The sequence below is a fragment of the Garra rufa genome, chromosome 25 (genome assembly GCF_049309525.1).
Source record: "Garra rufa chromosome 25, GarRuf1.0, whole genome shotgun sequence".
NCBI lineage: Eukaryota > Metazoa > Chordata > Actinopteri > Cypriniformes > Cyprinidae > Garra > Garra rufa.
The window spans coordinates 28,731,147-28,855,692 of record NC_133385.1 but is presented as its reverse complement, the minus strand read 5'-3'; the positions used below and the strand labels follow the sequence as shown (position 1 = coordinate 28,855,692).

General features: G+C 36.5%; 4 protein-coding genes across 4 annotated transcripts; 3 read left to right on the top strand and 1 right to left on the bottom strand.

The window, feature by feature from the left end:
• The first annotated feature begins 11,452 nt into the window (after positions 1-11,452).
• On the top strand, positions 11,453-15,612 carry nr2e3 (nuclear receptor subfamily 2, group E, member 3). The gene is made up of 8 exons (XM_073832074.1): positions 11,453-11,829; positions 12,086-12,236; positions 12,472-12,575; positions 12,653-12,925; positions 14,063-14,244; positions 14,468-14,708; positions 14,806-14,911; positions 15,028-15,612. The coding sequence occupies exons 1-8, from the start codon at positions 11,739-11,741 to the stop codon at positions 15,158-15,160; spliced, it is 1,281 nt and encodes a 426-aa protein (XP_073688175.1). The 5' UTR covers positions 11,453-11,738; the 3' UTR covers positions 15,161-15,612.
• Positions 15,613-15,676: 64 nt separating this feature from the next.
• stoml1 (stomatin (EPB72)-like 1) lies at positions 15,677-27,687 on the top strand. The gene is made up of 7 exons (XM_073832075.1): positions 15,677-15,981; positions 17,114-17,220; positions 17,298-17,447; positions 17,629-17,832; positions 24,094-24,304; positions 24,486-24,674; positions 26,504-27,687. Exons 1-7 carry the CDS (start codon positions 15,804-15,806, stop codon positions 26,701-26,703), a joined length of 1,239 nt encoding a protein of 412 aa, XP_073688176.1. The 5' UTR covers positions 15,677-15,803; the 3' UTR covers positions 26,704-27,687.
• A 2,644-nt stretch (positions 27,688-30,331) lies between these two features.
• On the top strand, positions 30,332-49,718 carry LOC141301567 (cholesterol side-chain cleavage enzyme, mitochondrial-like). The gene is made up of 9 exons (XM_073831764.1): positions 30,332-30,573; positions 32,303-32,458; positions 32,533-32,732; positions 35,365-35,568; positions 35,663-35,823; positions 39,280-39,446; positions 49,148-49,226; positions 49,314-49,505; positions 49,596-49,718. The coding sequence occupies exons 1-9, from the start codon at positions 30,332-30,334 to the stop codon at positions 49,716-49,718; spliced, it is 1,524 nt and encodes a 507-aa protein (XP_073687865.1).
• Positions 49,719-51,084: 1,366 nt separating this feature from the next.
• On the bottom strand, positions 51,085-79,642 carry ccdc33 (coiled-coil domain containing 33). Its single transcript, XM_073831365.1, has 11 exons — positions 79,556-79,642; positions 79,290-79,462; positions 79,120-79,183; positions 65,224-65,419; positions 59,624-59,712; positions 59,121-59,252; positions 57,123-57,216; positions 56,748-56,872; positions 56,573-56,662; positions 54,738-54,854; positions 51,085-51,295 (listed from the first exon to the last, which is right to left on the bottom strand). The coding sequence occupies exons 1-11, from the start codon at positions 79,640-79,642 to the stop codon at positions 51,233-51,235; spliced, it is 1,230 nt and encodes a 409-aa protein (XP_073687466.1). The 3' UTR covers positions 51,085-51,232.
• Positions 79,643-124,546: the final 44,904 nt, after the last annotated feature.

The window sequence follows — 124,546 nt, the reverse complement described above, 5'->3', positions numbered from 1 at the left end:
AGTAAAATTTTCAAATGATTTTAGTATTTAAAATAACTCTTTTCTATTTAAATATATTTTAAGATGTAATTTATTCCTGTGATTTCAAAGCTGAATTTTTAGCATCATTACTCCAGTCACATGATCCTTCAGAAATCATTCTGATATCCTGATTTGCTGCTCAAACCACATTTATTATTATTATTATTATGTTGAAAACAGCTGAGTAGAATTTGTCTTTGATTAATAGAAAGTTCAGAAGAACAGCATTTATCTGGAATAGAAAATCCCTTTTCATCAGTTTAAAGCATCCTTGCTAAATAAACATTAATAACCCTATGTATATACTGAATCCAAACTTTTGAATGGTATAGTGCAGGGGTTTTCAAACCTGTCCTGAGCCTCCCCTGCCCTGCACATTTTGTATGTCTCCCTTATTAGGCACACCCAATTCAGGTCTTGCAGTCTCTACTAATGAGCTGATGATTTGAATCAGGTGTATTAGATGAGAGAGACAAGCAAATGTGCAGGCAGGGGAGGCTCCAGGACAGGTTGAAAACCCCTGGTATAGTGTATAATGCTGAAAGCTTTTTATTTCAGATAAATGCTGATCTTTGCATGTTTCTATTTATCAAAAAATCCTGAAAAAATGTACTCAACTGTTTTTAAATATTGAAAGTAATAATAAATGTTTCTTAAACAGCAGATCAGCATATTTTAATGATTTCAGAAGGATCATGTGACTGACACTGGAGTAATGATGCTGAAAATTTAGCTTTGAACACAGTAATAAATTACATTTTAAAATATATTCAAATTAAAAGCAGTTATTTAAAATATTTCACAATATTATTGCTTTTGCTGTATTTTGGCTGGATATATATGTAGCTAGATAGATATTTAACAGTAGAGACCCCTAATTTTGTGTCTATATAGGCTATGTTCCATAGCATATAAATATTATGATGATATATTATGATTTTTTTTAATGATATATTTATGCAATATGCAAATACATATTTTATAAGATGATAGCAACTTGCATAAGATTATAAACTTTCAACATCTTGAACATCACATGACAAAAACTAAACAAAAACACTCCATTGTACAAAACTGATAAAAATAAACTTTGTTTCTATAAAAGTATGCATAATGTATTGTGTAATATAACACAAAATACTATATTTCTCATACAAATATGCATAATGCATAAATATATCGTATACAAATAATATGTGATCCTGGTCTTAAGTTGCACAGGTATATTTATAGCAATAGCCAAACATTGAAACATTATATGGGTAAAAATTATAGCTTTTTCTTTTATGCCAAAATCATTAGGATATTAAGTAAAGATCATTGTAAAGATATTTTGTAAAATTTCTACTATAAATATATCAAAACTTACTTTGATTAGTAATATGCATAGCTAAGAGCTTCATTTGGACACCTTTAAAGGCGATTTTCTCAATATTTAGATTTTTTTTTTCCACCCTCAGATTCCAGATTTTCATATAGGGTGAAATCAGGTAAATTGGGCCATTTAAGGTTGACTGTAAATAATTTCAAACTATTGCCATAACAGTTCTTCACATTTAGCAAATGATTTTATTGGACTGAGGTTGCTAGGGGGTGAGGGCAATGCTTAATTTTTAGACTGTGCCAGAAAAAAGCAAGGTGAGTGGCCTGAACATAAGGAGATAGAAAGGATATCTGCTATGGGGCAGAAAAATACAATTGAGTAGGGGAGAGGATGACAGGAGCATTTACCAAATATAGGGCGACAGTTGAGAGAGGCCTAAAAGCAAAAACGCTTCTCTACGGAATGGAAATTATGTTTTACTGTAATTCAAAATTAATGTTCCAATGTATTTTAAATGCACTGTTACACTGTTACATTATACAATTAAATGTGTTTTATCATTAATCGGGAATGTCTCTGTTTCACTTTTTTGACTGGCCCATTTTTGCTGATTTACCTGAACACTGCTATCTCAAAAATGGGGGGCAGCTAACGTTTCAAAACCTAGAGGGCCTGAACAATTATATTTTATTACATCAATTCAACACAAAAATATTAAAAAAAGCAAAAACCAGATTTGCAAATTTTACAAATTTATTAAAGATAAAACACTGAATTAAGAACATTGCATAAGTATTCATACCCTTAACTCAGTACAAAAGTCTTTTTGGGTCTGATGTGACAAGCTTTGCACATCTGCGTTTGGCAATTATCTGCCATTCTTTGCCTCACCTTTTCACCTCTCAAGCTCTGTCAGCTTGGATGGGGGCTGGCAGACATTTTCTAGAGTCCTAGTTGTTCCAATCGTCTTCCATTATGGATAATGCTTCTGTGAACCTTCAATGCAGCAGATTTGTTTCTGAACTCTTCCCTAGATCATTGCCTTAACGCAAGTCTGTCACTGAGCTCTACAGGCAGTTATCTTGACCTCAGGACTTGGTTTTTGCTCTGATATGCATTTTCAGCTGTTAGACCTTTTCTGAGAGGTGTGTGCCTTTCTAATCATACTCATTCAAATAAATTTGCCACAGTTTAACTCCACTCGAAGTGTAGTAACATCTAGAAGCAATATGAATGCTCCTGAGCTAAATTTCGAGTGTCCCAGAAAAGGGTATGAATACTTATGCAACGGGATCTTTTCAGCTTTTTATTTTTAATAAATTTGCAAAGTTGTTACAAACCTGTTTTGTGCTTTGTCATTATGGTGTATGAGAGGTAGATTGATGAGGGGAAAAAAGCAATTTAAAGCAGTTTAACATAATGCTGCAACAAAACAAAATGTGAAAAAATGCTTTTGCAAGGTTTTCACTTTATTTATTTATTTAAAATTTTCCTCCATTAAAATTAACATTAATTTTTTTAATAGTGTGGGTAAAGTTACAATACCGAAAAATGTTTTTAATTTCCGTTTTTATTTACATAAACACATACAAATATTTCCCTGTACTTCAAAGCACTAAAAATAACATTTTGAATTTTTAAATATTTGATTTTCAAAATATTTAAAATATAGTTTTATTAATGTTTTTGTTTATTAGTTATGTTTTTAATTTTAAATATTCAAAATATTAAAATAAATAAATAAATATTTGAATATAAATATTCAAAATTAAAATGGTTTGTTATAATGTCTAGAAGTATTTGTAGTATGTTGTCCAGCACATCGACACGGCTTTGGCGTGACGTGTGGGAGGCTAATCTGTGGCTGTGGTCTGGTCGCGGGCAGACGAGAGACGTTCAGCATACGGTTATGTAACAGCTGCTGAGTTACACTGTCAGCACTGCACAGATCAGACTCTAAACGCCTTAAATGTGCCCCATGACCGCTCCACTACACTAAACCCGTCAAAATGAAACGCCAGTCTGCGTCTTTTCTTTCTTAATGATGCTAAAACAGCTAAATACAATGAAATTACAGTAGTTGCATTTTGTCTGATATCTGATTTAAAGTTATAGCTTTACAATTTTATATTATTTAATTAGTAGTAATTATTAGTATAAGTTTTATATTAGTTCTAATTATTTATATGTATGAAATAATATTACATACATAAAATATGGGCTGTATAGGTACAGACCTTGAGCACTAAAGATGCTTATGAAATACCATTTGGACTGCAAACGCGCTTAACTAGCATCCTAATAAATAGCCTTGACCTGAAATGATCCCAAGTTGAACGTAAAGGGTTTGTGATAAACCTTATCAGTCATAGTGTATAATATTGCTGCTATTTTTAGGCCGGTGTAATCTCTTTGTTTTATGGTAATCTCTGCTCTGCTCATCTAAGCAAGTCTTGTCCTAAAAAGCCACTAGGAACATTATGCGTTATTGCCACCTGCTAGTTACATAAACTCAGCTAATGCCGACTGTGAGGCACGCACGCAGGCTCAGGTGTGTCAGTCACACATGACATCCACGGGAATGTGTCATGCGCCGAGCTTTCGTTCTGGAAACTCGCAGTCACATGTTGTGACACTCCTGTTTACAGCTCTCGTGTCTGAATACCAATAAAAGCAAACCAACAGAGACACAAAGTGGGTGCTTAGGTCAGGTAAACACTGCTATTCTAGATCAGCAGGTCAAAACATAAAAGAGAAAGTTTCCCTGCCATTGTTGTTTTTTCAACTGTTTTGTATTAGAAACATTTGTTTCAGATTTTATTTATTGTTTGTCTATTTTATTTTATTTTACATCCATTTTCCAAAACCACTTGTCCTATGTAGCGTCTCATATTTTAATTTATTGTTTGTTTGTTTTAGTTTAGTTTACAAATCAGTTGTCTTTTGTTGGGTCACACATTTGTTTTCCAAAAAATAGTTTTTTTGTTTTGTTTTGTTTTCTAAACATCTGTTCTGTTTTGGTTAGCAGATGCATTTATTTGTTTGTTTGTTGTAGTTTAGTTTACTTTTTTTTTTAGTTTACAAATCAGTTGTCTTTTCTTGGGTCGCAAATTTGTTTGTTTGTGTTGTTTTCCAAATTACTTTTTTCTATGTAGGGTGGCAGTATTTATTTAGTTATTTGTTTGATTGTTTGTTCAGTTGTCTTTTGTAGGGTTGCCAATTTGTTTGTTTTGTTTTCTAATATTTTACTATGTAGGGTAGAAGATATATTTATTTGTTCGTTTGTTTAGTTTTGTTTTCAATTTTTTTTTCTATTTTGGTTAGCAGATATATTTGTTTGTTTGTTGTAGTTTACCTAAATTTTTTAGTTCACAAATCAGTTGTCAGTATTTATTTAATTATTTGTTTGTTTGTTTTAGTTTACAAATCAGTTGTCTTTTGTAGGGTTGCCTACTTGTTAGTTTGTTTTCAAACATTTTTCTATGTAGGATAGCAGATATATTTATTTGTTCATTTGTTTAGTTTTGTTTTCAAAAATTTTTTTCTATTTTGGTTAGCAGATATATTTGTTTGCTTAGTTTTGTTTTCAAAACATTTTTTCTATTTTGGTTAACAGATATATTTGTTTGTTTGTTGTAGTTTATTTAAATTTTTTAGTTCACAAATCAGTTGTCAGTATTTATTTAATTATTTGTTTGTTTGTTTTAGTTTACAAATCAGCTGTCTTTTGTAGGGTTGCCTATTTGTTAGTCTGTTTTGTTTTCAGACATTTTTCTATGTAGGATAGCAGATATATTTATTTGTTCATTTGTTTAGTTTTGTTTTCAAAACATTTTTCTATTTTGGTTAGCAGATATACTTGTTTGTTTGTTGTAGTTTAGTTTTTAGTTCACAAATCAGTTGTCTTTTGTTGTATTTTTAATTTTATTTTTGTTTTGTTTTCCAAATCACCTTTTCTATGTAGGGTGGCAGTATTTATTTATTTAGTTTAGTTTACAAATCAATTGTCTTTTTTAGGGTCACAATTTTTTTTGTATTTTTTATTTTATTTGTTTGTTTGTGTGTTTTTGTTTTCAATACATTTTTATATTTTGGTTAGCAGATATATTTGTGTTTTTTTTTATTTTGTGTTTGTTGTGGTTTAGTTTACTTTCTTAGTTTACAAATCATTTGTCTTTTGTTTTGTTTGTTTTGCTTTGTTTTCCAAATCACTTTTCCTGTGTAGAGCGGCAGTACTTATTTGTTTTAGTTTTTTTTTTTTTAGTTTACAAATCAGTTGTCTTTTGTTGGGCCGCAAATTTGTTTGTTTTGTTCCCTATCAGTCAGTCTCTCCGAGTCACGTCAGAGACCAACGAATTGGGATCTCGCTTAGAGAGACCAAATCTACTTAGAGTGTAAACTAAACAAGCATGTGATGACCACCCACATCCTTTGAGGCTCCCCCTAATGATCGGATGTCCATCACGGCATCGGAAGGTGAGCCAGACCTCTCTGGGGAGGATGATCGTGGCACACTGCCATCCACCGAGTGGTCAGCGGTGCTGGATACGGACCTGGAGATGGTGGCTATGCTTGCCCGGGCCGCCAAGAGAGTTGGGCTTGAATGGAAGCCTCCATCACGTCCCGAACCCTCCCGGCTGGATGACTGGTATCTCGTGCTGGTTCTCAGGGCCCCACCCTTAGTGCCTTTCTTCCCAGAAGTGCATGACGAGCTCACTGGAACATGGATGGCACATTTTACTGCCAGAAACCTCTCCAGTGGGACATCCTTCCTCACTACCCTTGATGGCGAACCGGCACGGAGGTAGATGGCTGTCCCACCGGTTGAGCATGCGGTGGCGATGCAATTGTGTCCCCGCGCCGCTTCCACCTGTCAGGGCAATACATTACTCCCCTCCCCGGCTTGTAGGCACTCGTTGGCTCTGAATCAGCAGTGTCTATATGGCTTGTGGAGAAGCTGGCTACGCCTTACATGCTATGGCGTTGTTACAGGTCCATCAGGCCCAGCTGCCTCCACCTGGCCACCGGCGGCATCTCAACCATGCTCAACGCCGAGGGCGGACCCCTGTCTCTGCCCCCACTCCCACGCAGCAATCGCAGCATCCTTCACAGCAGCGCAGAGGAGCCATTCGCAGGGTGCCTGCCCATCCCATCCAGGCCCCCACTAGGACCAGTGTCAAGCGAAAGAGCAAGAGGCCCTGAGATGGGCGACCCAGGGATGGAGGAAGCTGCTCTTCGGGAGATGGTGAATGCACCACTCCCTCCCCCGGAGGAGGGCCGGGTGGTGAATCTTTTGTTTTATTTTTTCCCGCCACTGGCCTTCCAAATTCTCCACAAAAGAGCAATTTCCTCTATCTCTGGGTCCTGAGAGGGGGCGGGGGATGTGTTGGACGGGCCAGCCCCAGACCGGCACCAAGATGCCCGAGTGGGGACCCTGCGTTCTCCCACGCTACCCCAACACAGGCACATCAGGGGTCCCGTTTGTGCCACTTGTACGTTCTCTGGGAGCCTGGATAGAGCTTCCTGGTCCATCTTGTTGGCTCCTCCAGACCAAATGGAAGAAAACATTTTGTATCAGTTTTCTGTTTTATGTAATTAAACAGCAGATGAGTGCCAAGTGTCATATTGCCTAAAACACTGAACTGTCAATGATAATTTATTGGAAAAAAAAAACTCTAAACCATAAGAGGATCAATTAAACATTTTTACAAACTACTCCGCAGGCAAACATTCTTCATTCGCACGCAAAACAGCACTGTCTAGTCGGCGCAGATAGGCGTGTGGTTAGCGCGCTGACATATAGCGCTGGTGCGCTCCGGGCGTCCCGGGTTCGAGTCCCGACTCGAGGACCTTTCCCGATCCCTCCCCTAATCTCTCTCCCACTTCGCTTCCTGTCCTATCTGATCTTTCCTATCATAATAAAGGCAAAAAGGCCAAAAAATAAATCTTTAAAAAAAAACAGCACTGTCTAGTAAACATGTAGGATTTTGACAACAATGTCAATGCATTCAGCTGAGTCTCTCCCAACACAGTTGCATTTAGTAAAAACAACCCAAACCTGACAAACACACTCAAGGACACACCTAATGTATGCCAAATATGCCAATATGCAAATCACAAACTACACAGCCTTCCAAAAAAAGCCTAGGATTCTTGTTCACACAAGTCTACTATTTAAGATCTTTGTGTTCAAACGGCTCCGTCTGCTCCTTAAGAAAACCCAAAACCTACTCGAGGGGCCATAATCTTTTTACACACTCGTTTAGGTCAACAGAGAGGGGTCTGTCAGGGTAACTAAGACACCAGTTTAATGCCAACCGAGCATTAAGGAGGATTCTTGGTTCACAGAGATCATCTCTTCATCAGACTACATGCTGTCTGCTGGTTACATCCTTTGAGTTTAAACAAATCAATTAGAGAAGAAGATATGGCTTGTTTTGCATTTAATCAAAACAAAGCTTTTGGCAATTAAAAGGTCACTTGATTGTGGTTTCACGAGCGATCAATGAAAGACCCGTCCGCCGGTGGGGTTTAAGATGGCATGTGTTGCTGTCTGGCTTTTGTGTGTGACCTTGCACTGCTTAAGACTTTAATAAGATAGATACACAAATCAAAAGAAAAAAGCAAATCACTGACTTCAGCCCTCTAATTACCAGTAAATCACACAGGGGTCACTAATTAGGCAGAGCTGGATCCAGAGAGCAGCCACCATATGGCACCGGTGTGAGTCGTTGTCGGGCCCCGTACAGCTCCCACAGCCTCACAAGCGGCTAATTGTTTTCTTTCCGTGCTCCCCCTCTTTTTATCCGAGGTCTTTGTTATCTTGAGAGGACACGTTTTATGGTAGGCTAAGGCGATTAGCTGATTTGGAATGGGTGCTGGTGGACGCTCGTGGGGTACAGGAGCGGACGGGACTCCTGGTGAGGACGGAGATGTGCGTTTGTGCTCTTAAAGTCAGAGAGAGTTCACATTTGTTGATCTGAGAGATGTTTGATCGAGTAAATAATTTATGTAGTATAACTAATGAAGAGAAAATGGGCAGATTTCTGCAGTGTGACATGCCACATGGCATTTACAGTATGTTTTTTTAATGAATAAAATATTTCATACTGTATATCAGTGTATACAAAGTAAAGAAATATACAAAAGGACAAGACATTTCTTGCACTATATACATATACATATACATATATATATATATATATATATATATATATATATATATATATATCCACACATACTGCTGTAGTCAAGCCCGAAATTATTCATACCCCTGGCAAAATTTGACTTAACGTTACTTTTATTTAACCAGCAAGTTTTTTTTTTTTTTTTTTGACACAGACGTCTTCCAGAAGATAATAAGATGATGTATAAGAGACATCATTGTGGAAAAAAAATATATTACTCATCTTTACATTTGAACAAAATTGTCCAAAATTATTCATACCCTTCTCAATAATCAATAGAAAAGCCTTTATTGGCTATTACAGCAATCAAGTTTCTCTGCAGACTGCCTGATGTTGTTGTTGAGAATATTGATGTATTGCTCCTTTTTCATGGTGCTGTTTACTGTGATTAGGTTCCCTGGTCCACCGTCTGAAAAACACCCCCAAAACATTAGGTTCCCACCACCATGTTTGACAGTGGGGATGGTGTTCTTAGGGTTGAAGGCTTCTCCTTTTTATGCCAAATGAAGGCTACATCATTGTGGCCAAACAATTAAATTTTTGTTTCATCTGCCCATAAAACAGAAGACCAGAAGTCTTCTTCTTTGTCCAGATGAGCATTTGCAAAGGCCAAGCGGGCTTTTGTGTTTCTTATCTGGAGAAGTGGTGTCCTCCTTGGTCTGCGTCCGTGGAACCCAGCGGTGTGCAGTGTCCGTTGGACTGTCTGCCTTGAGATGTTTCCACCAGCAGAGCCCAGATTCATCAGGATGGCCTTGGTGGTGATCCTTGGATTCTTTTTTACCTTTCTCACCATCCTCCTGGCCAGCACAAAGTCATTTTTGGCTTCCGACCACATCCTCTAAAACTTTTTACAGTGTGAAACGTCTTTTATTTTTAATAATACTTTGCACTGTAGCAACTTCAAAACATTTAGATATGGTCTTATAGCCCTTTCCTGACTTGTGAGCAGCCACAATGCGCAGCCGCAGGTCCTCAGTGAGCTCCTTTGTCTGAGCCATGACTGTCCACAAACCAACAGCAGAGAGCTTCTGTTTTTCACCTGTTGAGTTGATTAAAACAGCTGTTCCCAATGAATCAGGGTAATTAGGATGCTTTAGAACAGCTTGGACTATTTGGAATGGTATAGAACTTTGGATTTTCCCATAGACTGTGACAGTTTGCAAAGGGTATGAATAATTTTGGACATGCCACTTTTTCTTCAAATGTAAATAAAAGCTGAGAAATATTTTTTTCCACAATGATGCCTCTTGTACATCGTCTTATTATCTTTTGGGAGAAGCCTGTGTCATTTCAGGTAAAAATTTTTTTTTTAATTTAAGTCAGAATTTGCCAGGGGTATGAATAATTACAGGCTTGACTGTATATAGTATTATGATAATATACTAGTATATAATAATATAGATTATAATGTATGTTTATAACTTTAATGTATGTATGTGTGTGTGTGTGTGTGTGTGTGTGTGTGTGTGTGTGTGTATATATATATATATATATATATATATATATATATATATACATATACCTTGGTTAAAATTTCACATTTGGGTAAACATTTAATATATAAGTATATAGGAAGTAAAGAAAAAGGAATATACAATGTATGTAAGAAATAATATAATTAATTATAATAACATTAATTTTAAAATATATAAATATATTTATTGTTTAGGTAAATTATTTGTGTTTATAAAACAGTTGATATTACTTGAGTAGATCATAAGTTCAGGAAAATAATGTTGTAGAGAAAAAGATAAATAGAGTGCACAAAAAAACTTTAAATACATGTATGCATAAAGAAATAAGAGAAACACATTAACACAACAATACTAACAAAATGCAAGTGCACATGAAATAAGTTGACAAACTTACTGTACTATATTATAATATTATTATTTTATCCTACTTTATTTTTTTCTAATTATTATTCATACCTTTATTACCCTTTGTTACACCAGGACTGTTTATGTCAAATCTACAAAAGCTAAATGTGCTTATAAATATATAAACCATAGAAACTTAGAAGTGGTGACCAATAACAGCACAAAAACATACTTTCCCTCACAAGTTCATATAAATTTTGACCTAAAACTGAACAAACATCATGACATCATAAACAAGTTATTTGATTTTCAGTGTCCTTATAAGTAAACATGCCGCAGTCAATCATTGTTGGACACATTACTGGACATCATTTTTTTAAGTAACAACAAGATTTAAATCCAGCAGATTTGGCTAACTGGAGCCAGCAGAGATTAGCATTGCCTCATCGTTACTGGTGGACAGTTGAGGATTAAACTATGATGAAATACCACAAAACTTTAGGGAAGAATGGCCTAGCAGATGTTCACTACAGCCTGTGTGGTATACAACAGAAACATGATTTATTTTCAAAATAGTTACACATAAAAAATTGTAGATATAGATACAGTAGATGTTAGCATTGCTTTATATCTGGTGTTGTGTGTAGTCAAAAGTAAATAATGTCCTTATGGATCACTGATCCTAACAAAAACAGGTGCTGACCCATGAAATCAATATTGATTCCTGAAACTTAGAAACCACTTGTAGTCACCAGATCAAAAAAGTAAAAGAAAGGGGGAAAAATCAATCAACGACTAGCCGCTGTCAATTTTAGAGGTGTTATGCTAACCAGAGTCTTGAAGTCAATCAGTTTTGAGGGAAAACCTCAAAAGAGAAGAGATGAGTGCGAGAGAGAGATAGATGGAGAGTTATGACTCAACCTCAATCCTTTTGTTTATTCGTTTCTCTCCACACTTGTCGTGGATGGAGCTAATACCGAGTGTGACTGATTGATCCACCCCTAGATGGACAGTAAAGATTAAGAGGATGACAAATAGGCACTTGCTTACACAGCGCTTGCTGCTAATCCCTTTGTCTTCCTTTAGGGAGCCCACTGTAGCCTCAGAGTCACTCACTGTCCGGCACCAGGAGGAGGTGACAGACCTCAGTGCACTTTACAAAAGCAACAGACAAAAAGTTCTAGAGGACACAGACACCCAGAGTCAAGAGCGGACCATCAGGATAGCAACTGAAGGACCTTGAAGAAACATCTAGCATTGGTGCAATTCTCAGGACTGGACAGATCTCTTGGACGACCCACTAGGATTCCAATCAACCTACCTGGGACAGATATTTTGGCCCCAAAAAACAGATTCTTCTAAGGCTGCACTTGTACACTGCATTAAATGGAGGATCCAATGTCAGAAATGTCCATGTTACCATTTGCATCACCATCAGAGTCATCCAGAAGCAACTCTACAGATGACAGCCAAGAGGGTGAGTAACTGCTTCTTCGATTCGTTGCTTGCAGTGCAACAAGTTGTAGAGACTTGCAGTCAAGGACCTTTCAAACTTTTGGTATTGTTGAATTTTAGTATAGACAGTGCTAAAATACAATATTCTCATGCAAGTTTTACCTCAGCAAGCCATGCCAAGAAAATGCTGATGAGTGATTATCAGCCCATAATGACTGCATTGGGAATAAGCGATTGTGACCTTAAATAACCAATAGTTGTTTCCTATGCTTACCCAGGTAAAAGCCCCGCTCCTGGCAAGATCCTGAACTCAGGACTTCTCTGCAAAGTGTGTTCTGACACCAGCAGCGGGAAACACTATGGGATATATGCTTGCAATGGTTGCAGTGGCTTTTTCAAGCGCAGTGTGAGGCGCAGACTCATCTACAGGTAAGAAAACACCTTGCATATTCTCTTTCAAAAGCAACACCTTTATACCTTTTTTACCCACAAAGGGTGGATTGTAGTAGCTTAAAGGAACATATTTGTACCTGAAGTGTACGTACTAGTACCTTTTGAAAAGGTGTAGCTTTTCCCCAGGGTAGCCTTTTTGCCCTTCAAAATTAGGAGCAGAGAAGTTTGAAGGTAGAAACTTCCATAACCTTCCTGAAATTGAAATTTACAGATGTCAAGCTGGTACAGGCATGTGTCCCGTGGATAAAGCCCATCGGAATCAGTGCCAGGCCTGCCGATTAAAGAAATGCCTTCAAGCTGGCATGAACAAGGATGGTAAGTCAACTTCTTGAAGGTAACTCTTCTTCCTCATTGTCTTCACCTTCTAAACCCTTCCGTCCATCTACTCTCAGCTGTTCAGAATGAGCGTCAGCCCCGCAGCACTTCTCAAGTCAGGTTAGACGCACTGGATGTAGACAAGGACAAGGAGCACCTCGCCACCACTTTGGAGCCCACCTCCTCATCCACCTGCTCTGTGATCAACCGCCCACTGCTGGGCTCCTCCATCAGCTCCACCATAAGCTCCACAGATACTAGCCATCGCTCCCACAGCCCCAAGAATGGACATCGCTTCATGGCCAGCCTGATGACGGCCGAGACCTGCGCCAAGCTGGAACCAGAGGACGGTAAGAAATGAGACCACCTTGGTCAACCTAGAAAAGTTTTGAAACCTTAGAGATACAATGGCAACAAGATATATTAAATGTTCGCATAAATCTTTAAATTTGTTATGATGATATGGTGCCTTGGAAGGCAGCCTGAAACCTCTCTACACTCTTGGGGAAAACAATGTGCAAAAATGGGTGCATATTAGTACCTAAATGGTTCATTTTCATAGTTAAAAGGTGCAGATTAGTACCTTTTAAAAGCATACTGCCCCAGTATCAGCTTTTGCACCCAAGAGTGTACCCTTAAAAGCAGGGATGCCCAAACTTGGTCCTGGAGGGCTGGAGTCCTGCAGAGTTTAGCTCCAACCCCAATTAGACACACCTGAACTAGCTAATCAAGCTCTTACTAGGCATACTAGAAACTTCCCAGCAGGTGTGTAGAGGCAAGTTGGAGCCAAACTCTGCAGGGCACCGGCCCTCCAGGACTGAGTTTTGGGCCCTGCTTAAAAAAGACAATTTTGTACCTTTTTTGCTCCCGAAGGTGCATATTAGTACCTTAAGGCTGATGATACACAGGGCAACTTTTTTTGAGCAATGTTGCTTGGACACTTTCGCATTGAGAATGGGTAATACATTTCTTCCTGTATAATTTAGATCAGTTGTGGGCCCTATATCACACCTGGCTGCCTGTTCACGGCAACATTTACTTAAAAAGTTTGCCAGTGTATCATAAGCATAAGAGTACAACAACTTTCACTAGGCAAGTACCCAGGGACATCTTTGTACCTTAAATATGCCTAAAAGGTCACTCACAGAAAAAAAGGGCAGTACCTTTTCATAAGGTACTAATATGTACACTTTATGTACAAATATGCACCCTTTAGTGGTAAAGAATATACAAAAGTGTACTTTTTGAAAGGTGACTTCTTTTCTGAGAGTGACCTTTTGGTACTTGCCTAGAGAAAGTTGTTGTACTCCTAGGGGTACAGTTATATTCTGAGAGTGTCCTTTTATACACAAGTATAAAAGGAGTCCATGGCTTCTACCGTAGCATAAATCAGCAGCAGGGAAGTTTATGCTGGCCTTTTTTACGCGGTAATAACTCTTTATCCATATTTCATCAGTTCAATATTTTGTCTGTAATTATGTTTACAGTGGATGAGAACATTGATGTGACCAGTAATGAACCTGAAAGGAGTTCTCCAGAGTACGGCAGTGCTCTCTACCCCTCACGTGGACCAGAAAGTGTATATGAAACCTCAGCCCGCCTGCTCTTCATGTCTGTTAAATGGGCCAAGAACCTTCCGGTGTTTTCCCATCTACCTTTCAGGGACCAGGTGAGAGTCTATTATTTCTCTACTACTACCACCAGATGAGTGTTTTTTGATTTGTTAATCCAGAAACAGAGAGATTTCAAGCCAAAGAAACCAAAGTTCCATTGTTTTTTTAGATATATGGCATAATCAGTAGGTGCAATAATCAAAGTGCTGCAAAAATAGCAAATATTGTTGATTAATCTAAGTAGCTTCAACATACTGATCCAACTCTTTCTGAATTTAGGTGATTCTACTTGAGGAAGCATGGAGTGAGCTGTTTCTTCTCTGTGCAATTCAGTGGTCGCTACCTCTGGACAACTGCCCCCTGCTGTCCCTGCCAGACCTCTCACCCCCAGGACAGGGCAAGGGAAACCCCTCTGCCTCCGACGTAAGGGTCCTGCAAGAAATGTTCAGCCGTTTCAAGCCCCTGCAAGTGGATCCGACTGAGTTTGCATGCTTGAAAGCCATTGTTTTGTTTAAGCCAGGTAGGTTTTGCCTCTTCTTGCCACAAGGGGGCATAAATGACTGAATTGGTGGGGTATAAATGGTGTTTGGGTGAGTAACCTTTGCATTCTGTTACAGAAACACGAGGACTTAAAGATCCAGAACAAGTGGAGAACCTACAAGATCAGTCCCAAGTGCTGCTAGCCCAACATATCCACACTCTTTACCCCAGTCAAGTCGCCAGGTGAGCAAATATACAATCATGCATTTGCATAAAGAAGTTAAACTGTATTTTTTTTAGAGTTATTATTAGAGTGGACACAACTAATGCAAATTATTCTTATAAATCTCCTACCTTAGGTTTGGCAGATTATTGCTTCTCCTTCCATCCCTTCACTTTGTGAGCTCAGAAAGAATCGAGCAACTTTTCTTCCAGAGAACCATCGGGAACACACCCATGGAGAAACTCCTGTGTGACATGTTTAAAAACTGAGGAACTCTTTCGGAAAGACTGTTTTCAGAGGAGTGAAATCCTCTAGATTTTAGGTGCTTTGCTTTACTGCCATGCTAGTTACGATGCCAATGAATCTGCCTAAAAGCGCAAATGTATGCCACATTATTCTTTTGCATAGGTTACTTGTTTTGTCTCATTATGTTATTTTTTATGTCTCTTTATTTGTGTTACTGTAGTTTTTATACCTGTGATATTGCTATGCATCTCCATTTTGTGGAATCTCAGATATCTGGCACAGCCCGTTTATGTATCATGTTGAAAATGCTAATTGCCTGTCAATTATGCAAGATTATTTAGAATATGTTTAATAATCAAAGAAAATTGTTAACAAATACCTCTTTTGAAGGGGGCACTTTTGTAAAAGTTGTAAGATATGCCTCATATTTGTAGGACGTACAAATAAAATGATAATATTACCTTTCCAACCGTGATACTTGTCACTTCCGTTACTTTAGAGGGCGCCGTTGTATTAGCCCTCAGCAGGAAGCAGGAACGCGGAAGTGTTTCTTGTTTTGACCATGGTTTTGACTGTCTCGACATGGATTGAGCTCAAAAGTAGCCTTTTTACCTATAATATACGATCGTAGTCATCAAGTGGCGGCGCGTTTTCTTCTGAAACAGCATGACAATGTTCGGGAAGTCTTCAGGTTATGAGTATCAGAGTCTGTCGCAAAGAGATTCAGTGTGCAGTGACAATCCTGGACTGTTTTCATCTCATGCTGCATTCACGCACAATAATTATGAACAGAGAGGACATTCATTTGATTATGTGCCCAAAATCTCTCAGAACGACTTTACAGGTATTTAGTCATTATGGTGCACATATTAAATATGTAAATATAATTGTAGTTTAGTTGTGTGTGTGTGATACTTCTTACTTAATACTAGATGTAGTACTATTATAAGAATATATATTTATTTATTTATTTATTTATTTATTTATTATAATAGTATTTAATTATTATATACATTACCAGTCAAAAAGTTTTTGAACAGTAAGATTTTTAATTCTTTTAAAGGAGACTCTTACTGTTTATAAAGTACTTCAAAAACAGTACATTTTTAAAATATTTTTACTTTTTAAAATAACTGTTTTCTATTTGAATGGATTTTAAAATGTAACTTATTCCTGTGATTTCAACGCTGAATTTTAGCATCATTACACCAGTCACATGATTCTGCAGAAACCATTCTAATATTCTGATTTGCTGCTCGAAAAACAATTATTATTATTATTATTATGTTAAAAACAACTGAGTAGAATTTTAAGAAAGTTCAGAAGAACAGCATTTATCTGAAATAGAAATCTATTGTAACATTATAAATGTCTTTATCATCACTTTCGATAAGCATCCTTGCTAAATTAAAGTATTAATTTCTATAATGTGTTTCCACCAAAATAAATAAATACATTAAACAGACTCTAGGTTTTTGAATGGTATAATGTATAATTTTACAAAAGCGTTTTATTACAGATAAATGCTGATCTTTGGATCTTTCTATTCATCAAAGAATCCTGAAAAAAATGTACTCAACTGTTTTAAATATTGATATTAATAATAAATGTTTCTTGAACAGCAAGTCAGCATATTAGAATGATTTCTGAAGGATCATGTGACACTGAAGACTGTAATGATGCTGAAAATTTAGCTTTGATCACAGGAATAAATTACATAAAAAAAAGAAAACAGTTATTTTAAATAATAAAAATATTTAACAATATTCCTGTTTTTGCTGTACTTTGGATCAAATAAATGCAGGCTTGGTGAGCAGAAGAGACATCTTTAAAAAACTTTAAAAATCTTACTGTTCAAAAACTTTTGACTGGTAGTATATATATATAAATAATGTACATTTTATATATTGTCAGTACTTTATATAGTACATTATGTTTGTAGTTCTTTGATAATAATTATATCCTTTTCATATCAGATAAATCTCAAGGAGTGTTGTCCTGGATTTGCAACTTGATCGTAACGTTCCTGGTTTTCCTAGTTACCTTCATAACTTTTCCCATATCTGGATGGTTTGTCCTAAAGGTTGGTTCGAAGCACATTTTTAGGAGAGCTTTCGCATTTTTAAGCGCTTATTATACAATATACATTATCATTTTCAGGTTGTACCAAACTATGAGAGGATCATAGTTTTTCGCCTGGGCCGGATCCGTCCTCCTAAAGGTCCAGGAGTGGTTCTGGTTCTGCCTTTGATTGATCAGTGGCAGAAAGTTGACCTACGGACCAGAGCCTTTAACGTCCCACCATGCAAGGTACAATAAATTATAGGGATAGTTCACCCAAAAATGAAAATACTGACATTAATTACTCACCCTTATGTATTTCCAAAACCTGTAAGACCTTTGTTCATCTTCAGAACACAAATTAAGATATTTTTGATGACATTCGAGAGCTTTCTGACCCTCTGTAAACAGCAGTTTTTCCTGCCAATAGGTTACCACCAAAGATGGTGGTTTGGTGTCGGTTGGAGCGGATATCCAGTTCCGGATCTGGAGTCCGGTGATGTCCGTAGTGGCGGTGCAGGATCTGAACGCCTCCACCCGTCTCACCGCACAGAACGCCATGATGCAGACCCTGAGCAAAAAGACTCTGAGAGAAATACAGACTGAGAGGATCAAACTAGGAGAACATCTCGGGGTGAGAGACAAATAAGAAATTTGACACTTTTAACCACTATATTCCAAGATTTTCCAAGTTTATAGGGATAGTTCATCTTGGATGGCCTGAGGGTGAGAATTTTCATTTATTGGTGGACTATCCCTTTAAAGGAGAACGTCTCAGGTTACGTATGTAACCTTGGTTCCCTGAGAACAGGGAACGAGACACTGCGTCCTCTAGATGGCGCTATGGGGAACGTTGCAACGTGACTCGTGTCTGAAGAATGAATAGAAAAACTACATGAAATGGCCGGCGACAGCGTATGACGTCACGCAGCGCGACCGTCGCTGCCGTTGCGTCACTACCGGGCGACCAGCACATAAAAGGGGGGCGCCAATACAACACAAACATCTTAATGTCGGAAGCATTCTTTGTCCTGAGCATGGCGAAAAAAAGGTCTAGAGGACGCAGTGTCTCGTTCCCTGTTCTCAGGGAACCAAGGTTACATACGTAACCTGAGACGTTCCCTTTCGAAGGGAACTCCCACTGCGTCCTCTAGATGGCGCTATGGGGAATAATATACCAACGCTGCCATGCTAAGGGGAGTGCATACTAAGACCTACGGGTAGTGATAGCATCAATTCAGCGAATTGCCCCTGCTAGGACGTAGTGACAGCCGAAGCGTTGTCCTCCACGGCCAGTGCCTGAACTGTTCACCCTTTTTGAACAGCTCTTAGGCTTGGAATTTTTAGAGAAAATTCCTTCTGGAGGAAACGGCTAAATCTCCTCAGAGATTTAGACTTGCAAGGAGCTACCTAGTGAGGTGTCCTAATAATGGATGGTCGGCAGATATCATAAGTGATATCTAAGAGTTGAACCCAGGGGACCGGGGTTGGAGACCAACTCTAATAAATGGGAACGAGGTGAACGCGTGACCCATACCATAAAAGGGTTTAAAAGAAGAACCCAGAGCTCAGTGGGAACTTACCAACATGTGGATTTTATAAAGGCCATATGAATATGAACCTGCCACTCTAGTGGTCTTTATTAAAGATGCCCAGGCGTAGCGTGGGACACTTACCGAGATGATCGGATTTAAGGAGAGTGTTTTCCCCCAGGGGGTTTCACTATCAGCTCCATGCTGTCTAAGTAGACAGGAAAGGGGGGGGGGGGGCTTTTATCCTCAAATAAAAGTTTCCTACTCCGGACAGAAGCTCGCAAGCTACCTGTCAACAGAGATAAACATGGTTAGCTGAACCATCCTGTAGTGTTGGACGATAGTAGAGGACAAATCATTAACCCTGAAACCCAGGGAAGATATTCCTCTATAGGGGGCACTGCTCTCAGGAACCCTAATGAAGGTGGAGCGTGCACGATCCCAGTCCACACATTGAAATTTCTTTATCAGGCAATCTTAATCAGTCCCAAAACTCCCTGTGCTCGCACATGGGAGGAATCAAGATTCACATACTCTAAATACCCTTTCCTCGAAAAGGGGAGATACATGGGCTACTGATTTCAACACTTCATAAAAAACTTTCCTCAGAAAGGGAAGTGGAATAACGCCTGTAGGAGCGAGAATTTTGTTGTTTTGTTAATCAAAAAACTCTGATCCTTTCCTCAGAAAGGAGAGCAATAAAAACCTGGGTGCTGACTCTGCATCAAACTCCTACCCCAGTCCTCAGACTGGAATTAGGCCCTTTTTATCCAAAAAAAAGGGGGGGCTCAAATCCTTTCCTCAGTAAGGAGAGCACTGCATTAAGCCTTATCCTAGCCCTCAGACTAGGATAAATGCTAGAGAGGAGTCACAAGCGATGCTCATATTAGTATCTTTACAACACCCTTTCCTCAGAAAGGGGAGCATTAAACACCAGGGTGTGCTTCACTATATATACCTTTTCCTCAGAAAAAGGGAGCACTAACATTCGTGCAGCGAGCTCTCTGCCCGCCCTCAGGCGTGTATATACAGATGGACTGCTACACTCCATTCTACAGTGAATTCCTGTCTCAACAGGTTAGGATTATACTCTGTTTCCACAGAAACGAGGGGTCCGAGGTTCACCGGAAGAGAAAACAACAGAAAAACTCGCTAAGAAGGGCGCTCATTCGGGACCCTTTCCTCAGAAAGGGGAGAGCCCGTTCTTTCCACAATGCCAGCGCTTATGTTTCTGCCTCAACAGAACACAAACTCTATTCCTGGAACATGTGGAAGACAGCGTTAAACATGTTTAAGGGCGATCCTAAGACCAAACTTAGGGAGCTTACCTTAAAAGGGGGACATAGAGTCCCAAGTCTAACATGCTGTAAGGGTGGTTAACCATCCGACCTGTTTGATGTGGAGAATACGAATACTGCCATAACCATAGTCCTTAGGATCAGAGGGGGAGTATCCGCCTTAGTTCTCGTTCATATTTTCTCCTGCATTTGGTTTCTACCTCAAACATTCTGACCTTGTTAAAGGAGTAGATTCCAGCAGGTAGAGAATTTCCTGCCTGTGGGTTCCCTGGAACAGCCTTGTAACAGGTTAGTTCCGGACCGTCAGTAATCTGGGTTGAATAAACCACTAGAAACATCATAAGTCCATGGAACGTGCAGGAAACGCCAACTTAACCGCAGTTAAGTGGTCGTGAGAATAAGGTGGGGGATTAAAAGGGTGGTCAGACCGGACTGAGGGAAGGTGGCAAAACCTAGGTTTTGCCTTGATACGGGCGAGACTGTTGCCTCGCTCGAATCACTTCTCTCAAGTCCTGTCTGCCGCCTCTTGGCCTGCGTCGACCCCCACCCGCAGGCGGGGGGGCGCGGGCTGCTACGCTAGCCTTCTGCGCCCATCTCTGTTCCTCAGAAGGAGATGGAGCAGGACCCCTAAAATGTTCGGGCTGAGACCTGGACCTCCGAGGAATGAAGGATTTGAAGGCAGCTGAGCGCGCTTTCGCCTCTCTGAACTTCTCAACGACCGTGTCAACGGAGGCACCAAAAAGCTCAGAGGGCGAAACCGGGGCGTCGAGAAGAAAGACCTTCTCTTTCTTCCCGACGTCCGCAAGGTTCACCCACAGATGTCTCTCCGTCACCACCATAGCACCCATCGCCCTACCCATATGGGTGGCGGCCTGCTTGGTGGCGCGGAGCGCGAGATCTGTGGTGTGGCGAAGCTCAGCTACTTGGTCAGAGGAAAGCCCCTGACCACTATCCAGGTCTTTCAGCAAGTCAGCCTGGTAGGCTTGAAGCACTGCCATGGTGTGCATCGCCCCTACCGCCTGACCCGCTGCTGCATACGCTTTGCCATTCAACCGGGATGTAGTTTGAAGAGCCGGTGAAGGCAAAGAGGGAGTTTTCAGAGAGGACGCCTGCCCTGTAGAGAGATAGCTTGCAAGCGTCTCCTCCACAGGGGGCGTCTTTTCATAGCCGTGTTCAAGCATTCCCTCGATGTTCGCATAGCTCGTCGTTGACGAACTATGGATGCGGGAAGAATACGGCCTCTTCCATGCCTTTTCGATCTCTGCATGTAGATCGGGAAGGAATGGAAGGCTCACTGGAGCTGATTGATTATGGCCTGAAAGGTAGCGCTCGTCGAGGCGACCCCGCAGCGCTTCCTTTCTAGCCCGCTTCCACGGCAGGTCCAACCTTGCCGTGGCGCGGTCCATAACATCAAGCAGCTCCCGATATGCAGGACAGGAAGGCTGAGAGGATTCGGCCTCAGCCTCTTCATCCATCTCTTGCACTTCCTGCTCGTTTTGGGGGGAACCCAACAGAACACTTGCTCCAGGATCCGACGACGTCAGAGATACGACGTCATCGTCATCCAAGAGTGCATCCTCATCTCTGACCAACGAGCGAGAAAGGGACAGCCCCCTTTCTAGCTCGTCAGCCAGTTCCACTTGCGATCCCCACGAGCTCAACTTCCTCCGTGCCTCAGCAACGGCAGGACCCGAGCCGCGGGGGGCAAGTGAACGCTCATCTTTCCTCGAAAAGAGAGACAGACGGGATCTGAGCTTTTTCATCGGAAAACGCTCACAATGCACACACAATGCCCCCTCGAGGACATCGCGTGAGTGCTCTTCGCCCAAACAAAACACACAAAGCTCGTGTGTGTCATCAGGTGTCAAGAAACGAGGACACGGATCAACACACTTTCTAAACACATTGCTAGTGTTGGCTTTATCCATATTTAAACAGGTTAGTAATCTCTTACCGTTTCCTATGCACTCTCAGACAAAGAACTGCTGAAGACAACAAAGATGTTTGTGTTGTATTGGCGCCCCCCTTTTATGTGCTGGTCGCCCGGTAGTGACGCAACGGCAGCGACGGTCGCGCTGCGTGACGTCATACGCTGTCGCCGGCCATTTCATGTAGTTTTTCTATTCATTCTTCAGACACGAGTCACGTTGCAACGTTCCCCATAGCGCCATCTAGAGGACGCAGTGGGAGTTCCCTTCGAAAGGGAACTTCACTTCCAGAAATTTTTTTTCCTGATAATTTACTCACCCCCATGTGCTTCAAGATGTTTATGTCTTTCTGTTTTCAGTCAAAAAGAAATTATGTTTTTGAGGAAAACATTCCAGGGTTTTTTCTCCATATAGGCCAATAGGTTGAAGGTCCAACGATTGGTCATTTTCTAAAAAAATAAAAATAAAAATTAGGGGTGGGTGATATGGCAAAAATATCACATCACGATTGTTTTCAGAAATATCACGATTCTTTGTCATGTTGGTTTTACTGTTTTGCAAGTTGTCTGAGCAGCACAGCCAAACTAATTTCCCTATTTTTAAACCAAAGCTTTACAAGGTAAGTCTGTGGAGATTCATTCATCCAGGTAGAAGTTCCTTCAAAATAGAGTTTAATTTACAAAAACACTGGACTTACAAACATACTTAAAAACACAAGACGTTTCAGTGTTCATCCAAACACCTTCATCAGTTGTTTGGTGCACAGGAAGTAACTTTACAAGGTAACAAAATATAAAATAAAAAGAATGGCAGATGTTTAGGCCAAAATGGGCGAAGATAAAACTCTTTGTCATTATTTCATCCTTGTTATTGAAAAATAAGAAAAAAGAAAGACTAAATATTACACATACACCTAATATACAAATAAAATAACCAGTGCTTTAATTTTCAGGTACAGTAGTGTATTTAGCAGGGGCATTCAAGAAATTGAATTAATAAAAATAAAACCCTATATACACTATATACATAAATTATACATTGACTCTTATTAAAGCAAATGTATTAAAGTTCTTCAATCAAGAGCAGTGAGTGATTTTTCTTTCTATTTTGTTTTATTAGCCTACTATCACCCAAAAATGACACATCTGTCATCATTTACTCGCTTTCGAGTTTTTTTAAAACAGAAAATATGTTGAACATAAAACTTATTTTGAAGAATGTGGGTAACCAGACAGTTGCTGGTCCCCAGTTACTTCCACAGTATTTTATTTATTTTTATCCCACTATCAAAGTCAGTGGGGACCAGCTACTGTTATCCACATTCTTCAAAATGTCTTCTTTTGTCTTTAGCACAGGTGTGGGACAACATATGAGTGAGTACATTTTTGGGTGAACTGTCCCTTTAATGACAATCGGCAAAACCTTAAAGGAGTAGTTCACTTTTAGAACAAAAATTTACAGATAAAGTACTCGCCCCCTTGTCATCCAGGATGTTCATGTCTTTCTTTTTTCAGTCGTAAGGAAATTGTTTTTTGAGGAAAACATTTCAGGATTTCTCTCCATATAATGGACTTCTATGGTGCCCCCGAGTTTGAACTTCCGAAATGCAACTTCAAATGGCTCTAAACGATCACAGCCGAGAAAGAAGGGTCTTATCTAGTGAAACGATCAGTTATTTTCTAAAAAAAAAAAAAAAATACAATTTATATACTTTTTAACCTCAAATGCTTGTCTTGTCTAGCTCTGTGTGTACTCTGTGTAGAGATTAAAAAGTATATAAATTGTAAATGTTTTTAGAAATTAACAGATCGTTTCGCTAGATAAGACCCTATTTTCTCGGCTGGGATCATTTAGAGCCCTTTGAAGCTGCATTTAAACTGCATTTTGGAAGTCCAAACTCGGGGCACCATAGAAGTCCACTATATAAAGAGAAATCCTGAAATGTTTTCCTCAAAAAACGACTGAAGAAAGAAAGACATGAACATCTTGGATGACAAGGGGGTGAGTACATTATCTGTAAATTTTTGTTCTGAAAGTTAACTACTCCTTTACGTTCTTTGCAACTGAAGACAGAAAGATATGAACATCTTGGATGAGTAAATTATTAGGAATTTTCTTGTGTTCTTGTGCACTGCAGATGGACATGAATGAGATGACGAAGCCGTGGGGGCTGGAGGTAGACCGTGTGGAGCTGATCCTGGAGGGGGTGCTCCGGGAACCGGATGGAGGTCACTCGGGGCCTGTAATTATGCCCCCGTCTGTCCCTGGCCTGGAAGGACTCGCCGGACCCATACAGCAGCTTGCAATGCACTTCCTGAGCCAGACAGCTCCACCTCAATCCAGTCAAGGTGATGTTAAATGCTTTTGCGCATTCATCAACAGATATATGGATTATAGACAATTCCTAAAATATATGAACCACTCTGGATTAAAGTTTCTGCCATATGATTAAATGTAAATGCACTTTTGATTACCTATGTTTTTTTTTTGAGACGACATAATAACAATCTCATTTTGTGGTTTCTCCAGATTCAGTGAGTTTCACAGATGAGGTGCGTTCAGCTCCAGCTGTGAGTGTCAGTGGTGTTGATGGACTGATGGATGCGGTTCGATCAGTGCTGTCAGAGCAGCTGGTTCAACAGGTGCGAGCCTGTTTCTGCTTTCAGATCATCACAGACTCTGGACAGACCAACAGCTACTATGTGGATCTGACACAAGGTATGACTGAGGAGAACACTGTTAACCAATGCCATTTCACTGGCCACAGCAGCTTTGTTGCAGTGTTGTATGATCTCTATTATTTTGGCAAAATAATTAAAGGGATAGCTCACTCAAAAATGAAAATTTGATGTTTATCTGCTTACCTCCGGGGCATCCAAGATGTCAGTAACATTGCTTCTTCAGTAGAACACAAACCAAGATTTTTAACTCAAACCGTTGCAGTCTGTCAGTCATATAATAGAAGTCAATGGGACCCATGGCTTTGGGAGTCCAAAAAAAACATACAAAGACAAAACCAAATTAAACCCTGCGGCTTGTGATGATACATTGAGGACTTAACGCACCAAACGATCGGTCTGTGCAAGAAACGAAACAGTATTTATATCATTTTTTACCTCTGATCCACCAGGTAAAAGGTTAGGTAAAAAATCTTTGTTTATGTTCTACTGAAAAAGCAAAGTCACCTACATCTTGGATGCTCTGGGGATAAGCAGATAAACATCAAATTTTTATTTTTGGGTAAACCCTCCCTTTAACATTTTGCAAGGTATATGTAAACTTTTGACTTCAACTGTTGGGTTTGAGTTAAGCTTGCAACATCTCTGAAACCCTTTCTACTATAATATCCTGATGTTGCTATACTATTAGTCATTAAAAGTGATGAAAAAAGCCACAAATAAGTCAGATTCAGATGTGCTACTGAATGAAATAATGGTTAAGAAGGGATGGATCACCCAAAAATGAAAATTATCCCATTATTTACTCATCCTCAAGCCATTACAGGTGTGTATGACTTTCTTGTTTCAGACGAATACAATCAGAGTTATATTAAAATGTGTCCAGGCTTTTCCAAGTTTTATAACGGGAGTGAATGGCTGTTGAGATTTTGAAGACCAATAAAGTGCAGCCATCCATCATGAAAAGTACTCCATACAGCTCCACAGGGTTAATAAAGGCCTTCTGAAGCAAATCAATATTTTAAAATTTATAAACCATAATCTCTAGCTGTCACACGTGTGTTCACGAGAGAGTGGCGTTCCAGCAGATGACAGAGGACGTAGGCATAGGGTAAGCTCTGCTGAGAAGTGACAAATGTGGAAGCATAGAGGAGAGGAGCAAAACACCAGTCACAAATTAGAATTACAAAATGAGGATTTGTAAAGAAAAATGTCAGAGGATTTTGACATAAGCCAAGAGGAGACTGGTTTTCCTTCACTGTAAACAAACCTTTGCTCTCAAGAGACTTCTATTCTCACCGGAGTTTACGCCTATGTCATCTGCTGGAAATTAAATATGGATATTAAATATGGATATTTTTCTTATACAAATGCATCAATTCGCTTCAGAAGGCCTTTATTAACCCTCTGGAGCCATTTGGAGTACTTTTTATGATGGATGGATGCACTTTATTGGTCTTCAAAGTCTCAACACCCATTTACTGTCATTATAAAGCTTGGAAGAGCCAGGACATTTTTTAATACAACTCTGATTGTTTTTGTCTGAAAGGAAAAATGTCATATACACCTAGGATGGCTTGAGGAATTTTTTATATTTTTTTGGGTGAAGTGTCACTTTAATGGATGCAGATTATTATTACGCAGTGCTTCAGTCTACAGTACAAAAAAGATCCAACACTGCATAGAAATGAAGGCCAACATAATCCCTAATATCTCTTACCCTACTGTTCATAATTATATGATTACACACCAGGAAAACGATTAACCACATATTAAGATTTGGGTTGATTTGCCCATTTGGAGAAGTTTTGTGCGTTTCAGTGAAATCCTCTGAATGCTGTCTCAGCATTGTTCTGTGTCTGTGTTGAGGTGTTGGAGCATGTGGAGTCGGCGTCCCGCTGCGAGAGCCGGATGTTTCTCTGTGCATGAGCGAGCAGGATCTGTTGGCAATGTTTAAGAGCAGCATGCGACCGTTTGTGGCCTACAGCAGCGGCAGACTGAGAGTTCAGGGAGATCTGAACACCGCCATGAAGCTAGAAACACTCATCAAACTCCTCAAGACCACATGATATCAGTTATAATGCATTAGTTTGCAGTGGTTTCATTTTAATTTAATCAAAGGCTTTTGTAAAATATTCAAGGTTTACACTGTGAATGTTTAAATACATGAATTATATTTTTAACTGCATAGAATTTCATTTCCTGCTTTGTCAGTGTTTATTTATAATAGTGTGGAGTGTCATGTGACCCAAACATTTCACGTCATGCATGTACACAACAGATTCAAAATGTGTTTATGACTTGTCCTGATTTTACAGAAATATACTCTCTATTAAACGTAAATTTGAAAAAAGTCCAATGAGGTTTCAATTACCGCACACACACACTTAGCAACATCCTTGAGGTTTGTGTTTGTGGGCCGATTCGTTGTCTTGTCCAAGGCTGACTGTCTCTCGATCTTTGACCTCCTCGAATTTGCTGCCCTTGGACGACTGTTTATACAGAAAACAACACGAGGTTATTCCACTATAAGCATCTCAGTGTATATATTTTTGTACATTTAAATGAGTATTCCGTACTCTTCTAAAGGGAGAAAAAGTGGATAAAGATTCCCTCACATGTATGTATATGTGTTCATGTTTTATAGAAATCTCTTACACTTACCAAGACTGTTTAAAAATACAGTAAAACAGTAATATTGTGAAATATTATTGCTATTTAAAATGTTTTCTATTAGAATATAATTTAAAATGTAATTTATTCCTGTTCCAAAGCTGAATTTTCAGCATCATTACTGCAGTCTTCAGTGTCACATGATCCTTCAGAAATCATTCTAATACGCTGATTTCTATACTCAATTATCAATTATTGGAGCTCAGTTGTTAATAACGGTTCTTGTTATTAGCAATGTTGAAAATATTGCTTAATATTTGTATTGTTTTTTTAGAACAATATTTATTACAAACACAAATGTTTAGTAACATTATTAATGTCTTTACTGTTGCTTTTTAACCAATGTAATGCATTCTTGCGGAATAAAAATATTGATTTCATTTTTCTGATGGTATCTTTTGATGTTATCCACTGTATTTTTCCCGTAAGACCAGGCTAGATTATTTGTAAACTTGATGTGTGAGGCTTTTGGTGTCTAGCTCAAGTGTCTTATGTCGTTGGACTCAGTTAAGGGGTTAAAAAGCATTTTTGGCAAATCCAGGTAATTTACCATAGGAATATATATTGTGTGATGTTTATGACTGTCATAGCGCCAGCTGTGGTCCGATCTCCTTAAAACTTTGCATGTTTGTTTAAAATCACCTGTTTTGAGTTTTGAGTTTTCATTTAGGCTTTATAGGATTTTGTGGTTTATTTGGACAGGCCCCTTTTCTAAAGAATCCCGTTATAGCTTTCCAAAGGGTAAATTTCAACATTTTTTGATAGTTATTGACCTAGGGAGTCCAGAGAAGTGTACAGCATTGTTTTTTTTTTCCAGATTGAGTGAAAAACCTTACATCTTCTCAAGCATTTAACAAACGATTTGATTGACAGCAGTGGTTTTAGAGGCAAAGTTGTTCAGAAAGAGAAGGTATATGGTATGATACGAATATCGCGTGCATGTGTAAAAAACGTACAATGTACAAAAGTTTATGCCCTTGAAACGCAATATCGCATTGCATTGGCCAATTTCTTTCAAATTTCTCTCAGACCTTTGGGGTCGTGAGTCAAGCAGGCCCACTGAGTTTCGTTCCGAACGGCCTCCATTAACCTTGTCTAACAGGTGCTCAAATTTCATGGCTAATGGCAACCATGTTTTTGAAGATATGCAAATGTCCTTGTAGACACCTGTGGCACTTTGGATCACGACCGTGCACAGCTATTTTCAAGTGGATAGGACAAATAGTTCCGTAGTTATAGACATTTTTTAAGGTTTTTCCCTCTTATAGCGCCACCAAGTGGCCAAGCTCTGCGATTTTTGTCCTGTGACCCTTAGATTCATCTCTTACATAAGTGTTATACATTTGGTGAAGATATCTCATTTCATTCAGGAGTTACAGACATTATACTAAAAGTGGCCCCACCCCTTTCAAACGTTTTGGCGTCCCTTTGTAACGGCGAGTCCAAATTCAACTTTTTTATATATAAGTAAGGGATAATGTACAGGCAGCCGGTAGTTATCGCAGAAATAAGCCCCGACAGTGTGATCAGTCTTGTATCACACTGAAGGGGCTTATTTCGCGATAACTACAGGCTGCCTGTACATTATCCCGCTTATTACACGGCTACTTGCCACATAAGGAAAAAAACTGGACATGAATATGAATTTGAAACCTTTTATTGGCATATTTGTTTTAAATTAACATTTTTATCCTTCCGCGAAACGATATAGTACCACGTGACTAACATTCAAACTATGTACGTTAGTAAGACAATTTAAATAGATTAATGTCGAAATTTTCCATTGTTAATTGTGGTTGTCCAGTGTTTGTCACAAGATGGCGCCAAACGGTAATCTTTGTTGGCACGGAGGGATTTTAAATATACAAGTAGTACCGGCTATGCGTTATTACTTTGGAGCGGTGATTGTTTGAAAAGAACGAACCTGCAAATGTCTCAACTGACCAATCAGAATCAAGCATTCCAAAGAGCCGTGTAATAATTATTGATATTTGCTCTCTAGAGAATCTTCCTGCACTGGTTTGGTTCAGATTGGGCAAAAAACCTAGGACTAGTTCGCAAAAGTAGGTTTTTCCAAAAATGTGAAACACCAGAATATTTCGTGTTTTGTCTGGCGTGAGCTAAAGTCACCATCCCCTCTGTGGGACGCTCAAGTTTACTTCACCATTTTACAAATAAATCCTAATCTAATCACGACAAACTATATATTGTTGGAAAGGTTGGAAAAGATATTTTACATTTTGTGTTACAAATTGTGTAGAGAAAATAGTACATTTATTTATGACAAGAGTGCACCTCAAAAATCTACTTCATAACAGGAGTTCTGACCTTTGTCACAAACAGACTTCGTTGCCTTTTTCCTTTGAAATTCAACCTTTGAAACCATTTTAAAATCAAACATTGCATCAACATGGACAATGTACATCAAAATGATTACAAAATGTTTTGTAATTCGAAATTCTTCTTGTAGTTTGAATTCATTTTCACGTCCCTGTTTAAAAATGGAAGTGACGGTTAAGGGTTTAAATCATTGCTTTAGATTGTTAAAGGCTAGTGTCTTTCTTTCATATGTCTTTAAATGCCTTTAAGCGCTTGAACCCCAGTAATCACTTGCTGCTATGTTACACTTTGTTATTCTTCTCATTATTTCCCTACGAGGCTAATAAACTGGAAGTCTCGCACATTCACAGAAAACGTGTCACTTCCGCGTTGAAAACCAAGGTGGATTGGTTTTCACAAAAAAAATGTTTTAACATTGATCATCAAAAATGTTTCTTGAGAAGCAAATCAGCATAGCAGAATGGTTTCTGAAGGATTATATGACATTGAAGACCGGAGTAATGATGCCGAAAATTCAGCATTGCATGACAGAAACTATATAGTAAGGAGGTGGTCTCTTTGCAAATGTCCTCGACACACTTGTTCATCATCCTTGTGGTGTGGAGTGGGAAGTCATATAAAAGCACAAGGCCGCTGGTGGTGAGTGTGCTGGAGAGGAGCGGCAGAGCGGGACAGTGAGAGGTGATGTCCCGCTGCAGTCTGAGGGCCCGTCTGGCTCAGTGTCTGTCGGGACAGGTCAGAGCCACTCACACGGGACGGGTACCTGCCGTCAGAAATGACAACTCTGCTCTACGGCCCTTCAGTGAGATTCCTGGACAATGGAAGAACAGTGTGGCCAATCTGTACACATTCTGGAGAATGGATGGCCTCAGGAATATCCACCGGATTATGGTGCACAATTTCAATATATATGGTCCTATTTACAGGTAAAAAACAAACAAACATATTTATTAAGACTTGTTATATGATAGTATGCGCCGTATACACAACAAGATTATTACACTGCACTTTTCATAATATTTTTAGTTCTAAAATATTAGACAGACATATAAATGCCTCATTCATTCATTCAACACTCATATTCAATAATTCAAGTTAGTTGCCATAAAAAAGTAAATACTCATGCATATTTCTATTGTAAAAAATTTTTAATTTAATGTATGTTTTTATCTAGAATATTTTATAACATTTTGTCAAAAGTAATTCAATAAAAGTAATTTAACAAAACATGTATAATAATGTTATTGATTAAAAAAATTGATAAAAAAAAGTTAAACAGTAAGATTTATTTTTAATTTATTCATTTATATTGTGTGTGATTTCGAGGCCTAAAAAAGTTATAGAAATGAATACAATTAATAGAAGTAAAAAAGTAAATACTAACATTTCTATTGTGAAAAAAAGTATTTGAGTTATGTTTTTATATTTTTCCACATTAAACAAAACTGGAGACACACACTAATTTATTATTAGTAGTACATTATAATAAAAAAAAAATATTTTTTATTATGTCCAAATACTTATAGAATTTGAAAAATAATTATTGCAATTAAAATAATATAAATAGTAACATTTAATAATAATAATAATTGTTATTGTTATTAATATATATATATATATATATATATATATATATATATATATATATATATATACTAATTCATAATCAAATACTACTAATAATACTTATTAGTAGTAGTATTTTATAATAGAAAATATATTTTTAATTATGTACAAATATTTATGTAATTCTGAAAATAGTTAATTGAAAATAATTAAAATACTAATAATGAAATTTAATGATAACAATAAATACAAATATTCTAATTAATATACACACACACACACACACACACACACACACACACACACACACACACTAATATATAATAAAATACTACTAATAATACTAATTAGTAGTATTTTATAATAAAAAAGATATTTTTAATTATGTACAAATACTTATAGAATTTTACAATAAATAATTAACAGTAATAAATAGAATATAAATAGAATAATTAAAATTTTGCAAGTATTTCCTTTCCCGTTCCTTTTCTTTTTTTTTCTTGAATATTTTTACACCAACACAGAAACATCGAAAAAGACATTTAATTTAGAAATTAAATTAAATAGTTATATATTTTATTCTATATTATTATATCAATATTTATATGAAAAATTAAATTTCAGGTGTTTTTATCTAAAATATTTTATAACATTTTGTCTCTAATAAACACTGGAAAAGTATGTATAATAAATGTAAATGTATAATAATATATTATTACAATTAATACAATTAATAGAAGTAAAAAAGTAAATACCAACATTTCTATTGTGAAAAAAAACTATTTGAGTTATGTTTTTATCTCAAATAGTTTATTACTTTTTTTCCCATCAAACAAAATAATAATAATAATAATAGTAAGTTTATTATTTTAGTTGTTTATTATTTTAATGAGTATATCTACTAGTTATATACTAATATATATTAAATAGTTATATACTTTATATATAACAGTTATTCAATATTACTAAATAAATATTTAATTGTTTTTAATTTTGAATTTACATTTTACCAATAGAGGTAGAAGCCACTGACTCATATACAACAATCACATTATGGTTGTAAAATATCTGTACAATCAATCTGAACAGGGAAAAAGTGGGGTACTATGAGAGTGTGAACATCATTAAGCCTGAAGATGCTGCTGTCCTGTTCAAAGCTGAGGGTCACTATCCCAAGAGACTCCGGGTGGAGGCCTGGACCTCCTACAGGGACTACAGGAACCGCAAATATGGCGTCCTGCTCAAGTAAGCGCCGTCTATCCACATCTGATTTAAGCAGACTTACTGGAAGAGTAACACATATTGATTTGTTCCTGCAGAGACGGAGAGGACTGGAAATCCAACAGGATTGTTCTGAACAAGGAGGTGATTTCTCCAAAGGTGCAGGGGAACTTTGTGCCTCTGCTGGATGAAGTCGGTCACGACTTTGTGGCTCGTGTCTATAAGAAGATCGAGAGGAGTGGACAGAACGAATGGACCACAGATCTGTCCCATGAGCTCTTCAAGTATGCACTCGAATGTAAGCTTTCATACAACTTAGCATATTATTTCACAATTATCACAATTATTTTTGTATAGTACAGGAACTAATTTATATTGTGCACTTTTATTTTACTATTAATTTATATACTTTTATGCATATTTGTATATATGTAATATAATTAGTATATTTTAATAATAATTATTTAATATTTATTATTATTTAATACTATTACATATAGAATAATGTATGCATAAATTCTTATTTTTATGCATAATAGTTTTAATTATTACCTTATTACATTTTAAGAATAATAAAATCAGTAACATTTTAAAATACATTACATACTATTTACATCATACATTATATAATAACATTTAATAATGTATTCTTGTGCATACATTATTTAAACATTTTCTAATATTTTAATAATACTTTTTCAATCATATTATAATATTTCAATTACATTTAATTTATCTATACATTTTGTATAATATAATAAGGACTAATATTTAAATTATTACATTATTACATTTAAAAAATATTATTGAATTATACAAAATACATTATAATATTTACATGATAGAATTTAATAATGTACACATTTTTATCCATACATTTTGTAAAAAATATATGACTAATATTTTAATAATTATTAATAATAATAATTAATTTTAGAAAAAATAACTCAGTATTACAGATTTTTTTTATATTTACATTATATTATAGAATTTTACATATAGAACTAACAGTAAAATATATGAATTACTATCTAATATTTTAATAATTATTACACTATTATGTTTTAATAATAATTATTCAATAATATTAAAAATATATATTATTATATTTTCATTAAATAATAGAATTGAATACATTTAAATGATATCATAGAAGTTCATAATTTTTGTTTTTAGCCATACATTTTCTAAAAAGTTTTAATTATAATTATTTAATATTACAAAATGCATTACAATTTTTACATTAAATAATAGAATTAAACAATTTATGATTTTATTCATACATTTTGTAAAATATGTTAATTACTGCCTAATATTTTTTTATTTTAATAATAATTATTCAATTATACAAAATACATTATAATATTTACATGATAGAATTTAATAATATACACATTTTACGCCATACATTTTGTAAAATATGACTGTAAAATTTTAATAATTATTAATAATGATGAATTTTAATAATAATTACTCAATATTACACATTTTTAATATTTACATTATATTATAGAATTTAATAATTTATGTGTTTTTATTAATACATATAATTAAAATAGTAAAAGTAAAATATATTAATTACTATCTAATATTTTAATAATTATTACACTATTATGTTTTAATAATAATTATACAATAATAAAAAAATATATATTATTATATTTACATTTAATAATAGAATTGAATACATTTAAATTATATCATAGAATTTAATAATTGATGTTTTTACCCATACATTTTCTAAAAAGTTTTAATGATAATTATTTAATATTACAAAATGCATTATAATATTTACATTTAATAATAGAATTAAATAATTTATGATTAAAAATAAAATATGTTAATTACTATCTAATATTTTAATAATTATTTCATCATTACATTTTAAAAATACTTTATAATATCTAAATTTAAATTTAATTTATCTATACATTTTGTATAATATAATAAGGACTAATATTTTAATTATTACATTATTAAATTGTAATAATTATTAAATACAAAATGCATTATAATATTTACATAATAGAATTTAATAATTTACATATTTTTATACATTTTGTAAAATATTTAAAGGACTATAATATCTTAATAATCATCATTAATAATAATTAATTTGAATAATAATTACTCAGTATTAAAATTTTTTATATTTACATTATATTATAGAATTTAATAATTCTTATTTTTTTTTTACTCATACATATAATAATTAAAATAGTAACAGTAAAATATATTAATTACTATATAATATTGTAATAAGTATTACACTATTACATTTTAATAATAAATAATCAATAATATTACAAAAATATTATATTATTTACAATAAATAAAAGAATTAAGTACATTTAAATTATATCATAGAATTTAATAATTTATGTTTTACCCATACATTTTCTCAAATATATTAATGACTATCTAATATTTTAATAATTATTACATTATTACATTTGAATAATTTAATCTTACAAAATGCATTATAATATTTACATTATATAATGGATTTTAATAATTTACAACTATATTAATAAATATCTAATATTTTAATAATTAAATTATTACATTTTAATAATAATTATTCAATATTACAAAATGCATTACAATATTTACCTAAAATAATAGAATTTAATAATTGACATGTCTTTATTCATTCATTTTATAAAATATATTACTATGTAATATTTTAATAAATATTATTACATTTTAATAATAAATAATAATAACAAATGGCATGATTGGGGATAATGTTTTTTTTATGTTGTTTTATACTGTTTACTTATATAACAGATAATTTAATTTAATTTAATTTAATTTAATTTAATTTAATACATTTTTACAGGGACAGTCCACCAAAAAAATAAACATTAATGTGTGGAAGTGAAACAGATTTAATTGTATGTGGTGTGTTTGGTGTGTGTTTCTGTCAGCGGTGAGTCACGTGTTGTACGGCGAGCGTTTGGGCCTTATGTTGGACTATATTGATCCAGATGCCCAGCACTTTATCGACTGCATCACCCTCATGTTTAAGACCACCTCGCCCATGCTGTACCTCCCGCCGGCCCTGCTCCGCCACACCGGCTCCAAAATCTGGAAAGACCACGTGGAGGCCTGGGACGGCATCTTTAACCAGGGTAACACCACACTGAACAGAATCAAACTGGTTTTTTAAACACTTCCTCCTAAACCTTCCACTGACTTTTCATCCCTCAATGTGGTTTTCCAAAGCTGACAGATGTATACAGAGAATCTACAGACAGCTGAGGAAAAATCCAGAAGACGGTGGGAAGTATCCTGGTGTGTTGGCCAGCCTCCTAATGCTGGACAAACTGTCCATCGAGGACATAAAGGCCAGTGTCACGGAGCTGATGGCCGGCGGCGTGGACACGGTACGACAAATAGTCCATCAACAAAGAAAAATGTCTTAAAGGGATAGTTCACCCAAAAATGAAAATGTGATGTTTATCTGCTTACCCCCAGGGCATCCAAGATGTAGGTGACACAAACGAAGATTTTTAATGAATACCGGTGCAGTCTGTTAGTCATATAATGGAAGTGGATGGGCACCAAACCTTTAAAAGTAAACAAAAACATGCACAGACAAATCCAAATTACACCCTGCGGCTCGTGACGATACATTGATGTCCCGAGATTTTTTTTGAGAAACTGAACAGTATTTATATCATTTTTTACCTTTGATACACAGCCACGTCCATCTGTCATGAGCACGAGTTTAGTATCCAGCTTGTTACACAAGTATGCGCTCTGGCGTAGAATACGCAAATCACAGAAAAGTCCCGGATGAGTCTGCGCAAGCAAACCTAATCTTTTAGCTTTAAACCGGTTTGAACAATCAGGATAAGCGCAAGTAATTACCATTTTGAATAGCCGCTATACACACAATCTCTGTGCTCTGTGTAAACAATGAGTATTGTATTCATGCAACAGATCGCTTCCGGCGTTTGCGTAAACTATGCCAGAGCGCGTACACATGTAACAAGCCGGATGATAAACTTGTGCTCAGGACAGATGGATGTGGCTGTGTATCAAAGGTAAAAAATGATATAAATACTGTTCAGTTTCTCACAAAAACGGATCGTTTCGTGTCTTAGGACATCAATGTATCGTCACGAGCCGCAGGGTGTAATTTGGATTTGTCTGTGCATGTTTTTGTTTACTTTTAAAGGTCTGGTGCCCATCCACTGCCATTGTTTGGCTGGCAGACTGCACCGATTTTCGTTAAAAATCTTAGTTTGTGTTCTTCTGAGGAAACAAAGTCACCTACATCTTGGATGCCCTGGGGGTGAGCAGATAAACATCAAATTTTCATTTTTGGGTGAACTATCCCTTTAAGTTAGCCTGGAAAAATCCAGACCCTAATCTATTAAGATTATGGGTCTGGGATCGAGCAATGAAAACTGCCTAACTCGAGGGGCGGCACCAAGCATGCATTTGAAACTCTTACTGCACACAATTGAAAAACGCCACGACCAATCACAACAATACACGCTTAGCTACCAGCCGAGCTAAATGATGTTTCATTAATAAAGTTCGGGAGAAGCACGTCAGATGCTTAGCGTAAACATCACAAGTCAATCAGCGCCATAGGTTTAAATACAGCTGACTCACCTCAATTCACTCGATGGTTTATCAGTAAACCTCCACCACCCCATCTCATCACTCCGAGTTCTCGCTACTCCTATTGGGGGGGTAACGTACTCTGGGTTCGGGCCACTCCCGAGTTCGGAGCCCTTCACCGGACAGCACGCCAAACATGCACTACTATTCTCCGGCTAATTATATGTAAGCGTGAACTCGTGAACTGATAGATTAAACTCTTGCCGTATCCAGTCGGCAAAACAGCAAAAACTTCCTTCTTGCAAAGGAACGATTCGAGTTTTCGGTTTTCTGTTCCTCTTTTATATGGAAAGCCAAGTCTAACTCGTTCATTGTAGGGGCCAAAGCCGTTTCAAACAACTTGTTGTTCATCTGTAGCGACAGCGATCTTTCAAAGTTTACTATATATGATTCGGACAGTGCTGTCATCAACAGCTTAGCTCGCCTCTGGCCCGCCTCCATCAGATACACCGATTTGATTGGTTCCCACAATTGCTTACGTATTGCAGTAACCTGCATCATTGCTCGATGCCAAAGTGTCTTGCAGAGACAATTCAAATTGTGCTCTCGCGAGACCTCTGGATTTCCAGGGTACCTTTAAGTATCATGGGTATATTTGTAGCAATAGCCAAAAATACATTGTATGGATCAAATTTTTTCTTTTATACCAAAAATCATTAGGATATTAAGTAAAGATCATGTTCCGTGAAGATATTTTGTAAATTTCCTACCATAATTATATCAAAACTTAATTTTTGATTAGTAATATACATTGCTCAGAACTTAATTTGGACAACTTTAGAGGTGGTTTTCACAGTATTTTTTTTGTATCGTTGACAAATAATTTTTGTCAAGGACATTTTTTCACTGACGAAAATGAGACGATAACGAAACGAAAACTCATTTTGAATGACAAAAACTATGCCGAAAATCTATTGACAAATAAAATCGAAATGAAAATGTTAGGGAGGGACGATTTGGAAAGAGATTCATTCCGAACGAAACGGCTGCGTGGTTAAAGGATTAGTTCACTTTCAGAACAAAAATTTACAGATAATGCACTCACCCCCTTGTCATCCAAGATGTTCATGTCTTTCTTTCTTCAGTCGTAAAGAAATTATGTTTTTTGAGGAAAACACTTCAGGATTTCTCTCCATATAATGGACTTCTATGGTGCCCCGAGTTTGAACTTCCAAAATGCAGCTTCAAAGGGCTCTAAACGATCTCAGCTGAGGAAAGAAGGGTCTTATCTAGCAAAACGATCAGTTATTTTCTAAAAAAAAAAAATACAATTTATATACTTTTTAACCTCAAATGCTCATCTTGTCTAGCTCTGTGTGTACTCTGTGTAATAATAATAATAATTCGTTACATTTATATAGCGCTTTTCTAGACACTCAAAGTGCTTTACAGTGTCAGGGGTATCTCCTCATCCACCACCAGTGTGCAGCATCCGCCAGAACGCCCACCACACACCAGCTTACTGGTGGAGAGGAGACAGAGTGATGAAGCCAATCGGCATATGGGGATGATTCAGAGGCCATGATGGTCAGAGGCCAATGGGCAAATTTGGCCAGGATGCCGAGGTCACACCTCTACTCTTTTCGAAAGACATCCTGGGATTTTTAATGACCACAGAGAGTCGGGACCTCGGTTTAACGTCTCATCCGAAGGACGTTGCTTTTTGGCAGTATAGTGTCCCCTTCACTATACTGGGGTGCTAGGACCCACACAGACCACAGGGTGAGCACCCCCTGCTGGCCTTACTAGCACCTCTTCCAGCATCAACCTAGTTTTCCCAGGAGGTCTCCCATCCAGGTACTGACCAGGCTCAACCCTGCTTAGCTTCAGTGGGCGGCGACCAGTCTGGGGCTACAGGGTGATATGGCTGCCAGGCCTAATGTTGTCCTAACAAACCATACGTCAATGGAAAGCTTATTTCTTTAGCTTTCAGATGATGGTTTTGTGGTCCAGGGTCACAAATGTCATTATTCACTCACCCGCATGTCATTGCAAACCCGTTGAGCAAAAAGACGATGGGAACCAAACAGTTGACATTAGCCATTGATGAAAAAATACTATGGAAGTCAATGGCTATCAACTGTTAAACATTCTTCAAAATATCTTCTTTTGTGTTTAAAATTAGAAAAAAATGTGGCTGAGTAAATGATGATAGGATTTTAGTTTTTGTGTGAACTATCGCTAATCTATATATTTTTGTGTGTCAGACATCGATCACGCTGTTGTGGACGCTCTATGAATTGGCACGACATCCAGACCTGCAGGAGGAGATCCGGGCGGAAATCTTAGCCGCTCGTATCGCCTCTAAAGGAGACGTGGTGCAGATGCTCAAGATGGTTCCTCTGCTTAAAGGAGCCTTGAAGGAAACTCTGAGGTAAACAAACACTTCACCACAAGAGATCACAGGCTTTCTGTTCAACTGTGAGAACTGATTTTTATTGAAACAGATATAATCATGTTCTTCAAATTACCCTCATGTTGTTCCAAACTCGTAAGAACTTTGTTCATTTTTGGAACACAAATTAAAATATTTTTGATGAAATCCGAGAGCTTTCTGACACTCCATAGACAGCTACGCAAGGTAGTAAGGACATTGTTGAAATAGTCCATGTGACATCAGTGGTTCACCGGAATGTTATGAAGCTATGAGAACAATTCAACAATTTCTTCTTTCTCTTGTGAACACACGTCTAAGACTGATACGGAAGAGAAGAAATAGTTGAATAATGATTCTTGTAGCTTCATAAAATTACGGTTGAACTACTGATGTCACATGGACTATTTTAATGATGTCCTTACTACCTTTCTGGGGCTTGAATGTGTCAGTTGTGTTGCTGTTTATGCAGGGTCAGAAAGCTCTTAGATTTTATCAAACATATCTTAATTTGTGTTCTGAAGATGAACAAAGGTCTAGTTTGGAACAACATGAGGGTGAGTAATTAATGACAGAATTTTCATTTTTGGGTGAACTATCCCTTTAAATACCAGTCAAAAGTTTTTTAGATTTTTAATGCTTTTTAAAGAAATATCTTCTACTCACCAAGGTTGCATTTATTTGATCCAAAATACTGCAAAATCAGTAATATTTGAAATATTATTTTTTTTTTATTAAAATAATGTACTCAACTGTTTTAAATATTGATAAGAATAATAAATGTTTCTTAAACAGCAAATTAGCATATCAATGATTTCTGAAAGATCATGTGACACTGAATACTGGACCAATGATGCTTACTAAATAGTAATATTTCACATTACCATTTTTGCTGTATTTTGGATAAAAAAATGCAGGCTTGGCGAGCAGAAAATACTTTACCAGTCAAAAGTTTTTAAACAATAAGATTTTTTTTTTTTTTTTTTCAATATTGATTTTTATTGGTTTTATTACAACAACAACATACCAAAGAGAAACAAAACAAAACAAAAACAAACAAAACATACACACCCACACAAAAAAGGGCCAGAGTACATTGCAGATGACATAAGTGCCTAACATAATTACGAAGGAGAAAGATCAAACACACAAAAAAGGGGAGATAAAAATCAGCGTAGAAATCACAGTGTTATAAATGTGTCAAAGTCCATTACATACTACTGTTATTAAGTTGTTGGAGGAAGGGACCCCAGATCTTAGAAAACTTATTAAGAGACTTTGCTTCATTAAACCTCATTTTCTTAAGATGAATGACAGCAGCCATTTCAGCAAGCCATCTCTGAAAACATAAGGGAAGAGTGGATTTCCACTCCCTCAATATAATTCTCTTAGCCACCACCATACCCAGCATTAATGCCAATTGCACATAATAAGGAAAAGATGAAACTGTGCCAGAGTAGCCAAAGATGGCCAATTCTGCTTCAGGCAAAACAGCCAGTTTATATGCCGCAGAGTACCACGAAAATATATCCTGCCAATACCTATGGAGTTTTGGACAGAGCCAAAAAGAATGAGATAAAGTTCCCTCTGCGCCCTGACATCGATCACAAACTGGAGACACTTCTGGGTAGATCTTGTGGAGTTTGACTTTAGAATAGTGCAGTCTATGTACAATTTTGAACTGAATTAACTGAAGTCTTGCATTAACAGAACAGCTGTGTATTCGCTGTAAGATTTCAGACCAGAGGTTGTCAGATATGTTGATTTCAGCATCCTTTTCCCAAGCTACCTTAAGATAATCAGAAGAAATGTTTAATTGTGAAGAGAAGAGAGAAACAAATTGCGAAACCATATGCCTAGATTCAGGTGCTTGTCGCACTAGGTTAAAGAAGCGGTGTTCTTCCTGATGGGTCCTATAATCACAAAATGCTTGCTGAGCATAATGCCGAATCTGCAAGTATCGATAGAAATGAGAATGAGAAAGACTATATCTACCAAGAAGGTGACCAAAAGAGGCAAAGCGACCATCTGTGTATAGATCATTAAATGTGGAGAGACCCTTGTTATTCCACAATTGAAAAATTCTATCGCTCAGACCAGGTGTAAAATTATGATTCTTACAAATGGGAGAATGTACGGAAGGCCGTGTGATACCAAGAAATTTCTTAATTTGTTTCAATATTCTCAAAGAGCTATGTACTACAAAATTATTAGTAATAATCTTTAAAGGAGTATTTAAATTAGAAAGTAATAAAGCAGGAAGAGAGCTCTTGATTACAGAATGAGATTCCATGTGAATCCAGGTAGGAAAATCATCAGTCTCATTACAACATAGCGAATCTTTACTCCAATACATCAAGGCTCTTACATTTGCAGCCCAATAATAATGTTGAAAGACTGGCATCGCCAGTCCCCCAATCTCTTTAGATTTTTCCAAGTGTGCCTTCGAGATACGATGAGTCTTAAAACTCCAAATGAACGGGAAAATAATAGAGTCTAGATTTTTAAAAAACGATTTAGTAAGATAAATGGGTAGGTTCTGAAACAAATATAAAAACCTTGGAAGGACCATCATCTTTATAGCATTAACACGGCCTATCAATGATAAAGGTAAAAGCCTCCATTTTTCAATGTTGGATTTAAGGCTCTTTATTGCAGCAATAAAATTAAGTTTAAATATATCTTTGGGATCTAGGGGAATAACCAATCCTAAATACGTGAAATGATCACGAACAATTTTAAAAGGGAGGGACTCAAAAAAATTGGTTGAAAAATTATTTCCAAGGGGAACAAATAAACTTTTATTCCAGTTGATAGAATACCCAGAAAAAGAACCAAAATGCTTTATCAAATCCATTATTGGAGGTAAAGAGTCAACAGCATCCTTTAAGAATATAAGTAAATCGTCTGCGTATAGAGAGAGCCTAGTCTCTATTGGCCCAATTTTAATGCCACTAATAGAAGAATGATGTCGAATACTTATAGCCAAAGGCTCCAAAGCCAAATTAAACAGTAAGGGACTGAGGCAACATCCCTGCCTAGTCCCACGGTAAAGTGGAACATAGTCAGATTTGTCTAAATTAGTGACTACCGCAGATTTTGGGTTTGCGTAAAGCATCTCAATGTATGTACGAAAATTATTACCAAACCCAAACTTATCTAATACTGAGTATAGATATTGCCACTCGATCTGATCGAAGGCCTTCTCGGCATCTAAAGAGATAACAGCTGCCTTAGTCCACTGAGAATCTACATTATACATAACATTTAACAAGCGACGAACATTTGAAAAAGAAAATCTACCTAAAATAAAACCAGTCTGATCATGGTGGATTAATGAAGCCATGTGTTTACTCAAACGAAAGGCCAACACCTTTGCAACAATCTTCTGGTCACAATTTAGCAAGCTTAATGGTCTATAGCTAGAAGGATCAGTGTCATCCCTATCTTTTTTTAATAACAAGCAAATATTTGCTTCATAAAGAGAACGAGGAAGTTGTTTATTTTCAAAAGAATGATTTATCATTCTCAGCAATAGTGGAGCAATAATATCTGAATGAGCTTTATAGAGTTCAATACAAAACCCATCGGGCCCTGAAGCCTTACCATTCGGAAAAGACTTAATAGCCTTCAAGATTTCATCTAACGTGAACTCTTTATCTAGATCACTTTTAGCCTTCTCACTAAGCTTCGGAGTGTCTATTGTATCAAGAAAATCAGAAATATCTGAAATGGGCACATTACACTTAGAAGTAAAAAGATGTTTATAAAATTCCAAAAAACGAGAATTAATTTCTTTTGGATTGGTTAATATTACACCAGAGTCTGATTTAATTTGAAAAATAGCTCTATTGGCCTGTATTCCTCTTAACTGCCGAGAGAGTAATCTTTCAGGTTTGTCACCCAGCTCAAATTGCTTACGTTTTATCTTAAGCATCATATTACTGACTTGTTCACTCAAGATATTATTATACTCGTACTTCAGTTTTAGCATTGCATTAAGATCTGACTGAGATTTAGTTAGTCTATAGGCATGTTCCATAGTTGGAAGCAAGGTTTCAATTTCAGCAAGCCGTTTACGTTTTGCCTTTTTCCTGCTCGATTCATAAGCAATTATATTACCTCGCAACACTACCTTAAAGGTCTCCCAAAGAGTGGAATCAGACACATCACCTTTATCATTAAAATCAAGAAACTGCTTGATGTGAGAAGAGATGTATGCGTGAAAATTCTCCTGCAATAGTAAACAAGGATTTAAACGCCAATTGTACTTTGACTGAGACATAGAAAGGTTAAACACCATCGAAAGCGGACTATGGTCAGAAATTATAATATTGTTATATTTGGTCTGTATTACGTTCGAAATAAGTTTAGAATCAATAAGAAAATAATCTATTCTAGAATATGATTTGTGCACAGGAGAAAAGAAGGAGTAGTCTCTGTCGGATGGGTGTTGTAGTCTCCAAATATCGACTATATTAAAAGACTTACATAAATTATTTAAAGTACCAACTGAACGTAAAATGTGAGGAACCTGCGTGGAGGAGCGATCCAAATAAGCATCAAGATAGCAGTTAAAATCACCACCAATTATTACATTTGTAGTACTGGGGTCAGGAAGCAAATCAAAAATCTTTTTAAAGAAATTAGGATCGTCAAAATTTGGACCGTAAATATTTACACATGAAATTGGGAATGAATTTATATGACCAGATACTAAAATATACCTTCCCGAAGGATCAGAGTTGACAGCAGACAAACGAAATGGGACAGATTTTCTAAATAGGATAGCAACACCCCTGGCCTTTGAGGAAAATGAAGACTGATAAACTTGCGAGATCCAGTTAGATCTAAGGCGTCTCTGATCTGTTGGTCTGATGTGAGTCTCTTGCAAAAAAATAATGTCAGCAGAGAGGGACTTAAGATGTGCAAATACTTTGCCTCTTTTAATCTGGTGTCCCATACCCCTAACATTCCAAGATACAAATGTGACGTTGGTCCCCCCAGAAGAACTATTTGCATCAACCTTCGTCATCGAACTTGAATATCACCGATAAAGGAACAAAGAAGGCAGTAAACACTGTACTATAAATAGCCCAAAACACCCCATTACAACTTACCCCCCTCCCAAAACCGTTTCCCCAACTGAAACAGTAAAACACACCCATTACCAGGAAGGTAGCGGAGCAAAGGGAGAGAAAACAACAAAACAAGGGACTTACTCAGTAAGCTGTAGAGAAAAAAAATATCACTCGTTCTCCCCTGCCGCTGACAAAATACCAAATATAGACAAAAGTGCCGTCAAAACAGAAAGACTCAGGAAGAATTTAAAATTAAAACTTAACAATCCGCCCTAATCAAGCCATTGCATCAGCACCATAAATCAAAATCAGTAAAGAGAAGTCATTTGTTAGATAGAGAGTCCGCATATTTCCGTGCTTCTTCTGGTGAATCGAAAATCGATATGGAGTCTTTGTACTTAACTCGCAACTTTGCAGGAAAACGAAGAGAGCAGGAAACCCCAGCTTCCTTCAAAGCTTTCACCACCGATCCGAATGCACGACGTTTGGAGGCCACCTCCGCTGTATAGTCCGGGAAAATATGCACCTGTTTCCCCATGTAATGCAGCGGCGCGTTGTCACGGCTCAGCCGGAGGATCAGGTCCTTGTCACGGTCATGATGCAGCTTCGCAATAATCGGACGCGGCCTCTCGTCTTCTGTAGGCTTAGGTTGCAGCGATCTATGGGCGCGATCCACTTTGACAGGTTTCGAAAACTTGTCTTGGCCGAACAGCGTAGAGATAAGCAGTGGCGGTTCTACACGGAGGCCAAGGGAGGCCCGTGCCCCTGTAGACATGTCCTTGGCCACCCCTGTGGCCCCCCCGTGCTGACCAAATAAAAAAATTAATTAATTATGGTTTTACACACGAGCGCCAAAAGCGGAACTAATGCGACGCATCGTTCTACTTACATGGGTAAATTAGAGCGGCGCACACAAACACTGCAGCAACAATTAGAACTACTCTTGGATAGAGGAGCTACGATTTATTTCTCCTGTTGCAAGAGTCGAAGGTATAGCAAAACAATTTCATCGTGAGTGACTTGTTGTTCTTGCACATAACCGTGTTACTTTTGTTTTTCACACTGATAGTTAAATCAAGTTTGTAAATGGCTTTGTAAAATCTTTGTTAACGTTAGTTAATAAAAAAATACAGCTGTTCATTGTAGTTCATGATCAAGTGCCGGTTTAGTTCTGCAGAAATTCTACACCTCTGAGAACTCTCTCATTAAAACAAAGAAAGTGTAGACATGATGTAAATAAGAGATTAATTGTACTGTGTAAATGTGATTTTATTACCTTTTATTAACTTTGAGAAATTGCGATGAACTACAGTAATGTATGAGTGACAGCTTTCCAGTGATTGTAAGGGGAGCGCGCACTTTTAAGACTATAATTAATTCAGAATTTGAATTCATTTATTCACGGATTCACTCTCTGATAACGCAACATCGCCATTGCTATCGTGCAGCACATAGGCTACTACATCAGTTACACTAAGAGAAGGTAAAGCAGGTGCTTACTCATCAAAATATGTCTAAACAGCCGCACTGCACGTGTCGACACGCGCCCCTGAGTAAACATTATTTTTTTTTCTTTCACCATGCAGCAAACGTAAAAAAAATTAAACCGTTTAACTTATAGTAAAAATCGGTTAAAATTCTTACTGTCGGTTAACAGTGAACGGTCAATATGAGCATCCCTAAAATGTTTGTATGATTTTAAAGTAAAATAAAGTTTATAATCTTTAAATACCACTTGTTGTCATTTTTTTAATGTGCCCCTCTGGTTAAACACTGGCCCCTTCTTGGCCCCCCTAGTCAAATTTGTCTAGAACCGCCACTGGAGATAAGCTCAGTAACAAATTCCGTAGGATGACCTTGCTCCGCTCCTTCTTTTACTCCCACAAATTTCAAGTTTAGCCGACGTGAGCGGCCCTCCAGATCATTTACTTTAGCACGTAGAAATCTGTTATCCGAACGCAGTTCGTCACAGATTCTCTCCACTTCGTTCAGACGTGTATCGCAACCGGTCATGGCTAATTCCAAATCTTCAACTTTTTTCTTAACACCTGACTGTTCGGACTGTAGATTGGCCAGCACTGCATCCAACGCGTCAAGGCGAGTGTTGATAGACAACTTCGTGTCCTCAATGAGCCGTTTTAAATCTTTGCCTTGCGTCTCAATGGCTGCAAGTATAGTGTTGGCGGTGGCTGAGGAGAGGGAATCACTCATGGCGTCGCCATCCTTACTCTGCTGCGCGGCCTTCGAAAGCTTCTTGGAAGTCATTACTTCGTTAACTGTAGCAAGAAATTTAGCTTTGGACACACTGGTGCAATCAGCAACAATAGAGATAGAGGCTGTAACATAAAACTTTGGGCGAACTGATATAATGACGGATATATTAAACAAAAACAGGAGTCAGCTTGAGGAGACTTAAAATGAACGTCTACTCCATTCGCCGCGCGCTAGCGCCCCCAAACAATAAGATTTTTAGTGTAAATGCATTTAAAACATTAAAATTATATTCAAACAAATGCTGTTTTTTTTTTTTTGTTCTATTCATAAAAGAATCCTAAAAAAAAGTATTACATTTTCCTGCACTGAAAAAAATCAGTGTAGAAACAATTTCCACTCAGAAACTTCTAGTACATTTCACAAATAACTACAAAAAATGGCAAGTAACACGTTGAATTAAACATTAAACGCTGACGTAGAAAGAGGGAAACATTAAAATCTTGTAAAACGTACTTCAATCATCTTTGTTTACTTTCAAAAATAATTTTTTTTCAGTGTGTTTGATAATAATACATCAGCATATCAGCATATTCAGTGTTGGGTAAAGTTGCTTTAAAAAGTAATCCATTACAATATTGCGTTACTCCATAAAATTGTGTTACTAATTGTGTTACTTAGATACTTTTTATGGAAATGAACGCAGTATGTTTCTTTTGCGTTACTTTTTGTCACCTGGACTGGGCTTGCTTATGTTTTTTAATAACAAAAAACCCACAAGTTATATTTTTGGCAACTGTAAAGGCCCTTTCACACTAAAATTGAAATTAATTAATCTCATCTTGAGGGAAATGCCTCTTCCTCTATACCTCTCTTATGACTTCAAAGAGACAGGAGAGTCAATAAATAGGAAAACAAACTAACTTTCTTTTCTTATTCAAAAAAGTAACTCATGCATTTCATTGTACATTTAAAAGTAATCCATTACATTACAAGTCACTTAAAAAAAGTAAATGATTACGGAACCAGTACTTGTATTTATTTATTTATTTTTTGTTTAAATGATTTCTGAAGGATCATGTAACACTGAAGACTGGAGTAATGATGATGAAAGTTCAGCTTTGATCACAGGAATAAATTAAATTTTTAAATATATTCAAATAAATAATAGTTATTTTAAATTGTAGCCTAATAACATTTCCAAATATTTCAGTCTTTACTGTAATTTATCAAAACCTTTTCAAAATGTCTTTTGCATATAGATTTTATTGATTTACATTTGTCAAAGACCTTCTATCTTAAACTACGAAGATCCATTGAAAAAATATTGCTTTCAAAAAAGACTTATAAAGGGAAGCCCGGGTACTTAGACTTGTATGGCTTAATATAACATAAATTATGTCTATCACTGAAGTATGTAGTAAAACCTATAAAAGATTTACATTTTTTTTTTTTTTTAAATACACATTATTTTTTACATATTTTAGACTATGGGGGGCGCCGTTATTTTGATGGTGTCAAATGGTTGCACTCGGTGAGCTACTGGCCTGTTGCTATTTTTACCACAACACAACTCGGAAAATAAAATACTGATACGATGCCACATTGTGCGGCTTTTGGTTGTAATTTTCAGTCGAAGGGCAACAAGAGAAGCAATGTAAATCTTCACTGGTTTTCCTCGCAATAAGAAGTGGAGAAAAGAATGGAAAGATGCCTTTGAATTAATAAAACTTCATAAAGACCAGCGTCTTTGTTGTCTCTACTTTAGACCTGATGCTTTGAGGCTTGTAGTAGACCACAGCTACTGAAAGAGCTTACAAACGGCAGAGACAAGAAACGCTAGATGCCATCCTGGCAGGATGTAAACATGCAGATGCTTGCCCTGACGCCGCAGCCACTGAAGGAGTTTCTCAGCGCAGATTTCACTCGATTTAGACTCTTTGTGGAGGAAAATTGATGGTACTGCATTTGGTTTAAGCCTATGCTTATATCCATCGCCACCTGTAAGCTCTTTCAGTAGCTGTGGTCATCATATCATTGTTTTATTTTCTGAGTTGTGTTGCGGTAAAAATAGCAACGGGTAGCGCCAGGAGCTCACCGAGTGCAACCATTTGGCGTCATTGACATAATGGCGCCCCCATAGTACAAAATATGTATAAAACGATGTGGATTTTTTAATGAAATGAAAATATTTCATGGCTTTTCTACTGTGTATTACAGTAATAGACGTTATATTTACTGACAATTTTGAAACTAATCAGACTTTATCAAAAATTACCAAGTTTACTTAATTACTAATTTGTTAGTTTACAAGGACGAAAGTACCTAAAGTTAAAAAAAGAAAAGAAAAGAAAAAATGTGTCTAGCAGCTGTATTTTGGTGTCTGAAATCATTAAATCTTTTTTGAAGGTTACATCCTGTAGCAGTGAGTCTACAAAGATACATCACTGAAGACATTGTCCTTCAAAACTACCACATTCCAGCTGGGGTCAGTGTGAATTTAAGAAAATGATTGACAATATATATGACTGTCTATGTACCTGTTTTCATGGGTTCATCTGTCTGTCTGCATCAGACCTTAGTTCAGCTGGGTCTGTACGCAATGGGTCGTGATCACCGCATCTTCCCGCACCCGGAGCGGTACCGTCCCTCTCGCTGGGTTCGATCCCAGAGCCACTACTTCAGGAGCCTGAGCTTTGGCTTCGGTCCACGCCAGTGTCTGGGCCGCAGGATTGCCGAGACCGAGATGCAGCTCTTCCTTATTCATGTCTGTGAACTTCTATAGCGAGGAACATCATATCCTCTAAGTAATGTTGGGCGGATTTTCTTTATTATGTTGTTTTTGTCATCTTTGTAGATGCTGGAGAACTTCAGGTTTGAGAAGAAGAGACAGGTGGAAGTCAGGAGCACATTTGAACTCATCTTGCTGCCTGAGAAGCCCATCATGCTCACCATCAAACCGCTGAACGCCAGCAGATAGCAGAGCTGCACACAGGGAATGATGTCAAAGACAGAACTGGATGGAACTTTGAGCTTTAACATGAAATGTCTGTCAAAAGTTTGGACTCCATTTATGTTTCTCGTGATCTTAAAGTGATAGTTCACACAAAAATGAAAATTCTGTCATCATTTACTCACCGTCATATCGTTTCAAACCTACATGAGAAAAAAGAAACATTTTGGAATTATATGAAAGTGAGTAAATTATAAAAAAGTTAAAATATTTTGTGCCTCTAAAATCTAAGAGAATTTCATTTTAAGTTTCAAATTTTTTCTTGGCTCATTCTATTAATTTGTTTCATAGTTTTGATGACTTTTCTGTTATTCTAAAATATCCATAATAAAGAATGAGTATAGCAGGTGTGCCCAAATTTTTGACTGGATAATCCATAAAAGCAATAAAATTCAAATATTCTAAAGTGTATTTTAATATATATTGTATAAAATAAGTTAAAAATACTCTGCAATGCTCTGAATTAATAAAATATAATAAAATACAAATTATTATACAAATACCAGAATGTGTTGTTTTTTTTTTTTTTTTTTTGTTAAGTGATAGTTGTTCATGAGTCCCTTGTTTGTCCTGAACAGTTAAATTGCCTGCTGTTTTTCAGAAAAAAGATTTTTTGGCATTGTTTTGTCTTTTAACCCTGTCCAACAATGACTGTCTGATTTTGAGATCTATCTTTTCACACTGAAGACAACTGAGGGACTCATATACATCTATTACAGAAGGTTCAAACGCTCACTGATGCTTCAGAAAGAAAATACGATGCATTAAGAGCCGGGGGGTGAAAACTTTTTGAATTTGAAAATCAGGGTAAATTTAACTTATTTTGTTATCTGGAAAATATGTAAGTATCTTCTGTATTTTCTGAAGGGCAGTACTAAATAAAAAAAATATCACATTTAAGCAAAAAAAGAAAAATGTACACATCTTCATTCTGTTCAAAAGTTTTCATGCCCTGACTCTTAATGCATCGTTTTTCCTTCTGACTCATCAGTGAGTGTTTGATCCTTCTGTAATAGTTACATATGAGTCCCTCAGTTGTCCTCAGTGTGAAAAGATGGATCTCAAAATTAGACAGTCATTGTTGGTAAGGGTTCAAATTCACAAAAATGCTGAAAAACCAATGATTTTATGGGACCTGAGAATTTTTCTGAAGAACAGCGGGCAGTTTAACTGTTCAGGACAAACAAGGGAATCATGAAAAACTATCACAAAAAAAAAAAAAAAAAAAAAACAGCTGTGAATCATTTAGGTAACAACACAGTCTTACGAATCAAGTGTATGTAAACATTTGAACAAGGTCATTTTTACAAATTCAACTATTATTTCTCTTGTGGACTATATGTAAATGTCTTTTATGTGAAATATCTTATTCAGGACAGTACTAATAAGAATACATTTGTAAAATACCGCTTATTTGGGTAAAATACTTAACATTATGCAGATTCAAATAGATATAAAATACTAAAATTGATGAGATGTGGTCACTTCAGAGGTTTCAGTTGCCTGTGTCGAGTATGTCCCAATGCAGAATCAGTCACACTTTTCTGTCAGGAAATAAAAAAAGATGACTCCTTTAATAGATTATATCTTAGATTATATATTATATATTAGTATGGTATATTTCAACCATGACGCATCTCTGAATAGTTATAGCTGTTAATAGATTTTAATTGATTTAGTCTTGGTGGACTACACACGCAAACAGGGGCGGATTAAGGTTGTCAGGGGCCCCTAGGCTGATCTATGTGTGAGACCCCCCCCCCCCCTTTGGCCCACCGACTTTTCAACAGGCCCATCCCAAAAAATTTTTTTTAAATATATTCTAATTTTGTCAAGAATTATAAAAAAAAAAAAAATCGGCAGTAAGCTCATAATTTGTGTTAAAATAGTCTAAATATTAGTTTAAAAAAGTTAATTTTAAAAAGCTGGTTATGTCTAAACTGTCTTTGTTTCTGCGCAAGTTCAGCAGACATTGGTTCGTCTTTGTTCCGATCAGAGCATGTGAGCGGAGAGCGCATTCTGAATATTCCGCTTGCTCATTCCACTCAGGGTCGCTGGCTCAACCCAGAATGGCCTGCAAATATGTGGAATAAGGGCTGCCTCCGACTAAAGTCAACTAATTGTTCATTCAAGCCATTCGTGGACAAATCGCCCCTTTATATTAATTTCATTACTTAGGCTATATACCCGATAGATGAGCGTTTACGTAATATAGCCGCACTCAAACGCAGACCACAAGGAGACATTTAATTATTTATTAATAAACTGGTGTTTTCTGTGTCGCAGCAAAGATGAAGTTGACGATGTGGTCTCGCCATGAACGCCAGAGAGAAACGCACATTTCATATGATTACATATTCAGAGAGAAGGCTAGCCTATTTATTTTAGTTTTGAATATTTTCGTTTAAAAGTAGACATTTCAAACTTTCTATAATAGATAGCCTATATTTCTCAAATCTGTGAGGCACAAGCTGAGTTTCGGCGCCCTCCAGTTCACATGCAATGCAACTGATCGTGTCGGCGCCTTATTACATTGTCTGCTATATATTTGCTTGTTATTTATTAAACACAGGCAATTGGTTGATAAAACATCAAAATTAAGATACAATTCATACAAAACGAAAATCTTTTAAAAAAGAGACTACAAAACAAAACTTACTGAAGTGGTCAAAATGTTTTACCCATGTCTCCAGACATATTGCACATCTCATGATGTATCATATCTTTCTCATGCTGCATGCTCACTGCATGCTCACTTTCATAATCAACATTGATTAAATTAAAAAAACATAATGATGTCACATATTTTCCAACCCAGCCCTATTTTGTCAAAAGAAATGTTCTTGATTACAAGAAAAATACAGATTTTTTCTTGTTGTGGTTTATTTTGTCTTTCCTTTATACAGATTTAAATAGTTTCGTTTTCGAAGTAGGCTACTCTAAATTATGTCAGTGATTCTCCGATGTTAAATATGATCAAGAATTATTTTATTTCGATCTACAGTGTAATAAAAGTTGAGAAAAAGATTAGCCTATAGCCCTAAATATATATATATATATACACTACAAGCGAACTCCTTTTTTCTTAACTTTTAACTTTTTCTAAAAAATTATAAAGAATATTAAATCAACTTAATAGGTTAACGAATTTTCTTATACAAACATAACGAATGCACTTCAAAACGAAGTTTTCAAATAATATTATTTTACATATATTAATAGTTGTTTTAAACGAATTTATAGTGCTTTACATTTATTAAGTAATGTTTAATTTCGCTCGTTTAGCTCTCTGGAAATGTAAAGAAAAATACCCTTTGAATTCGTTTTCAATCCCTGGTTTTAAACAAGCATATATTTGAGATAATTTATATATTATTGCTTGAATAAACGTTTAAAAATAGTGCTAGAAATTGTATAATTAAGGAAATTAAACAGACCTAGGCATTTGAAAAGACGTGTCTAATAATTCCAAAAAGAAAGAGAAGCATTGGACATAATCAAAATATTTATTAGGAAAACCATTTTCTTAAGAATTAACGTGCTGCATGTGTTTATCCAGTCTAATCGTCTCTAACCCGTCTTTCCCAACAAAAATCCCACCCCCTCTCAGAAAATACATAAAACTAACATTACTGAGCTATATACGTTTAAAAGTAGCCTATAAAATGGTACAATGGCATTGCTCAGTTAAGCGTGTTGGGAATCGGGCATTTTGTTCCGCCTCAGCTTTATTCAACAGTTAATAACGCTTAACATTCAAAAGTTAAATAGGTCTGTGTATTTCAAAGAAAATTGTGTCTAGTACAATATGAATTACAAAGGGTTAATTGGCATCTTTATTTCAAACGACCCGACCGACCGCGACCCGAATAACATTAGAAATATTTTTGGATGACTCGTAACCGCGGGTAACCGCAGCCTCCCGCTCATTTTGGATCAACCCGCGCATCACTGGTGGGGAAGGGAGACTGGAGAGAGGGCCGCACAGGAGATCACCTTTTCTCCGCTAATTTGGTCTAGGCCTATATTACCTTTATATTGCTTTTGTATATCAACATGCTTTAGACATATTTTATTTGTTATTTATACTAGTAGCCTGTCGTGATGATTTTTCACGACCCAGATTTTTTGGTGCCCCCCGCAGCCCAGGAATGATGCTTATGATACCTAATGGAGATTCCAAAGCACTCTTCTTTGGTCAGAACCACGGAGAGCGATCGCGAAGTCCGTCCTATGCACCGAAACTTTTTTACAATGCAACAAAATATTTAAAGAGCAAGCTATTAAAATGTATATTATGTATAGTCACAGATAATTTAACAGTATATTAGTCAGTAATTTTTATTAGGTTAAACAGTGATTAGATAACGTTTTTAATTTAACGTTCACAATTGGTCTGGCCCATCCAAACTGGTGTCCCTGCCTGCGCCATGCCGTGCCTGGTTCGCACTTAAGTATATAAAAAAAAAAAATAATTGTCTGGCCAATCCGAGGCCCCCTGAACACGTGAGGCCCCTAGGCTGCAGCCTATGTAAGCCTGTGCGTTAATCCGCGCCAGCACGCAAATATGGACTTGGTACTGCTGATAGATACGTAGGCACGCTGCTGTAAGCATTTAAGATATGCTGCTGGGAATAGGCATGAATAGGTATACATAAATTGAGTAGCAGATCTAGACAGGTGGTGCTGGGGGAGGTGGAGGGTCTCAAAGAAACTGATAGCACTGTGGGACCAGTTTACAGCGAACAACAGATAATTAAATGTTAAGAAAGCAAGATCACTGACTGCAGAATCAGCTAATCAGACCAATCAGCTTGTGCCATTTATGAAATAATTTGATTGCTAGCAGATTGCATGTAAAGGATCTATAAGCCTGTATCATCGAGAGTTTCACTACTGAAACAGATATATATTTTGTTGGCAAAACAATAATCATAATTAAAATAATATGTTTTAAATTTAAATGCACACAGCAATCATACGTACCACGGGTAAATCATGAAGAATCATGGTTGATGTTCGAGTGAATCCATGTTCGTATTCACTGAGTCTGGTCAACATCTCTTGTTTATCTTTCCCCCACTGTCTGGAGTTCTCTCTCAGCTAAATCAGATGCACACAAAAACATTGTTTATTATAATTTCTTGAGTCTTATTCCAATATTTGTGTGAACAAAAACAGTAATTTTACTGTAATTGTTAGAATCGGCAAGGATTAGCATTCTCCAGCTAAAACTGATCGGACAGACCAAACTGTAAGTTGCAGAGACTTGAAACTTGGAGGGATGGTAGTACTCATACCCTCTACAGTGTCACCAAGGTTCGTCCCAATTGGCCTGACGGTGGCGCTACAGCGATCAAAAGCATGAAATCGCTCATAACTCCTAAACCATTAGTTTCAGACTCAAGTGTCTTATGTTGTTAGAATCCTTGGCATATGATTCGTCACCCTGTGAAATGTAGTATTTTGGAGTTTTTCCAAAAGTACTTTTGAAAACTACCCAAATGGAACCAAACCAGTGCAGTAAGATTTTACTAAAACGCCTGTTACTCTTGAATGGAAAGAGATATATTCACCAAACTCTAAACAAATGTGTAAGAGCTCAATCCATGAAGCTTGGTCACTTAGTGGGGCTCTAACAGGGGGAAAAAAATTAAAAACGGCTATAACTATGCACCCGCTAGTCTGATTGACTTGAAAATTGGTATGTTGTGTCTTTGTCAAAAGTGCCACAAATGTCTGTGGGGACATTCACGTATCTCAAAGAAAATGGTCGTCATTGGCCAATGAATTTTGAGCACCTAATAGACAAGGTTAAAGGAGGCCTCTCAGAAACTCGGTGGGGATGTTCGACTCGTGGCCCTAGACGTCTATAAGTATTTTGAATAAAATTAATCACTAGATGTCGGCGCTAATCTCGCTTCTGTAATCTCGTTGTGTTTTACACATCCACAAAATATTCATATATTTAATAGATTTTGTCTCATAAGGAGCAACTTTGCCTCAAGAACCACTACTGTCAATCAAATCCAGGGGAGTTGCTAGATCTAAAGCTCTACTGGGGCACAGGCCCCCATTACTCGTTAATTCAGTTGTTGCATATAGTTTAATGTCTTTATTTTGGGATTATCAATGTAAATTATAACTCAAATTTGAGATTTTACTGGGGCACGTGCCCCAGTAAAAAGGGTCTAGCAACACCCCTGATCAAATCGTTCATTAAATATTCTAATTAATGGTAAAAACCTACTTTTGCAAACTATTTCTAGGTTTTTCACTCAACCTTAATAAATCCACTGCAGTACAAATCTCTGGAATTTACATTTTGGATGTTGAACTTTACACTTTACACTTGGTTAGCTATAATATAATATGTCATTTTTGAAGGAGCATGGCCAATTACAGTATACCCTAAAGCCTATAAATCCTAAACAAAAACTCAAAACTTCATGAAACTAGATGAGCCCATGCTGCAGATGATTCTAAACAAGCATACAAAGGCAAAGTTTTATGGAAATCTGACCATAGGTGGCACTATAACAGTCATAAATGTTAAAAACCATCATATTTCTATGGTAAATTATCTGGATTTGGCAAAAATGCTTTCTTTAAAATCATTGATTTAGATGGTTATAGGCTTGTTAAATAATACGTAATGTCTTTCTTTCATATGTGCTTAAGTGCCTTAAAGAGCCTGAACCCCAATAATCACTGACATTAGAACCACAGCTCAATGAGTCAACCTCTGCGCCACAGCCCCAACCCATAAGTTGCAGTATGTATTTAAGTGAAATGTCTTCTGATAGCATTAAAGATCAAACCTGTTGTTCCAGTGTCTGGATTCGACCCTCGGCTCTTGCCAGCTGTGTCAATAACTCCAGCTTCTCACTGTCTGAGAAAGGCTGATGGGACTGAGATCAGAAGAATTAATACAATAAAGAGAGCTGTTCATGCAGCATAATTGGGGTGTGTATCTAGCGGTAGTCTGGGGTTTACCTGCACAGGCTGTTGAATGATGACAGATGGCGGTAGATTTCGCAGTCTGTGCAGCTCTTCTCTGAGTCGAGAGTTTTCAGCCACCAACACAGACTCGATCTCTCTCCTCTTGAGCTCCTCTTCATCTATATACAAACACAGTTTACCTGTCAGTCAGGTTTTGTGGGCTTTTAACGCTTTGTATTGATAAAAAGGGCAAGAAATTATGCAAAGAGAGAGTGGAAATGTAATTAGAACAGGCTAGAATCAAACCCAAATTTCCAGGATGAGCACCACGAACACTGAGCCATGACTCTGACTAATACTTTTTATATATTAAGATTAAATATGGTTTCTGTGTGTGGTTCCACCAAAAGTAGGTGTGTAGAAACACACCTTTATGTTTCATGGCTGTTTTCTTCTTCTCTGAATTCTCTTTATTTCTTTCCTTCAGTTTTGCATCCAATATTTTCTCCATCTTCTCAATGACCTGCACACAGAATTAAAACATACAACACATTATACATTAGATACTTGCTAGATATGTAAAAGAATAGTTCAAACAACCATTCCTTTAAAGCAACCAAGTACATGCGTTATTTCATGAACCACATAAGTGAGCAAAGCGGAACTATATATTTAGTGTTAATATTAATTTTTCCCCACTGAAAGCTGTTATATAGCATCAGAGGACATGGTTTGAACCATTACTTTAACACTACCTTTACTTACTTTAACCTTAACTTACTTACTTTTTACATTTATTTATTTCTTTAGAGTTTGAAAGTTTGAAAGAAATGTTCCCCTGGGAAGTAACTAAACTAACTAAGCTGACTAAGCTACTTAAATTACTAAAACAAAAAATAAATAAATCTAAACTAATGCAATACATAAATAATAATGTCTAATAAATATGACAAAAGCATGTAACAAAAATACTGAAACTAAAATAAAAACTGAATATATAAAAAAGTAAACTCAAAATATTAATAGATATTACAATAGTACATCATTTAAGAGGGAATATTATTTTTTAGATAAATTCTTCTTTTTTTAAACTATAAATTTATCTTTGTTTTGTTAGAATGTCATATAGGTTTTTGAATTAAGTGTTGTAAACTAAAATTATATAAAAAAAATAATATACAGATATAAATAAGAAAATTAAATTACTAAAACTGAAATAAATATAAATTAATGCAATACAGAATAATAAAAAGTTATAAATACGACAGAAGCACATCAAAAATTACTAAAACTAAAATTAAAAATTGAATGTATAAAAAAGTAAATTATTCTTTTTAATAAAACTACACATTTATAATAATATATATTTTTAATTTTTAGAATGCCATAAATGTTTCGGAATGCAGTTTTGTAAAATTTATAAAAATAATAATAATATTCAGAAATAAATAAGAAATGTTTCCTTGGCAACTAACTAAACTAACTAAAGTTGAAATACTTACTTGAAACAAACTTGAAATAAACATACATTAATGCAAATATAAAAACAATATAAAAGAAGCATGTAGCAAAACTACTGACACTAAAATTGAAACTGAATATATAAAAAGTGAGCTCAAAATATGAATAGATATTATAATAGTATATAAATTATGATAGATTGTCAATTTTAGGTGAATTATTCCTTTTTATAAAATTGTAAATGTATATATTTTTTGGTTTTGAAATGCAGTGTTATAAACTGAAATTATTAAAAAAATAATATACAGAAATAAAATTTAATTATTAACACTGAAATAAATATAAATTAATGCAATACGGAAATAATACAAACTAATACAGAAGCACATAACAAAAATACTAAAAGTAAAATTAAAACTGAATATATAAAAATACACATTTAAAATATTAATAGATATTATAATAAAATATGACAGAATATTATGTTTTAGGCGAATTATAATTTTTTTATAAAACTATACATTTGTAAGAAGAAATACCTATTTTTATTTTATTTTTTACAATGTCATAAAGGTTTTGAAATGCAGTTTTGTAAACGAAAATTATATATATATATATATATATATATATATATATATATATATATATATATATACATACACATAAATAAATAAGAAATGTTTAATTGACAACTAACTAGCTAGTTAAATAAGTAGTTAAACTACTAAAACTGAAGCATGTAACAAAATGACTAAAACTTAAATTAAAACTGAGCATATTAAAAATATTAATAGATATTATAATTGTATATTGTAATTTTTTGGTGAATTATTGTTTTGTCCCAAAATTGGTTGCTCTGATCAAGATACTCAAATAAAAAAAGAAACGTATTCATAGCTTAATCGTTTGGTAGTTAAAATAAAAATAAAATAAAATACCAGCATGTTGTACAGAACATCCAAATACCTTTTCCTGTTGGCGAACTGTATCCTCCAGTGCAGATATTTTACCACTACGGGCCTGATATTTCTTTAGCACTGCCTGCTGCTGTTGATGTGCTCTTTGCAGCTGCACAAACTCTTTCTCAATGTCATTCTTCTGCAATAATTAAAATAAAGACCTAAAAACTCTGCACACAAGCCTAATGAGTTCATGCAGAGAGTTAACTGAATTGCCAGGGGTCTATTGAGACTCATGCTTGCCTTGTGTTTTTTTCAGCTTTGAATGCAACAAGCAATATGCCATGCGGTCTGGAGACAAATTCAATGATCTGATCCAATCAATGATCTTGGGAGGAAACCATTAATGCATTTGATACAGCATTTCCTTACTGCCAGCAAACATCACAAATGCATGCCAGTCAATGGACCCCATGAGCTTCAAAAAGGAAACACACAGTCTCAGAGCACTACTGCTGCTGTTATTAAAAACTTGAAATGATCTGAGCAGAGCAGCCTTGATTGACCCACCCTGATGAGCTCGTTTTGAAGCTGTTGGATTCTGTCCTTCTGAGTGGCTGCTGTGTTGCTTTCACTGGACAGCTTGAACTTCAGAGAGGCTGGAAAAAAGTGCCATAGAAAATTAATGAGTGCTTATTGAACCAACAATCAATAAAACACATTTGTTCTAAAATAAAAATAAATAAATAAATATATATATATATATATATATATATATATATATATATATATATATAGACCTTTTTCCTGAGTAAACGATGAGCGCCGCCATTACGAATTCTAACGACTGATTGAATGCTTTTCTGTTCCGGTCTCCATAGGAACCCATTCAAATAGCGTCCATCTGTTTTTAATGTAGCTAACGTTCGCAGCTTCGTGTCATCTACACACTCATTAAAGTAAGGCACTGACAACTGACGGTCATTGCGACATTGCCAAGTGATGGCGCTTTGGAGCCATGTGCTATTTAAAAACATTTTAATAGGTTTAACATTAGATTATTAGCTCGGAATATACCCTAATTTGACTAGAAACAATGCAGACCAGAAATGCAAAGCATTCTTTCAGTTAAGAGTCGTACTTACTTCCGCGTTCAGGAAAAACGTCTATATATACATACAGTCAAGCCTGAAAATTATTCATACCCCTGGCAAATTCTGACTTAAAGTTACTTTTATTCAACCAGCAAGTTTAACACAGGCTTCTCGCAAAAAGATAATAAGACGATGTACAAGAGGCATCATTGTGAAAAAAAATATATATTCCTCAGCTTTTATTTACATTTGAACAAAAAGTGGCATGTCCAAAATTATTCATACCTTTTGCAAACTGTCACAGTCTATGGTTAAATCCAAAGTTCTATACCATTCCAAATAGTACAAGCTGTTCCAAAGCATCTTAATTACCCTGATTCATTGGGAACAGCTGTTTTAATCAACTCAGCAGGTGAAAAACAGAAGTTCTCTGATGTTGGTTTTGTGGACAGCCATGGCTGATGCTGCCTTCATGTGATATGGGAAAGATGATGCTTTCCACTTGTGAAGTGGAAATTACCAGTGTGTCGTGTTCATGTGCTTTTGTTGTCGTAGTGAAGAGAAACATGGCGGACTCGAAATTTGTCTTCACATGCTACTTGGGTAAAAGTTTTAAAACGGTTATAAACTCCCTAATGCATCTGCTACAGGAAGATCAAAACGCAAACGTTAAATGATAGGCTGTATATCTTATTGATCATGAATAGTATAGTTGTTTTAAAGACAATACTAACTAATGGTTCTGTTTTCGCTAGCCTACATAAGTTTTTATATAAGCCTATATAATTATATATATTTTATATAGCCTATATAAGTTTTTTTACTTTTAACATCATGCAATGTTTACCCTTCAGTATAGTTTCGTTGCTGTCCGCCATGTTGAAAGGTCAAAGTTTATCCCATCTCGGCAACTCGGGTATCATAAAAAATTTCGGGCTTTCCAGTGGAAATTACAACGTGAGTGGGTGTTCATGTGCAATTTCGATGTCGGATTTTGGTATTTACCATAATTACGATAGCACATGAAGGCAGCATGAGACAAAGGAGCTCACTGAGGACCTGCGGCTGCGAATTGTAGCTGCTCACAAGTCAGGAAAGCATCTCAAAAAACATCCCAAGGCAGACAGTCCAACGGACACTGCACACCGCTGGGTTCCACAGACGCAGACCAAGGAGGACACCACTTCTCCAGATAAGGCACACAAAAGCCTGCTTGGCCTTTGCAAATGCTCATCTGGAAAAAGAAGAAGACTTCTGGACTTCTGTTTTCGGATGCCCATTTTCCACAAGTTGATATGATTTTTTAGGGTCTAAATGAGAAGTCTGTAACATACTTTGGTTAAAATTTCTCAATGGTAGTGTAAAAAACACCTAGTCAAAATCAGCCCTTTTTAGAGCGAGCTATTCTGTTGCATATTCCTTTAAATGTTAATGAGCTCTGCTCACCCCGCCCCTCTCCGCCGTGGGATGAGGAGCCATAATGTTTACTTTAGCCGCGTTTAGCTGTGAAAAAAAGGCCATTTGCAAAGATGCATTAAAAAAACCTTATACTCCTGCTGTGGGTGAACATAGACGCATATGTAGATCGGGATTGGCGTTTTCCATTCAAAAATAAAAAGTAACTTTCATTAATAAGACATTAATACGTAATGTTCAGCGGCTCAGATGTCGGGAGTAAATGACGACTGCTATGTTCATTATTACATCCAACAACAGAAGAGCTCAATCACTCTATCAGAGACAATCTTGTCTTCCCCTGCACCTGAGGCACACAATGGCGATCGGAGTCGGACTGTTTTAGCTCGGTGAGGGCGGGTCTAAGGTAAGGCGCTCATGTCAATCTACTATTGTGGCAGCAGCCTTTGTTGGTGTGACATCACACCGACAAGAAACTGAGAATGACTTGATTTTAAAAAGGAGATATTACTTTTAAAGATTTAAAAAAAATCCAACGGGTGGATTTTTATCATTGTTCAAACAACATGTAAAAGTGAGTTTGAAGACCCCCTTTAAACTGCATTTTGGAAGTTCAAACTTGGGGGCACCATACATATCCACTATATATTGAAATCCTGAAATGTTTTCCTCAAAAAACATTTATTTTGTTTTTACGACTAAAAAAGAAAAGACATAAACATCTTGGATGACAAATGGGTGAGTACATTATATGTAAATTTTTGTTTTGAAAGTGAACTAATCCTCTAAAGGGAGTGCTCCTAATCTCAGTTTGTTAAACATAGGCAATCAATCAGATTCCAAACAAAGATTTCACCATGGCCAAGACCAAAGAGCTGTCCAAGGATGTCAGGAACAAGATTGCAAACCTACACAAGACTGGAATGGGCTACAGGACCATCGCCAAGCAGCTTGGTGAGAAGGTGACAACAGCCGGTGCGATTATTCGCAAATAAAAGAAACACAAAATAACACACACACACAAAATTTATAACAATATACAGTCAAGCCCGAATTATTCATCACTAAAGATGAATGGGCAAAAATACCAGTGGAGACATGCAAAAAGCTGGTCAGCAATTATAGAAGCGTTTGATTGCTGTAATAGCCAATAAAGGCTTTTCTATTGATTATTGAGAAGGGTATGAATAATTTTGGACATGCCACTTTTTGCTCAAATGTAAATAAAAAGATGAGCAATAATTTTTTCCACAATGATGCCTCTTGTACACTGTCTTATTATCTTTTGGTAGAAGCCTGTGTCATTTCCAGTCAAAAAAAAAGAAAAAAAAAACCTTGCTGGTTGAATAAAAGTAACTTTAAGTCAGAATTTGCCAGGGGTATGAATAATTTCAGTCTTGACTGTATAATTATTCATGTTAATAAATAGCATTTATATTAATTAATTTTGCATTATATTATATTAAAATCTAACTATTGAACTATATTAATAAATATATAATGTACATATAAAATTACTGACAGATTCTGAGCTTAGCTTACAGTCAAAAACTGTATTAAAGGTTTCTAAAGCCTACAAAAACACCAATCAATAGTGTGACCATGACACTGTGGAGATATTTTTTGCAGAAAACATTCCCAACATTATCTAAAGCCCTGAAAGCCAAGCAGTGTATTCGCCATAGAGAGGAAATTAAGGCCTGTATTTGCTTTGAAGGCCTCAAAGGTCTTTGACGTGTCCTTTAAGCGGAGCCTTGTGTTTGTGTATGAGTGTGTGAGGGACGCAAACTGTCCTTCAGCAGATAAGGTAGCAAGTGCTTATCAGATTCCCGTAGCTAAATGAGAAGTCTTATCAATCCTTAGCATGGCTCTGTGAGGACACGACACCTGTGCGAATCACTCCACGCTCACAACTTTTAACATCTGAAATGTGATACTCGAATTTTTACTTCCCAAAGTGAGCAAAACTTTTGTCTGATGGCATTTAATTCTTTCTTCATGTACAAAACTACATCCATAATATCAGTATGAGAAACAGTGGTGCTAGCCAAGCAAGCTAACTATTGCTAATACGTACTTTTACATAGTCATCTTCAGCACGTATTTTATTAGTTGCTAATACCAACATGAATAACACACAAAATGTGCTTACTATTAAAAAGACTAAATTGTTAGTTTGTGCTAAGGAAATGAATGATACTTCAAATTATGTTAAAACCCACTCAAAACAACGCCTGTGCTAAGTAAACATTTGCTAATAATTTTGCTAATACCATTAAATATTCACCTTTAGAGCGTAAATTGTTTGTTCTATGGATATGAATAATACCTAAAATCACATGCAAAAAACCAGAACACCTTAGCAGACTTGGCTAAGCTAACTCTTGCTAACATTTACGGTTAATACTTAACTGTAAATATTAGCATTAGCGCAATCTTCAGTGAATACCTCAACTCACACACTAAATATCATTAACACCTTAAGTTTGCTAAGTAAGCTTACTATTGTTACTTATTTGCTAAAAAAAACTTAGTATAGCTAACTATTGCTAATATTTAGTACTTAAAGTGTAGTTTGTGATACAGACATAAATAATACTGCAAATCAGTAGCACCTTAGCAGTGTTTGCTAAGAAAGCTAACTGCTAATATTTACGGTTACGTATTAATCTTCAGTGAACACCTCAACTCATGCACTAAAAATCTTTTAACACCTTAGCTAAGTTTGCTAAATAAGCTAACTATTTTTAATATTTACCATTAGCATTTATCTTCAGAGCGTAATTTGTTTGTTACATACCTCAAATCATGCGCTAAAAACCACTAAGAACAACTTTTGCTAAGCAGCTACCAATATGCCTCTTCGGAGCATAATTTCTTGTGTTACAGACATTAATAGCTTAAATTATTTGCTACAAATCACTTAGCACCTTAGCTGTGTTTGCTAACCGAGCTAACTATTGCTTCCCTGGTAAAACCAGCCTAGGCTGGTTGGCTGGTTTTAGCTGGTCATAGCTGGTCGGCAGGCTGGTTTTAGAGGGGTTTTGGCCTTTTTTCCAGCCTGGCCAGGCTGGTCAGGCTGGTCTTAGCTGGCCAGGCTGGAAAACCACCAGCTAAAACCAGCTACTTCCAGCTTAAACCAGCCAATACCAGCCAACCAGCCTAGGCTGGTTTTAGCTGTTTTTTTCAGCAGGGTTATTAGTAATCAGGATGCAATTTAGCAGTGTCTGCTAAGTAAGCTTACTATTACTCATATATATTGTTAAGTATTAATATTAAGACTGTTTTTTGTGCCACTTGCTACCACCCTTATGAAAATTAACTATGGTTTTAATATAGTAAAAGTGTATTGATTACTGTTTGTATAACCACAACTTTACTACAAATGGTTAAACTATGGTTAGTGTGGCAAAACCATGAATAATGTGTAGTACTAACCATGGTTTTCTGTTGTAATTAATTTTCATACATTTAAATTTTTGACTGTTACCAGCTAGTTAATATTGGTGGCGATAACAGTTTCCTAGAAGGGCTGATAAGATGGCAGCATTAGCTGCAGTTGGTAAACAGCTAAGGTTAACTGCTGAGGTGTAGACGCATTAGAACAATGCCTTGACTAATCTTTATATGCTTATGAGATTATAGTGGAAGGAATTATACCGATCCGGTCAGCAATCTCGGTCTTGGTCATGACGTCAATGTCGGTGTCGTCCAGCAAGGTGTGGCCCACGTCCTGATGTAGAGAGAGGTCCTGCCGCAACTGACTGTTCTCAGACTCCAGTGCGCTCACCTGAGAGCGCAAGGCCAAGATGTCATCCGCCATCTTATGCATCGCCGCACGATAGTTTTCCAGCTCCTAAAGGAGAAATAAAAATGGATTTGTACATACAAAATGACCTGCAAATATGTATTTCAATCACTTTTCATTTAAGATAATCCAATAAGTATATTACACCATTACTTGGAAAAAGCAGTAAAAACCAGCCCTAGAAAATACCCTGGACCACAAAACTTAAGTGGCACGGGTATATTTGAAGCAATATCCAAAAATTCACTGTGTGGGTTAAAATTATATAATATAATAATAAAATAATTAATAATAATATAATAATTAATTAATTATTAATTAATTGTATTAATATAATAATTAATTATATATATAATGCCCCAAATCATGAGGATATTAAGTACAGTAAAGATCATGTTCCATGAAGATATTTTGTAAATTTCCTACAGTAAATATATAGAAGAACTTCCTTTGGACAACTTAAAAGGCGCTTTTCTCAGAATTTAGTTGTTGTTGTTTTTTGCACCCTCAGATTCCGGATTTTCAAATAGCTGTATCTCACCCAAATATCAACCAAATATTGTCCTATCCTAACAAACCACGCATCAATGGAAAGCTTATTTATTCAGCTTTCTGATATATGAATCTCATTTTCAAAAAAAAAAATTACCCTTATGACTGGTTTTGTGGTCCAGGGTCACATATGATGGTATCAGATGGAGATACCATCATCATACTTCGGTATATACACAGTTTTGTATTCCAAAACGAACCAAAGAATTGATTTAATAGAGATTAGAACAATAGATTTTTTTTTGCATCAATTATTAATTCATATTGACAGTGTTTCAAAGCTTTTATACTCAAGATTCATTAATGATTAACCCTGATTAAAAGGTCTATGCAACGAGTGACGGTTGCAGTTTCCCGCCACTAGGTGGAATCAAAGTCACATGTTCAGTCGGGATGCTGCCGCTTCAAGGCGCCGAAACAGGATTTACAAAAGTCTGTTTGTATGCGACATTTGTCTGAACTCGACAACCTGCCTAATTAACATTAATTTTAATTCTTTGCTTAAAACATTTAATCATTTTAAAAGGTAAGACAGATAAACCGTCACTTTTAAAGTGCGGTTGGGTTAAAACAGCCGTTGTTAATCAGTCAGTCAGTCAAAAAAAGCTTCACTATAACGCTAGTACAAAGTAATCAATCCTGAGGCTGCAGTTTCTGGCAGACACTGAAACCTAAGTGAGAACTGGGCACACAGAGGATATATGCAGGGATTAGGATGAAATCCACCAAGTGAAAGGTATTTTTTCTCAGAATCCCTTTTCAGAAATTGCTAGACATTGATCAAATCATGCAGGCAGACAGTACCTAATATAAAGCCTGATAGAGCTAAAAAATAATATGTGACAGTCATATACCCTTGTAAAAAATAAGTAATTGTATTGAATGTGTACTTAAAATCTTAAAAGTATATTTTAAAAAATCATCTTTGCATATAATATCCACCTTATTCTTTAACACGGATATAAGCTAATGGGCGAGACTTCCAGTTTATTTAGCCACTATAGGGAAATAATGAAGAATAACAACGTGCAGTAAATGGTAAAACAGTTTGCACTGCAAATCAGTGTGTTCATAATTAAGATAATACATTAAAATAACATGGAAAAACTGACCAATTTGCATTATCAAGCAGCAAAATGATTGTTCCCTTCCGGGAACTCGAGCCGCGTCAGGAACGCTATGGGGAACGCCATTGGCGGGCCGCACTCTGAACTGTGTATAACAACCAATGAAATGACGGGGGTGACGTCACAGGCGCGGTGACGTCACCGACCAGGAAGTATAAAGCACGTGCGTTTGAAGCCGGCGGCAGCTTTTGTCATTCAGCGAGAGCGCTCTGTGTCTGTGTCTGTCTTGCCATTTCTGCTGTTTTTGTGTCCAGTTTGACACACTTTTATTTGAGTAGAATGGCATCTTTACAACCTATTAAGAAAAAGAGTTTGATGGTGGTTAAGCGCCCGCATAGACAGTGTGTCCCTCCCTGCCAACGCTTCATTGTTGGTGGGGATACACACAGTCTATGCGTGGTCTGCTTGGGAGCGGAGCATGCACAGTCAGCCCTCGAAAAGGCTGGCTGTGAGCACTGTGAACGCCTGCCGGTGCGTCTGCTTCGCTCCCGGAAAGCCCTCTTCGAGGAGGGGGCTTTCACTAGCGTGCCCCGTGGGTCTGGCCCCGCTTCCGCCGAGGCGGAGCGGCGGCTGCACTCGTGGGGCTCGCAGCTCGATCTGCTGGAGGGTATGGAGACGGGTGATCCCCTATCTCCGCCCTCACTCAGCGGATCGAGCGATCTCCTCCTGGATGTGGAAGCCCGCGCTGCGGTTTCTTCCCCCCGGGAGGAGGTCCCCGAGTTCCTCTTGTCTTCCTCCGAGGAGGTTGACATTGAAAGTGTTACAGAGGAACCACAACCGCCATCACGCTCGCCTCACTATGAGGAGCTCGTAGAGGTGCTGACTAATGCGGTAGCCAAATTACACATCACATGGCCCGCAGAACAACAGCAATCACATGAGCCGCAGCGAAGCCGATTAGATGATCGCTTCCTGCGGACAAAGTCAGCACCTCCAAAACGGAGCCTTCCCTTCTTCCCCGATCTCCACCAAGAGCTAGCGAGATCGTGGGAAAAGCCATACTCCTCCCGTCTTTTCTCCCCCGCTGAAAATTATGGAAATGTGGGGGGGGCAGAGGAGAGTGGCTATAGGACGATGCCACGGGTTGAACAGACGCTTGCGGGCTATCTGTCACCCGGCTCGGCATCATCCTTGAAGGCTCCGTCCTTACCCACCAGGCCCCTTAAAGTCACATCTGGCCTGATGGGTAAGGCATACACGGCAGCAGGTCAAGCAGGGTCTTGCCTTCACACCATGGGCATCCTGCAAGCCTACCAGGCTGACCTGCTGAAGGAGTTCAGCAGCGGCGAGGAAGTTAGCGTCACAGAGATGCAAAAAACTGCAGATCTCGCTCTCCGCGCCACCAAGGAGGCCGCCCGTGCTGTTGGGCGGTCTATGGCAGCCCTGGTGGCCGCGGAGAGGCATCTCTGGCTGACCCTGTCCGACGTAAAAGAGAAGGACAGGGTCACGCTTCTGGACGCCCCCCTGCAACCATCTGGCCTCTTTGGTGCTTCGGTTGATACCGTTGTGGCCAGGCACCAGGAGGCCCGCAAGCAGGCGGCGGCGTTCAGAACTTTCCTTCCTCGCCGCGTGTTCTCCTCTGAGGCTGCTGCACCATCTAAGAAGCAGCCTCAGCCGTGTACGAGCTCCCATAGAGAGGCACAAAAACAGAGCGTTGCCGCCCGTGCTCCCCCGGCCCAGCCTAGGGGACCCGGAAAGCAACGCTCTAAGTCGGGGGCTTCCAAGACGAAGAGGCCTGACCTGAGGGTCGTCCTCCAGTCAAGGAAGTCCTCGGCTAAGCGGCCCTGACGGTTGTGGTTCAGGGCCGTTGAGGGCAGCCCCTCTCGAGGGGGTTTGCACCGTACCTCCAGGTGCGGGTTTCAGACCCCTTCGTGGCCCTCAGGAGATGAGTCAGCTAACCCTGCCAGTGTTACAGGGCGCGGCTATCTCCCGCGAGCATCCTCTAGCTGGTCCGCCCGGAAACGTAGCGGCCCTGGAGAGTTCGCAACCCCCGCGGGGGTTTTCCGAGGAGCTAATTCCGGCGCTTCCTGCCAGTTCGCTGTTTCAGGACTCCGAGTTAGTTCCTCAAGTAAATCCAGACACCAGTCTCGAGAGGCTGGTACCCTTAGTGAACTTTCTGGTTCTTTAGCACAGGAAGTATCTCAGGTTCGCTTTCAGGGGCAAGGCTTACCAAGACAGAGTGCTTCCTTTCGGCCTAGCTCTCTCACCTCGCACTTTCACGAAGTGTGTGGATGCTGCGCTGGCTCCACTGTGACTCCAGGGCATCCGCATACTCAACTAACAGTTAGCGGTTCAGCATCGAGGTGCTGTTCTCGCTCACATGAAAGAGTTAGGGTTGAGACTCAACGCCAAGAAGAGTGTGCTTTCTCCACTACAGAGGACCACTTACTTAGGCGTAGTGTGGGATTCGATCTCCATGCAGGCACGCATGTCTCCTGCACGAGTCGATTCCATACTGACCGCAGTGAATGCAGTAAAGCTAGGCCAGTCACTCACTGTCAAACAGTTTCAAGTACTGTTAGGTCTTATGGCAGCCGCTTCCAACGTGATACCTTTTGGACTGCTGCACATGAGACCACTGCAGTGGTGGCTCAGGACCAGGGGGTTCTCCCCGAGGGGAAACCCACTCCGCAAGATCAAGGTCACGCGGCGTTGCCTACGTGCCTTGGCCATGTGGAGGAAACCCTGGTTCCTCTCTCAGGGACCGGTTCTGGGAGTGCCTGGTCGCCGCATCACGCTAGCGACCGACGCTTCCCTTACCGGTTGGGGGGCGGTCATGCGTGGCCGCTCAGCCCAAGGCCTATGGAGCGCCCACCATCTCTCGTGGCACATAAACCGCTTAGAGATGCTGGCAGTATCCCTGACCCTAAAGAGGTTTCTCACAGACCTAAGAAACAAACACGTGCTGGTCCGTACAGACAGCACTGCGGTGGTTTACTACATAAACCACCAAGGAGGACTCCGCTCACGCCCCTTGTACAAGCTGGCGTACCGGATACTCCTTTGGTCTCAAGAGAAATTCCTCTCCCTGAGAGCAGTCCATATTCCTGGACATCTGAATGTGGGAGCAGACGTCCTGTCAAGGCAGGGGCCGAGGCCCGGGGAATGGATGCTTCACCCAGAGGTGGTGAAGCAGATCTGGAGAGTGTTTGGCCAGGCTCAGGTGGACCTGTTTGCGACTCAGGAGACATCGCACTGTCCCCTCTGGTACTCTCTAGTTCATCCAGCTCCACTGGGGCTGGATGCCATGGCACAGACGTGGCCGAGGCTGCGTCTGTACGCCTTTCCCCCGATCGCTCTGCTCCCGGGAGTTCTGGAACGGGTCCGTCGGTTTCAAGTGCGGCTGCTACTAGTAGCCCCGTACTGGCCGGCACGAGTATGGTTCTCGGACCTGGTATCTCTCCTAGACGGCTCTCCGTGGGAGATTCCCGTCAGGAGGGACCTCCTGTCTCAGGCTGGGGGCGCAATATGCCACCCCCACCCAGAGAGGTGGAGGTTATGGGTGTGGCCCCTGAGGGGGCACAACTCATAGGAGCGGGTCTCTCAACCGAGGTTGTTGAGACCCTTCTCCAATCCAGAGCTCCCTCTACGAGGAAACTGTATGGCCTTAAGTGGAACTTATTCGCGAGATGGTGCCGCGAGCGCCACCTGGACCCAGTCAACTGCCCGGTCGGTACAGTTCTGGAGTTCCTACAGTCTCGCCTATCCGCAGGGCTAGCTCACTCCACTCTAAAGGTATACGTGGCGGCCATAAGTGCCTACCACGCCCCTTTAGGTGGCCTCTCAGTAGGTAGAGAGCCCTTGGTCATACGGTTCCTCCGCGGTGCGCTCAGGCTGAGGCCTCGAGTGACACCCAGGGTCCCCACGTGGGACCTCGCTGTGGTGCTAGAAGCTCTCTGCAAGCCTCCATTCGAGCCCTTAGAGGAGTCTACGGATCGCGCCCTCACAGTTAAGACGGCGCTCCTGTTAGCACTCACCTCCCTCAAGAGAGTAGGCGATCTGCAGGCCCTTTCAGTGGCCCCATCTCATTTAGAGTTTGCCCCAGGGATGGCCAAGGCCTTTCTATATCCCAGGGTCGGGTACGTCCCGAAGGTCCCCTCCCTAGCACCGCAGCCAGTAACGCTGCAGGCGTTCTATCCTCCTCCATACGTGGAGCCAGGTCACAGGAAGTTAAACTGCATGTGCCCAGTCAGAGCTTTAGACGCATACGTCCACAGAGCTGCCACGTGGCGTAAAACAGAGCAACTGTTTGTCTGTTACGGCCCCCCTAAGAGGGGGAGCCCAGCTTCAAAACCCACTATTAGTAGATGGATCATCGATGCCATAACTACTGCTTACGAGTCCTCTGATCTCCCCTCACCGTTGGGACTCAAGGCTCACTCTACTCGGGGCATGAGTGCCTCGAGAGCTCTGACGGCAGGTGTCCCAATACAAGACATCTGCAATGCTGCGGGTTGGTCCACGCCCCTAACATTCGTTAGGTATTACGAGCTCGACCTCAGAGCCGCTCCAGGCTCGGCTGTACTCTCGGCCTAGTGCGCTAGGCCTAGAGGGGCAGCCACCTCCCTAGCCAGGAGGAGACTTCTCAAGGCGCATTCTTTCTGCGGAAAGAAGAGAAGTCGTTTCGCCACTCATAAGAGATCTGCAAAACTTTCCCCCTTTTGTCCGTGAAAGCTAGACAAAAGCCCTTTCAGTCCCTCTTGTCCTGGCAGAACCCCCAGACAAAGGACTAAGACCCCTCGTGAGCCCGAGGGCCGAGGGGTGCCTCTCGCACTGGCTGGCGAACCAGGCAGAGGTCACGGTTCTCGTGTGCCCGAGGGCCGAGAACTGTACAGCCCTCTTGTCCGCGGAATGCTAGACAATGGCTTAATTCTCCTCGTGTTCTGACGCAGGATGCTATCAGACCGAGTGTACTCCGGTCCCTCTGGTTTCTGGCTTTCCCCAGACCAAGGACTAAGACTCCTCGTCTGCCTTCACAGAAGGCCGAGGAGTGCCTCATGCACTGGCTGGCTACCAGGCAGAGGCACCTACTGTCTTCCCCGTGAGCCCGAGGGCCGGGGATTGCAGTGCCCTCTTGTCCGCGTAATGCTAGACAATGGCTTATTCCCTCGCGTCCTGGCGGAGCTCCAGGCCGAGCCTTGGATCCCTCTTGTTCTGGCTGAACCCCCAGACAAAGGATCACCCTCTCCTCGTGTGCCCGAGGGCCGAGGAGCCTTGAGGTCGAGCTCACCGTCCTCGTGGGTCTGCGGACCGAGGACTTCCCACACCATCTGTCCGCCGAGTGCTAGACAGTGGTCATTCGGTCCCTCTTGTTCTGGCTAACTCCCAGACAAAGGACTAAGACTCTGCGTGTGCCTGAGGGCCGTGGAGTACCTCTCGTTCTGGCTGGCGACCAGACAGAGGAAGACTACCATTCCTCGTGTGCCCGAGGGCCGAGGACTACAGGGCCTTCTTGTCCGCGTAATGCTAGACAAGGGCTCTCTCTTTTTCCACCCTGGTTGAGCAGACACTCGCAGGGCTCGGTAATTATGGGGGCGTTGGTAGTCTCGTTCCCCATAGCGTTCCTGACGCGGCTCGAGTTCCCGGAAGGGAACGTCTCGGGTTACGTATGTAACCTTAGTTCCCTGAGGGAACGAGACGCCGCGTCTCGGACCATAATTCCCGCACCCTGCGGCGCTCGCTTCATTCCTAAAGAGCTGCCGCCGGCTTCAAACGCACGTGCTTTATACTTCCTGGTCGGTGACGTCACCGCGCCTGTGACGTCACCCCCGTCATTTCATTGGTTGTTATACACAGTTCAGAGTGCGGCCCGCCAATGGCGTTCCCCATAGCGTTCCTGACGCGGCGTCTCGTTCCCTCAGGGAACTAAGGTTACATACGTAACCCGAGACGTTTTGTACAGCTAAACATACCTGGACATGGATGAAACCAGAAGTCAGACCCATAAAATTTACAAATGGCCCACTCCCACTGCACAAAGATGTGAAAGACACGTCCAAACAACGTCTTTTGTACGTTGTTTTTGAATATTGACGTAATCTAGACGTCCGTCAGACGTCTAATGTTTAGTGGGCTCTTACGGGAAAATAATGTGGATAATATTAATGAAATAAAAGGCAACTTATGTTTACTTAAAGAGACACACTTTCACAACAACTCGTTCTCTTAACACTTAATGTCAAAGTAAAACTTTTACGTAACTCTTTTTTCCTCTGAATCCTTGGCTCATGCTGAAAATACCAAAATTTAAAAAACATTTTTTTCCCCGATATTTTTAATAGTTTGAAAAACAAGCTTCTTTGAACTCGTCCTGGTTTGTCTGATTTTTCCTAAATTTGCCTCAGATCATCTTCAGACCATGCTGGCAAAAATATATGGAATTTAAGTTGATTAGTCAAACCATTCTCGAATAACGCGTAAACGAATTCTACGAAGAGCACGCAAAAATGGATGTGAGGCAATATCTCCGCAACGGTTTGGTGTATTGAGACCAAACTGTGTTTGGTGTGAGTTATAACCAACATGACCTGAGGCTATGTTTCGAAGCACAAAAAAACACAAAACTGGTCTCTTTAGATTTGGAGGAGCATGATGAGTCGAATCCATACCCAATTATCCCATGTCAGCCATTTTGGGTGTCGGCCATTTTGAATTTGATAATAAAATGCTATATTTAATGAACTCATCGCCATATAGTTACAAAACTCACTATGTGTCTTCGGCATCATGCCCTGATGGTACTCAAAAGGTCTTGTGGCAGCACCACCTTGTGGTCAAAACTTTTAAAGAAATTTGCAAAACGTTTGAATATATTAGCCTATTGTAAATAAACTGGTATCAATATATTCTTTGGGTCATGCTGAGAACATAGATACCAATTTTACATACTTTTTCGAACTCCTTCTAGACCATTAGTCCGATGTTCGCCAAATTTGGCTCAGATTTCGTATCGATATACAAAGATATATAAACGGTTATTGTTTAACGCATCAATTTACTGGAATCATACCAATTAGAGTCTGATTCTGTGTCAAAGCTTTGACATATTGACGACAAACTTGTCACTTCACACTGATCACGCCACATCATTTTAGTAACAGCGCCACCTATTGGTCAAATTAATCAACCATTCATTAACCACTAATAATGAATTTGTCAAAACTGCTAATAACTTTTGACTGCATTAGCCTATTGTAATTAAACTGGTCTCAAAATATTCCTTGGTTAATGCAGAGAACATAGATACCAATTTTGCCATAGTCGGCCGAACTTCCTGTCCGCCATTTTGATTTATGTTGAAAAGTTACTTTTTCAAACTCGTCCTAGACCGTTCGTCCAATTTTCACCAAAATCGAGTCAGGTCATCTTCAGACTGAGCTGACACAAAGTTATGGATTTTGTGTCGACAGACAAAACCTTTTTTGTATAGAAACGCAACAAATTTGGTCCATGATGCCAAAATGAACCTGAGGCTTTATCTCAGCAAAGCTTTGACATATTGACACCAAACTTTGTGTGCCATTGTGACCTCACACTAAACACACCACATCGATTTGATAACTGTGCCTCCTATTGGTCAAAAGTGATAACCCATTATATCATATTTCTAGTGGTTGTTTTATGATTTTTCAGCCATTTTGACTAAAATCATCTTAAAATGGCTTTAATCACTCATTGCTTCAGTTGCTCTGATGCTTGCTGCCTTGCTTGCCTAGTGCTTGGCCCCTTAATTGCTGCTTGCAGCTATATTTTTAAGTGTTATTATAAATACACAATATATCCATCTAAATAGATTTAAATTAGTTTACTATTTTATCAGTACATTCAACAGTTATCAATATTTCTTAGACAAAGTAAAGATGTGCTTAAGTCCTACTTAAGTATGGCAGAAAGCACTATTAAGTTCAAATAATTCTATTTAATATAAATGTAAACACTAATACATGTCATGCAATTTCAGTTAACGTGCAATTAAGTGTCTGAAAACATTACATTAAGTTCACACTTAAGTACATTCTTTAAGTATATAATTTCCAAGTATGCTAAGTGTACTTCTTTTCCACAATTAGGATGAATGGGTCATTTTGGCACATCTAAATTTGTCAACGTCTTTATTTTGAATAGCTCATTCTATAGCACTGAACAATAGCACTGAGACATTGACATTGCACTAAACAGACAACCGACCAGGGGCATTGTGGGATGTGCCACACTTCCAGGCATTCTTTTGTGCCATTGTGTTAGTCGTATGTCGCACGTCATGTAACATGCCACGAGGCGCCTGCTTTTCACTCGGGGTCACTGTGTGCAAAAAGGGGGTCCGCTGAAGAGTCACATGGGGGGTCGGGTGTGCAGAAACGGGAGGGGCGGGAGAGGGACCGATTAGGCGATTCCAATCTGGGCCAGTGTGCTTGTGGCTCCCTGGGGTCGTCTGAAAGAAATTGAGCGCTTAATTGAAAGGGCACACATGCAAGGTGAGAATGATGATCGGTGATGAGATGGGGCCCGTAGAGGGGACGAGACGGAGGGACTCATCTCGACCCAATGAAAGAGTGAATGGAGAGAGAGATTGGTCCCCGCAGACCCTCCGTAGTCTGTACTGTTGCTCCAAACAATCACATTATAAAAGCACATATGTGCCAGCCTCTCTCTTTGTTTCTCAGCGGGATGCTTTGCGATGATTCAGTCATGATGAGAAAATAAAAAAAAGTCAATACAGTCTTTCCATTTCATCAAACGTTCACACTGTAGAATGAACACTGCAGACACATAAAGGTCACCTTGAGATGGTCTGGAGGGATTTTATTTGAATTTCTGTGGTGTGAATATTCATAAAGAACAAAATATGCTTTGTTTTTATGTGTATGCTAGGATATGAGATAAATATCGTCATCAGCACAGTACAGTTTTGAACTGCACATACTCTTTATGCTCAGCTTGCACATTGTGGCCCACTGATTTGCAATCAAAAAAGTAGGGCCCTATGATTTCTGCCATGTGGAAAACGCGAACGGAATCCAGTCATAAAAATGTAATTTACAGATTTTGGCAAATTTTGGACGAATAAATCAAACGTCAGTACATATTAATCAAAATGTGATATGGACTAGTGTCTATGTGAATATTAAAGGAACACTCCACTTTTTTTGGAAATAGGCTCATTCTCCAACTCCCCCAGAGTTAATAAGTTGAGTTTTACCGTTTTGAAATCCATTCAGCCGTTCTCCTGTTCTAGCGATATCACTTCTAGCATAGCTTAGCATAGATCATTGAATCCTATTAGACCAATAGCATCACGTTCAAAAATGACCAACGAGTTTCCATATTTGTTGTATTTAAAACGTGACTCTTCTGTAGTTATATCGTGTACTAAGACCGGCGGAAATGCAAATCAGCGAGTTTCTAGGCTGATAAGATTAGGAACTACACTTCCATTCCGGCGTAATAGTCAAGGAAGTTTGCTGCCGTAATATGGCCGAAGCAGGCGGAGTATTATCAGAAATGAGTTCCCAGCTAGTTTAGCATTTGCACATGTGCTGCGTGGTATTACTGCTCCTGCTTCAGCCTTATTACGGCAGCAAACTTCCTTGACTACTACGCCGGAATGGAAGTGTAGTTCCTAATCTTATCAGCCTAGAAAATTGAAGCTTTGCATTTCCACCGGTCTTAGTACACGATATAACTACAGAAGAGTCAAGTTTTAAATACAACAAATATGGAAACTCGTTGGTCATTTTTGAACGTGATGCTATTGGTCTAATAGGATTCAATGATCTATGCTAAGCTATGCTAGAAGTGATATCGCCAGAACAGGAGAACGGCTGAATGGATTTCAAAACAGTAAAACTCAACTTATTAATTTGGGGGGAGTTGGAGAATAAGCCTATTTCCAAAAAAAGTGGAGTGTTCCTTTAAGCTGCAAAATTACTACTTAAATATGAATTCTGCATGTTCTGCGTGTCTCTGTGTGAATGAATGGCACAGGGGTGCAGTTTCGTTTACTATGCATATACTGAAGCGCGTTTTCAGCCTTTGCTGCCTCAATATATGAATACATGAACACATAAACATAATCTCTAGAACTGATAGAGATTTACTGCTGAGAGTTACTTCATAAACATTTGATAATTTCCTTTGAAAAAAACTATCGTCATATCAAATACAAACAGAAACTTAAAGGTCTTCACAGCAACCCGACAAAATAAAAATTTGGTTTGACTTGAAGAAATTGTGACAGAAATATATTACTCAATGTAAGGATAGTACTACTACTAATAATATAATTATTATTAAAACATTTTTAAGGAAGTTTTGTTTACCAGAAAAATGTAAATACACAACACAGTATTTCTGAAAAAAAGCTAAATATATAAAATAATAATAAATTATTATTATTTGTTTTATAAAATCAGTTAATTAGAGATGCTTTTGATTATTAAAATTTACTGAAACCATTCAAATGGAATCCAGAAAATTAATGGAAAACCCAGAATTTGGTAAAAATAAAACTGCATTTAAGAATAAATAACATGTATTTCACAGGGCGTTAACATTTTAAATTTTTGTTAAACCTTTAACAAATTGCTGTTAAATTTGTGTAAGTTTCATGATTTCAATTAAACAGACATGGTTTCTGAAAAATATTTTTTATTTAACTGTTAAAAAAAGAGTCTAGAAAAAAAAAATGGAAAAAAATGCCATCCAGAAAAATTACAACGGAAAAAAATGAATTTGAAAAAATAAATAAATAAATAAAACTGCATTTGAGAAAAAATAAAACGTATTTCAAAGGGTCTTAAACAGACATGGTTTCTGATGAATATTTTTTTATTAATTGTTACAAAAAAAATTGGGGAAAAAAAATCAGAAAAGAGACAGAACAACAATAGCATTTTTAAGTATTGCATCAGAAAAGAGTGATGGCATCTGAAATGTTATGTTCATCCTGAAATGCCTGTACAAAGTCTATCGTCAAAGAATTTCTGTATAATTGTCACTCAATTCAATTTAAGTTTATTTGTATAGTGCTTTTCATGATACAAATTGCTGCAAAACAGTTTTCTACAATATATTTAGTAGTAGCTTACTAATGGTGAGTCTAGTTGTCAAGTTGATGTACATATGACAGAGATGTATGGTGAAATCGGTTAATGACGCAATCAAACAGACATTGAACACTATTAACAGAAATGATTATATGTTGCAATCAAACTTATAGCAAAATTTGAGATGTTTTTGGAGGTTAAAGAACGATCGTGTTACTTTTACATATGCACACTGACCTGTAAATGCGAAAAAGCCGTTTCCATTCCAGTTTTGCAAAATATACTCTTTTTGAAATTGCCTGAAAAATCTCCTCATGCGAGTGTAAAATTTCAATTTCAATTTATGCAATTTCAGGAGTAATGGAAACACAGTTAATGAGTTTGTTTCTTCATCAGAACATATTTGAAAGAATTTACCATTGCACTTTCTCACCACTGGATCCATTGCAGTGAATGGGTGCCGTCAGAACGAGAGTCTAAACAGCTGGTAAAAACATCACAATAATCCACAAGAAATTCACACCAGATATTTGTAACTTGCTAAAATAGGATTTTGCTATCCATAATGTTACTAAAAGTCATCTTGTCTGAGAAACATGCACAGATGAAGTACCGTTTATCAACAAAAACTTTTTAAAATATTTATGTTGGTGGATTTTAGTGTGAGACGACAAAAGGATATGGACTTTTTTTCTCTGGAGGAAGTGTTATTTTGGATTATGGATTCACTTTAAAGTTAAAACATCTTAATGATGGATTCACAAGACATTAATTGATGGACTGGAGTGGTGTGGATTTCTTGTGGATTATTGTGATGTTTTTATCAGCTGTTTTGACACTCATTGTGACGGCACCCATTCACTGCAGAGGATCCATTGGTGAGCAAGTGATGTAATGCTACATTTATCCAAACCTGTTTATATGATGAACAAACTCATCTACATCTTGGATGGTCTCAGCAAATTTTCTTTTTTAGGTAAGCTATTCCTTTAAGATAATAGAAATCAACAGTAGCGTTACTCACTTTAGTCTGATGTTCAGTGACTTCACTTGCATGAGGGTCATCTTCGAAATCAGGCATTGGTGGACTGAAAAGTAATTATTTTAACAACAAATACAATAATTATAAGTTCAAACCAAAGCCAGAAGCTATTCATTGATACCTGTAGCAACCATCATGTGATACTCTGATACCTTTTGATTGGTGAATAAACATCAAACGTTCGGTTGAGCTGAGACTTTGGCTTTTTCTGTGGTACAGATTCTGTCCTGCTCTGAGTTTTAGGCTTTTTGAAGAGGTGAAGATACTCCGACATGATCATAGAAACAGCATCATGTGACGGCAAGTCATAGGAATCCCTTTCCATCTGACAGACAAACAAACAAACAGTAAGTTTAATAACAGGTCCTAAAATTAGTATGGTCAATAGTATCACTATAGTCAGCAGCTGGCAGGTTACCTTTGAGATCACAGGTTCATTCGGTGGTTTCTCTGAGTTCTGCATGAGGCTGGATGGTTCAGAGCTCTTGACAGGAATATTAAACATCTGAATGAATGGCTGGATGAACTGACAGCTCTGACTATGTTAGCAACCTGACCTTGGGTTTCCACAACACAAATCCTGCCTGGCAACTTTATAGCTGCTAAACAGAAAGCACCATAGAGATGTTAATCAAGTTCTCAGAGATACACTGTATAATAATAAATAAAGTTATGTACAGTTGAGGTCAAAAGTTTACACCCCTCTTAAAAAAATGCATGTTATTGTTTATTTAGTACTGACCTGAATACGATATTTCACATAAAAGACATTTACATACTTTCTAAATACTGTGTTGTTACCTGAATTATCCACAGCTGTGTTTTTTTTTTTGTTAGTGATAGTTGTTCATGAGTCCCTTGTTTTTTTTCTGAACAGTTAAACTGCCTGCTTTTCTCTTCAGAAAACTCCTTCAGGTCCCACAAATTCTTTGGTTTTCCAGCATTTTTGTGTATTTGAACCCTCAACAATGACTGTATGATTCTGAGATCCATCTTTTCACACTGAGGACAACTGAGGGACTCATACACAACTATTACAGAAGGTTCAAACGCTCACTGATGCTTCAGAAGGAAACACAATGCAGTAAGATCTTGGGGGGGGTGGGGGGGTGAAAACTTTTGAACAGAATAAAGATTTTGCCTAAATATCATATTTTTTCATTTAGTATTGCCCTTCAGAAGCTACAGAAGATACTTACATGTTTCCCAGAAGACAAAATAAGTTAAATTTACTCTGATCTTCAAATTCAAAAAGTTTTCACCCCCTGGCTCTTAACCCTCTGGGCCTCATTAAAATTATGTTTTAAAATTAGCTTCATCAGAATGAGATGACACTTGGAGACTTTTGTTACACTTGGCTTCTTCTCGGTCAAAAATGACCGACATAGGAAATGAATGGGAAATACGAAAAAATGCAAGAATTCAGAGAATCTTCTGGTGGTACAAGCTACAAATCAACCACTGTGCTGAAAAAAAAAAGTGTTCAGCAATCAAGGAGTGACACTCTAAAATATCAAGAGTGCAAAACTGACACCCATGCGCGCGCACACAGACACACACACACACACACACACACACAGAAATGAACGGGTAAGACTGCATCAGAGCAAATTTTGAGAGTATGTGAATAAAAAATGAATATATATATATATATATATATATAATGAAGTTTTTTTTAATGCCACCAGATGACACAGTTTTCACTTAAAAAAATATTTTTAAATGCTTTTACTCTATTTTAATGTGAAATGTTGCATTTATTGAAAAAAAAATTAATATTTAAATACAAAAAAAAAATTAATTCTAGTTGAAAAAATATGTTCATTAAACTTGTATAAATATTGCATAGTATCATAAAAACTCCTCAAAATTCTAAATAATAATCACAAAATATTATTGAACAAAAATGTATTTCATTGTTTTTCCTGAAGAAAAAAAAAGTTACTTTTTAAGGCTTCGGTCACTTTTGATAAATGAAGAGGCCCAGAGGGTTAATGCATTGTTTTTCCTTCTGGAGCATCAGTGAGTGTTTGAACCTTTTGTAATAGTTGTATATGAGTCCCTCAGTTGTCCTCAGTGTGAAAAGATGGATCTCAAAATCATACAGTCATTGTTGGAAAGGGTTCAAATTCACAAAAATGCTGAAAAACCAATGATTTTATGGGATCTGAGAATTTTTCTGAAGAACAGCAGGCAGTTTAACTGTTCAGGACAAACAAGGGACTCATGAACAACTATCACTAAACAAAAAAAACACAGTTGTGAATAATTCAGGTAACAACACAGTATTAAGAATCAAGTGTATGTAAACTTTTTAAAAATTCAACTATTATGTTCTCCTGTGGGCTATATGTAAACATCTTTTATGTGAAATATCTTATTCAGGTCAGTACTAAATAAAAAAACAACATGCATTTAGTATGATCCTCTTATTTTAGTAAAATAATTAACATTTTTCAGATTCTGAAAGGGGGGTGTAAACTTTTGACCTCAACTGTAATATATAATTATATATATTTTAAATGTTTGAATTGTAATATTTTTCTAGCTGTTTTGTCCTCAAAGAGCACTATCCTGTTTCCTGAAAGGCCATGTTAAATCGATGCACAAGCTCTGGTCTGGTTTGGAGATTGATGAGCAGCGAGTGCTAATGGTTTGTGCTCATGCTGTGAGGAGCTTGTTCCTTATTCTGCGAGTGGCTGTCGGCTCAGCGTGACACCTGTACGCCTCTAAATACAATGTGTTCCTCTCCCCACGCCAAAGGTTACTGCATATTAATATTCATTAAGCAGAACCATGAATCATTAGACAATCATCTGACACCCCTGAACTCTGAATATTGTTTTGCTTGAAAGGGCATAATGGAAATAATGATTTTTTTTTTTACTACTGTAGGCTGCAAAAGCAGGTTAATCAGGATATGATGTCAGAACCATGAGGAAATTAACATATAGAGGTTTCCAAAAGGGGGTAAAATAGTCATGTAATAATTCTAGGTTAACATTTAAAATTAAATCTATAATAATAATAATAATAATAATAATAATAATAATAATATAAAATAATTTCAAATTAAATTACAGTTATTATCCATTTAAAGTATGACACATATTTTATCTATAGTTGTATTATATACATTGTAGTTTATAGTATTATATATTATCTATAGTATTTTTCTTTTTAAAAATATTTTAATATGTAATTTATTCTTGTGATGCAAAGCTGTGTTATGTTTTCATATTTTGGAAAAATATATATTAGTATTTATATTATTATAAATGTATAAAAATTAAAATTTATATTATTTAATATATAAATTAATTATTACATAATTCTTATTACCACATTTCTTATTATTATCAATATTGAAAACAGTTGTGCTGCTCAGTATTTTTGGGAAAACCAGAATTCTTTAAATTAACAGAATTTATTCGAAAATAGAAAAATATTATTTATTTCAAATGTTTAATTAGTCAGGTAAAAATTCAGAGTTACCATTTTTAATAAATAAACAAAGAAAGGAAGTGTGTGTGTGTGTGTGTGTGTGTGTGTGTGTGTGTGTGTGTGTGTGTGTGTATAAATACATTTATTATATTATTTTTATTTTATTTATATATTTTTATTACTGTCACTTGATATTTATTTAATTATTTATGATAGAAATTAATTATGAAACAAAACACTTTTTTATTTTGAATTTTTAGAATATTCTTATAATATTCCAATATTACAGAATTCTTTTAAATTTAAGATATAAATATTTTAACAGTTACCATAGTTACCATTTTAATAAAGAGAGGAAATATTTTGAATTAAACAGTTATTATCTATTTATTATATTATATATTATTTATATTATTATAGACACTGAAGTTTATAGTATATAATATTAAAATAATATATTTATTTGTGTGATGCAAACTGTATTATGCTTTCATATTTTGGGAAATAATTTTAAATGTTAAATTATTGATATAATACATTTTACGTATTATTTTATTTATTAATATTATTTTTCATATATAATTGATTTAATATTGTTTTATATAAATTAATACATTTTTTACTTAAATTTATATATATATATATATATATATATATATATATATATATATATATATAATGTATTTTATATATTTTTTATATTTATTTTTATTATATAAATTAATATTTTTAGAAAAGAAAAAAATCTTATTATTATTATTTCAATAATTATTGCAATACATTCTCACTAGAAAAATTATTCTTTCAAATACAAAAATCTTAACATAGTGAAATAAAATAAAAAAATAGAATATATATAAAATATAAAAAAACACAACATTTATATTGTATTATATATTTTTATTTAGTATATTTATATATAAAATATATATAAAATTAAATTTAATAAATAATAGCATTAAATAAATACAATGAAAGGTTTTACCTTAAGGCTGTGTAAGTGTGCGTGAGTGCGTCTGTCAATCACGTCCAAACGAATGTGTTCATCAGCGCTAGAAACACATCACTCTCACGAGACAAAAAGCAATACTGCAGCAACCAGCCATGCTGAGTCCAATAACAATAAGCAATTAGTTTAGCACCAAACAGCTTTGTTTTGAAAAAGACGATTTTCAAGGCAATAATTGCTATTGTTCAAATTTTTCATATTTTTAAATGACTTCCATTAAAATAATAATAAAAAAAAATGAATTCATCAAAATGATTGGTCTCTAACTCGTATTACTATGGCAACACGGCAGGCCAAAGCCCATCAAGAGCACTGTGGAGAATAATTCCTTAACCACACAAACACTCGACCGCCTGAAAACTGCTGCCAGTCAGACGAGAAAACAATAACAGACCATACGCAACAAAACGAATCCAAAGATAAGCCTTATTACTTTTTAATTAATACAAAATAATGACATGTCTTGTATATTTTCAATTTGTGGAAAGTATTTGGCTGCATTTTAGACCTTTTCTCCAAGGCTTAAAATATTAAACATCATAAGCAAGATCTAATAAAGTAAATATTACTCCTCCAAAGCAACCGCTTTAATTCCTAATGAATTATTCACTCTGTCCTCGCAGCTATGTGCTCTGAAAGAGACGCCGACTGCATCCGGCGGTTCAGAAACCTTCATTTCACATTCAGACCAGCAAGTGTCTCTACCTGAGGCTCAGCCCAGATCTGATCCCTTTCCATCAGTCCGGGGCGGATCGGGACAGAGATGTGAGGGGAGTGAGAGACTGGCAGACAGGGTGAGAGGGCTGTGACTCCAGATTGGCCGGTGATTGCGCTGTGCGGTGTGTCTTTTTTATCCCGGCATCAGTATTCATCACACAACCTACTAAACACAGCAAATGGGGCTTCAGAAGACTGACAGGACTGAGTCTGCCGCCACACGGAGCTCAATTACCCTCAGAACGGGGCGACGTCTCTGGAGTCTTCTTCACCGACACGCTCTCTCAATCTCCTTCGCTTCACTTGTGTCCTTTCCTGTATCCTTTTTGGTTCCTATTTTTAAAATATATCACATTCTTTGACTTCATAATTTAATGCCTTTTAAAATATGTACAGTGAGAATGTGATTCAATACAATCTTAATTAAGCTAAAGTGTGATTTCAAACCTAATTGGAAAAAATAACTGTTTCCAAACAGGTTTTTCCTGTCTGTCATTGGTTAAACAAACTAATAGTCCCGCGCCAAAACTCGTGTTCATTGGTCGAGCCAGAAAATATTAAACTAGACCTTTTTAGATCTTCTGATTTAAATCGGATTTTGATGCTGTACCTTTAAGAGTTACATATGGAAATATCCTCTGTTATAATTGGCTAACTTTTTCAAGTAAACAAGTAACCCTGAGTCTATTGAATATGCAAATACATATTAAAAATCCTGTAATGTAATCAATATAGAGTCCTAAAAAAAATTTTTTTCACATTTTTCTACTGTTATCTCAAATTCTGTTTTTCTTATTCGTTTTTTAATTAATTTTATTCATTAATTAAAAATATTTTGGATTACATTTAATTATTATGTAAAATTAATGGTTTAATTAAAAATCTGAAAAAAATGTGTAATCAGCTGAATTATTAAAACTTCAACAATTTAATAATTTGTAAACGTTTTAACAATAATAGTGCCCTATTTTATTTTATTTTGGATAAATCATATACAGTCATTTTTTCTCTATAAATAACAAACTTCTACAAATCTGTATCAGTTGAATTAGGTTTCATTCAGCCATTCATTCTCTCTCTTTCAGTCTGGACTGGATGACCTTTTGGTTTTAAAACGCCCTGCAATTTTTCTCTCTCACACTTTTCCTGTCGACTCTCGCCCTCCTAGTGACAGACGGCTGGATGTGTTAATGGAGGTAGGGGTGAGTGTGTGTGTGCGTATGACACACAGACAAGTGTGTGTGAAGAGAAATGAGTTTCTTAAAGGAAAAGTATCATAAAAAAATCCATCCGACTATATCTTCTGCAGTCATATGATAGCTTTGCGTGAGGAACAGACTGAAATTTCATTGTTCCACCTCACAAAACTTGCCGCACACACAGAGAACTATCATTACGCTCAAGTCAACTAGGGGAGGGTATTATTCTGAAAAGAAACAACAAATATACACATTTGTTTGCGTGCATAAATAAAAGTCCCATCAATGTCCGTGCGAGCAGACGGAAATGAGACTCAACGAAAAAGCAATCTGTTCCAAAGCGTCTCATTCATATTAATGTTCAATATAAAAAATCACACCCCCTGCCAGGCGATTCAGATGAGGGCCTGAAACAGCCGAACGCTAGCGTGTTTTTCTTTTCTCTCTCTCTCTTCCTCTCTGTGTGTGTACAGTCTGAAAGCCAGATGAATTTTTAATGCATCGGTCAGATCCACATCCTCTTCCTTCAACAGGAAGCAGAGATCAACTTCTTTCATTTATACTGCTACAAGTTCATCTCCTTGCTTATTAAGGAAAAATAAAGTGTCTTAAGCATCTTAATTTTCACAATAATTTATCTAATTATAACATATTTGTAATTCATTATATAATTGACAAATATAATGTATAATTAATGTTATGGATTACAGTGTTATATAGAAAATTATATATATATATATATATATATATATATATATATATATATATACACTATTTTACACTATGTAAAAATATATCTATAATTTATTACAATATATAAATTACATTATAGCTTCCACTGACATACATTTTAATATATTAATTTTATTATTATTATTATTTTTATTATTTATTTTAATATATAATAAATAAAATATAAATGCATTATATAACTAATTTAGTTTAATTTTTATATCATATTATATTACAATAACAAAATACATTATGTAACTAATTTAGTTTATAATGTCTTAATTTTTAAATTAGAATATATAATATACACAAAATGTATATATACATACATACATACATACATATACATATATATATATATATATACATACACACACACACACACACACACACACACACACACACACACACATACATGCATTTATTTATTTATTATAGGTTCCAATAACATATATTTTTATTATTATATTTTTGTTTATTATATAAATTTTAACAACAAATTTAAATATAAAATCAGACAATAAATGCCTCTTAGTTTGATATTTAATTCTATAATCAATGTTTAATATATGAATAAATACTGTATACACAAAATACAAAATTAATTTTAGCTGGGCCAAGACCTGTCTCCAATAATTCAACACTGCAGTGATGATAATCCCGTTTGTTTGGCAAAACCACGTTTATTACATGTGATCGTACACATATGAGCTTTCAATGACTGATCCTAATTCATATCTAATACTCTAAAACGTCATTATCGCTGCTTAAATCCATCTACATTCCATTGTTTGCCCAGGATACGGCACACAGCACCACATGAATTAAATCAATTGATTCCCAAGTGGGTTGGACGGGCTGGGCATGATCTCAGTAATGCCTCGTCAGCAAAGAGAGAACGTGTTTGAGTGAAGTATGTGTGTGTGTGTGTGTGTGTGTGTGTGTGTGTGTGTGTGTGTGTGTGTGTGTCAAGGACAGCAGCTTTTGTTGAAGGACACGTCGACTCCCCTTAAACGATTCCCACTCAACCAGACGAGCTCAGAAAAATCAAATATAAGATTTAAAGAGAGAAAATACCTTGATTAACCATAGGAAACCCAAAAAATAGGACTAACTACCCAGAATCCAATGCAAATCTCTCAAATCCCCAACAAGCGCCACTTCACCATGTTTAAAAGCAACTGTTGCAGTCTGCATTTCCCACAAGGCTCCACTGACCTTTCCACAGCGCAAAACATGCAGCACTTAATGGCGTACAGCAAATCTGACATTTACACACGCCTGACTGCTGAGAAAAAAAACAAAAAAACGAATGGTTTTCATGCCCAACAGGCAAAGGGTTTCGATCGGAGATTGGCTTTGAAACAGAAAACTTCTATTTTCAGTAAATGCACATATCTGGATATCAATCTTTTTGAACCGAGGACACTTTTCACAACCCCAAACTGTCTATGAGCCCACTTGCATGAAGAATTCACATTCAAGATGAAAAACTGATCTAGACATATATCTAGATCAGTAGGTTGGTGCGGTCTTGCACATAAAGTAAGCTTGACACCTGGGGTGAGGCCAAAAAGGAGGCGCCGGGGAGTCTGGGAGATTGATGGGAAGGTGAAAGTCCGATGTGATTCATGTTTGATAGTTTGGCAGGTCTGCGGCCGGGTATCGGATTCAGATCAGAGCTCTCTCAGAGCCTGTGGCTGTAATGATACACGTCTTTATTAGAAAATGCATTAGCGGGCACCTCCATTAAAGCAGCAGATATCCCATCATTCACTATCAATGCTGTTTGAAGATAACTGATGCTGACTGGATGGACGGTCATGTCAGAGTCATGCAAAAATCAAATCAGATGTCATAATTTCAATGTACTATGGCTGAATGAAGTCATGCATTAGTGCAACTGGTTTGCGAGATTCAATTTCCATTCAGCTGTCAGGATTTGAAATGTTTTTCAGTGTTCCTAGTGTTTTTCCCCTTCACATGGACTTATGTTGGTTTCTCCCTTTGTCTCCCCCTGTTGTTCTGTGTGTATTGGTTTGTTCTTGCCCAAATTTGGACTTCCCCCTATTAGCTTTGATCTGTTACACCTGTCTCGTTAATTTGTCACTCCTCTGCCACACCTATTTAAAGGTCCACTGAAGTGCCTTGAAACACGCAGCGTTATTCTATGTGGTGACGTACTTTTAACTGAAACAAAAACATATCGCCCAGCCCCGCCCACTCATTTTGAATAGCCAATAGCGTTCCATTAATATCTGCTCGGGCCAGAGCCGTTGAGCTCGGTAAAGCCGCATTTGTAAGCTTATGACAGCCACAGACTAATAAATTACCACACAGATTCAATATGAAACTTGCTAAAACGAAATAGTGATCATAATCATGCTGAGGCTGTGTAATTTAATACATGCTGTCCGTACATATGAGCGCATATGATCTGCTGTGTAGGGGGCGGGACATTACGGACTCTAGAGAGCATTTGATTGGACAGAACGTTTGATGAGAAACTGAAGTGCACGGTGATATCATCCAAATCCTTGATTCATATTGGCGGAAGTGACGAGACTGTAAGTTTTGAATGCCCATATCTTTTAAACACGAATTTTGTCTTTGTTTTGCAGCACACTAGCTTATAGATAACCTTAAGGCTAATATATTCATACTAAAAGCCAAAAAACTTTAATTTTGATTTCAGGGGGACTTTAAGTCGTTTGTTGTTTGTTTGTTAAATTCAGGATTGAAACAATAACTGTATATAATACAGATTTACTAAATCATTTACTTAACAGATTTGCTCAAAAACTATGATTTATTCAGGAATGAAACAAGTGACTTTTTTTATGAATGAGTCATGATATCATTCACTTCACTCAACAGTGATTGTCTTTATGAGTGAGTCAATAAATCTTTCACTCAACTGATTTATTCCTAAACAGCTGATTAATTCAGGAATTAAACAAGTGATTGTCTTTATTAGAGAGGTATTAAATAATTTAATCAATCTGATTAATTAAAAAAACTAAATTAATTCAGGGGGAAAAACCGGCAAATGTATTTATGAGTCTGTGAATTAATCACTCAACAGATTAATTCAAAACACATATTCATTCAGGAACAAAACAAGTACCTATTTATAAATGAATTGTTGAAATAATCATTAATTAGAATGGTTTTATTCATTCAAACAAGTGACTGCATTAAGAGACTCAACAAACATACACTTAAATAATTTGATTTGGATTGATTCAGGATTGAAATAACTATATACCTTTTATTTAGTGAATCATTCACTTAACAGATTTGTTCAAAAACACTGATTGATTCAGGAATGACACAAGTGACTCTTTATGAATGAGTTGTTAAATGATTCAGTGAGTCAGTGAATCAATCACTCAACAGATTCATTCAAAACATTCATTCAGGAACAAAACGTGATTATTTATAAATGAATAATTTAATTAATTATTATAATCATTTATGCTACATAGAACACATCCTGTTGCAGAGACAGATTTTTTTTAGCATATTCGTAGTCTAATCTGCCCTTCTCTTTAGCACAGTCACACTTACTAGAATTGGTTTAAAATGAATGACTGTGCATGAGTTCATTACACTGATTGCTTCTTCTTTTTACTGACTCTATATCACATGGTCCAACATGTCTGAATCAATGCTGCATTGTGCTGTAGTGCTTCCTCAGCCGTTTACATACAGATACGCATCTAAACTATACAGAGAATGGTGAATACATTCAATTGAGTAAGTGATTACAATCAAACTGCTGCCAGCATCTCTATCTGAGTCCATGGAGGGAAATTGAATTTTCGAGGTTGAACGTGACAAAACAGAATGCAGATTAAAAAAGGATCATTGTAGGAGGGAAGCGGGTGACCTCTGACCCCACTATTATTCAGCACGTGTTCAACCCCGTGATTTATATAATGACAGCTCAATGTAGGGTCTTTAAGGTTGGGGGAGATAGACAGGGCCATTAGTGAGCATACAGAGACAATGAAGAAACAGAGTCATCACAGAAGAATTTAAAGGGATAGTTCACCCAGAGATAAAATTTCTGTCATTAATTACTCACCCTTATGTTGTTCCAAACCCATATTTTCGATTAAATCTGAGAGCTTTCTGATCCTGCATAGACAACAGTTACCACGTTCAAGGCCCAGAAAGGTAGTAAGGACATTGATTAAATAGCCCATGTGACATCAGTGGTTCAACCTTAATTTTATGAAGTTATGAGAATACTTTTTGTGCACAAAAAATAAAAGACTTTATTCAACAATTGTTTTCGCCTTGAACATGTCAGTTCTGTTGGGTCAGAAAGCTCTCGGATTTCATCAAAAATATCTAAATTTATGGTTTATTAAGGTCTTACGGGTCAAAACAAAATAAAAAGGCACTAAAATAAAAAAGCACAAAACATAAAGGCACCAAAAACAAAAAAAGGACAAAATAAAAAAAGAGGCACTAAAACAAAAAAAAGAACAAAACAAAAAGGCACTAAAAAACAAAAAAAGCCCAAAACAAAGCAAAACAAAAAGGCACTAAAAACTAAAACAAAAAAACCCACAAAAACTAAAAAGTCACTAAAATGAACAAAACTGCATGAAATGAAAAGGCACTAAAACAAAACCAAAACATAAAGTCAACAAAACCAAAAAAAGCACAAAATAAAACAAAGAGGCACTAAAACAAAAAAAAAGCACAAAACAAAAAGGCATTAAAACAAAAACAAAAACTAAAAAGTCACTAAAATGAACAAAATAAACAGGCACTAAAACAAAACAAAAAAGGCACTAAAACAAAAGAGTACAAAACAAAACAAAGGCACAAAAAAACACAAAACAAAAAGGCAATGAAACTAAAAAAACAAAACAAAGAGGCACTAAAACAAAAGAGCACAAAACAAAGCAAAATAAAAAAGCACTAAAACAAAAAATTGCAAAACAAAAAGCACTAAAACAAAAAAGTGCAAAACAAAAAAGGCACTAAAACAAAAGAGCACAAAACAAAGCAAAACAAAAAGGCACTAAAACTACAACAAAAGTGCAAAACAAAACAAAAGGCACTAAAACAAAAAAGCACAAAACAAAACTAAAAGTCACTAAAACAGAAACAAAAAAGCAATAAAACAAAACCAAAAAAGCACAAAACAAAATTAAACAAAAGGCACTAAAAACTAAAACAAAAAAGACAAAAGGCACTATAACTAAAACAGAAAAGTGTAAAATAAAACAAAAATGCCCTAAAACAGAAACAAAAAAGTACAAAACAAAACAAAAAGGCCCTAAAACAGAAACAAAAAAGACCAAAACATAACGAAAGGCAATAAAAACAAAAAAGCACAAAACAAAACGAATCAAGACAAAAAAGCACTAAAACAAAAATGCACAAAACAAAACTTAAAGGCACTAAAACAGAAACAAAAAAAGCACAAAATGAAACAAAAAGGCACTAAAACTAAAACAAAAAAGTAAAAAACAAAACAAAAAGGCACTTTAACTAAAACAGAAAAGCGTAAAACAAAAAGGCACTAAACCTAAAACAAAAAAGCTCAAAACAAAACTAAACAAAAGGGCACTAAACCTAAAACAAAAAAAGTGCTAAACAAAACTAAACAAAAAGGCACTAAACCTAAAACAAACACACAAAAAACAAAACGGCACTATAAATAAAACAGAAAAGCACAAAACAAAACGAAAAGGCACTAAAACAGAAGCAAAAAAGCACAAAACAAAAAAGGCACCAAAAACATAAAAAGCACAAAACAAAGACAATAGAACTAAAACAACGCAAAACAAAACGAAACAAAAAGGCACTAAAACAAAAAAGCACAAAACAAAACTAAACAAAAAGACACTAAAATGAAAAAGGTGGGTTGGTATGACATGCGACGACTCACAAAACACATAGTTGCAGAATGTCTCATGAAAAAATGCCTTATCGGACAATATCCAGAACAAAAGAAAAAGGACGAAATTTAATATGTGCTTATCATTTCTGTAAATCTTTGAAAGATTCACACTGGTTCAATGAGCAACCAAACTTCTTTTTCACTCATTTCTTTCGCTCTCTCTCGTGCACCGAGCTGATGTATCCGTCTCCAGTGTTCAAAGCGGCCTGGCAGAGCCTGTTTACACAAAACGCCTCCCTCCTTTTCGTCCTTCTCTTCTCCTCAGCGAGCCACTGGAGTCTCTTATCAGAGCTCAGCAGGAGCGTCTCTGAGTCCGTAGAGCTCACAAGCACAGTAAATAACGGCTGATAGCGCAGGTGCTAATAAAGCTGTCTCGGTCTGCAGAAATTGAGACCGTCACAGTTCATATTGTGTATGCAAGTCCAAAAACAGGCATGACGAGCCAAAAAACAAGACCTTGTGAGGGACACAAATGTTTTTACATGCAGCAGACGCTCAAGAGACAAGAATCGTGTTGACTTTACATTAGTATTCCATTCAAACGCTACAAATGAACAAAAATGCAGCCTTGAATGCTTGAAAACACCTGTTGTTGGGGGAAACGGCCTTGAGCGGCTGAATTCGCAGAACATCTTTGCGGTGATTGCCTATCTCAAGTATCCACCCACACGCCGCCTACATAAACGGATACGCCATCCAATCCCGACAGCCTGACTCTGCCTTTGTCTGTCAAGGCCGGCAGAGTGGCATATATGCCTGCTGTGGAGGTCTACAGGTTGGAATAAGCTGTTGAAATCCAGGGATAGTGGATTGCGGAGGCTGTTATTCATGACCCTGACAGTGCAGTGAGGCATGTCAAAGAAAAGACCTCTATATGAAAGTGGGGTCAGAGTGAGAGTTGTCGCCTATAGATGGAGAGAGAGTGTGGCAGTATGTGTTCAGTCTAGCTCAAGCGTTCAGCAAACATGAATATATAGTCAATATAAGGATTAAAATCCATTTCTCATACTGCTTCTATTTGGCATCACTGATTCTGATACTTTACTTTTTAAAACTGTGAAGTTGCTTTGAAACTATTTGTAATGTATAAAGCGTATAATTTTTTTTTAATCATTTATTTAACAAGAAAGATAAGAGACAATGTCGAGCGATGAGGAGAACCAGATTAAAATACAGTGCAGGCTGAATTTGAACCTATATTTCCCATATGAGCACCAAGGCTCAACATATCCAGAGTATCACTGGATTTTTAGGCATATTTGCCTTTCTAAGAGATTAAGGTTACGATTTTTGAATGTGAACGATAAAATGAGCAAAAAAATTACAAAACACCAAGAACCATACAAAAGTTCTGTTTGGAAGATGAAATGGAACAAATAGCACAAAAGAAAAAGGTACTAAAATGACAACAACAAAAAAAATCAAAAAAGTAAAACAAAAAAGTACAAAACAAAATGAAAAGGCTTTAAAATAGAAACAAAAAGTACAAAACAAAACAAAAAGGCACTAAAACAGAAACAAAAAAGCACAAAACAAAATGAAAAGGCTCTAAAATAGAAACAAAAAAGCACAAAACTAAATGAAAAGGCTCTAAAATAGAAACAAAAAGTACAAAACAAAACAAAACAAAACAAAAAGGCACTAAAACAGAAACAAAAAAGCACAAAACAAAATGAAAAAGCTCTAAAATAGAAACAAAAAGTACAAAACAAAACAAAAAGGCACTAAAACAGAAACAAAAAAGCACAAAACAAAATGAAAAGGCTCTAAAATAGAAACAAACAGTACAAAACAAAACAAAAAGGCACTTAAACAGAATCAAAAAAGCACAAAACAAAATGAAAAGGCTCTAAAATAGAAACAAAAAGTACAAAACAAAACAAAAAGGCACTAAAACAGAAACAAAAAAGCACAAAACAAAATGAAAAGGCTCTAAAATAGAAACAAAAAAGCACAAAACAAAATGAAAAGGCTCTAAAATAGAAACAAAAAGTACAAAACAAAACAAAACAAAACAAAAAGGCACTAAAACAGAAACAAAAAAGCACAAAACAAAATGAAAAAGCTCTAAAATAGAAACAAAAAGTACAAAACAAAACAAAAAGGCACTAAAACAGAAACAAAAAAGCACAAAACAAAATGAAAAGGCTCTAAAATAGAAACAAACAGTACAAAACAAAACAAAAAGGCACTTAAACAGAATCAAAAAAGCACAAAACAAAATGAAAAGGCTCTAAAATAGAAACAAAAAGTACAAAACAAAACAAAAAGGCACTAAAACAGAAACAAAAAGCACAAAACAAAATGAAAAGGCTCTAAAATAGAAACAAAAAGTACAAAACAAAACAAAAAGGCACTAAAACAGAATCAAAAAGCACAAAACAAAATGAAAAGGCTCTAAAATAGAAACAAAAAGTACAAAACAAAACAAAAAGGCACTAAAACAGAATCAAAAAAGCACAAAACAAAATGAAAAGGCTCTAAAATAGAAACAAAAAGTACAAAACAAAACAAAAAGGCACTAAAACAGAAAAAAAAGCACAAAACAATGAAAAGGCTATAAAATAGAAACAAAAAGTACAAAACAAAACAAAAAGGCACTTAAACAGAAACAAAAAAAGCACAAAACAAAATGAAAAGGCTCTAAAATAGAAACAAAAAGTACAAAAAAGGCACTTAAACAGAAACAAAAAGGCACAAAACTAAACATAAACACTAAAACAAACAAAAATGCACGAAACAAAAAGGCACTAAAACTTAAAAAAAACAAAAAAACAAAAACAAAAAGGCACTAAACCTAAAAAAAGCACAAAACAAAATGAAAAAGCACAAAAAAGCACTAAAACAAAACAAAACAAAACAAAAAGGCACTTAAACAAAAACAAGAAAAGTACAAACAAAACAAAAAAAGGCACTAAACCTAAAACAAAAAGCCCAAAAACACAACAAAAAGGCACAAAACAAAACATAAAAACAACAAAAACAGAAAGAAAAATGCAGTAAAAATAAAACAGCAACAAAAAAGCACAAAACATAAAGGCACTAAAACTAAACCAAAAAAGCATAAAACAAAACAGAAAGGCACTAAAACAAAAAGAATAAAACAAAATGGCACTAAAACAAAACAAAAAGGCACTAAAACTAAAACAAAAAGGCAAAAAAACTAAAACAAAGGCAATACAACTACAAAAGCATAAAACAAAAAAGCTAAAAAAAAAATTAAAAACAAAAGGCACTAAAGCAAACAAAAAAGCACAAAACAAAAAGGCACTAAAACTAAAAACCAAAAAGAAACAAAAAAGGCAAAAAAAAAAACACTAAAGCAAACAAAATGGCACTAAAAAACAAAACAAAAAGGCACTAAAACTAAAAAACTAAAACAAAGGCAATACAACAAAGAAAGAAAGCACAAAACAAAAAGGCACTACAACTACAAAAGCATAAAACAAAAAAGCTAAAAAAATAAATAAAACAAAGGCACTAAAGCAAACAAAAGCACAAAACAAAACAAAAGGCACTAAAACGCTAACAAAAAGCATAAAATAAAATGCACCAAAAAAAAAAAAAAAGGTACTAAAACTACAAAAAAGCATTAATACAAAAAAAGCACAAAACCAAAAAAAGCACTAAAACTAACACAAAAAAGGACAAAACATAAAGAGTTATACATTATATTTAAATAAAGAAAAAAAAAAGGGACACCAAGACAGAAAAGCACCAAACATACACAAAACCATATACCATATACACAGTCTTCCTCTTCCACTAGGTGTCACTGTGGGCTCATTCTGCTCCGTGACCCGCTCATGGCCCTAAAACAGGAAGACCTTTCCCAGTGGACTGCCATTCTGTATAATGCAGAAGCTCAAACTTGCACAAGAGCATCCTGTTATTCTGCCCAACAGCTCAGGTGCCGGCAAAACCCCCACCACCATCACAAAACACACACCAGAGCCTGCGGCACGTCTGTATGTGTGTGAGCAAATTACAGGACATTCCTGTGCTGCTGGAGCAAGACTGCATACATATTTTTTTTTATAAGTGAACCTGGGGCATCTCCTGACGGGAATAAAACCAGCCGATTTATAAAATACAGAGTTTTTATACAAGAAGGCGGAGTCATGAGCCTTAAGACAAACATAAGACTGATACTGGTGGAGACTGGTGTAAACTGCTTATATTTAAAACAATGTTTCAGTTTTTTCATTTTTATTTATTTTGTATTATATTATATTATATTATATTATATTATATTATATTATATTATATTATATTATATTATATTATAATTTTATTTATTTATTTACTTTTTACATTTTATCTTTGTTTTATTCAAGAGATTTGGCCTATTTCCCATCAAACAAAAAAAAGAAAGTCACTTTATTAATGATTAAAATGAATTTTATAGCAGCTGTGTCTTACATTGGCTTTAATAATGTAAAACTACATGTTTTCAAAGTAGGGTACATATTAAACAAAAAGCACAAAACAAAAGGGCACTAACAATAAAATTAATAAAAAAAGCAAAAAGGAACTAAAACTAAAATAAAAAAACATAAAACAAAAAAGGCACTAAAACAAAAAGCACAAAACAAAACAGCACTAAAGCAAACAAAAAAGCACAAAACAAACTTAATGGCACTACACCAAAAGCACAAAATAAAAAGGCACTAAAACTAAAACAAAAAAGCAAAACACAAAACAAAAAGGCACTAAAACAAAAACAAACAAAAAAAGCACAAAACAAAAAGGCACTAAAACAAAAACACTAAACGAAAAGGCACTGAAATAAAAAGGCACTAAACAAAAAGGCGCTAAAAAACAACAAAAAGGCACTAAAACAAAACACTAAACGAAAAGGCACTGAAACAAAAAGGCACTAAAACAAAACAAAACAAAAAGGCACTAAAACAAAACACTAAACGAAAAGGCACTGAAACATAAAGGCACTAAAACAAAACAAAAAGGCACTAAAACAAAACACTAAACGAAAAGGCACTGAAACAAAAAGGCACTAAACAAAAAGGCGCTAAAAAACAACAAAAAGGCACTAAAACAAAACACTAAACGAAAAGGCACTGAAACAAAAAGGCACTAAAACAAAACAAAACAAAAAGGTACTAAAACAAAACGAAAAGGCACTAAAACAAAACACAAAATAAAAAGGAACTAAAACAAAACAATAAAAAAACACAAAACGAAAAGGCACTAAAACAAACAAAAAAGCACAAAACAGAAAGGCACTAAAACAAAACAAAAAGGCACTAAAACAAAACAAAAAGGCACTAAAACAAAACAGAAAGGCACTAAAACAAAACAAAAAGGCACTAAAACAAAACACTAAACGAAAAGGCACTAAAACAAAACACAAAACAAAAAGGCGCTAAAAAATTCAACAAAAAAGGAACTAAAACAAAAGCACAAAACGAGAAGGCACTAAAACAACACAAGACAAAAAGGCACTAAAACAAAACAACAAAAAGCACAAAACAAAGCAAAAAGGCACTAAAACAACACAAGACAAAAAGGCACTAAAACAAAACAACAAAAAAGCACAAAACAAAGCGAAAAGGCACTAAAACAAAAATAAAACACAAAACAGAAAGGCACTAAAACAAAAGCACAAAACGAAAAGGCACTAAAACAAAACAAAATGCACTAAACAAAAAAGCAAAAAACGAAAAAGCATTAAAATAAATAAAAAAGCATAAAAACAAAAAGGCTCTTATTATTAATATTTTAATTATTTTAATTAAATTTAATTAAATTTTTTTTTTTTACATTTTATGTTTGTTTTATTCATGAAATTTGGCCTTTTTCCCCTCAAATGTACTTTATTAATGGTTCAAATAAATTTTATAGCAGCTGTGTTTTACATGGCTTTACTAATGTAAAACGTCTCGGGTTACGTATGTAACCTTAGTTCCCTGAGGGAACGAGACGCCGCGTCAGGAACGCTATGGGGAACGCCATTGGCGGGCCGCACTCTGAACTGTGTATAACAACCAATGAAATGACGGGGGTGACGTCACAGGCGCGGTGACGTCACCGACCAGGAAGTATAAAGCACGTGCGTTTGAAGCCGGCGGCAGCTCTTTAGGAATGAAGCGAGCGCCGCAGGGTGCGGGAATTATGGTCCGAGACGCGGCGTCTCGTTCCCTCAGGGAACTAAGGTTACATACGTAACCCGAGACGTTCCCTTCCGGGAACTCGAGCCGCGTCAGGAACGCTATGGGGAACGAGACTACCAACGCCCCCATAATTACCGAGCCCTGCGAGTGTCTGCTCAACCAGGGTGGAAAAAGAGAGAGCCCTTGTCTAGCATTACGCGGACAAGAAGGCCCTGTAGTCCTCGGCCCTCGGGCACACGAGGAATGGTAGTCTTCCTCTGTCTGGTCGCCAGCCAGAACGAGAGGTACTCCACGGCCCTCAGGCACACGCAGAGTCTTAGTCCTTTGTCTGGGAGTTAGCCAGAACAAGAGGGACCGAATGACCACTGTCTAGCACTCGGCGGACAGATGGTGTGGGAAGTCCTCGGTCCGCAGACCCACGAGGACGGTGAGCTCGACCTCAAGGCTCCTCGGCCCTCGGGCACACGAGGAGAGGGTGATCCTTTGTCTGGGGGTTCAGCCAGAACAAGAGGGATCCAAGGCTCGGCCTGGAGCTCCGCCAGGACGCGAGGGAATAAGCCATTGTCTAGCATTACGCGGACAAGAGGGCACTGCAATCCCCGGCCCTCGGGCTCACGGGGAAGACAGTAGGTGCCTCTGCCTGGTAGCCAGCCAGTGCATGAGGCACTCCTCGGCCTTCTGTGAAGGCAGACGAGGAGTCTTAGTCCTTGGTCTGGGGAAAGCCAGAAACCAGAGGGACCGGAGTACACTCGGTCTGATAGCATCCTGCGTCAGAACACGAGGAGAATTAAGCCATTGTCTAGCATTCCGCGGACAAGAGGGCTGTACAGTTCTCGGCCCTCGGGCACACGAGAACCGTGACCTCTGCCTGGTTCGCCAGCCAGTGCGAGAGGCACCCCTCGGCCCTCGGGCTCACGAGGGGTCTTAGTCCTTTGTCTGGGGGTTCTGCCAGGACAAGAGGGACTGAAAGGGCTTTTGTCTAGCTTTCACGGACAAAAGGGGTAAAGTTTTGCAGATCTCTTATGAGTGGCGAAACGACTTCTCTTCTTTCCGCAGAAAGAATGCGCCTTGAGAAGTCTCCTCCTGGCTAGGGAGGTGGCTGCCCCTCTAGGCCTAGCGCACTAGGCCGAGAGTACAGCCGAGCCTGGAGCGGCTCTGAGGTCGAGCTCGTAATACCTAACGAATGTTAGGGGCGTGGACCAACCCGCAGCATTGCAGATGTCTTGTATTGGGACACCTGCCGTCAGAGCTCTCGAGGCACTCATGCCCCGAGTAGAGTGAGCCTTGAGTCCCAACGGTGAGGGGAGATCAGAGGACTCGTAAGCAGTAGTTATGGCATCGATGATCCATCTACTAATAGTGGGTTTTGAAGCTGGGCTCCCCCTCTTAGGGGGGCCGTAACAGACAAACAGTTGCTCTGTTTTACGCCACGTGGCAGCTCTGTGGACGTATGCGTCTAAAGCTCTGACTGGGCACATGCAGTTTAACTTCCTGTGACCTGGCTCCACGTATGGAGGAGGATAGAACGCCTGCAGCGTTACTGGCTGCGGTGCTAGGGAGGGGACCTTCGGGACGTACCCGACCCTGGGATATAGAAAGGCCTTGGCCATCCCTGGGGCAAACTCTAAATGAGATGGGGCCACTGAAAGGGCCTGCAGATCGCCTACTCTCTTGAGGGAGGTGAGTGCTAACAGGAGCGCCGTCTTAACTGTGAGGGCGCGATCCGTAGACTCCTCTAAGGGCTCGAATGGAGGCTTGCAGAGAGCTTCTAGCACCACAGCGAGGTCCCACGTGGGGACCCTGGGTGTCACTCGAGGCCTCAGCCTGAGCGCACCGCGGAGGAACCGTATGACCAAGGGCTCTCTACCTACTGAGAGGCCACCTAAAGGGGCGTGGTAGGCACTTATGGCCGCCACGTATACCTTTAGAGTGGAGTGAGCTAGCCCTGCGGATAGGCGAGACTGTAGGAACTCCAGAACTGTACCGACCGGGCAGTTGACTGGGTCCAGGTGGCGCTCGCGGCACCATCTCGCGAATAAGTTCCACTTAAGGCCATACAGTTTCCTCGTAGAGGGAGCTCTGGATTGGAGAAGGGTCTCAACAACCTCGGTTGAGAGACCCGCTCCTATGAGTTGTGCCCCCTCAGGGGCCACACCCATAACCTCCACCTCTCTGGGTGGGGGTGGCATATTGCGCCCCCAGCCTGAGACAGGAGGTCCCTCCTGACGGGAATCTCCCACGGAGAGCCGTCTAGGAGAGATACCAGGTCCGAGAACCATACTCGTGCCGGCCAGTACGGGGCTACTAGTAGCAGCCGCACTTGAAACCGACGGACCCGTTCCAGAACTCCCGGGAGCAGAGCGATCGGGGGAAAGGCGTACAGACGCAGCCTCGGCCACGTCTGTGCCATGGCATCCAGCCCCAGTGGAGCTGGATGAACTAGAGAGTACCAGAGGGGACAGTGCGATGTCTCCTGAGTCGCAAACAGGTCCACCTGAGCCTGGCCAAACACTCTCCAGATCTGCTTCACCACCTCTGGGTGAAGCATCCATTCCCCGGGCCTCGGCCCCTGCCTTGACAGGACGTCTGCTCCCACATTCAGATGTCCAGGAATATGGACTGCTCTCAGGGAGAGGAATTTCTCTTGAGACCAAAGGAGTATCCGGTACGCCAGCTTGTACAAGGGGCGTGAGCGGAGTCCTCCTTGGTGGTTTATGTAGTAAACCACCGCAGTGCTGTCTGTACGGACCAGCACGTGTTTGTTTCTTAGGTCTGTGAGAAACCTCTTTAGGGTCAGGGATACTGCCAGCATCTCTAAGCGGTTAATGTGCCACGAGAGATGGTGGGCGCTCCATAGGCCTTGGGCTGAGCGGCCACGCATGACCGCCCCCCAACCGGTAAGGGAAGCGTCGGTCGCTAGCGTGATGCGGCGACCAGGCACTCCCAGAACCGGTCCCTGAGAGAGGAACCAGGGTTTCCTCCACATGGCCAAGGCACGTAGGCAACGCCGCGTGACCTTGATCTTGCGGAGTGGGTTTCCCCTCGGGGAGAACCCCCTGGTCCTGAGCCACCACTGCAGTGGTCTCATGTGCAGCAGTCCAAAAGGTATCACGTTGGAAGCGGCTGCCATAAGACCTAACAGTACTTGAAACTGTTTGACAGTGAGTGACTGGCCTAGCTTTACTGCATTCACTGCGGTCAGTATGGAATCGACTCGTGCAGGAGACATGCGTGCCTGCATGGAGATCGAATCCCACACTACGCCTAAGTAAGTGGTCCTCTGTAGTGGAGAAAGCACACTCTTCTTGGCGTTGAGTCTCAACCCTAACTCTTTCATGTGAGCGAGAACAGCACCTCGATGCTGAACCGCTAACTGTTAGTTGAGTATGCGGATGCCCTGGAGTCACAGTGGAGCCAGCGCAGCATCCACACACTTCGTGAAAGTGCGAGGTGAGAGAGCTAGGCCGAAAGGAAGCACTCTGTCTTGGTAAGCCTTGCCCCTGAAAGCGAACCTGAGATACTTCCTGTGCTAAAGAACCAGAAAGTTCACTAAGGGTACCAGCCTCTCGAGACTGGTGTCTGGATTTACTTGAGGAACTAACTCGGAGTCCTGAAACAGCGAACTGGCAGGAAGCGCCGGAATTAGCTCCTCGGAAAACCCCCGCGGGGGTTGCGAACTCTCCAGGGCCGCTACGTTTCCGGGCGGACCAGCTAGAGGATGCTCGCGGGAGATAGCCGCGCCCTGTAACACTGGCAGGGTTAGCTGACTCATCTCCTGAGGGCCACGAAGGGGTCTGAAACCCGCACCTGGAGGTACGGTGCAAACCCCCTCGAGAGGGGCTGCCCTCAACGGCCCTGAACCACAACCGTCAGGGCCGCTTAGCCGAGGACTTCCTTGACTGGAGGACGACCCTCAGGTCAGGCCTCTTCGTCTTGGAAGCCCCCGACTTAGAGCGTTGCTTTCCGGGTCCCCTAGGCTGGGCCGGGGGAGCACGGGCGGCAACGCTCTGTTTTTGTGCCTCTCTATGGGAGCTCGTACACGGCTGAGGCTGCTTCTTAGATGGTGCAGCAGCCTCAGAGGAGAACACGCGGCGAGGAAGGAAAGTTCTGAACGCCGCCGCCTGCTTGCGGGCCTCCTGGTGCCTGGCCACAACGGTATCAACCGAAGCACCAAAGAGGCCAGATGGTTGCAGGGGGGCGTCCAGAAGCGTGACCCTGTCCTTCTCTTTTACGTCGGACAGGGTCAGCCAGAGATGCCTCTCCGCGGCCACCAGGGCTGCCATAGACCGCCCAACAGCACGGGCGGCCTCCTTGGTGGCGCGGAGAGCGAGATCTGCAGTTTTTTGCATCTCTGTGACGCTAACTTCCTCGCCGCTGCTGAACTCCTTCAGCAGGTCAGCCTGGTAGGCTTGCAGGATGCCCATGGTGTGAAGGCAAGACCCTGCTTGACCTGCTGCCGTGTATGCCTTACCCACCAGGCCAGATGTGACTTTAAGGGGCCTGGTGGGTAAGGACGGAGCCTTCAAGGATGATGCCGAGCCGGGTGACAGATAGCCCGCAAGCGTCTGTTCAACCCGTGGCATCGTCCTATAGCCACTCTCCTCTGCCCCCCCCACATTTCCATAATTTTCAGCGGGGGAGAAAAGACGGGAGGAGTATGGCTTTTCCCACGATCTCGCTAGCTCTTGGTGGAGATCGGGGAAGAAGGGAAGGCTCCGTTTTGGAGGTGCTGACTTTGTCCGCAGGAAGCGATCATCTAATCGGCTTCGCTGCGGCTCATGTGATTGCTGTTGTTCTGCGGGCCATGTGATGTGTAATTTGGCTACCGCATTAGTCAGCACCTCTACGAGCTCCTCATAGTGAGGCGAGCGTGATGGCGGTTGTGGTTCCTCTGAAACACTTTCAATGTCAACCTCCTCGGAGGAAGACAAGAGGAACTCGGGGACCTCCTCCCGGGGGGAAGAAACCGCAGCGCGGGCTTCCACATCCAGGAGGAGATCGCTCGATCCGCTGAGTGAGGGCGGAGATAGGGGATCACCCGTCTCCATACCCTCCAGCAGATCGAGCTGCGAGCCCCACGAGTGCAGCCGCCGCTCCGCCTCGGCGGAAGCGGGGCCAGACCCACGGGGCACGCTAGTGAAAGCCCCCTCCTCGAAGAGGGCTTTCCGGGAGCGAAGCAGACGCACCGGCAGGCGTTCACAGTGCTCACAGCCAGCCTTTTCGAGGGCTGACTGTGCATGCTCCGCTCCCAAGCAGACCACGCATAGACTGTGTGTATCCCCACCAACAATGAAGCGTTGGCAGGGAGGGACACACTGTCTATGCGGGCGCTTAACCACCATCAAACTCTTTTTCTTAATAGGTTGTAAAGATGCCATTCTACTCAAATAAAAGTGTGTCAAACTGGACACAAAAACAGCAGAAATGGCAAGACAGACACAGACACAGAGCGCTCTCGCTGAATGACAAAAGCTGCCGCCGGCTTCAAACGCACGTGCTTTATACTTCCTGGTCGGTGACGTCACCGCGCCTGTGACGTCACCCCCGTCATTTCATTGGTTGTTATACACAGTTCAGAGTGCGGCCCGCCAATGGCGTTCCCCATAGCGTTCCTGACGCGGCTCGAGTTCCCGGAAGGGAACTACATGTTTTCAAAGTGAGGAACATATTAAACAAGATGTCTTCGCTACAAAAGGTAAAAGAACTTCAAAAACCAGGTCAGAAGTTGAAATCAAGTTCACTACAAAAAAAAAAAAAAAATGTTTTCAACTATAAGTAGTCAGGAGATCACTGAGGAAATATGGCCTTTTAAACAAGCAGGAATCTAATAAAGTGCTTTATCCTTTTATGTGCTTACTGTATATTTATTGTGATAGAGTTCAACTTGAAAAGCAACAAGAGCTTTGAATATTTTTCTTACAAATGTAGTCTTTCACAGTGCTATTCATTACAAACCTTATTAGATTGTCTTTATTAATGTTTTTACAGAAATTACGGGAATAGTCACATTATATTTACAGTAAACGTTCTCATTTACCATATTTTCCTTTAAAATCTTAAAGTTAACGAGTCGTTTTCTTATGATAGTTCGTCATTGTTTTGGACTGCTGGTAAAGGGTAATCAGATTCTTTTCAAGGCATCCAGAGAAAAAAAAATCAATACTATATAAGCAGACTTGATGAATTAGAAATTTGTACTCAGTGTGAATATTGATCAGCTTCAATCTGACGGGTTTTGACAGCTCATGTGCAAAAAGAAATCAATACTGAAACTGAATTTGATCAATTTTTTAAGAGTTGTCATACCGTGATATGGCTAAGCGAAAAGAAAAGATACCTGTAGATGTGATTGAGGGTTTGGAAAAGAGATGTTCCTAACATTTTAGATGTACAGGTGTTTGAGAAACATGTAAAAAGAGAGGTAGAGGAAGTAGAGGCTCTTTCCTGCTCTGCCTCTGGGTGAAGCTCTGGGTCTAATCATCTGTCAGGATGAAAGTCCTTCATTCAGACGCTGGAGATCCAGACAAGACAGGAAACCGCAGTCAATCTTGTTTAGGATGGAATCTGGGCGCTGTAAGAATACAAAAATATAAATTCATACACTGTTAAGAAAGATTATTGATGTTTTATAAAACAACACAAGCAGTTTTTCTACTTCAAAATTGCATGTTCAATTCAATGTATTACTTAACGTTTCTTTGTAATTATCTGTGGAATTTACTAGCAATTTCTGAGTGAAAATTTGTTTTAAAGACATTTTTTCAGTGTATAAACTATCAATTGATAAAGCACTTTGCACAACTGTTAAATGTGAAAACACAACACAAAACAAAAAGGCACTAAAACAAAACACGAAACAAAAGGCGCTAAAAAACAACAAAAAAGGCACTAAAACAAAACAAAACAAAACAAAACAAAACAAAAAGGCACTAAAATAAAACAAAACAAAAAGGCACTAAAACAAAACACAAAACAAAAAGGCACTAAAACAAAACAAAATAAAAAGGCACTAAAACAAAACAAAACAAAAAAGCATAAAACAAAGTGAAAAGGCACTAAAACAGAAACATTAAAACACAAAACAAAAAGGCACTAAAATAAAAAAAGCACAAAACAGAAAGGCACTAAAACAAAACACTAAACAAAAAGGCACTAAAACAAAACACTAAATGAAAAGGCACTAAAACAAAACAAAACGAAAGGCACTAAAACAAAACACAAAACAAAAAGGCACTAAAACAAAACACAAAACAAAAAGGCACTAAAACAAAACACTAAATGAAAAGGCACTAAAACAAAACAAAACGAAAGGCACTAAAACAAAACACAAAACAAAAAGGCACTAAAACAAAACAAAATAAAAAGGCACTAAAACAAAACAAAACAAAAAAGCATAAAACAAAGTGAAAAGGCACTAAAACAGAAACATTAAAACACAAAACAAAAAGGCACTAAAATAAAAAAAGAACAAAACAGAAAGGCACTAATACAAAAGCACAAAACAAAAAGGCACTAAAACAAAACACTAAACGAAAAGACACTAAAACAAAACACAAAACAAAAAGGCACTAAAACAAAACACTAAATGAAAAGGCACTAAAACAAAACAAAACGAAAGGCACTAAAACAAAACACAAAACAAAAAGGCACTAAAACAAAACACTAAATGAAAAGGCACTAAAACAAAACAAAACAAAACAAAACAAAACTATCAATTGATAAAGCACTTTGCACAACTGTTAAATGTGAAAACACAACACAAAACAAAAAGGCACTAAAACAAAACACGAAACAAAAGGCGCTAAAAAACAACAAAAAAGGCACTAAAACAAAACAAAACAAAACAAAAAGGCACTAAAATAAAACACAAAACAAAAAGGCACTAAAACAAAACACAAAACAAAAAGGCACTAAAACAAAACAAAATAAAAAGGCACTAAAACAAAACAAAACAAAAAAGCATAAAACAAAGTGAAAAGGCACTAAAACAGAAACATTAAAACACAAAACAAAAAGGCACTAAAATAAAAAAAGCACAAAACAGAAAGGCACTAAAACAAAACACTAAACAAAAAGGCACTAAAACAAAACACTAAATGAAAAGGCACTAAAACAAAACAAAACGAAAGGCACTAAAACAAAACACAAAACAAAAAGGCACTAAAACAAAACACAAAACAAAAAGGCACTAAAACAAAACACTAAATGAAAAGGCACTAAAACAAAACAAAACGAAAGGCACTAAAACAAAACACAAAACAAAAAGGCACTAAAACAAAACAAAATAAAAAGGCACTAAAACAAAACAAAACAAAAAAGCATAAAACAAAGTGAAAAGGCACTAAAACAGAAACATTAAAACACAAAACAAAAAGGCACTAAAATAAAAAAAGAACAAAACAGAAAGGCACTAATACAAAAGCACAAAACAAAAAGGCACTAAAACAAAAACTAAACGAAAAGACACTAAAACAAAACACAAAACAAAAAGGCACTAAAACAAAACACTAAATGAAAAGGCACTAAAACAAAACAAAAGGCACTAAAACAAAACACAAAACAAAAAGGCACTATAACAAAACACTAAATGAAAAGGCACTAAAACAAAACAAAACGGCACTAAAACAAAAACGAAAAGGCACTAAAACAAAACACTAAACGAAAAGGCACTAAAACAAAACAAAACAAAACAAAACAAAAAGGCACTAAAACAAAAAAAGCACAAAACAAAAAGGCACTAAAACAAAAAAAGCACAAAACAGAAAGGCACTAATACAAAAGCACAAAACAAAAAGGCACTAAAACAAAACACTAAACAAAAAGGCACTAAAACAAAACAAAACAAAACAAAACAAAACAAAAAGGCACTAAACCAAAAAAAGCACAAAACAAAAAGGCACTAAAACAAAAAAAAGCACAAAACAGAAAGGCACTAATACAAAAGCACAAAACAAAAAGGCACTAAAACAAAACAAAACAAAAAGGCACTAAAACAAAACACTAAATGAAAAGGCACTAAAACACAACAACAAAAAGGCACTAAAACAAAACAATAAATGAAAAGGCACTAAAACAAAACCCTAAATGAAAAGGCACTAAAACAAAACAAAAAGGCACTAAAGCAAAACACTAAATGAAAAGGCACTAAAACAAAACAAAACGGCACTAAAACAAAACATTAAATGAAAAGGCACTAAAACAAAACAAAACGGCACTAAAACAAAACACAAAACAAAAAGGCACTAAAACAAAACAAAATAAAAAGTCACTAAAACAAAACAAAACGGCACTAAAACAAAACAAAATAAAAAGGCACTAAAACAAAACAAAACAAAAAGGCACTAAAACAAAACAAAATAAAAAGGCACTAAAACAAAACAAAACAAAACGGCACTAAAACAAAACAAAACAAAAAGGCACTAAAACAAAACAAAATAAAAAGGCACTAAAACAAAACAAAACGGCACTAAAACAAAACATTAAATGAAAAGGCACTAAAACAAAACAAAACGGCACTAAAACAAAACACAAAACAAAAAGGCACTAAAACAAAACAAAATAAAAAGTCACTAAAACAAAACAAAACAAAAAAGCATAAAACAAAGTGAAAAGGCACTAAAACAGAAACATTAAAACACAAAACAAAAAGGCACTAAAATAAAAAAAGCACAAAACAGAAAGGCACTAATACAAAAGCACAAAACAAAAAGGCACTAAAACAAAACACTAAACGAAAAGACACTAAAACAAAACACAAAACAAAAAGGCACTAAAACAAAACACTAAATGAAAAGGCACTAAAACAAAACAAAACGAAAGGCACTAAAACAAAACACAAAACAAAAAGGCACTAAAACAAAACACTAAATGAAAAGGCACTAAAACAAAACAAAACGGCACTAAAACAAAAAGGCACTAAAACAAAACACTAAACGAAAAGGCACTAATACAAAAGCACAAAACAAAAAGGCACTAAAACAAAACACTAAACAAAAAGGCACTAAAACAAAACAAAACAAAACAAAACAAAAAGGCACTAAAACAAAAAAAGCACAAAACAAAAAGGCACTAAAACAAAAAAAGCACAAAACAGAAAGGCACTAATACAAAAGCACAAAACAAAAAGGCACTAAAACAAAACAAAACAAAACAAAAAGGCACTAAAACAAAACACTAAATGAAAAGGCACTAAAACACAACAACAAAAAGGCACTAAAACAAAACACTAAATGAAAAGGCACTAAAACAAAACCCTAAATGAAAAGGCACTAAAACAAAACAAAAAGGCACTAAAGCAAAACACTAAATGAAAAGGCACTAAAACAAAACAAAACGGCACTAAAACAAAACATTAAATGAAAAGGCACTAAAACAAAACATTAAATGAAAAGGCACTAAAACAAAACAAAACGGCACTAAAACAAAACATTAAATGAAAAGGCACTAAAAGAAAACAAAACAAAAAAGGCACTAAAGCAAAACACTAAATGAAAAGGCACTAAAACAAAACAAAAAGGCACTAAAACAAAACATTAAATGAAAAGGCACTAAAGCAAAACAAAAAGGCACTAAAACAAAACACTAAATGAAAAGGCACTAAAACAAAACAAAAAGGCACTAAAGCAAAACGAAAAGGCACTAAAACAAAACACTAAATGAAAAGGCACTAAAACAAAACATTAAATGAAAAGGCACGAAAACAAAACAAAACAAAAAGGCACTAAAACAAAACAAAACAAAAAGGCACTAAAACAAAACATTAAATGAAAAGGCACTAAAACTAAACAAAACAAAAAGGCACTAAAACAAAACACAAAACAAAAAGGCACTAAAACAAAACACAAAACAAAAAGGCAGGCACTAAAACAAAACACTAAATGAAAAGGCACTAAAACAAAACACAAAACAAAAAGGCACTAAAACAAAACACTAAATGAAAAGGCACTAAAACAAAACAAAACAAAACGGCACTAAAACAAAACACTAAATGAAAAGGCACTAAAACAAAACAAAACAAAACAAAAAGGCACTAAAACAAAACACTAAATGAAAAGGCACTAAAACAAAACACAAAACAAAAAGGCACTAAAACAAAACAAAATAAAAAGGCACTAAAACAAAACAAAACAAAAAAGCATAAAACAAAGTGAAAAGGCACTAAAACAGAAACATTAAAACACAAAACAAAAAGGCACTAAAATAAAAAAAGCACAAAACAAAAAGGCACTAAAACAAAACACTAAACGAAAAGACACTAAAACAAAACACAAAACAAAAAGGCACTAAAACAAAACAAAACGAAAGGCACTAAAACAAAACACAAAACAAAAAGGCACTAAAACAAAACAAAACGAAAGGCACTAAAACAAAACACAAAACAAAAAGGCACTAAAACAAAACACAAAACAAAAAGGCACTAAAACAAAACACTAAACGAAAAGACACTAAAACAAAACACAAAACAAAAAGGCACTAAAACAAAACAAAACGAAAGGCACTAATACAAAAGCACAAAACAAAAAGGCACTAAAACAAAACACTAAACGAAAAGACACTAAAACAAAACACAAAACAAAAAGGCACTAAAACAAAACAAAACGAAAGGCACTAATACAAAAGCACAAAACAAAAAGGCACTAAAACAAAACAAAACGAAAGGCACTAAAACAAAACACAAAACAAAAAGGCACTAAAACAAAACACTAAATGAAAAGGCACTAAAACAAAACAAAACGGCACTAAAACAAAAACGAAAAGGCACTAAAACAAAACACTAAACGAAAAGGCACTAAAACAAAACAAAACAAAACAAAAAGGCACTAAAACAAAAAAAGCACAAAACAAAAAGGCACTAAAACAAAAAAAGCACAAAACAGAAAGGCACTAATACAAAAGCACAAAACCAAAAGGCACTAAAACAAAAAAAGCACAAAACAGAAAGGCACTAATACAAAAGCACAAAACCAAAAGGCACTAAAACAAAACACTAAACAAAAAGGCACTAAAACAAAACAAAACAAAACAAAAAGGCACTAAAACAAAAAAAGCACAAAACAAAAAGGCACTAAAACAAAAAAAAGCACAAAACAGAAAGGCACTAATACAAAAGCACAAAACAAAAAGGCACTAAAACAAAACAAAACAAAAAGGCACTAAAACAAAACAAAACAAAAAGGCACTAAAACAAAACACTAAATGAAAAGGCACTAAAACAAAACAAAACGAAAGGCACTAAAACAAAACACAAAACAAAAAGGCACTAAAACAAAACACTAAATGAAAAGGGACTAAAACAAAACAAAACGGCACTAAAACAAAAACGAAAAGGCACTAAAACAAAACACTAAACGAAAAGGCACTAAAACAAAACAAAACAAAACAAAACAAAAAGGCACTAAAACAAAAAAAGCACAAAACAAAAAGGCACTAAAACAAAAAAAGCACAAAACAGAAAGGCACTAAAACAAAACACTAAACGAAAAGGCACTAAAACAAAACAAAACAAAACAAAACAAAACAAAAAGGCACTAAAACAAAAAAAGCACAAAACAAAAAGGCACTAAAACAAAAAAAGCACAAAACAGAAAGGCACTAATACAAAAGCACAAAACAAAAAGGCACTAAAACAAAACACTAAAACAAAACACTAAACAAAAAGGCACTAAAACAAAACAAAAGAAAACAAAACAAAAAGGCACTAAAACAAAAAAAGCACAAAACAAAAAGGCACTAAAACAAAAAAAGCACAAAACAGAAAGGCACTAATACAAAAGCACAAAACAAAAAGGCACTAAAACAAAACAAAACAAAAAGGCACTAAAACAAAACACTAAATGAAAAGGCACTAAAACACAACAACAAAAAGGCACTAAAACAAAACACTAAATGAAAAGGCACTAAAACAAAACACTAAATGAAAAGGCACTAAAACAAAACACTAAATGAAAAGGCACTAAAACAAAACAAAAAGGCACTAAAGCAAAACACTAAATGAAAAGGCACTAAAACAAAACAAAACGGCACTAAAACAAAACATTAAATGAAAAGGCACTAAAACAAAACAAAACGGCACTAAAACAAAACATTAAATGAAAAGGCACTAAAACAAAACAAAACAAAAAAGGCACTAAAGCAAAACACTAAATGAAAAGGCACTAAAACAAAACAAAAAGGCACTAAAACAAAACATTAAATGAAAAGGCACTAAAACAAAACAAAAAGGCACTAAAGCAAAACAAAAAGGCACTAAAACAAAACACTAAATGAAAAGGCACTAAAACAAAACATTAAATGAAAAGGCACTAAAACAAAACAAAACAAAAAGGCACTAAAACAAAACAAAACAAAAAGGCACTAAAACAAAACATTAAATGAAAAGGCACTAAAACTAAAACAAAACAAAACAAAACAAAAAGGCACCAAAACAAAACAAAAAGGCACTAAAACAAAACACAAAACAAAAAGGCAGGCACTAAAACAAAACACTAAATGAAAAGGCACTAAAACAAAACACAAAACAAAAAGGCACTAAAACAAAACACTAAATGAAAAGGCACTAAAACAAAACAAAACGGCACTAAAACAAAACACTAAATGAAAAGGCACTAAAACAAAACAAAACAAAACAAAACAAAACAAAACAAAAAGGCACTAAAACAAAACACTAAATGAAAAGGCACTAAAACAAAACACAAAACAAAAAGGCACTAAAACAAAACAAAACAAAACAAAAGGGCACTAACACAAAACAAAAAGGCACTAAAACAAAACACAACAAAAAAGCACTAAAACAAAACATAAAACAAAAAAAAATTCTGAGTGAAAACTTGTTTTAAAGACATTTTTAGTGTATAAACTATCAATCGATAAAGCACTTTGCACAACTGTTAAATGTGCTACAAGACAAACCCAGTTTGACTTCTTTAAAGTATCAGGAATTCTGTATTTCAACAGGTTTTAGTTTATTTCTACCCAGCAGATTAAAAAAATGTGAACAAAAAAATATAAAAGACAAACATACCCCCCCCCCCCCCCAAATTAACAATTTTTCTATATAAAATAAAATAAAAATAAATAATAAATAAAAATAAATAAAAAAACAACAGCTGAAACAACACTAAAACAAAACAAAAAGGCACTAAAGCAAAACGAAAAGGCACTAAAACAAAACATTAAATGAAAAGGCACTAAAACAAAACATTAAATGAAAAGGCACTAAAACAAAACAAAACAAAACAAAAAGGCACCAAAACAAAACAAAAAGGCACTATAACAAAACATTAAATGAAAAGGCACTAAAACTAAACAAAACAAAAAGGCACTAAAACAAAACACAAAACAAAAAGGCACTAAAACAAAACACAAAACAAAAAGGCAGGCACTAAAACAAAACACTAAATGAAAAGGCACTAAAACAAAACACAAAACAAAAAGGCACTAAAACAAAACACTAAATGAAAAGGCACTAAAACAAAACAAAACAAAACGGCACTAAAACAAAACACTAAATGAAAAGGCACTAAAACAAAACAAAACAAAACAAAACAAAAAGGCACTAAAACAAAACACTAAATGAAAAGGCACTAAAACAAAACACAAAACAAAAAGGCACTAAAACAAAACAAAATAAAAAGGCACTAAAACAAAACAAAACAAAACAAAAAAGCATAAAACAAAGTGAAAAGGCACTAAAACAGAAACATTAAAACACAAAACAAAAAGGCACTAAAATAAAAAAGCACAAAACAGAAAGGCACTAAAACAAAACACTAAACGAAAAGACACTAAAACAAAACACAAAACAAAAAGGCACTAAAACAAAACACTAAATGAAAAGGCACTAAAACAAAACAAAACAAAACAAAACAAAAAGGCACTAAAACAAAACACTAAATGAAAAGGCACTAAAACAAAACAAAACGAAAGGCACTAAAACAAAACACAAAACAAAAAGGCACTAAAACAAAACACTAAATGAAAAGGGACTAAAACAAAACAAAACGGCACTAAAACAAAAACGAAAAGGCACTAAAACAAAACACTAAACGAAAAGGCACTAAAACAAAACAAAACAAAACAAAACAAAAAGGCACTAAAACAAAAAAAGCACAAAACAAAAAGGCACAAAACAGAAAGGCACTAATACAAAAGCACAAAACAAAAAGGCACTAAAACAAAACACTAAACAAAAAGGCACTAAAACAAAACAAAAGAAAACAAAACAAAAAGGCACTAAAACAAAAAAAGCACAAAACAAAAAGGCACTAAAACAAAAAAAGCACAAAACAGAAAGGCACTAATACAAAAGCACAAAACAAAAAGGCACTAAAACAAAACAAAACAAAAAGGCACTAAAACAAAACACTAAATGAAAAGGCACTAAAACACAACAACAAAAAGGCACTAAAACAAAACACTAAATGAAAAGGCACTAAAACAAAACACTAAATGAAAAGGCACTAAAACAAAACACTAAATGAAAAGGCACTAAAACAAAACAAAAAGGCACTAAAGCAAAACACTAAATGAAAAGGCACTAAAACAAAACAAAACGGCACTAAAACAAAACATTAAATGAAAAGGCACTAAAACAAAACAAAACGGCACTAAAACAAAACATTAAATGAAAAGGCACTAAAACAAAACAAAACAAAAAAGGCACTAAAGCAAAACACTAAATGAAAAGGCACTAAAACAAAACAAAAAGGCACTAAAACAAAACATTAAATGAAAAGGCACTAAAACAAAACAAAAAGGCACTAAAGCAAAACAAAAAGGCACTAAAACAAAACACTAAATGAAAAGGCACTAAAACAAAACATTAAATGAAAAGGCACTAAAACAAAACAAAACAAAAAGGCACTAAAACAAAACAAAACAAAAAGGCACTAAAACAAAACATTAAATGAAAAGGCACTAAAACTAAAACAAAACAAAACAAAACAAAAAGGCACCAAAACAAAACAAAAAGGCACTAAAACAAAACACAAAACAAAAAGGCAGGCACTAAAACAAAACACTAAATGAAAAGGCACTAAAACAAAACACAAAACAAAAAGGCACTAAAACAAAACACTAAATGAAAAGGCACTAAAACAAAACAAAACGGCACTAAAACAAAACACTAAATGAAAAGGCACTAAAACAAAACAAAACAAAACAAAACAAAACAAAACAAAACAAAACAAAAAGGCACTAAAACAAAACACTAAATGAAAAGGCACTAAAACAAAACACAAAACAAAAAGGCACTAAAACAAAACAAAACAAAACAAAAGGGCACTAACACAAAACAAAAAGGCACTAAAACAAAACACAACAAAAAAGCACTAAAACAAAACATAAAACAAAAAAAAATTCTGAGTGAAAACTTGTTTTAAAGACATTTTTAGTGTATAAACTATCAATCGATAAAGCACTTTGCACAACTGTTAAATGTGCTACAAGACAAACCCAGTTTGACTTCTTTAAAGTATCAGGAATTCTGTATTTCAACAGGTTTTAGTTTATTTCTACCCAGCAGATTAAAAAAATGTGAACAAAAAAATATAAAAGACAAACATACCCCCCCCCCCCCCCAAATTAACAATTTTTCTATATAAAATAAAATAAAAATAAATAATAAATAAAAATAAATAAAAAAACAACAGCTGAAACAACACTAAAACAAAACAAAAAGGCACTAAAGCAAAACGAAAAGGCACTAAAACAAAACATTAAATGAAAAGGCACTAAAACAAAACATTAAATGAAAAGGCACTAAAACAAAACAAAACAAAACAAAAAGGCACCAAAACAAAACAAAAAGGCACTAAAACAAAACATTAAATGAAAAGGCACTAAAACTAAACAAAACAAAAAGGCACTAAAACAAAACACAAAACAAAAAGGCACTAAAACAAAACACAAAACAAAAAGGCAGGCACTAAAACAAAACACTAAATGAAAAGGCACTAAAACAAAACACAAAACAAAAAGGCACTAAAACAAAACACTAAATGAAAAGGCACTAAAACAAAACAAAACAAAACGGCACTAAAACAAAACACTAAATGAAAAGGCACTAAAACAAAACAAAACAAAACAAAACAAAAAGGCACTAAAACAAAACACTAAATGAAAAGGCACTAAAACAAAACACAAAACAAAAAGGCACTAAAACAAAACAAAATAAAAAGGCACTAAAACAAAACAAAACAAAACAAAAAAGCATAAAACAAAGTGAAAAGGCACTAAAACAGAAACATTAAAACACAAAACAAAAAGGCACTAAAATAAAAAAGCACAAAACAGAAAGGCACTAATACAAAAGCACAAAACAAAAAGGCACTAAAACAAAACACTAAACGAAAAGACACTAAAACAAAACACAAAACAAAAAGGCACTAAAACAAAACACTAAATGAAAAGGCACTAAAACAAAACAAAACAAAACAAAACAAAAAGGCACTAAAACAAAACACTAAATGAAAAGGCACTAAAACAAAACAAAACGAAAGGCACTAAAACAAAACACAAAACAAAAAGGCACTAAAACAAAACACTAAATGAAAAGGGACTAAAACAAAACAAAACGGCACTAAAACAAAAACGAAAAGGCACTAAAACAAAACACTAAACGAAAAGGCACTAAAACAAAACAAAACAAAACAAAACAAAAAGGCACTAAAACAAAAAAAGCACAAAACAAAAAGGCACTAAAACAAAAAAAGCACAAAACAGAAAGGCACTAATACAAAAGCACAAAACAAAAAGGCACTAAAACAAAACACTAAACAAAAAGGCACTAAAACAAAACAAAAGAAAACAAAACAAAAAGGCACTAAAACAAAAAAAGCACAAAACAAAAAGGCACTAAAACAAAAAAAGCACAAAACAGAAAGGCACTAATACAAAAGCACAAAACAAAAAGGCACTAAAACAAAACAAAACAAAAAGGCACTAAAACAAAACACTAAATGAAAAGGCACTAAAACACAACAACAAAAAGGCACTAAAACAAAACACTAAATGAAAAGGCACTAAAACAAAACACTAAATGAAAAGGCACTAAAACAAAACACTAAATGAAAAGGCACTAAAACAAAACAAAAAGGCACTAAAGCAAAACACTAAATGAAAAGGCACTAAAACAAAACAAAACGGCACTAAAACAAAACATTAAATGAAAAGGCACTAAAACAAAACAAAACGGCACTAAAACAAAACATTAAATGAAAAGGCACTAAAACAAAACAAAACAAAAAAGGCACTAAAGCAAAACACTAAATGAAAAGGCACTAAAACAAAACAAAAAGGCACTAAAACAAAACATTAAATGAAAAGGCACTAAAACAAAACAAAAAGGCACTAAAGCAAAACAAAAAGGCACTAAAACAAAACACTAAATGAAAAGGCACTAAAACAAAACATTAAATGAAAAGGCACTAAAACAAAACAAAACAAAAAGGCACTAAAACAAAACAAAACAAAAAGGCACTAAAACAAAACATTAAATGAAAAGGCACTAAAACTAAACAAAACAAAAAGGCACTAAAACAAAACACAAAACAAAAAGGCAGGCACTAAAACAAAACACTAAATGAAAAGGCACTAAAACAAAACACAAAACAAAAAGGCACTAAAACAAAACACTAAATGAAAAGGCACTAAAACAAAACAAAACGGCACTAAAACAAAACACTAAATGAAAAGGCACTAAAACAAAACAAAACAAAACAAAACAAAACAAAACAAAAAGGCACTAAAACAAAACACTAAATGAAAAGGCACTAAAACAAAACACAAAACAAAAAGGCACTAAAACAAAACAAAACAAAACAAAAGGGCACTAACACAAAACAAAAAGGCACTAAAACAAAACACAACAAAAAAGCACTAAAACAAAACATAAAACAAAAAAAATTCTGAGTGAAAACTTGTTTTAAAGACATTTTTAGTGTATAAACTATCAATCGATAAAGCACTTTGCACAACTGTTAAATGTGCTACAAGACAAACCCAGTTTGACTTCTTTAAAGTATCAGGAATTCTGTATTTCAACAGGTTTTAGTTTATTTCTACCCAGCAGATTAAAAAAATGTGAACAAAAAAATATAAAAGAAAAACATACCCCCCCCCCCCCCCCCAAATTAACAATTTTTCTATATAAAATAAAATAAAAATAAATAATAAATAAAAATAAATAAAAAAACAACAGCTGCTAAGAGTCTTCCAAACAGTGTTGTTATGGTTAACTAAAACTATTGAAAAACTATTATAATTAAAATAAACAGAAGTTGAATGAAATCACTTTAACTAAATTAATAACTATAACTGTTAAAAATGTTTTTTATTAATTGAAATAAAATAAAATTTAAATAAAATAAAAAAATATATATATTATATGACATTTTTCCTTGTCAACTATAACTAAAATAAATAGAAGTTGAATGAAATCACTAACTAAATAATAACTATAACTACTAAAAATGTTTTTTTATCAATTGAAATAAAAAATAAATAAATAAATAAAAATAAATAAATAAATAAATATTATATGACATTTTGCCTTGGCAACTATAACTAAAATAAACAGAAGTTAAATAAAAGCACTCAAATTAAATTAATAACTATAACTATTAAAAATGTTTTTTATTAATTTAAATAAAATAAAATTTAAATAAAATAAAAATATATATATATTATATGACATTTTTCCTTGTCAACTATAACTAAAATAAATAGAAGTTGAATGAAATCACTAACTAAATAATAACTATAACTACTAAAAATGTTTTTTTATCAATTGAAATAAATAAATAAATAAATAAATAAAAATAAATAAATAAATAAATATTATATGACATTTTGCCTTGGCAACTATAACTAAAATAAACAGAAGTTAAATAAAAGCACTCAAATTAAATTAATAACTAAAACTATTAAAAATGTTTTTATTAGTTGTAATAAAATATATATATATATATATATATATATATATATATATATATTATATGTCAATATATTATTACATTACATTATATATATATACTATTAAAAATGGTTTTCATTAAATGAAATAAAATAAAATAAAATAAAAATAATGTTTTTAAAAAATAAAATAAATGTTTAAAATAAAATATTATGTGACATTTTGCATTGGCAACTATAACTAAAATAAACAGAAGTTGAATAAAATCACTCAAACTAAAGTACTAACTAAAACTATTAAAAATGGTTTTCATGAACTGGAATAAAATAAAATAAAATAAAATAAAATAAAATAAAATAAAATAAAATAAAATAAAATAAAATAAAATAAAATAAAATAAAATAAAATTAAATAAAATAAAATAAAATAAAATTAAATTAAATTAAATTGTGACATTTTGCCTTGTCAACTATAACTAAGATAAATTAACTAACCTACATATATAAATAATAATAAGAAATTACATATACCGGTACACTACTGCTCAAAAGTTTAGGATCAGTAAGACTTGTAATGTTTTTTTTTTTTTTTTTTGTTTTTTTAAAGAAGTCTCTTTTGCTCTACATTTATTTGATCAAAAATATTGAAAAAAAAATAATACTGCAAAATGTTATTACAATATAAAATAATGGTTTCTATTTTAAATAGAAACCATTTTTAAAATATTTTTTTCCTGTGATGAATTTGTGTCACATGATCCTTCAGAAATAATTTTAATATGCTGATTTATTATTACAATTATCAATGTTGGAAACAGTTACGCTGCCAAATATTTCTTTGGAACCTGTGATACTTTTTTCAGGATTTTGAAAATTGAAAAAAAAAAAAAGCCCATTCAAAATATTACTAAATACTATATCAGTACATACCTGTAAATAATACTACAATAACACTACTTCTATTGTGTGCCACTTGCACATCTCCGAAGGCATGTTCCTGTATGTTTTCCTAATGTTTCATGACCTTTTAAGCAATCAAGAGCTGTAAACGTACCTTCAATGCAACACAAATGCATGTCAGAGGAATTCTAATCCATGTTATTACTTGCATGACTGAGCAAGAGCAAGAGTTCGAGAGAGAGAGAAGAAAACAAGCACTCAGAGAGGTCGACCCAGGATAACCTTGAAATAAAAGCCTTTTAGAGGCTTGGGTCATGGTGTTTTAATTGACACATGAGGGCTGGAGGAAGAATTACTTCCTGGGAGAGGAGATGCTGCCTGGTCCAGCCGAAAAAAAGGCCAATGGACGGTCTCCCGAAGACTATTTGAGAGTCGGCGTGAGCTGGAAATGGCTCACCAGACTCCAAACTAATGATATTAGCAGCGGATGCACATCAGCAAGACTAATCCAGATGTTACGCACAATTACATTACATTACATTTGGGCTGCTCATCTAATATGACACAGGTCCACGGCAGAGAAGGTGGAGCTACACATCCGATGAGTGAATTCATAATATAATAATTCATTCAGTTTGGAAATAGTACAAGTGGGGTGACTTTAGGTGAAGCTGGCAAACTAATGCAACATTTAAGATTTTGTATTTTATTTTTTTATACATAGCAATGTGCATCTTTTAGCCATTTAAAATGCATTTGTGTTAGGGGTTAAGCTATTTGGCATTGTTTTATTTTGAAGCAACACTAATGACAAATGATCAGAAAGTGTCCCACTTTGCTAGCCTAGAATCTAGACGCGCCCCTAGCGGCAGCAAATTACATTTGCTTCTAAGGTCAGTCTAGTTACTCTCAATTCACTTAAATTTCCGAAAAATCCAAGATGTACCGGGCCAATCACGAGTCGGTGGGCGGGCTTAACATGATGACGCCTGACCTGCGACCATAAGTTCCGTCAGACATGAATTCCTGGTTCCGTGAATTAAGCGTGGAAAACTGAACAGTATTTATATAATTTTTTACTTTTGATACACAGCCACGTCCATGTGTCCTGAGCAGGAGCTCGTTACATCTGAACGCGCTGTGGTGTAGAATACGCAAACACCGGAAGCGATCTGTGGCGTGTATACGACACTCATTGTTTACACAGCACAAGAGATTGTGGATATAGCGGCTATTCAAAATGGTAATTACTTGCGCTTGTCCTGGTTGTTCAAACCCATTTAAAGCTGAAAAAGCTTACGTTTGCTTGCGCAAACTCATCCTGGACTTTTTTTTACATATTTCCCCTTTCGGTGTTTGCGTATACTACATCAAAGCGCGTTCACATGTGACGAGTCGAATCATAGATATGCTAAACTCGTGCTCATGACAGATGGACGTGGGTTTGTATCAAAGGTAAAAAGAAAATTATATAAATACTGTTCATTTTCTTGCAAAAACCGATCGTTTCGTGTCTTAGGACATCAATGTATCGTCACGAGCCGCAGGGTGTAATTTGGATTTGTCTGTGCATGTTTTTGTTTACTTTTAAAGGTTTAGTGCCCATCTATGTCTATTATTTAGCTGACAGACTGCACAGTGCACTGATTTTTGTTAAAAATCTTCGTCGCTCTGACTACGTCACCTGACCGACTAAGTCTCTGATTGGTTGTAGCGCTATCCTATTGCGTGGAGAGGAGTTTGAAAGACAACCGTTTATCCCACCCCTCCGGTTGAGCCCTGTCTATGGAGAGTGCCCAGACCCTACATTTATGTGGGTCTGGCTTGCCAGGCTACCACTTTGCCTCTCTTTACTGTATCTGTTTCGCTTTTTGCATTTGTTTTGTGTTTTATTATATGGTTTTGTTTTGCTTTGCTTTTTGTTTGGTTTTGTTCTGCATTGCTTTGTTTTTTACTTTGTTGTTTTGACTTGCCTTGATGTGCTTTGCTTTGTTTATTTTACTGTTTTGCTTTGCCTTGTGTTTCAGTTTCTTTGCTTTGCCTTTTATTTAGTTGTTTTGCATTGCTTTTTTTTGTTCAGTTGTATTGTTTTGCCTTGCTTTGTTTTTTGTTGTTTTGCTTTGCCTAATTTTATTTTTTTATTTAAAGGGATAGTTCACCCAAAACGGAAAATTTATTAATTGTCGAAACTGTCATTAAAGGGGTCATCCGATGCCCATTTTCCACAAGTTCATATGATTCTTTAATGACTTAATGAAAAGTCTCTAATATACTTTGGTTAAACATTCTCAATAGTCTAAAATAAGACACTTTTATCTTGTCAAAAACTTTCGGATTTGGCAACCCTACATCCAACATGATTTAAATACTCTGAAGATGAACAAAGGTTTTACGGGTTTGGAATGACATGAGGGTGAGGAACTAATGACAGAAATTAAATTTTTGGGTCAACTATCCCTTTAATTTTGGCCAAAATAACATGAAATAAAATAAAACATATTATAAAATAAAACAATAAATGCTTCCTTGGCAATTAACTACAATAAAATAAGTTTAAGAGTAAAGAACTAAAATTACTCAAACTAAATTCTATTTAAATAGAAAGCTAAATAGAAATAAAAAAACAGCAAATAACAATTACTAAAACAAACTAAAATGTTTTGCTTTGTTTGCTTTGCTTTGTTTTTATTTTTGTTTTACTTTGCTTTAGTATTTTTTGTTGATGTTTTGCTTTGTTTTTTACTTTGTTGTTTTGATTCACCTTGTTGTGTTTTGCTTTGTTTTTTTTGTTTAGTTGTTTTGCCTTGCTTTTTGTTTTGTTTAGATTTGCTTTGCCTTATTTTATTTTTATTTCATTTTTGCTAAAATAAAATAAAATAGATTGCCTTGGCAACTTAATACAATAGAATAAGTTTTTGCTAAAATTGCTAAAACTGAAATAAAGTGAAATTAAAGGTAAATAGAAATATTAGAATGTTTTGCTTTGTTTATTTTTTGTTGCACATTCTTTTTTTCATTTGGTTGTTCTATTTTTCTTGTGTTTTGTTTGCTTTGTCTTTAATTGAGGCGTTTGGCCTTTTTGTTTTGCTTTGTTTTATTGTTTTGCATTGCTTTGTTTTTTTATTAAGTTGTTTTGTTTAGCATTGATTTGTTTTGCTTTTTTAATTTTTTGTTGTTTTGCCTTGTCTTATTTTATTTTTTATTTAACTTAATAAGCTAAAATAAGAAAAGGCTAAAATAAAATAAATGTGGCAGCTTGGCAGCTAACTAAGCTGAAGTTAGAGTACTACAATTGCACAAACTAAAACTGAAATAAATAGAATTGAAGGCTAAATAGAAATACTTAAAAAACAAAAAGCAAACAGAATAACTAAAACTTAAAATAAAATGTTTTTCTTTGTTTTTTTATTTTGTTTGGCTTTGCTTTTGTTTTTTGATTGTTGTTTTGCTTTGCCCTGTTTTGCTTTGTTTTTTTACATTGTTTTGATTCACCTTGTTGTGTTTTGCTTTGTTTTTTGTTTAGTTGTTTTTATTTTTTTATTTTATTTTTTTTGCTTTGCCCTATTTTATTTTTATTTAATTTCCGCTAAAATAAAATGTTATTGTTTCACTTTTTTCATTTCATTGTTCTATTTTTCTTGTGTTTTGCTTGCTTTGTTTTTTGTTGTTTAGCTTTGCCTTACCTTGTGTTTTGTTTGTTTTTTATTTAGTTGTTTTGTTTAGCCTTAATTTGTTTTGCTTTTTTATTTATTTATTTTTGTCGTTGTTTTGCTTTGTCTTATTTTATTTTTTATTTAACTTAACTTAATAAAATAAATGTGGCAACTTGGCAGCTTACTACACCAAAATAAGTGCTAAACGAGTACTAAATTTGCACAAACTAAAACTGAAATAAATAGAATTGAAAGCTAAATAGAACTATTTAAAAAACAAAAAGCAAACAGAATAACTAAATCTTAAAATAAAATGATTTCCTTTGTTTTTTATTTAGTTCTTATGTTTTTCCTTATGTTTTCTCTTTGCTTTGTTTTTTGCTGTTTTGCTTTGCCCTGTGTTTTGTGCTCCTATAGCTTTGCTTTCATTTTGTTGTTTTGCTTTACCTTGTGTTTAGCCTTTTTTGTTTTCGTTTGTTAATTATTTCTTTAAATAAGTTTAGTTTTCAATAAATTAAATTCATATTAATTCAAAAATTAGTCCTCAAAAATGAGTTTTTGCAATTTGTCACTAAACAGACTATTTTTTTATATTTTGTGCACTACTAAAGAAAAACAATACAACATAACTCAACTGTGGCCTAAAGAAAATTAATATTTTAAAATAAGAAATAATAACAAGAAAAAAAACTAAATTGCTGTTACAGAAAATGCACATTCTGCTAATTCCTGTTCAGATGTTTGCATTGCAGCATCCTTTTTCATTAAACCCAGCAAATCTAATCACAAGCATTCAAGCGTTCATTCTCTCTCTCTCTCCCCCTACGATTTAAAGGTCTGGCGTGCTCATCTCCACCCATGGCCAGCAACACAATTCTACAATCACGGGGCTAATGAGCGAGGCGAGACCGAGCACGCTAAGCTATGCATAGTCACACACTCACAGTCTCCGTTTACTTAAGATTTGATCATTCCTAATGCATCCGCCCTCCTCCACCTGAGCGCTTCTCCCCAAACACACACAATTGACCTTCGGCACTGCGCTGTCAAAAACAAACGGCTGCAGTGCAAAACCATTTATCACAGTCTAGTTGGTCAGGCGCACAGATATCTCTAAAAACACCGAACGTGGGTGGCAAAGACATGTAGTTATGCAGATCCTCGCTTTATACTTCATCTCCATCCTCCCACACACATATCTCCTGATATAACTCCCACAAACGCACACACATGCGGTTATCTCTCCGTATAATGACCAGAATGCCTCTTTTTAGTGAAGGCAGGCGACCGGTTGCAGTGTTTCTGGGAGCTGGCCGTGGTGCTGAACCCAACAAAAGCATCAAAGCCGGGCTGGATGGCTCTCGAAGGGTGTGGGAGGAGGCACCATGTGTACTTGATTCAATTAGCGACTTCTAGAGGCCTCCCATGGGATGGTGAGTGCAGAGGAAGGGGGGGGGAGACGGTCGATGCAAGGTCTAACAAAGACAAGATCCAACCCCCTCCTTGCCCTGACCGGGTCCACCTCATTAGTTGAGCAAGTGGGTGTGCATTAAACATATGCTGCACGGAGGAGCAAGAGTATATGCTTGTATGTATTCGTGCACTGAATGCATATATAAGAGTACAGTGTGTGCATGCACAATAAAACACATATGCATGACACCAAGGCACTGGCCATGGCATTTTTGCTGACGCTTAACGGAAATTGTTTTTGAAGCACACTGGAACAGCATTATATTGAATTCCAAAGCAAGCATCTCAGCTATGTCTGATTCATAGGTTGAGCT

Coding starts and splice junctions, on each gene's coding strand:
- stoml1 (XM_073832075.1), top strand. CDS start 15,804: ATGACAATGTTCGGGAAGTCTTCAGGTTATGAGTATCAGAGTCTGTCG. Junction 17,221..17,297: donor CTGGATGGTTTGTCCTAAAG/GTTGGTTCGAAG, acceptor TATCATTTTCAG/GTTGTACCAAACTATGAGAG. Junction 17,448..17,628: donor TTAACGTCCCACCATGCAAG/GTACAATAAATT, acceptor TCCTGCCAATAG/GTTACCACCAAAGATGGTGG.
- nr2e3 (XM_073832074.1), top strand. CDS start 11,739: ATGGAGGATCCAATGTCAGAAATGTCCATGTTACCATTTGCATCACCA. Junction 12,576..12,652: donor AGCTGGCATGAACAAGGATG/GTAAGTCAACTT, acceptor ATCTACTCTCAG/CTGTTCAGAATGAGCGTCAG. Junction 14,245..14,467: donor ATCTACCTTTCAGGGACCAG/GTGAGAGTCTAT, acceptor TTCTGAATTTAG/GTGATTCTACTTGAGGAAGC.
- LOC141301567 (XM_073831764.1), top strand. CDS start 30,332: ATGTCCCGCTGCAGTCTGAGGGCCCGTCTGGCTCAGTGTCTGTCGGGA. Junction 30,574..32,302: donor ATATATGGTCCTATTTACAG/GTAAAAAACAAA, acceptor CAATCTGAACAG/GGAAAAAGTGGGGTACTATG. Junction 35,569..35,662: donor GGACGGCATCTTTAACCAGG/GTAACACCACAC, acceptor GGTTTTCCAAAG/CTGACAGATGTATACAGAGA.
- ccdc33 (XM_073831365.1), bottom strand. CDS start 79,642: ATGTTTAATATTCCTGTCAAGAGCTCTGAACCATCCAGCCTCATGCAG. Junction 56,873..57,122: donor AACAGCCATGAAACATAAAG/GTGTGTTTCTAC, acceptor GTTTGTATATAG/ATGAAGAGGAGCTCAAGAGG. Junction 54,855..56,572: donor TCCAGACACTGGAACAACAG/GTTTGATCTTTA, acceptor CATCTGATTTAG/CTGAGAGAGAACTCCAGACA.